The 138,259-nt window shown below is 48.0% G+C and overlaps 4 protein-coding genes across 10 annotated transcripts in view; 3 read left to right on the plus strand and 1 right to left on the minus strand.

Moving 5' to 3' along the window:
• The first annotated feature begins 252 nt into the window (after window positions 1–252).
• Window positions 253–26,686, plus strand: ANKFY1 (ankyrin repeat and FYVE domain containing 1). 2 transcript variants are annotated; one of them, XM_069874139.1, is made up of 25 exons: window positions 253–290; window positions 2,740–2,932; window positions 4,220–4,338; window positions 6,700–6,835; window positions 7,331–7,454; window positions 8,709–8,858; window positions 9,765–9,930; window positions 10,077–10,281; window positions 11,040–11,108; window positions 11,993–12,192; window positions 12,597–12,694; window positions 13,106–13,325; window positions 14,267–14,365; window positions 14,974–15,127; window positions 15,288–15,456; window positions 16,681–16,799; window positions 17,142–17,298; window positions 18,525–18,725; window positions 19,727–19,903; window positions 20,312–20,459; window positions 20,725–20,815; window positions 21,150–21,274; window positions 21,484–21,630; window positions 22,125–22,215; window positions 22,947–26,686. In XM_069874139.1, exons 1-25 carry the CDS (start codon window positions 281–283, stop codon window positions 23,077–23,079), a joined length of 3,501 nt encoding a protein of 1,166 aa, XP_069730240.1. In that variant the 5' UTR covers window positions 253–280; the 3' UTR covers window positions 23,080–26,686. The 2 variants fall into 2 exon arrangements, with proteins under 2 accessions (XP_069730240.1, XP_069730241.1); XM_069874140.1 differs by lacking the exons at window positions 253–290; window positions 2,740–2,932 and adding an exon at window positions 4,597–4,672.
• A 406-nt stretch (window positions 26,687–27,092) lies between these two features.
• On the minus strand, window positions 27,093–30,929 carry CYB5D2 (cytochrome b5 domain containing 2). 3 transcript variants are annotated; one of them, XR_011338937.1, is made up of 5 exons: window positions 30,659–30,927; window positions 29,674–29,814; window positions 29,260–29,446; window positions 28,491–28,761; window positions 27,098–27,688 (listed from the first exon to the last, which is right to left on the minus strand). XR_011338937.1 is itself a non-coding variant. In XM_069874142.1 (4 exons), exons 1-4 carry the CDS (start codon window positions 30,882–30,884, stop codon window positions 28,548–28,550), a joined length of 720 nt encoding a protein of 239 aa, XP_069730243.1. In that variant the 5' UTR covers window positions 30,885–30,929; the 3' UTR covers window positions 27,093–28,547. The 3 variants fall into 3 exon arrangements, 2 of the variants coding, with proteins under 2 accessions (XP_069730243.1, XP_069730242.1); XM_069874142.1 differs by having other exon boundaries at window positions 27,093–28,761; window positions 29,674–29,766; window positions 30,659–30,929; XM_069874141.1 differs by having other exon boundaries at window positions 27,094–28,761.
• Window positions 30,930–31,228: 299 nt separating this feature from the next.
• Window positions 31,229–82,087, plus strand: ZZEF1 (zinc finger ZZ-type and EF-hand domain containing 1). Of its 3 annotated transcripts, none has more exons than XM_069874146.1 (55): window positions 31,229–31,602; window positions 35,967–36,111; window positions 37,159–37,353; window positions 38,235–38,406; window positions 39,019–39,218; window positions 40,297–40,507; window positions 41,827–41,943; window positions 42,162–42,340; window positions 43,297–43,395; window positions 44,297–44,388; window positions 44,819–44,967; window positions 45,490–45,601; window positions 45,869–46,084; window positions 46,635–46,735; window positions 47,066–47,235; window positions 47,967–48,100; window positions 48,390–48,460; window positions 48,900–49,014; window positions 49,711–49,870; window positions 50,839–50,960; window positions 51,047–51,157; window positions 51,589–51,755; window positions 52,233–52,314; window positions 52,933–53,134; window positions 54,105–54,253; window positions 54,558–54,798; window positions 56,372–56,451; window positions 57,510–57,603; window positions 58,149–58,662; window positions 59,020–59,184; window positions 59,657–59,776; window positions 60,629–60,790; window positions 61,464–61,593; window positions 61,847–61,985; window positions 62,185–62,350; window positions 63,082–63,344; window positions 64,341–64,513; window positions 65,074–65,221; window positions 65,807–65,946; window positions 66,359–66,636; window positions 67,666–67,840; window positions 68,365–68,497; window positions 69,345–69,541; window positions 69,627–69,746; window positions 70,513–70,701; window positions 71,041–71,141; window positions 71,643–71,778; window positions 71,904–72,263; window positions 73,517–73,660; window positions 74,515–74,683; window positions 76,234–76,332; window positions 77,050–77,215; window positions 77,660–77,810; window positions 78,457–78,528; window positions 78,997–82,087. In XM_069874146.1, exons 1-55 carry the CDS (start codon window positions 31,258–31,260, stop codon window positions 79,069–79,071), a joined length of 8,916 nt encoding a protein of 2,971 aa, XP_069730247.1. In that variant the 5' UTR covers window positions 31,229–31,257; the 3' UTR covers window positions 79,072–82,087. The 3 variants fall into 3 exon arrangements, with proteins under 3 accessions (XP_069730247.1, XP_069730248.1, XP_069730249.1); XM_069874147.1 differs by having other exon boundaries at window positions 65,810–65,946; XM_069874148.1 differs by having other exon boundaries at window positions 52,966–53,134.
• A 19,241-nt stretch (window positions 82,088–101,328) lies between these two features.
• ATP2A3 (ATPase sarcoplasmic/endoplasmic reticulum Ca2+ transporting 3) overlaps window positions 101,329–138,259 on the plus strand; it is a 44,020-nt gene continuing 7,089 nt past the window's right edge. Inside the window, exons 1-21 of one of the 2 annotated variants that reach the window (XM_069874253.1) lie at window positions 101,329–101,479; window positions 117,149–117,166; window positions 117,296–117,378; window positions 117,638–117,742; window positions 118,440–118,578; window positions 121,283–121,363; window positions 122,356–122,441; window positions 122,688–123,152; window positions 127,498–127,586; window positions 129,647–129,749; window positions 129,980–130,111; window positions 131,001–131,126; window positions 132,175–132,393; window positions 132,875–133,210; window positions 133,293–133,513; window positions 134,209–134,411; window positions 134,514–134,599; window positions 134,877–135,010; window positions 135,684–135,801; window positions 136,246–136,363; window positions 137,910–137,982. In XM_069874253.1, the coding sequence (XP_069730354.1) occupies window positions 101,362–101,479; window positions 117,149–117,166; window positions 117,296–117,378; window positions 117,638–117,742; window positions 118,440–118,578; window positions 121,283–121,363; window positions 122,356–122,441; window positions 122,688–123,152; window positions 127,498–127,586; window positions 129,647–129,749; window positions 129,980–130,111; window positions 131,001–131,126; window positions 132,175–132,393; window positions 132,875–133,210; window positions 133,293–133,513; window positions 134,209–134,411; window positions 134,514–134,599; window positions 134,877–135,010; window positions 135,684–135,801; window positions 136,246–136,363; window positions 137,910–137,982 (3,053 nt within the window). In that variant the 5' untranslated portion in view covers window positions 101,329–101,361. The remainder of the gene's footprint in view (window positions 101,480–117,148; window positions 117,167–117,295; window positions 117,379–117,637; window positions 117,743–118,439; window positions 118,579–121,282; window positions 121,364–122,355; window positions 122,442–122,687; window positions 123,153–127,497; window positions 127,587–129,646; window positions 129,750–129,979; window positions 130,112–131,000; window positions 131,127–132,174; window positions 132,394–132,874; window positions 133,211–133,292; window positions 133,514–134,208; window positions 134,412–134,513; window positions 134,600–134,876; window positions 135,011–135,683; window positions 135,802–136,245; window positions 136,364–137,909; window positions 137,983–138,259) is intronic. The other variant, XM_069874254.1, reaches the window with a different exon arrangement.

The raw sequence follows: 138,259 nt of genomic DNA on the forward strand, positions 1-138,259 counted from the left end.
CGCTGCCTCAGTCTCGCGAGGTTTCAGGGCTCAGCGCGGCAGCGCTCCCGCTGAGGGCAGGGGGCGGCGGGGCAAAGAATGCCGCTCAAGTCTCGCGAGAGTTCCGAAATAGAGGCGATGGGGCGGTGGGCAAACCTCGCGAGATCTCTGGCTGGTCTCGCGAGAATTCCGGTGCGTCTCAGGGGGCTCCCGCGGGGCGCCGCTCCAGTCTCGCGAGAGTTCGTGTCAGGGCCGAGGGGCGCGCGGCGCCTCTCGCGAGAGCGGCGGCCCCGGCCCCGACATGGCGGAAGGTAACGGGGGGAGCGGGGCCTGGGCCGGGCGGGGCCGCGGGGCTCGGGACGCTCCCCGCCCAGGGCCGCGTCTGCCCGCCCGCAGCGGGGCTCGAGACGCTCCTCGGCCGCTCGGGTGCGGGGGGGCCGGGGCGGCTGCGGCCCCGGGGCGGCTGAGGGGCTGCAGACCCCACCCGAACCGGGAGAGCCCTGAGGGGGCCGAGGGGGCTGGGGCCGCTCTGCTCCCTGCCGGCGAGGCTGGGCTCGGGGGCTCCGCTGAGCCGCGGGGCTGCTTTGGTTTGGCTCGGAAGCTTTCAATGAGATCGTACTCTGGGTGCCTGGAGGAGCGGCCGCCCCGTTCCTGGACGTGTTCGAGGCCGGGCTGGATGGGGCTGGGAGCGCCCTGATCGAGTGGGAGGTGTCCCTGCCCGTGGCAGGGGGATTGGAACTCGATGGGCTTTGAGGTCCCTTTCAGCCCAAACCGTTCTGTGCTTTCAAAATTAACTTAGTTGAGGGAATAGGATTTGAAAGAACAGTTGTATCTTTGCGGTCCTACTCCTTTCTGCAAAACAGAAGCTTCCTCTTTTCCACCCTGGAGGAAACTGAGTTGGCAAAATGAGCTAAAATGCTCCAAGTTGCAAAGGAAATGAAGGCTCTGACTTCTAGGCTGAAAAGCACAGCCTTCAGCAGAAATGCAGCTCTCCAACGGTGATAGAATTTTCAAACCATGCGTGGAAGATTAACTAGGGTGTAGCGGATGCTGATCTTCTGGCATGCGTAAGCGTGTGAGATACTGCAGCCAAGCTGGTGTAAAAACTCCTTTGAGCAACTCCTGGCTTTGTATGCACTGACATGCCGCTCTTTCATATTTAGCTGGCCAGCCTGTTAGACTTGGTTTATAAAAACAAAAGCCGAGCTTGCTTTGGTAACTTCTATAGGAGTTCTACACCACCAGTAGCAGCGGGTAAGGAAATAGATCCTCTCGAGTGTTTTGTATGTGCTGCCGGTCACCCGTTGCCTGTTGCCTCCCTACATATCTCTTTGGATTCAGCTCTCTAGTTGTTCTCAAATACTTCTATGCATTCTTCTATAAGAAAACATCAACAACCTTTTCTGAAGTCCTCTTTGGAGTCTTTTGATATGGAACATAAATGGCCAGTTCATGAGGTGCTGGTCTGCCTGACAGAAAGCTGTTAACACTACTCTCACCTTCTTGCCTCGCCATCTGTTAACTCTGTACCTGGACTATAGGCTCGGGAACGGAGTTGCTCTATGTACACCTATGCTGAACCTAGGCGTCTCTCCTGCTGCGTGTGGATTGATGTTTAGCCAGAGACTTACTGGTGCCTTCCAGCAAGGTTCATCAGGCAACTTCTTGTTCCTAGCACTTGGATTTGTATGGTGCCTAAAAATCTCACTGTATGAGCAGTGATGGTGTTCATACACTGGGTTTTTTTGGCGTGATTCTTGAAATGTCTTTAGCAATCACTCTCGGCTCCTATCAGACTTTTTCTCCCCTTACTGTAACAGCAGGGCTTGCTTTAGTGCCACCCTTGATATCTTCCTTACGAATCAGTTGGGAAGTTGCTAAAGAGATGCGTCCCTCTAGTTCTGAGAACATTGAAGTTGCATTTAAACTGAAAGAACAGCAGACTTTCAGCCCTTCTTTGAGAGCTGATGTGGTATTGGTTGCACAATTCTGAAATCATGGTGTATTCCTGTAGAACAAGTGAAGTAGCCCAAAGGAGATGCATCTGTTAACTTCTACAGGATGGAGCTAAGTCAAAGGCTGTTGAAGTGCCTTGCCAAACCTGCTTGGGTAGCATTAACTGAAGAGTACATTAGGGTAAATTACCTTCTCTTTATCCATTGCAGCAATTGTTATGTTAAAAGACTTAGGAGGGAGCATTTGATGCTGCAGTCTGTGGGGGAAAGACCGCAGGAGATGTTCTGTCTGCAGCTGAGCTGGAGGAGGCTCTGCCCTGGGGAACTGTGGTGGAGCAAGGCCAAGGCCAGCTGTGCTTTTGAGCTTCTCTACGGAAGCAAGAAGAAAACACTGGTGATAGAGCTCAGCTTCTCATTGTTTGTAGTAGTGCCTTCCGTTTAATAAACATTCAAGAGAAGCTGTTGAACAACACATTCCTGGCTGGCAAGGAATAACCTTGTAGGAACTTTCCCACTTAAAATCATTGGTTAGCTTCTGGTTTCTCCTCCCTGCCCCCTCTCATCTTAGGACCAGTTTGGGGTTTAGGCCTTGTTTAGAAGATCAGCTAGATGATGGGGGAAATAATTGATTAAGCACACTGGTCAATAGCTACATGTAGTTGGTGCATCTAATTCACAAAGAAGCATTCAAAAGTCAGGCTGGTTTTAGGCACTTGTACAGACGTTTCCTTCCAGCAGTGAAGTAAAGGTGGCCTGGGATGAGTCCAGTGTTTCAACCCTGTAGTAACTGTGTGTGCTTCTGCAGAGGAGGTGGCCAAGCTGGAAAAGCATCTGATGCTTCTCCGCCAGGAGTATGTGAAGCTGCAGAAGAAACTAGCTGATACGGAGAGGAGATGCAATCTTCTGGCTGCCCAAGCAAACCAAGACAACGCCAGTGACACCTTCATCAGTCGACTTCTTGCCATTGTAGCTGAGCTCTATCAGCAGGACCAGTACAGGTAAGAAATCCCCCTGTGGGGACAGGGACATCACAGAAACCTCTGACTTTGAGTACAGTAGGTACCAGCTTTAAACAAGGACAATTCTTTCTCTGCTGCCTGCTGTGAATTGGGTCCTCAAGTGCAGTGGTAGTTGGAACAGCACGCGAAGATTGGGTTGCACATGGAATCTAGTTCTTCAATCAAGAGCTCTAAGTAGGAGTTAATCTGAGAGACTCACATTTCAGACCGGTTTAAAGAAAACTGATTGTTTTCACTGTCAACAGCAAAGCCCTCTTTGAAGAGAAGTGATTTTAAAGTGTTCTCTACCTAGTTGATGGATTGATTATACAATGTATTTCTAACAAGCAGAAAGCTTTCCTTTCTTCAAAGGGTGTGTTCATGAACCTGGGTTTGTACTCCGGTTCTGTGTGAAGAAGCCTGGTTAAATTAGCCTGTCAGATTGTGTAATGTAACAAGTCTTGGACAGTGATATGTGTGACTTAGTGGTATAAATGATACAGCATGATAGGTAAAAGATTTGTCAGGTAGTATATGTCAGAAGAGTTGGATCATTTCCATTGAGCTTCTGAGTTTTAAAGGCACAGAATAGTGGTCTGGTCATAAGAGGAGAAAGACACTAAGTCCTAATGCAAGTTTTTTTTTAAGATAATGTCTCTGTATTCTGTACTTCAGTTTACAACAGTGCTTTGATTTAGAAAATGGTGTGGGAAATGCACCTACATGATCAGAAGCTCTGGGATATTCAAGTAAACAAAGTAGGAACTTCTAACTACAAAGGAAAACTGATGTTAAAGGGGGTCAGAATACAATCAGTGTTCTTGACAGCTAAGGTGCCAGGAACTGAGGATTCTTGGAGTCTGCTTTGTGCTCAGACTGCTTCAATCATTGTTCTTTTGCTGATCTTGCTTGAAGCCGTTGGTGCTCGGCTGACAGTGTTAGTGTGGACACAGCAACGTAAATATGTGACCTCAAGATGGTTGGATTTTCTTATCTTCTGCGATAGTTCCCTTGCAGTTTATTCCAAAATGATTTAAAAAAAAAAAGCCAAAACCAAACACTTCAAATGCAAATGACTTGCTGCGTTTCTCCCTAGAAAATTAAGAATTATGTCATTTGGCATCATGTTCCACTTAAACGATTGAATGCGTTTTGATGTCTTCAACAAGTTACACCTAAGTGTGGATACGAGGATGTAGATACTGTGAAGATGCCAAATCTATGTGTACCTAAGCACGCGGCAAGTCTGTGGTTTACCTGTGTCTGCTTGTTTTTTCCTCTCCTCAGTGATCTGAAGATAAAGGTCGGGGACAAGCGCATCAGTGCTCACAAATTTGTCTTGGCAGCACGCAGCGATGCTTGGAGTCTGGCCAACCTTGCCTCGACAGAGGAGCTGGATCTGTCAGGTCAGTCATTGCTCCATAGTGTGATGCTTCAGTTGTCTTTAGGGTGGCTGGTGAAAGGGCCGGTTGGGAAGAGGTTCCTTATTGACCCTCCAGACCACTCCTGTTCACAAAAAGTTGTGCTTAATCCATTAATTTTGGGGCTCTGTCTCCAAGATGCGGTAGTACACTTGTGAACTTGGTGCTAGTGAAATCAATAACCTGCCTTCTTTCTCTTTAATGAACAGGGGTTGAGAATGGTGGTCTGTTTGTCTTTTCTAGAGTCAACTAAACATAATGAAAAACAAATCTGTATGGAGGAGCTTGACTTCTTCCTTTAAGGACAGGGCTTTTTGAGGTAGTGTGCATAATTTCTCTGAAGTGTGTCATGGAAATACCTTGCTGCTTGTTAACAGAATGTGTGGGGGAAATGAATACAAATACTCATGTGTTACTAAAACGTTATTGGCTTTGGCACTTCGATACCTTTGCAGAGTAGGTGAGGGAGAGAAGTTTGCTAAAAGACAGCCACTGTTTTGTTCTGCTGTAGCTGTTTCTTGCATGTACTTACACTGGGTGTTATTTCTGCAGATCGAACCTCTTGACAGCTTTTTCTTCTGTACTTAGCAGTATAGAAGAGTCTTATACAGTTAATTTTTGAGCAGTAAAACCAGGCATGAAGTTCAGCAGGTTTACTGGCTGGCATTTTGAATATTAAGCATTGGCTTCACTTTCTGCACTTCATCTTATGAATCCTAAGTGCAGACAAACTGGAAAGAAGCAAATCACAGCAAGCTGGTTTTGTGAGACATCACAAGCTTTCTTGCAAAAGGATTTATGGATCTTTCTGCAGTCACAAGAAAAATAGATGCCAAGGAGTTTTTAAACAGAGTGGTATGCTAACAGGTTATTACCTGAAAGCTCTTAAGTTAATTGTAGTCTTGTTGCAAGTGGCAATTCATATTATTTCTAGCCCTAGTTTTAAGCTAGTTTGAGAATCTCAGATGTAACGGCAGTCTTGCATGTTTAACAATGCAAACACTTCTTATTATAGAGTGATGCTTAAAATAAATGCTTGTCAATGATGCTTTCCACTGTGTGAAACTGATTTATTTATTATTTTCTTAAATAAAATTTGATAAATGGCACAAGAATTGGGGTATGATAGAGTTGCAGCAAGTGATGGCTGTCCTCTAAAAGCTGTCATGGCTTTTTCAAGTGGTTCTCTTAAGAACTTGGAAGCGAAGATTGCCTGAATCCTAACTTCAGAATCCAGGCAGCACTGAAAGTTGAGTGTTTTTGGAGTTTGTGTAGTCTGCAGAATTTTCTACTCTTTAAGAAGAGAAGAAAGAGAACAGATTCTCTTGTTGGGAGAGAGAAGATGAACTCTTACCTCTGCCAGGGCAGAGCTGATATTACAGCTCAAGTAGGTTTTCTGATTACTTCAAGTTTGGCAAAAGATCCTTTTCTTACTAAAACCTCCTGTTTCTTAGGAGGCCGTCTACATGCTGTGCCGAGTACTGTCTGGTACTGCAAATGATCTAGGGCAACCCTTCATGTAAGGGAGCTGCTCTAGGGTGGGTCATGTTTGTTTTCATTTTAAAAACAAACAAAAAGGCTTAAGAGACTAATGTGATTTTTCTAACTGAATTGTATTTTTTGTTGTAATTGGTCTGATCTTAAGATATAGAGTTATTCTCATCTACGTACTCGTAAATAGGGTTGTCACTAGACTTCTGACGAGGTGACAAAGGTCTCTGGCCATGGGCTTGTGGATCTTCTGTACTGGAAGTTTCTGGTTTTATCACTGTATTTAAAAATCAGGCTAATGGTCAGTGTTGTGAACATCTAAGTGTGACCATCTGCTTAAACTGACTGGTTTGCACCTTTCCTAGAAATGGTTCCCAGCAGTTTTAAGTATTTGTAGTCATTCCAAGATGTACATACCTGTATTGGAATGCAACAGTTGATAGTATGGCCATCATATAAAAGAGGGGGATACTTAAATTGAAAGGGGAATCTGTGCTTGTCAGGTGTAGGTGAGGATTTAGCCATACAGGAAGGACCAAAGACTTGAAAGGGGCATCGCTGGCCCCTAAACATGCCATGTTGGTGCAGCAGGCAGGAGATGTTCGAGAGCTCCCTGCGTTCTGCAGTGTTCCAGTGGAACAGGTTTTCCTGCTTGGTGCCAGCGTTGTTACCAATTTTAACTTCTGAGCAGTTTTGCCTCTGTTTTGACATTTTGATTGAACTAAAGTAGTACAGTTTCAGCAAGACACTCTTTTTCACGGTAGCTGTGGCTTTAACAGGCAGAGGAGTAGCAACTACTTGAATAGGTGATTGTTCTTTGAGTATTCTATTAATCCCTGTTGCTCCCTCTACCAGATGCTGACCCAGAGGTAACCATGGCAATGCTGCGCTGGATCTACACAGATGAGCTTGAGCTAAGAGAAGATGATATCTTCCTGACAGAGCTTATGAAACTAGCTAATAAATTTCAGCTCCAGCTGCTTAGGGAAAGGTGAGTCTTGGTAAAAACAGTGAACCTTGTTTGAATAGAAATAAGATGATAGCTGCTGACAGTTGGATCAAATTTTGCTTTTCCCGAGTTTTGAGGTTTTGCATAAACAGCAGGATGTTCAGTTGATCACAGGAAATGAAGCCTTGCACCCCAGGTAAACTGGAGCAGTTTTTCTCATAGCTTTTATGTTCACTTTCCAGTTCATCTCATTGTCAAACTAATCTTCCTAATTTGGCGTTAATAGGAAGTGCATGGTGTTTCATGGGACGTTAGCTTAGATTCTGCTTCAATAGGAGTCTGCTCTTTAGGAAACTGCCTTACAGGTCTTCTGATTGAAGTATGTTTATGCTCCTCACCCTTATGGTAAAGCAAGGCCAAGCATTCTTCTCCTGGTGTCCAGGAGAGGGGGTGTATAGGACCCCGTTACAACACGGGAAAGTGGTTACGGTAAAGCTGTGTCCTGATTACTGAATATTGGCTTTCCTGTTTTGACAGATGTGAAAAAGGAGTCATGTCACTAGTTAACGTCAGGAACTGCATTCGTTTCTATCAGACTGCTGAGGAGCTGAATGCCAGCACTCTTCTGAACTACTGCGCTGAGATAATTGCCAGTCATTGGGTAAGTACTGTCAGTGGGAAGCAAAAGGAGAAATGTTTGCGGAGTGTAGGAACTTAATTAGTAGAATTCTGCTTAACTTATTGTACTACTTAACCTCAGGAGTGTCTCTTGGTGTGCTAGCATTCAAGCATTCCAGTTATGGTGGTGGTAGGATGGGGGCTACATGGATTCCTGATCACCTTCAGTGACTAAAGTAACCTGTTATCCTGACCCTTGTGTATTTGCAAGGAGCGACGGGGTTGATGAAAAGCTGTCACATTGGCCTGCCCTGCACCCTGATGTGAGTGCAGGGGTGGCTTTTCCCTTCCCATCTTTTTCAGTTGTCTTTATAAAATGTGCTTTTGACACGCTGTGTTTTTTGGTATACTCTACAATACTAATTCATAATTACATGTTTGAAGGAAAGCACATTAACTGGCTCTTCCTCTAAGATTTTTTTGTTGTCTTTAGAGGTTATATCCATTGTCTGTTTTGGTGTGAATACGTTTTGACAGGGAGGGAAGTAGCTTATAGCCTGCAGAGCTGTTGTGTTTATTGCAATACTTCACTGTAAAAAGCATCTGACTTTCCTAAACATGAGCCAAACCAAAGAGACTGCGTGTTAAAAAGCAAGAGAGTTGTTTATTGAATCTGAGCTCTGACCTTTAGGAGTTCATCCATAGTTGGTCTCTGTCTGTATGGATCACAAATCCCAGGGCTGCTTTTACTTCTAAAAATAATCCAGGGCAGCCAGGGAAGATTTCATCTCCTGTAATGAAGGGAGTGGCGAGGGAGTCTTGCAGCTGACTTGGGTGTTTCACTTCCTCTGATCTGTTATTTTGAGAAAAGTTTGATTACCTATGTAATGGATTAGCCTTATTTTAAAGTTCCGAGTTCTGTGGAGTTGTCGGTCTTCAATAGCCGTAGGCTGTTCCGTCACAAAATTCTAATCTGGGATTTCAGTCCAGGTAGAGAATTAGTTCAGAGGCCAGTTGTTAATCTGTTGTAATTTTTGGTAATATGCTCATTTTCTGTGCCTGTAGACAAAAAGGAAGAGAATTTTCACTGTCTGTTCTTGAAACTAAAATATAAGGCATAAAACTTCCTGAGTGAGACTTCCTAGTCTTGGCTGTGGTGGATTGTTCCCGCTTGTTGTGGTTTTTATCAAAATGGAGCTTTGAACTGAACTAGTTTTGTGAACTTCGTCATTATATTGTGCAATGCTTCATTAGTTAATAAGGAGTAGTGCTTACCCTTTTTCTTTCTTACTTCCAGGATGACTTGCGTAAAGAAGACTTCAGTAGCATGAGCGCTCAGCTGTTGTACAAAATGTTCAAGTCAAAGACAGAATATCCCTTGCATAAGGCTATTAAAGTGGAAAGAGAAGATGTAGTCTTTTTGTATCTTATTGAAATGGATTCACAGGTACAGTGAGACTGATTTGATCTGTCTGTAGGATTCGGTTTTTCAAATAACTATTTTCTGAATGCAGTCTGAACCTTGTTACTAGTTTTTGTCACTAATTTTTATTTGCATGTAGCTGTAGCTACTTCTGTGTCTGTAACAGAGCTCTAGCAGTAAAGGCTTCATAAAGTCATAATTAAGTGTTGTGAATCACTGCTGAAAAGTCTTGCACACACTAGACTATATCTAATATCATCCAGTACTTGGCATTGCTACGCATATTTAAAGTTGAATGGTTTAATAGTCAACTTTGCTGTTCTGTGGCAGTGCAGTTAAGTGTCATTTCTTTGAACAAACGCTTTTCCTCTTCTCTTGAATGTTTGAAGTAACAGTATTTGTTCTGTTCAGACAAGCATTAAACAACTGGAAAATAAGTCGTCCCTGGACAAGGGGAAAGCAAGAATTATTCAAGTGTTAATTATCAGGCATTATGCAATTTAGTCCTTTTAGATGCCCCAAATTCTTCTTGGAAGCTGGGACTGTCACAGTCCTTAGCACCCTTAGGTGCTAATCCAGTTGGGGTTTGAAGTGTCTTAAAGGAATAATGAAGTAATTCTTCCTACTACTGCGTTGGATATAAGTATATTGGCCGCATCTTTTAAGAGCGTGCTAGTCTTGCTTCCTGTGAGTTAAGCAGGTCTTGCAAACAGAACTGTTTTCCCATGGAACAGCCCTCTGGGTGGACCTGCATGTGCTGGTGCTTCTCTCATTTCTGTGTAAGATGCACTTACTCAAATCAACACTGGCTTGTTTACTAGTAGAGCTGTGTGACTAACACTGAGGGAGTTGGGACAGGCTGTTAAAATATTACATTGGGCTGGTGAGCATTCCTCTAACTAATGTCAACTGACTGAATTTGTGTTGTAGCTTCCTGGGAAGCTCAATGAATTGGATCACAATGGAGATCTTGCTTTGGATCTAGCCCTTGCCCAAAGGCTGGAGAGTATTGCAACTACACTGGTCAACTACAAGGCTGATGTGGACAGGGCAGACAAGAGAGGCTGGAGTCTGTTACATAAAGCCATCCAGAGAGGTGAGTAAATAGGATATGAAGTCTCGTTAATGTGCAGCTTTTCCCAGTGTGGAAATATATATTCATGTGTATTCATTTTCAGAACTTGTATAAAGTATGTAGGGTTCCAATGTGTCCATAAATAACCTGGTTTTGTTTCACGAAAGGAGATAAATTTGCTGCAAACTTTCTCATTAAAAATGGTGCCCGTGTGAACGCTGCCACGCTAGGAGACCAGGAGACTCCTCTGCACCTTGTAGCATCGTACAGCCCTAAGAAGCATTTGCCAGACATCATGGCAGAGATGGCACAGATTGCGGAGTCCCTCTTGCAGGCGGGAGCCAACCCCAACATGCAAGACAGCAAAGGAAGGTAAATACTGGGAGAAGTGAGGTCTGCTACCAGTTTAACAGATAACACTGTAATGATAAAGCGCAGCCCCCTAAGAACCTGCAAAGGTCTGTCAGCAAAGCGCAGGAGATACTGGAAACGGGAAAAGGGAATTTGTTAATCCAGTCAGAAGACTGGTGGGTAGTGCTTATAGCAGAAAGCTATATAGGCTGAGTGTTACTTTGTCAGGACTAATTAATGATACCTGTAGGAAGCTGGAGTGAGTTGTTTGTGTTAGAACACCTGGCACACAATCGGTTTGCCTTTATGGAATCACTGAACAGTAAAGCAAGCGAACTAACATGACATGGTTTTCCTGAAAGGCACTTGTCTTTGAAACTGTCAGAGAAACTGAAATTATCTGAAAGAGCCAGTGTCTGTGGTGTGTTTAACTGAAGCACAAGGCCTGTAAACTGCTCTACAGCTTAGGCTGGGCTGGCAAACAACTGCGTAAAATGATACACAGGACTTGGAGTGTATCAGCTACTCAGTTCTGGTAGATTTAGCTCTTGTGCTTTTTCCTCAAAGGTTAGCTCTTACTTGAGTGTGAAGAGTTGCTTACTACTAAATTGGAATCCTGTCCACCAAAAAGGTAGATAGCTCTTTCTTGCAAGCTGTGCCTGTGCTCTTCTTAAAGCAGAGACAAAAGTTAACCCAGTAAATATATAGGAGCATGTTGGTGACAAAGTCTTAAGCATCTCCTTTGATCCTAACATACCTGTTCTCTGTTTCGATTGCAGGACACCCTTACACGTGTCAATTGTGGTCAGGAATGAACCTGTGTTCAGTCAGCTTCTCCAGTGCAAACAGTAAGCCTCACTTCAATGTAAAATATACTGGGGTCACTTTGTGCAGTGAAGAGATTATAAGTGGCTGAACAACTCTTCTGTGCCTTTTTGCCTTATGATAAGAGTAACGATGGGCTTGGGATGCAAAAGTGAAATAATGTAGCAATAATTTAATTTGTAATGAAGCAAAGGAGTTATAGAACTCTTTAAGTGTCTGAGTACATTCTTGAGTTCTGCTTAAAGCTAATACAGGCGGCTTCTTAGGGTCATGAAGCAAAACGCTCGTTTGACTCAGTTTCTGTGTAGTGGAATTTTGCAGTTCTTGAACACAGTATTACTCTAATACAAGGTGATTTGCCTCTTGCGTTTGTGGGGACCTAAATCTATCAGGGCAACACTTCTAGGAGCAACGAGCCTAAATCTGGTACAGAATCACAGAATCACAGAATAACCAGGTTGGAAGAGACCCACCGGATCATCGAGTCCAACCGTTCCCATCAAACACTAAACCATATCCCTCAGCACCTCATCCACCCGTGCCTTAAACCCCTCCAGGGAAGGTGACTCAACCACCTCCCTGGGCAGCCTGTTCCAGTGCCCAGTGACCCTTTCTGTAAAGAATTTTTTCCTAACGTCTAGCCTAAACCTCCCCTGGCGGAGCTTGAGGCCATTCCCTCTTGTCCTGTCCCCTGTCACTTGGGAGAAGAGGCCAGCACTCTCCTCTCTACAATGTCCTTTCAGGTAGTTGTAGAGAGCAATGAGGTCTCCCCTCAGCACACTGTTTGGCAAGCAAAAGTTGTCAATGAAGTATTAGATAAACTACTACGGCTGTTCAGACACTTGAAACTTAAGCTGGGAACCACTTTTTAAGGTATAAATTGGGGAACATTAACTCTTATTTTTAGACTAGACTTGGAGCTGAAGGATCACGAAGGAAGCACAGCCCTGTGGCTCGCAGTTCAGTATATCACTGTGTCATCGGATCAGTCTGTAAACCCCTTTGAGGATGCCCCTGTTGTAAATGGAACCTCATTTGATGAGAACAGCTTTGCAGCAAGGTTGATCCAACGAGGCAGCAATACAGATGCTCCAGACACAGTAACAGGTAAAACAGAGGTTTGTATTTCTATGTAAGTAGAAAGCTTGTAAGTTAATTACATAACACTAACTGCATCCTGAGGAGCTGCTGGAGATTTCAGCAGCGTTTGCTGCATAACAGATAGTAGGTGGTAGAGCTGGAACAGTGACAGGTCCCAAGCTGAGTTTGACTTGCGGGAAATAACAGAAAATCTGGACTCTCTGCCAGGTCCTAGCATCCTCTTCACAGTTTCAGAATGCGAGCTTGCTAAATGGCTGTGCATGTGACTGCCCGGCATTGCAAGGGGTAGGGTGTTCCTTGTTGGCTTGAAATTTTAATGTTGAAAGCTAGTGGGGTCGGTGCTAGCATGTTTATTTGTATCAAAATGTGGTTGGAGTAGCACTCCAGCAGTGTTTGTGGTTTTTCTTTAGGAAACTGCCTGCTTCAGAGGGCAGCTGGTGCAGGAAATGAGGCGGCTTCTCTCTTCCTAGCAACACATGGAGCAAAAGTCAACCACCAAAACAAATGGGTAAAAGTAGAAACTTATAGACTGTAGCCTGAAAGTTTCCTTATTTTTTTCAGAAATAAGATAGCAGAGATCTCTTTTTGCTACCATAGCTTAAAGCAAGCTGGAGCACTTGCTAAGCCTTTTGCATGTTTTCAATTATTTACTTGTGATCAGCCAACAGTTACGTTCTCATGGCTTTGTTCTGGCCGTATCACCAGTTGTTAATATACATGCTTTTAACACTTTCCTCGGTGCCTGCTGTAATGAAGTCCTTAATATAGGCTAACTCATGTAGTTTGAAAGTCCAAAGGAGCTTCAACTGCTAGGACTTAAGCTCTTTACACCTGTTCTTGTGGGCATAGTGGTTTAAAAGCTACTTGTCTTCTGGGTTGCATGTCTCAAGCTATTAACCTGGTACTCTCTTTAATAAAGGGAGAAACGCCACTGCACACAGCCTGTAGGCATGGCCTAGCAAATCTGACAGCAGAACTTCTGCAACAAGGAGCCAACCCAAACATCCAGACGGCAGAAGCAGCACTCGGGCAGAAGGATACATCTCCAGTGGCAGAGCATGTTTATCTGCAAACTCCTCTTCACATGGCTATTGCTCACAACCACCCGGACGTCGTGTCAGTCATCTTGGAACAAAAAGGTGAGGGTTTTTGGGTTCATTCTGTACTGATGCTGTAGTGGAATGGTGTGTCAGGATGGCATCTAAAATATTCTGACAAATTGCTAATAAAGCACGTCTTCCTTTAAACATTGTTTAAACAGATCAGTTAGTAAGACAGGCTAAACTTACTCTTAATCTGAAATCATCTGCTTGTTAAGACTAGAAAATTAATTTGCCCATAAGTAATTCTAAAATCTCTACTGTAGATGATGGACTCAAGCACTTAGCCCCAGGTTGTGTTCAGGCTGTATAATTGAGATCCCTTTTTTCTCCCTCTCAAAGCATTTGGTTCAGGTAAATGCTGGAATCAAACATGGATAAAGGCATCTTTCGGTGCCTCCCTCAGCACTTCCAGTAAAAGAGGGTTTGTCCAGAGTAATGCTGGAATTGTGATTGAGTTGAGATGTGGGTACTGAAATACTTGCAGATGACAGTTTGCTACAAGTCTGGCTTCTTTCTAGGAGCAGGAAAGGAGTTTGACGGCTGATGCAAGGCCTGTTTTATCTCCTCCCATAAGTGGGATTTAGAATGGAGTAGGTGAACTGGGGAGAATATCCTCTATCCAGGGAAGTGAGAAAGAGATGCTGCCACCGTCTTGCAGTACAGCCTTTGCTTTTAATTGTCAGAGCTTGGTATAGGCCACTGTTTGGAAATGGAGGTAGAAAGGGGGCAGGTTAGGCCTCTTAGCTCGGAAGTTGAATGTTTTTCAGTATAAATATTGAGTTGAGGCAGTAATGGCCTGAATCCTAAACAGTGTCGCTTTGGGGATGCTGAACGTACCTGGCTCAGATCTCTTAAACTGACTGCTGAAGGAGCCGCCAACTTCAAAATGTGACACTGCTATTCCTGCAGCTTTCAATGTGCAACTATAGGTGAAGTACAAGAATGCTCTAATTCCTTATTTTTTTTTGTCTCTCTAGCTAATGCTCTTCATGCTACCAACAACTTGCAAATCATTCCTGACTTTAGTTTAAAGGACTCGAGAGACCAGACTGTGCTGGGATTGGCTCTTTGGACAGGTACGTCCCTTCAGAACAAGATGAGAACCTACAAAGATACAGAAGCTATGATGCAGTAAGATTTTTTTAAGACGAAACTCATTTTGTGCTGCTAGTGAGAAACTGTTGAGAGGAGCTTTAGATGATCCTTCAGCTTCTAAAACTGAATGTTCACATCTGACTTACTGATAGACTTCCAGGCCTACAACTTTCCTTGTTTACTAGCGGGTAGCCTGGAACCTCTTACCCGCAACTGTATTTGCCACTCTGGAATTGTTCCCCTGTGAGCTTCCTGGTAGTTTTCATATCAGATTACCGTGTTGTCTGTCTGTGGTTAACTCTGTTCTACAAGCTGGTTCATAGTGTAATGCTGACCTTTAAAAAGGGAAGGTGAGCTGCTTTAAGGACTGAGTAATCAATGCTCGATAAGTCTGTAAATGAATATTCAAGCTGGGTAGGGTCATGAGTTGGTTCAGCCTTGTCTGTGTAAATTTTAATAGGCTCTAGCATTGGTTGAGTGCATCTTTTAATGTAATTACTGAAAATTAATAAATAAAGCTTCAAGGTTTTTATCTACAGTCTCTCTCATAGAACTGAAGGTAAAATACTAATGAGCTTTAACTCTTCAGGCATGCACACAATAGCAGCTCAGCTGCTTGGCTCTGGGGCATCCATCAACGACACCATGTCAGACGGACAGACTCTGCTGCACATGGCGATACAGAGACAGGACAGCAAGAGTGCTCTCTTCTTGCTGGAACATCAGGCGGATATCAATGTCAGGTAAGATGTTAACGGACCCAGCACTCTGTGTTTAGGAATGGGTAGTGTTGACTGCCTTTAAAACACACAAGAGGAGATGGTTCTTGGCTTTGCCAGTGAAGTACTGTAACAGGAGGCCTCATATAATGTCTTAACGCACTTTGAACTGTATCTATTACAGAACACAGGATGGAGAGACTGCCCTACAGCTGGCTATCAAAAACCAGCTCCCTCTTGTGGTAGACGCTATTTGTACCAGGGGAGCAGACATGTCTGTGCCAGATGAGAAAGGAAATCCTCCTTTGTGGCTTGCCTTAGAAAATAACCTGGAAGACATTGCATCAACTCTGGTAAGACTGACAATTGACTTAATTTAGTCTCACTTATGTGCATTTTGCTAGCAATGAAGGGCTTATCAGGAAAATCAAACTCAATGCATGAGCAGAACAGAGTAGTCCTTTACTACTATTTAACCTCTAGAGGTTTTTCTTCACCAGAAGTTCCTTTTTGTTTGGAACTCTTTAAACACTGTAGTTTATGTGGCTGAATATCTGGCAGCCACAGTAATCAAAGTGTAGAATATGCTATGTTAATATCCTGATGCTATGTTAATATCCTGATGCTGTAAAGAGTAAGGGTCTACTAAAGCCATGGATCTGTAGCACACCAGACTTGTGTAATGATCGGTTTCCTGAATAAAACTGAACACCCACATGGATGCTTTAGCATTTGTGCTGGTTGTAATTGCATCTCCAAGTTCCATCAAGGGGGCTTTTAAAGGTTTGTATTCACTTGTAAGACTCTCTACCTTCAGGCATAGGTGGTCCAGCATGAGATGACTTAGGAGGCACATGTGGAGCTCCTTAAGTCTCCTTCATAAGGAGGTTAATTGGAAGCTTTGCCTTTGATATCCAATTATCTTTGCTAGAGAAAACAATTTCCAAGCTGTGCTGATGGCTTGAGAAATACATGAAATAAGTCATGTAACTGTACGTGACCAGTTGCAAATATTTGATGAGAATCTTTATGGAGTCAACACTGCAACTACTCAAGTATAGACCTTGTAGATAGTTTGTAAAGTGGAGCGGAACAAGTCTTGCTTAAGAACCACATTGTCTGAGTAAGTTGTTCCATAGTAGAATACAAACATTAGAAATACAGTTCCTGAAACACCGGTCTCTGTTTAGCTCAGTGTGTAGCAAAGCAAGTAAACGGGCCAGATCTTCAAAGGCAGCATTTCCTTGCTTGACTCGCTTTAAGCACGTGTTGTTGCTGAAAGTGAGAACTGTTACCTGAACTGGCTTAAGGCCTGTCTGTTCAGAGTTCATGGGTGGATATCTGAACTGTTAGTAAGCACTGCCTAATCGTTACAGAGTAGAGCGGTAAAGTATTGGTCTGGAAGACATTAAAATAGCTTCCTGAAATTTGGTGTCTGTCACAGGAATAGATAAGGCATCTCACATTCTCCCTCTAATGGATGATGTTTCAGAATTGCCAGGCAAGGCCTATATGAAGTAGCAGGAACCTGCTGGAGACATAAGTACCTCACTGCCTCATTATGCTTCTCCTTCCAGGTTAGGCACGGCTGTGATTCAACCTGCTGGGGGTCAGGACCAAGTGGCTGCTTACAAACCCTTCTTCATCGAGCTATTGATGAAAACAGTGAACAAATAGCATGCTTTCTTATTCGCAGGTCAGCCTCCCCTTCTAAAATACGAACCTCCTAATGTGCGTACGTATTTTACTGCCTCAAAATAGCATTCAATTTATTTATGCCAGGAACAGCTATGTGCTTCATTAGACTTTTGGTGGGTGGGTGGCACTTCTGGAAGACTAATCTTAAAGACACATCTTGTTATCTGTATTAGCATCGTGTTCTTGATGGCAAGGGTCAAGCTAAAACCAGAAACTTGTGCCTATGTCTAATGTGTCAGCAGTTGATGTATTAACTCTTGTAAATTTTCTTCTGACCCTGGTTTCAAACTGATAACTCTAGATTAAGTGTGATAAGTTGACTTTGTTGTATTTGGTTTAGTGGTTGTGATGTGAATAGTCCCAGAAAGCCAGGCCCAAATGGAGAAGGAGAGGAGGAAGCTCATGATGGGCAGACCCCACTACACTTGGCAGCCTGCTGGGGACTTGAAGAGGTGATCCAGTGCCTTTTGGAGTTTGGTGCCAATGTCAATGCTCAGGTGGGTGGAGACATAGTGCACAGTTTCTTTGAAGTTTATTCTTGGCCTCTAATGTAGGGAAAACAAACTTCCCTCTCAGCGGCGTGTTTTGCTCAGTAGGAAGAACATCCTCGAGTTACAGCTGAGCCAATGCAATGACAGGCTGCCATTCTCCTTTCTTTCCTGTCCCTTGGTACATATCCAGTGCTCATTGCCCATATGATGGGTTAATCCAGGAAGTGATACTGAAGGAAAATAATGATATGGAAAAATTCCTGCAATAGTAGTTCTCTGATGTGATGATTGGAACTCAGTTCTTCTTGTCCTGGTGTGAATTTAAGGCAGGAGCAAAACTGTGTTCTGCTGCAGTTAATCATGAGATCAGCTGTAGTATGAAACTCCAGAATACTCCGCTCTGTCAGTGCGTTTGGGAAGTGTCTTCTGCTACTGAGTAAACGGAGGTGAGGTGACTGAGTCACGCTTCAGTTTTGATCACACAGTAATGCTGAAACAGAACCTTGAAAAATAGCAGCAAAAGAAATGAAGGTGTAATATTTCTAGGCCCTGATGCTATTGAAAATGACATCAAAATGGGTGACAGAAGAGAGTCATAAAGCAGCTGCGGCTGTAAATTGCTGCTTGATACAGACAAGTGCTTAAACACTTTCTTTGAATTTCCTAGACTTTAATGTAGTGTTTGCATAACAGAAGTGCCTGATGCTGTTGTATTTTCAGCGAGGGAACTTTCATGTGTTTAGCTTAGTGCTATTGCCTGAGAGTCAAAGCAGGGAATCTGTAGTGCTGGATCTGTGGGAATGATGCTTCAGGTTTGTATGCTGTGGTCTGCACTTTGTTGTTTGATATAAAAATCAAATTCTACAGATTGTTACTACTATCAAGTATTAATATCAAATACATCAAACTAATATTAGTTTGAAAGTGTTCTCTTGGAATGCTTGGCTATGGTCTTGAATGCTCATTTCTGCCTCCAAAATGTCTGACTGCATGGGAAATGTTACTCTGAGCTACTTAAATGGCTGTTTAGCACAGGATTTGGAGAAGCAAACACCAATTTGCTTCATTTACACAGTGGGTTTGAAACCCACTGTAACTGTCTGGTGTCCCAGCTGAAGGCAGCTGGGTGTGTCACAGATCCAAACTGATAAACTTCCCTACTTTTTGGAGTTAAGGAAGGATTTGTGTATTACTGAATCTTCATCTAACAAACCTCCTGGTTTCCTTTCTAGGATGCAGAAGGAAGAACTCCAATCCATGTTGCCATTAGCAACCAGCATAATGTTATCATCCAGCTTATGATTTCACATCCAGATATTAAGCTAAATGTACGGGACAGGCAAGGAATGACGCCCTTTGCGTGTGCTATGACATATAAAAACAACAAAGCAGCTGAAGCAATTCTGAAGAGGGAGCCAGGAGCAGCTGAACAGGTAAGTTGTGAGTATTCAAAGCACATTGGTCTTCTTACTGCACTTGTCTGTGGTATGGGTGTTCCACAAGCAAATTCTGCCTGATCCTTTGGTGGCTTTATGTGCAGTGGTGTTTGCCAGATGCCAGTTCTCTGTAACAGGATTTATGAGGAAACTGTAGGTGTGTACGTGCTTTCTTTGAGTAAGAATATGTGTACGCAGGGAGAAAGTTCTAACCCTACTCTTTGTCTTGTGCTGCACTAGTACAAAAATAATCTATTACCTAGCTTTCCTAAAGCTGTCAAATATAGAAACCTTGACCTAGAATAATGAATAACAGATGTTACACTGCACTGCTAAACTATAAAACCTCCAACTGTATCTTCAGGCTTCTGGTGTGACATTCCAGGCAGCTGTTGAGGAGTTTTTACTACCCTGTGTGCATTTGTTAAAGTACTTGAGTGCTTATTGAGCTCTTGTAATGTGTCTAAAACTTGATTACAAATACAGCTAGTTCTAAATATGCTTTAACATCAGCTTCGAGACGAAGATGAACAGCAGCATGCACTTGGTAGTAAGCCAAAAAAAGTAATGCACTTTGCATCGGTGTGGCAGGATCCTCCTCTAGTGTTAATTGCCAGATTGACTCCAGTTTGCTTCACTGAACTGAGTTCATCTTCCCTGCTGCTCGGTACTTACTTTACTACAACAGCTGTTAACTTTTTGTGTGTCATAATACTCCCCAGTGTGTGGTCAAGGAATAACAAGGTTACACAGTAGAAATAAGGTAGTCTGAAGCAGACCAGAGTGAGCAGTTGCAGCTGATAATGTCTCAGTTCAGTTTGTTTGATAGTCACATCTATCAAATCAATGTCTAATGCCAAACAGTGAAAGAAACAAGACTATAGTTCACCTCAAGTGGAGAGAGCAAGTATCTCTTGGTAAAAGTATGTCCTACTACACAACAATTTTCTGTCCTACAGCAATAATGGATTTCACTTCACACGCTCTTTCTGCCACAGGTTGATAATAAAGGTCGGAATTTCCTACATGTAGCTGTTCAGAACTCTGACATTGAGAGTGTGCTGTTCCTGATAAGCGTACAGGCTAACGTCAACTCCCGGGTCCAGGATGCCTCCAAACTAACACCTCTCCACCTGGCTGTACAGGCTGGCTCAGAGATCATTGTGCGTAATCTGGTAGGTACTGGAGACACATTTTTCCTCTCCTTAAAGATGCACCTTCTGCCTTAATACACATTGCCTGTAGGCTGGAGGAGTCAGCTGAAGGCGACACCGCTCTTGGTAACAGAATTCAGGCTTGCATAAAGTTCCCTTAGCTTGTACTGTTAGCTGAGCTGCATCAGTAGCCTTCATATGAGCGTTTGACTTGCAGAGATGAGTAGGTAGTGTGGCTTACTTCAAAGGAAGAACCTTGCTGTGCACTTCCTGTGGATTTGAATATGACCACAAGTTGCCGCAGCTCAGTAATGACAGCATTTTATATCTTTGTACAGTGGAGTCTTGTGTGCTTCATTCACAGAAATAAACTGTGGGCTGAAACCCCTGAAAACATCTCTGAACATGTTCCTTCTTGCATCCTGACAGCTGCTTGCAGGTGCCCAGGTGAACGAACTGACGAAGCATCGTCAGACTGCTCTTCACTTAGCAGCACAGCAAGATTTGCCCACAATTTGTTCAGTCCTTCTGGAGAACGGAGTAGACTTTGCAGCTGTAGACGAAAATGGAAATAATGGTAAACTTCTAAAGACTTACAAGTAGATGTAAACGCTTCAGAAAGCCTGTTAATAATGTCTCCTAGTGGTAGAGAGAGTCCACTGAACGGGCTCACACTTCAAAGATGAAAAGGAGAAGGAAAGTCCAAGAGATAAAATCTGACGAAAGCAGTTTTGGAGAGGGAAGGTGGGGGAAGTAGAAGGGGAGTGCTTAATGTTATGAAGCTGTAATTACTGCTGACATTAACTACTTCAGAGTTTTGAAGCTTCTCTTCTGCTTTTCAGCTCTTCATCTGGCAGTGATGCATGGCCGTCTAAACAATATCCGGGTCCTGCTCACAGAGTGCAATGTAGATGCAGAAGCCTTTAATATTAGGTAATTAACGTAGCCATAACAGACTAAAAGAACTGAGTTATATTTTAAAATATGTGCTAGTATGACTGTCTAAAAAAACCCCAGAGGTGTGATTTATATTGTAGTATTTCCTACCCTGATTTTACAGTGAAATGTGCAGAGCATGCTGTGTCTAAATGGTGTGGAGATTACATATACAGAGAAAAGGGAGTTAAAGTAGTCAGCTGTGTATGATGTGCTGAGTTACTTTGGTTCAGCCTCAAACAGTGCTGCACCTGACTTGAAAACAGAGAGCTGGACGGAAAACTGTCTGAGCACGCAGACTTTGATCAGGATGGCAACCTCTCTTCCCCAGAGGCCAGTCACCGATGCATATTTTGGGACAATACGGGAAAGATAATGCAGCAGCCATCTGTGACCTCTTCTTGGAGTGTATGCCAGAGTACCCTCTGGACAAACCGGATGCTGAAGGGAACACAGGTAGGTGAGATTCAACAGCTGTTAAACTTGAAAGTCACTCAAACCATCCTAATGGCTTGTAACTTCTAAAGCTGGAATAATTGGCAGTAGGCTTAAGTATGTAAGATGCAAACATTACATTGAAGTTTAAAAGAACTAAAGATTCTGCTCTGGCCTGAGTGTAACACAAGACCTACCACTGTTAGCAGGGAAATGTCTTATTTTTTCAGTGCTCCTGTTGGCTTACATGAAGGGAAATGCAAACTTGTGTCGTGCAATAGTGAGAGCTGGGGCTCGTCTTGGAGTGAACAACAATCAAGGAGTCAATATCTTCAACTACCAAGTTGCTACAAAACAGCTTCTCTTTAGGCTGCTGGGTAAGTACTCCTTGCTACAGTTGGAAAGTGGTTTTAGGTGATGCTCCTGAGATATCTTCATGAAGGATAGAACTCTGGACATTTGACTTAGATGACAGTAATTCCAGAGGGGCTGAACTTCTTTATATTCCACTGCTTTAAGTGTGGGGTAGAAATACTCATTTTTCTCATGATCAGCTGAAAAGTTGCCCAGTGCAGGCCTGTCAGAATTAAATGTTACTTTTTCTGGAAGGACTGTCATGGAGAGTCCCAGCTGGTGTCATAGTCTAATGTAGCTTATAACATTGCTACTGCTTTTACCTTGTGTTGTCTGGTTGGTGTGGATAACGTGATGTTGATGGAGGCAGCTGTACATTGTCTACACAGAAGATTACAGCTACAGCAAGGATAGTTACAGACTGGATGCAACCTGAAACTCAGAAAAACCCCTTTAATGTTACAGTGGACTCAAAAGTTGTCTGAGCCCATTCTGCTTTTGTTTTTGCCTCTAACAGATATGCTGACAAAAGAACCTCCGTGGTGTGATGGCTCCAACTGCTACGAATGCACTGCCAAATTTGGAGTCACAACAAGAAAGCATCACTGGTAATGTACCACGTCCTGCTGTGCTTACAAAGAAACAAATTCCTCTCCCAAGTGTAGCTAGGCCTCCTTCTGGAGGCTTAGGAAACCTCCATGTTAACATAGGTTTAGAACCAGTAACCCAGCTCAAACACTCCACCCTGTCCTTGTTGCTAGATCAGTAACTTGAGGTCTGGCTGAAATCGTATCTCGAGCAGTTTGTGCACTTACTATTCTGATCTGTTGGAAATGAGAAATCATGAAGTCCCGGAAACAGATTTAGACGCCCACGTTTAGTGGTGGGGCTGACTTGCTATGAAACAGGCGACAGATTTGGGCAGCCACTGCTGGCTTAGGCTGGGGTTCCTGTTTGTAGTGTGGAAATGACTGAAGCTGCTGGTGTGAGTTGCCTTTTCTTAACTGGTCTGAACTTCTACAAAATATGCTGGCTTGGGGGATGTTAAGCTAAGATTTTTCTTAGCACAGGTAACACTGCCCAGTGTTCCAGAGAAATGGCACCTGCAGCAGTTGATGTAGAACTGGGTGACTGGCTGGTGTAGGAGCAGTGTGTGTTTTTTTGGCATAAGTATTCAAGTATTACATGAAGATATCGGGAGATACGCCAAGAACGTAGCATTTTAGTTGCCGCTGTGCCTTGTTAGTGATGCTGCCATTGATGAAGATATCAAACAGTGAAATCCAGGTGTTGGCTATGAGTGAAATTACTTTTTCTTCCTCCCTTCTTCTGTCAACAGCCGACACTGTGGACGCCTGCTCTGCCATAAGTGCTCAACAAAGGAGATTCCTATCATAAAATTTGATCTGAACAAGCCAGTTCGAGTTTGCAACATATGCTTTGATGTCCTGACTCTGGGAGGAGTCTCCTAGTTTGCTGTGCAAGTAAAGGGATTCCAGTCAGTGCTCCTGACGGCAGCTCTGCTTACGAGCCCTCTGGATAGGGAAGAGGAGGCCTATACGTGTCTTCTGCAATAGACTGAACTAATTAAGGACCCTGTTAAGATATATTCTGGTATACATGACTTTGTACGGCTGTAAATGTATTGGGCTGTGATAGACTTCACTAGGAATTCGAGTGGATCGTGGAAACCAAGTGACAAAAGAATTCAGACCCTCTTCTAGTTGCAGTGGGGTATGGAAGCTAAAACCGTTAGGCTGATGTTTGAGTCGACATGAAACAGGATGGTCCTTGATATGGTGCTCTGCACTGAGCAACTCTATTAAGTCCTGTGGCTTTCAGGCTGCTTAGTAGAGATGGCATTAAGTTTCAGGGTATCTTTCTTTGCTTTGTCTTAAAGGTAAATGTTCCCTTTCTTTAGAGAAGACTTCTTGTGAAGCTAGGCTGAGCTGTGGCAACCACTGTTCACTTCAAGAAACTCTTCAGAGCTGGGGGCAGTTCTAAGCATAGCGCAAGAATTGTGGCCTTACAACAGAAAGCTTTACAACATCTGATGCAAAGCAGTCAGAATTGCAGGTCCGCATCCTGATACCTCCTCAGTAAGTGTCTCGTTAGCTTTAGCATGTTCAAGAGAAGCGCAACATTGTTTTAGCCAGTAATTACTCTTTCTCATTCCTGCTAGAGCTGTCGAAGTCTCTGTTGCACTTTCATTTTTACGTTGCTAGTCCTTCCAATTCATGGAGCTTGTGTCAATGACCCTAAGTGTGCTGGGATGCTGAAGCTTATGCGAAACGGAGAAACACTAGAACTGGTTAAGGAGTCTAACTCGCAATACACCAATAACTGCTGAAGTGCGTTATGAGTCCCCTGAGGGAGAGTAGCACTTTCCTTTGATTAAAGACCCTGGTTAACTGCTGCAGAAGAGCCAGTAACCTCGCCAGCGCAGAGCAGGCTGCACCTCCAGATGCTCATTGGGGTCCAGTTTCAGCAGGGCTGCTGGTGAGTGGGAGTGTGTTTGGAGGCTCCCTGGCACTGCCGAGGCTGGCTTCGGAGGAGGGATTCTCAGCTGGCAGTGTAGTGCCAGGCATTTGGATTTAATCCACAGTGTTTCAGTCTAGGCTGGCTGTGCTCTCTTAAATATGCTGAATCTGTACAAAATCCAACACTACGTTGTTCAGGTAAACAGGAAAACACTTTGCTGATAGACAGGGCTCTGGTTTGGTGAGCAGAAGCTTTGGTCAGAAAAATCCGCGTACTGAGGCAAAACCACATGCCACGTTAAGGCTGTTTTTCATCCCAAGAGCTAAACTTAGTTTAGACTCAGCTCTGCATTCTTCATCTCTACTTCACGAACTGGCGAGTGCTTATTTAATGAATGTTATCTCCAGTGCGCAGCATGGACGAGAGGTGGCACGTTGCCCTGTCTGGGATGGTGACTTGTCAATTTTGCAGCAAAGTAAGAGGACAACCCAGGCTGCCGTTGTGGGGGACCTGCCTGAGGTTTTTCTCCATATTGTACAGGAAAAGGATGGGAGGGGGTGTAATTGCTGACATTTGCACGATGGATTTCACATCAAGTCTCACTTGATCTGCACCTTGATCTTCCAATATGCGTCTGTTATAACTGGAATCTCACCCTTGTAACACTAGAGAATAATGGATGGTAACGCAAATTTGCCTCGCTGTTCAGTGTCTGCTGCTGTCATGTCCCAGCAGAGTGCCCCGGGTGACACAGCTGCTCTCTAGCACAGTTACTAACACGAATGGTGCATCTCTGGCGTAATACTTTAGGTGAATGAGGTGGAAAACAATGGTGTCTAAAGCATTAACTGCAAACTACAGTTTGTTTTTTTTGAGTGAAATAGATGTTGGAAACCACTGTCCTAGTGCACTGCTTTTGATGTTTCAGGGCATCACTGGTTGTGAGTCACTAGCAGTGAAAGATAACGATGGAGAGAAAGTGCATTTGGTGTAAGAAGCCTTGACTCTAGAGTGTCCTATGATAGCGTGTTGGCTTCCTTCTGGGCCTGGAGCTCTAGCTGTGGAGTGGGGAGTGTGTGCCCAGAGTACGAGAGGTGGTGGAACCAGAGCGTTCTTCCAAGGCCACAGCTTATGGACTTGGACTGAATTGGGAAACTGCACCACAGGTAATTGCTAAAGCATTTCGACGTCACTTTTCAGGGACTTCCCCGATGGAAGGGGCCGGGGAACAGGAGCTCAGTTCTAGTGGCTCAGGCCTTTTAAATGATGACAAACTGGGGTCTTGTGGAAATGCGGTTTAGCTGAATGGCAAGTGTAAGGGTGGCTGGTTGTTCTCTTTAAAAGTGGAATACGAATTCTAACTGCCTGAAGCTCTGGGAAACGGTACGTGATGCTCCTAGTTTGCAGCCAGCACTGTACCAGCTTTCTCACTGAAGTCTGAAAGGAAAGTTAAGATGATTGATAAACCGATGCATGGCCTAAAGCGTTCATTAGTTTTACAGCACCTAAGTTCAACAGATTTGATCATTTTAAAGTGCCTTTGAGATAGTTTCCAGCCAACTCTAAACAGCTTTCTTCCAGAGTCCCAGGGGAAAAGCTCACGACTTGAACCAAAACCCACGCTAGTTCTGTGCTCGTTCCTCCACTGAAGAGCCTGACACCGCTGAGCCGCTGCGGGGGCTCTGTCCTTCATGGGCTCTGCCTGGTGTTGGTCTGCACTCTTGGGCCCCCAAGACTGGGGGAGCAATGACCCCCCGTGGGGTACAAATGTGAATGGAGACTCTTGGTAACATAGTTGTGGTCAATGCATTTCTAACTCCACACCCACCTGCTCTTCCTCCCAAACCCCAGACCTCTCCCCTGCTGGCTCTAAGTGGTGTCTGATAACTTGAGGCACAAGCCCGTTTGGTGCTTGGAAAATGAGTGAGTGGAAAACAAACTCCCGTCCCTGGGAAGTGATGTTGTCAAACCAGGCTGCAGGCGCCTCAGCAGGGCTGCGTGGGAAGTTGTGGCAGTTCATGCTGTAGCTGTTTGTTCTGAGCCTGGATTCCTTTTTGTTGCAGTCATCCAGCACTCTTAGATGAGCACAAGATGCAGGCTGGCTTCAGGTTTAGTTTGTATGGCTTAAAAAGCTGCAATCGGTGTTCCACGCCACAAAGCGGGGCGAGAATGGCGGTGGTAAAGGTACTAACGGAGCAGAGCAAGCTGCTGGCTAAAAGCTGACAGATGCCTTAATGATTTCTGTGCTGTAGATCACGGCTTGTACAGCTTCTCCCCTAGTGCTTATAAATTAACACATAACGATACGGGAGGCCAAGGCTGGGTGGTTTTGTAGCTCCAGTGCTCATAGATGAGTCCTATTGTTCCTGTAACCAGCAGCGTTGGGTACTGCAGCAAACTCATCTCGAGAAAATCCAAGATTGTATGAGTGATGAGAAGTAACTGAGTCTTCTAATGCCCTCTGTGAAATAGAAAAGGAAGTCTTAGAACAACGGCGTTTTATCTGCGATGTTCGTCCGGAGTCATTGTAAAAATGTATTTTTCCAATATGCATTACTCTGTGTAATGATTCGACTTGTAATAAAATGCGTAACTCGATCACAGAGCGTGAGGTGAAATGTTAAGGAAGCATCTTCTGATGCAAAGACGGGTGCCCGTCTGCAAGCTGTCCAGCTGCCCTTCACAGGGATACAGCACTGAACGGAGCCCGGTGCCGCAGTTCTTGGTTCTGAAATAACTGTGGGTGTTCTGTTGTGGAGCTGCTGCGGCTTTTCTGGCTGGCAATGCCCACTGTTCTGCTTACCCCGTTCAGTCTAACGGTGAGGAGACCCCCTGAGCGTTATGAGACAGCCCAGCCTTGCTCCAGGCCAGAGCTGCTGCACGAGTAAATCCGTTCTCGGCCCAGGTGTGTTTACACGGAAGAGCTGAGCCGACTCGAAGGAACAGTGTTAGCGCAGCGTCAGGAAAAGGAGAGCCTCGGCACAATAGCAACGCCGACCAAAGCATGTTCGCAAGACTGGGATGATTAATAAAGATGAGTCTTTATTACAGAGGAAGGGGGAGCTTCCCTAGAGCAGCCAAACCCCTGGCTGTGCCCACGGCTGCTCTCCTCCCTTCTCTCCTGTGGGAGAACCCAGCTGGGCTTTGGAATTGCAGTGGAAACAGGATCATCTTGGCAAGTGCTGTGATTTGTCCCCCTGTCACTGCAGTCTATGGATTGCTCTTGCTTGGAGCAGTGCTGCCAGGACTTCTCAATTTCATTACTTATTAATTACTTAGTTTGTGGGACTTCTTGTAGAGGTGGGAGTAGCTTGCAGCAATTTATAAACAGGTGGCCGCTGCCTTGAGGAAAAGACCCGGATGCGGCCTGCTGCGAGTCGGTGCTGCTGCTGGCCCCTGTCCAAGCCGTTCGTCTCTCTTGGGGCTGCAGCTACACCAGAAACCGATTCCAACAGCAGCCTGGGAGCTACCGCGTCCTTCAGCCGGGGTCGTGGCACCCAGGCCCTGTGCAGGAGCTCCTGGGCCTTCCCAGCCCCACCCAGGAAGGGCAATAACTCGCCCTGCTCTTCTTGGGGTCACTCGCACGGCTGAGTCTTCCAGCTGGGATAAAAACCAGATTTTAAGGGTGCTGGGCCCTGTGAGGATCCCCCAGCCTCATGTTAGAGCCCAGCAGATGAGAACCTGAGAGGAGGCAGATTACAGTGAGAGGGCCACGTTGCCACCTAGCTCTTCTTATCACCTGTCTAAAACTACCCCTTCCTGATCTGAGGAGTTTAAAAGCAGTGAAGCAGAGGCCCGGCATGGTGAGGTTAATATAAAACAAAGATCCTTGGAGGTGGCTTCCGGGACCATCTTTGCCTGGTATCTCATGCAAACACTATAGGAGGAAACGGCTGTGACCTTTGCCTTCTGTGCTGCAAGGATTTGATAAGCGAAGCTTGCGTGTAACTGAACTACACAGGTTCCTAGATAATCTATACCTTAACTGCAGGGGAAACCCAGGCTTCTCCCTGCTACCTTTAGACTCCTGGGAGTGACGGGTGACTGGGAAAGAGCATTAGTGCTATGATGCAGCTGGCGGGGTTTGAGCAGCTGGAGGATCGCACAGAAAATGCAGCAGTTCTTGTGCTGCCTGAAAACACAACACATCCCGCTCCCCGCCGCGTGCACAGGCACCTTATGTAGTTTTAACTATAGTTCATATTGCGCATCTGTTACCAGATGTAAAAATACCACAGGAATAAAGCACTAAGAAAGAAAAAAAAACCTGCTGCTGATGTTTTGGCTGCTAACTTGGCTGAAGTATCTCCTCCTCCTCTCATCTCCACCTCCACAGTGACAACACGAGATTCTTACGGGTCCCTTTGCCCCCTGGGAAGGGAGCAGAGCCGGATCTGCTCACCCCAAGTGCTGCGTTTCCCTGCGGGGCTCGGTGCCCTCTCGGATCCAGCGGGTGGGCTCACGCCTTCAGGAAGCACTGTGGGGCCAGCGGAGGGCAGCCCTCGTATTCCTGCAGGTGCGGGTTGTCCAGGTCGCCTCTGTCGCTGTGCTGGCCGGTGCCCGGCTGCCCCCACGGGGGCCCCGCAGTCCTCACGCACACGCAGTGACTGCCCTTCGACCCAGGCTGGAACAGCTTCCGCGGGACCCCGGCCCAGTCTCTGTTCACTCCCCCGCTGCAGATGAAAAATGAAAATAAATTAGAATTTAAAACGCTTCCAGTGAGCAGGGAATCATTAGGAAAAAGCCAAGACCAGCTGGGAGAGTTCCAGGTACCAGCGCCCTCCCTGCCACGGCCTTTGTTCCCCATGGCTCTCTGACACCTCTTCATGGGCTCTGCTTCAGAAACCCATGCCCACAACTGGCTTTCACCAGTACTGCTGCCGCTCTCACCCTTCTGGGAGCAACCAACTCCTGCTTCCTACGTTTCTATTGCTGGCAAAGCAATGGAAGCCTGATGTAGCACAGCACGTCTGATGGGAAAATGCCTTTTCTGGGGGCAGCTGATTGTTCACGGATCACCGCGATCTGTTCCGTGACTGGCTGTGGGGCTTTTGAGAACTAGAGCAAAAGAAAAGCGTCAAGCGCTTCCACAACGACTTCGTAGTGGCTCTTGATGGGCCAAATGCTCTGCTCCCAAGGGCCCTGCCCGACAGCAGAAAGGCAACACTCACCTCTCTCTGGAGCACCAGAACCGGGTGCCCGTAGCAGAGCTCCATTCTGAGTTGCAGGGTGGAAACTGCTGCTTCCTCTGCTCGCTTTCTGCTTTGAGCTTCAGAGCTTCCTCAATCGCAGCCTCTGCCTGCCTTAAGGCTTCCGTTGGTGCCCCATTTTCATCGTAGAATCTGCCCACCAGCTTCCCTGGGGGAGAAGATCTATTAAGACTCCAATCTTCCCAGGCAAGGAAAACAAAAAAACCCAAAACCAACAATTCTACCTCGAAGACCCTCACCGTGCTGGAGAGGGAACCTGGACCCCCATCGTGGTGCTGCAGGCCCATCCTTGCCCTCCCGCTCTCACCTCCCCGTGTGCGGCCAGCCCGGCCGCAGCACCTACCCACGGCAGCACCTTCCCACGGCAGCACCTACCCACGGCATCGTAGTTGTTGCTGTAGAAGTTCAGCCAGCTCTGCACGGCCAGCAGCTCACCTGGCGACAGCCCCGAGACGTCGTCCACCAGCCCTGTCGGGGTGAAGTCGCCGGTGGCGAAGGCCCTGGTGGCGTCTCTGCCTGTGGGGCAGGGGCAGGCGCTGACCCGCGAGCCCCTGCCAGCCCCACGCTCCCCACCTCATTGATAGGGCCCCCTCCCCACTCTCAGAGCCCCCTCCTTGCTCTCAGAGCCCTCTCAAAGCACCTTCCCTGTTGTCAGGGCTCCCTCAGAGCCCCCTCCCCATTGTCAGGGCCCTCTAAGAGCCCCCTCCCCGTGGATAGAGACCTCTCGGAGCCCCCTCTCCTCTCTTGGAGCCCCCTCCCTGTTCTCAGAGCCCCCTCCCCTCTCTCAGAACCCCCTCCCCTCTCTCAGAGCCCCTTCCCTGCTCTCAGAGCATCCTCCCCACTGTCAGGGCCTTCTCAGAACCCCCTCCCTGCTCTCAGAGCCCCCTTAGAGCCCCCTCCCCTCTCTCATAGCCCCCTCCCCACTGTCAGGGCCCCCTCCCTTCTCTCAGAGCCCCTTCCCCACTGTCAGGGTCCTCTCAGAGCCCCCTCCCCATGGATAGAGACCTCTTGGAGCCCCCTCTCCTCTCTCGGAGCCCCCTCCCTGTTCTCAGAGCCCCTCCCCATTGCCAGGGCCTTCTCAGAGCCCCCTCCCCGCTCTCAGAGCCCCTTCCCCACTGTCAGGGCCCTCTCAGAGCCCCCTCCCCTCTCTGAGCCCCTTCCCCGCTCTCAGAGCCCCTTCTCTGCTCTCAGAACCCTCTCAGAGCCCCCTCCCCTCTCTCAGAGCCCCCTCCCATCTCTCATAGACCCCTCCCCACTGTCAGGGCCCCCTCCCCTCTCTCATAGCCCCCTCCCCACTGTCAGGGCCCTCTCAGAGCCCCCTCCCCTCTCTCAGAGCCCCCTCAGGCCCCCTCCCCGCTACCCGCGAAGCCGCTGTAGGCCCCGCCGGGCCCGTAGTGCTTGCGGCCGCGCTCCACATCGAAGACGCGTCCGAGCAGGGCGAGGTAGAGCCCGGGCTGCCCGGCCGCGCCCCGGTACCGGCCGAGCTGGGCGGCGCTGAGCAGGCGGGCGCGGGGCTCGAACCCGCGGCTCAGCAGCCACGCGGCCGCCAGGCCCAGCAGCGCCGCCGCCGCCGCGCCGCGCCACATCGCGACGCTTTCCTCGCCGCACGGCAGCGTGGCGCCGCCTGACGGCAGTGCGGCCGAGGACGCGACGTGAGCGACGCTTTACGGCGAGCGCCGCAACGCCGCCCGCGCGCCGAGGGCTTTGCGGCAGAGGGGCGTCGCTTGGCGGCGGCGTGGCGCGGGGGGGAAGCGGGAGCGCGTCTGGGTGCCGCTTTACGGCGAGCGTCGCAACACCGCCCCTGCAGGGCAGGGTTTGCGGGTCGGGGTTTTGCGGCGGCGGGCGTCGCTTGGCGGCAGTGTGGCGCGCGGCGGGCGCTGACAGGAGCCGCGGCCCGGGGAGCTGCTGAGTAAGGCGGGCGGAGCGGGAGGGAGCGGCGGCTCGGCCCCCGCCGCGCTCATGGGGACGGCCGCGAGCCGCAGCAGCGAGGAGGAGGAAGAGGAAGGCGCCGAGGAAGGCATGGAGGCGGCGGGCGCCGCGCCCCAGCCCGGCCCCGCCAGCCCGGCGCCGCCGCTGCCCCCGGCCGAGGCGCTGCTGGAGCAGGCCCGGCTGCGGGAGGCGGCGGGGCGGCTGCGGGAGGCGGCGCTGCCCGAGCCGCTGGTGTCGCGGCACCACAGCGCGCTGGTGCGCTGGCTGGAGGAGCGGCTGAGCCGCGGCGAGGAGGCCGTCAGCCTCGAGCAGTTCTGCGAGGTGCTCGAGAGCGTCTCCCGCCTGGCGGCCGGGGCCCGCGGGGAGAGCGAGGAGGTGAGGGGGCGGCGGGGCCGGGGGGAGCGGGATGGGGGCGGGGACCGCGACCCCCGCCTCTCCCCCGGCCTCGGCGGGGACCGGCTGCAGGGACCCCCCGGTCGCCCCTTCCCAGTACCGGCCGCGGGGACCCTCAGTCGCCCCTTCCTGGTGTCAGCCGCGGTGTCTCCGGTCACCCCTTCCCGGCACCGACCGCGGGGACCGCCAGTCGCCTCTTTCTGGCACCCAGGGTGCGGGGACCCCCGGTCGCCCCTTCACAGCACTGACCGCTAGGAGCCCCAGTCTCCCCTTCCCGGTACGCGGGGATCCCGTGCTGCCTCTTCGTGGCACTGGGAGCCCGGTCACTTGATCCCAGTACCCGTCACAGGGACCTGGGTCACCCCTGCCCAGTGCCGACCGTGGGGACCCCCAGTCACCCCTTGCTCGTGCTGGCTGCTGCGATGCCCGTCGCCCCTTGCTGGGACTGACCGCAGGGACCCTGCTCCCCCCACACCGACTGCGGGGCCCTGGGCTGCCCCTTTCCTGGCACCAACCACGGGGACTCCCAGTCACCCCGTCCCTGCGCCAGCTGCGATGACACTGGTCACCTCTTCCTGGGACCGACTGCAGAAACCCCCCAGCTGCTCCTTTGTGGCACCAACCGTGGGGATCCCTAGTCACCTGCTCTCAGGACCAGCCGCAGGGACTCTGGTTGCCCCTTCCCAGTACTGACCATGGGGACCCCAGTCACTCCTTCCTGGTGTGATGCTGGTTGCCCCTTCCCTGACACCGACCGCATTGACCCCGGTCACCCCTTGCTCGCATCGACCACACAGCCCCTGCTCTCTCCTTAGAATCATAGAATAACCAGGTTGGAAGAGACCCACCGGATCATCGAGTCCTTCTCGATATCCAGGGCATGGCCAGAGCCAGGGGCTCTGCAGCGAGGTAACAGAAGCGGCTGTCGCTCCTGCCAGGCAGTCAGCTTATCAATATCGCCTTTTTGACTTATCTCTCTTTTCAGTGATCGTGCCGAGCAGCCATTTGTGAATAAAGTGTTTCTTTACAGCAATATTTATACTGGTGCTGCTGTTAGCGCAGCTGGTGGTCGCGCAGGTAGGAAACGCTGTACTAGTGATTCCTCCAAGATACTTCTTAATGGTGTCAGCAGGTCTGAGTTACTGGACTTAACGTTGTCATTTGCTTTTCAAAATCAGCAGCAAAGTTGTCAAATACCCCACTGGCTCCCCAGCAGTAAAATTGTGAAGTATGGCTGTGGGAAGACTTATAGGGAAGCACTGTAGCAGACTTCCCCCTGCAGAGGCAGGTCTGCAGAGGAGGTTTTAGTGGTAGAAGAGAGGACAGTTTCCTTTCTGCTGTGGGAGGAGACATGGGGAGCGTTTAATCTTGACCTTTGCTCTCTAGCCAGCCTTTAAAATGCAGTGGAACACCCTGTTGGGAATTTCACACCCAGTTATATCTGAATTTCTTACTGCATGTGGTTCCTGAGTCTCACCAGTGCCTTCCTTTCCTCTTTCATTGCTCCCGAGCAGAATAACTTGGTAAACTGTTAAATGACACAGACACACCTTGAAGTTGGTGCTGATGTATTAACAAGCTTGCTGGGAAGAGAGTAATTTCGTTGTACAAAATTATACCAGGCTGGTTTAAGTCACTCGCTAAAACTCTGCTTCCATTCCCCATTCCTCTTACAAGAGCCCGTGAAGGACACTTGTCCGTGTGTGAGAACAGTAAGAGTGGAGTCAGTGCATCAGGGTTCCTTCTGTCAGAGCAAACAGACGAGCTCTGTGGGCTGCAGGAATCTGGTGAGGATTATCTATATTGCACTGCGCATCCTCCTTTACATGTAGAGTAGAATTTGGCTTTTTTTGCTTGTTTGTCTTTTTTTTTTTTTTCCCTGCTGTTGGGAGAAGGGAAAACCTTGTCAAGGTGTTTGTTATGGTGGGAGGTGTGATCACACCTACTCAGTCCTGCAGAGCTGGGATGCGGGGATTTGTTTGGAGACCTTGATGCCATTGTCTCTGTCACTGGCATTAGCCCGTGGGCTGTGGTGTTTTAGATTTCCAGGATGTGTTCTACACTGATGAGCGGTTCGTTTGTGGGTGGCAGGTCAATAGGTTTCACATTTAATGTGGACAGAATCCTGTCTGACAGAGAATAAGTTTTAATCTGCCCATTAAGCTTTTCTGCTCTCAGTGCAGGGCTCATGAGCCACATCCTTTGAGTGCTTTACAGGCAAACTGAACCTCTATCTAAAGAGAAAACCTGTTTTCTAGATAAGCTGAACCTCTGAATCCTTTTTATCCATTAGTGCTTCAGCAGCTGCTGTGTACTCAGCTTGAACCATGAATGGTTCAGTTCTCCTGAGAGCGAGGGATGAAACACAGAGTTTTCGCAAGTCACTTCAGATATTCCGCCGTTGCCCAAGTCCTGGGCTGTCTGTGAGACGAGGGGGGGATTTTTTCATGTGCTGTGTTTCCTAGCAATGCCTTTAGTCATCATTTTCCAGGAAGTGTGTTCCCCTTGTGTTTCTGCATGTTTGGCACTGAACTGGGTGGGAAGTGTGTGGACTCAGTGTGTTTGTTAAGGAGCAGAACGTGGCCGAGCTGTGGTAAAGCTGTTGGTGTATTTGAGCTGTGTCCCCGTGGTGAACACAGCTCAAAAGCTCCCAGTACAGGTTTGAATACTGGTTTTTTTTTTGTCTTATACCTCCCTTGCATGAGGCAGCTTGATTGAGCAGTGAAAATTGTGTATGGGCATAATAAACAGTCAAAAAATAGACTTTTAGTAATTGCACAATTTGGCCTCAAATGTGAGGAGCAAAAGTTGTAATGGCAAGAATGGCATGGTACAAAACTGTCCACGGGCTTGTTTTGACGACTGATTATGTTTGTTAATGTTAATTCCCTCGCTATTTTTGTCCTCAAGCAAAGATCTTTGCTTTTTTGCTCCAGTTTCTCCCCCAATGCCCAGCACCAGCCGTCCCTGCTGGCTGTGGTAGCTCCTGGGTGCTCCACAGAATCATTTCTTCAAGGGTGGTTGTGGTCACCATGGACTCAGCCATATGTTTAACCAGAGTTTATCAACTTCAGATGCTGTTTGACCTTTAGTCAGCTAAAATATGGCACCTGGATCCGGTTGTCTCCTATGGACTCTGCTCTCATTTAAGTGGTGTAATTATATCGTGGTTAATTGGCAGGTTATTTTAATCTAATCGGTTTGGATTACCCCTCTCTAGGACAGTACAGAGGTGTATTAGGTTTGATAACCAGGGAGCAGACCCGGAGGCTGAAGCACAAGGTTCCTCCCAGCAGCGGTGGCTCAGACTGGGACAGACGCCGTGAGGCGATGCCCTCCTGCAGGCCAGGTTTGCAAGGCTGGGTGGCCCAACGTGAAATACTGTGTTCAGGGCTGGGAGACTGAAGCATCTCTTGTAAAGAAATCTCTTCTGCAAGCATACTCCTAATTTATATAAATAAAAAAGGATATTCCTGGAATTTTATATTTCTGTTTGGTGGATGTTCATTTTTTTAGGAGCAACTAAACAAAGTTTGGCTTAAAATTGAATAAGTTTGTGAATATATCATTACTTTATTTGGTTTTAGTAGTGTCTCCCTGGCTTGTGAGTTCTCTGAAGTGTCTAGTTTAAAAGTTTATATTTACGAGCTTGGTTCTGTGTTATAGGTGTAGCTGAATAACAACATCTTGGACCTGTGTCAGGATGAAGGTGACGTGTAGCTGTGTAAATGACTCTCTATACATGAGCAGAAGACTTTTTAGCGTAAAAAATGGAGGTATTCAAGGCCAGGTTGGATGGGGCTTGGGTAACCTGAGCTAGTGGGAGGTGTCTCTGCCCATCGCAGGGGGGTTGGAATTACATGATCTTTAAGGTGCCTTCCAACCCTAACTATTCTATGATTCTAAGAAAAAATGTTAGAGGCTTCTAACTATCTCCATTGATTTCCACGAATACTTTGACGAGCCATCTTAAACCGGTGTTTAGTGCAGGAGGATGGAATATGGAAGCAAATACATGTTAAAAAATATCTGGTGCTAAAAACACTTTCTTGAATAACGAAGACAGTTAAAACCTGAGACAGTTTGAGTGGCTGCAGTGAGAGATGGAAATGGCAGGAGTGAGTCATGGATGGCTTTCAGAACTAATTCACTCTTCCGTTAAAGAGATTTGTGGTGTTCTTTTCTAAGTGCCTTTGTCATAGTCCCAGGTGCTGGCAGCTGGATGCTGTTCACTGCTGTAGGTAATGATGTTGTAATGTTTGCTGCTACAGTTTCTATGAAACATCTTCAAGTTCTGCTTGAAGTAAGTTCCCTGAAACGCATTTTCCTGTTTTGTTCCTCTCCAGGCCTTTGCACAATTCGATGCTGAAGGAGATGGCACTGTAGATGTGGAGAACATGCTGGAGGCTCTCAAGAACTGCAGCGGCGCTAATCTTCAAGGGGAGCTTAGCCATGTAATCAGGCAATTGCAAGCTTGTTCCCTAGTTCCAGGTATTAAGAAGGAGTCACAAAACAAGTGGTTTCCCAGGCCCTGTTTCAGTAAATTGCTTTAATTGTGTTGCTTGTCCTCATCTTACCAAAACCACACTCAAAGCCATTCTCGCTCGTCTAGTATCAAACAAGTGAAGTGGCTGTGAATTAAAAATTGGCCATCCTGCTAACTTACTTTCATAAATAACTGTTATTTTTCTTCTCTGGGGAGCTGCTTATCCTTGTTGGGTTTATCTCACAGGCGGAAAACAGTTCCTTGCAAAAATGTTGTTGGGTGCTTCGTTAATGCAGTCCTGTACTTGGTAACTGGAGGAATAAATCCTCTGCTGGGTCTGTGTCAGAGGATGAGTCATATACTTTATTATATAGGTGTTTAGCATTTGGAATCCTGCTAAAACATAATTCACGTTTTATAGCGTGTCGTTTGGAAAGCATTGGTTTCCAGAATTTGGTTTCTGGGATCAGTATCAGTTACTGGCTTTCCTTCCCAGCTTTTGATGGTAAGTGGCTAAAGGGGATTTGCCTTAGTGGATCAGAGAAGTGCTAGGATTGTTAAGACAGAGGAGAGTTCTTCTGGGGTAGCATTGAAACACACTGTGATTCAGAATACCGCAGCTCAGGGGCTGACATTGCTTACGAAGCTCGTGGAAAGCATTAGGCACCTCTCTGGGAATGATCCATGATGCCAAAGGGTACTTAGCGTAGCTCAGGGTGAGTGGTGTGAGTACATGAGCTTGTTAGACAAGCAGCGCCTGTTTCACCGAGATATTGGGTGTAAGAGTTTGGAACTTTTGGTGCAGCCATAAAAGATAAGAACCGAGGCTTTTGGTAGTCATTTGAACACCTCTGGGCATTCCAAATAACGGGCAAAAGTATTTGTCTGCCTCCTTCAGAGTCCTGCTGAGCCACTTCTTGTGGTGGAATGCGGTTCGGTATTGGCTCCTGTGCTTAACTTGGATTTATACAGGAATAAGATATGGAGGGGGAAGATGGGAACATGATCAAGTCAGATGTTGCAACAGAGATAGAAATAATGTCTCTTTCTAGGTTTTATTGATATATTTTCCGAATCAAAAGAGCGTCTCAGTCTTCATGCTTCAATGATACTGAAGTTTTTGCACCGGAATCGGATTTCTAGTACTGCTGTCCCTTACCCGGTGCTGGAGTACTTCAACAATATCTGTACCATGCGCTCCTCTGTATTGAAGGACTCTTTAGATCGGCTTCTCCTAAAAGAAAGAGGTATGGAATATATTTCTTTTCTTTTTTTCAGATTGATAATAACTATAACTTGAAGATAACATAAAAAACTTTCTTTTCTGTTTAAACTTTAACAGACATGACTTTATATCAGTTGGTCTGCATGTTTCTGTGGGGTTTTCTCTTTTTTTTTGAGACACATAAGTTGCTTTCTTGACTGCCCAGCAACCTGAATAACAGACTTGGATGTTTTTCATCTTTCTCCTGAACCGTTTCAAAATGATGATTACTGATCTGTATTCTCTGTTCTGTCAAAGGCCTCTACTAGTTCCTGGAGACTTAGTTTTAGAAGGTGAATGTTTTCTGAAGTTGACTGCTCAATATTAAAATCATTTATTGCTGTGGGGTAGAGGTAGTGAATGTTCTATTGTATTCCAGATGGGACTGTCCTGGGTGTCTCCCTAGAGGGAAGGCTCCTTTTCTTCACTGCGTGACTTGATATTTTCACATCTCTGCACCTCTACTGAAATAGATTGAGTTACTTGGGGAAACAGTCTGCTTTGCCCCTCCCTTAGAATAGCTGAATGGAGGTTTTCTCCACTGTGTTTTACTTTTTTCTTTCATCTCTTTGTATTTTGGCATGATAATAATAAAGTGCTGATGAAACCCGTAATGAAAGGAGGAGGTAAAGGCTACTGAACTTCTGGCAAAGTAATGTTTTCATGCTACAAGTGGAAGATTGAGATTGTTGTGATTTCATCTGAAATGAACCTTTGCTGTCTTCTCATTCCTGTCAGAAACACTTATTTGGGAGCTGTCTTCTGTGCCAGCAAGTTCTTTGATATGAGATTATTATAAAATTATTATGAAGATATAGCAGTTCTCAAAAGAAGAACATTATGAATGATTTCTTTTCTTTGCAGAGTACCCCGCTGATTTGAATGGAAATCAGGAGTTGGACAAACTGAAGTCTGTCACGAAGTGCTATACGCACATAGAAACCTCATCCAACTCTGCTGATATTGACAAGATGACAAATGGAGAAACGACGTCCTTCTGGCAGTCGGACGGGAGCGCTCGCTCACACTGGATACGGTGAGTTTGGGGTCGTTGGTCGTTTTATAACCAGTGGAGTGTAATGGAAAAAAATCGGTGGAATTAATGAGTGGCAGATGAATAGAGTTGAAAGCAGAAGCCGTTAATCTCTGTGTGAATTTTAAAGGCCTAATCACCAAGAAAAAGTATTCACTTGTGAAACGCATGCTTATGCACCCTGGCAGTGTAACTGAGCTTTCCAAACTCTGTTACAGGCACAGTGGTTGGTACTTGGACAGAAGCGCTTTGCCACTGTCTAGAAAGTTGCTGCCTCACAGAACAGCCGTATTCTGTGTGGTTTCAGTAACAGACCTGAGAACGTACGCTTCTAAATAACCTCATTTTGGTCATTATTTACACGACATTTATATTACTGAGGAGTGAATTCTCAGTTGAAAAGCTGAACAACAGGAAATTCTACAGTCTTGTTACCCAAAGTGACTGTCGATTACTAGTTTTCTCTGTCCGCCGTGACATGGAGTTGGTAATCCCTATGAATTCCTAGTGGATTCCTTTGGGTTTGTAGAAGAGGAAGCAGAGTGAAGCTTAGCTACATGTGAAGTGCTTGACTTCTCTTCTCTTTGCAAGAACTGTTTTACCTTTGCTTTGCAGTTTAAAGATGAAACCAGATGTGGTTTTGAGACATTTGTCCATCGCGGTGGCAGCTAACGACCAGAGTTACATGCCACAGCAAGTCACAGTGGCAGTGGGAAGGAGTGCCAGCAGTCTTCAGGAGGTCCGAGATGTTCACATTCCAAGCAATATCACTGGATACGTAACACTGTTGGAAAACGCTAACATTAGTCAGATGTGTGAGTCAATAAAGATACCGTTGGCATATTGTTTTATTGCTTTTGAAGGCGAAAGGTTGGGTAGATCGTGGAACGATGCGTTAAAATGTCAGTCGTTAGAGCAGAAACTTGGCCTTGGCCTTGTGTCAGAGAAATTGTTTCAGTTGTAGTTGAATTTCTAGCCTGTAAGAGTCTTTTGAGTCTTTCTCATGGCTTCTGTCTAGCTTGGGCCAAGGGCTGAAGAGCTGGAATGGCTAAAGATGCAGCTTAGCCTCTCAGTTTGAAGGCACTAGGCGATTTTAAAATATCTTTGCTTGCAACGTGACAGCATATGTTGAGTAATGGTATTTAGAAAAAAAATCTGCTTCTAGGCAACTGCTTTATTTTTTTGGTAGCAAAAGTTTGAAGCTGGTCAGATGATTTCTGTAAAGCAGGTTGCATGCTAAGGATTTTTAAGTAGGGTTATTTTTATGTCTGGTATGTCTGTGGGAGCTGCGTTGGAATCAATCAGAGGAAAGCTGCTCCTTCCTAAGATGGGTTCTGCAGCCTCAGGAATTCTATCCCTTCGGTTCAAGTAGATGCTTTTCACAAAGCTGAACTTTCTCTGCCACAGAGCAGGGCAGCAGGGATGTCGTTCCTCATGCGTAACTCGGACAATGTTACCGGGCAAAACGGTCAAGAACTTAGATGGAAAAGTGTTACATAACTTAAACTTTGCTTTCAGGCTTTATTTATTACCTTTCCCCTTGTCTTCTCCACTGCCACTCAGAAGACACTTTTCATGTATGTAGGTAAAATATATTGGTGAAATAATCTAGATCTGTTTGAGGGTCTTTTACTACTTTTTTTCCTAGTTTCTAGCCATACAATACGTAATGGATCACATGGATCAATTGGATCAAAGGCTAAATTTTCCAGACTGCAGAGTGCACGGTGTGAACACCTCTGTAGTTGTGTGTATGTGGGTGTACAGTTACCTCTCTGCTGCTGGTTTTCTAAGAGGTTTTACAGTAATGATTGCTTTGAGTCTCTGGATCCTTCTAGATCTGATCCAGCAGAAGAAATGGGGAAAAAAAACCCCTGTTTTGTATTCTGACAGATGTACAGATAAACATCAAGCGTTGCCTTAGCGATGGCTGCGACACAAGGATCCACGGGCTCAGGGCTGTTGGTTATCAGAGAGTTAAGAAGGTGGGCGTCTCTGTGTGCGATGCCTCCGCGATCTGGTACTGGTCTCTGCTGACCTCTCTGGTGACAGCTTCCATGGAGACCAACCCAGCGTTCGTCCACACTATTTTACAGAACACTCAGTAAGTACCAAAATTTCATGGGGTGGGAAGGTCTCCTTAATTAATTTTTTAAATACTTTAGTAAACTAATCCACCTTGCGTAACTGGTTTCCACTCCCTCCATTAAGGTGTTCAAACATCTTATCAGCTGTCACGTTGTTTAAATTGTGGTATTTCTCTCTTATCCATTTGCACATACTAGAACATGTGTTAATTCCCCTGGGTATTGTATCTAATCTAGTGGTTAAGCCATAACTGAATGGGCACTGAAAAATACACTTTTTACCTATCCTTTGACTTGTAATCATTCTGAGAACCTAAAATTAATTAACTTTCTGTGTTAATTTTATTGTTTATAAGGTTTGGGCACCTTCCATTTAATCAAGCTTAATTTAGCTTAGTTTTCAGCAAATTTTTGTTTGTGTGATGCCTTCTCATGCATTACGGGGGGATATGGTCGGCTCTGGGCAGTGGGGCTTGGCCATTTTCTGTGTAACGTTTCCTTGTTTGACTGCCAAACACTGCTGCTTGATGACTTGAAGGATTGGAATCCTAATAAAATTGCTACACACCCACATCAACTTTTATAGAGCCTGGTTAGCGTGATGCCACTCCACTTAAAAGCACTGCTGTCATTAGGTTAATGAGCACTGTAGGCTAAAGTCCATTAAGCCAGTCTTTAGTTTGTATCATCTATAGAACTTTTATAAGGGTCAGATAAATTTATACCTGCTTATGTCTGAGGAACGTGCTTAATTCCAAACTTGACTGAAAATACGCATTCAGGAACTGCAAATTCAGTGTTTGGAATTATAAAGTGAACGCCCACAGTTCAGCATTAGATAGAATGACTTTGAAACCACTTCAGGGTCCCTGGTTTTGGGGGTTGTTGCATTATCCTAGGAAGTCAAACTTTCTGGTCTAAGCTAACAAGTTTCTCTATGGGTTTCTGTAATTGTTCTGAAAGAACAATTTTTCCCCTCGCTAATAGAACTCATTTCTAGAACCATTTGAAAAGAAGCAGGACTTGGATGCTAATGTATTCCTAAACGCTGTTCCAGATTCAATTTAGCCCCCCCTTGATTTGTTTGTCTCATTAAATCTGAGATTATGAGACTGAGATTCAAGATCACCTGGCAGTCAGTGAACTTTCTCCACCTAAATTGGACTTGGTTTTTTACCTTGTGAACAGATTCTCTGTGTAAATAGATTTTCTGCCTCCAGAATCTGTAGAGACCTGCTCATAAAGCATGAAGATTCAAATGTCTGATTTATTTTACAGGGTGTTTTCTCGAAGTCTGTCTGGTTTTCTGATGTTATTTTCTGTCTTTTTTTTCTAGGAAAGCACTGCAGCACATGCCACCTTTATCCCTAACACCGGGCTCCACAGATTTTTCAAGCTTCTTATCTCCAAATGTTTTGGAAGAAGTCGATAGCTTCCTTATAAGAATAACAAGGTGAGATTGGGGTGATGTAGTGCGGAATGGTAGAGAAGAATTTTTTTTGTTTCAAACATATCTCATTTTTACTCACCTGCTCTTTAGTATCTTGGCAAATTCAAAGATGTTAAGAAACGGGCACCTTGGTTTTTTTTTTTCATGTGAGCATTATTTGCCTTTATTTAAACACAGTGTCCTGAGTTTTCTTCAAATACTGTTGTTTTTCCTCTCCCCAGCTGTTGTACGACTCCAGAGGTTGAACTTACGCTCTTGGCCTTTGCCTTAGCCAGAGGGAGTGTCGCCAAAGTGATAAGTTCCCTTTGTACGATCACTGATCATCTGGACACTCCGTATGAAGCCTCATCCCTTATCGCTTCCATGGCAACAGTCAGACAGAACCTGCTGTATAAATACGGTAAATGAATAATTGTTGGATCCTTTGCTGTACACACTTAAGACAATGCGCATCTTTGAGGTGTTCTGCATATTCTGGTGGGGTTTGAAGTGATACAAGACTTGAAAATAACAAGTGTTACCAAGAAGGTAGCATGTGAAGCTAAACTGCCCTAAAAGGTGGCCTTAGATCGGCTTTCTGTGATCTAAGAACTGAAAGATCTTAGGTAACATCATCTTGATGGAGAAAACATGAACTTTGTAGACCGTGGCCCCTATAGAACAGTGGTGACCATATTTATATTGTATAAAGGGCTAATTAGATCATATATTCCAATAACAAACTGAACTTTTTTGTGTGTGCAGTGGTCTCTCTTTCAAATGTGCGCGTGTGCGCACATTTAAGATGTTTTAAATGTAATGTCATTAGTGTCCATTTGCATTTCTTTGCTTTTGCCCATGAATTCATTCGAGTGTGTCATGAGTGTGAAGTTGTGCGTGGGCTGGTGTAAGATTGTGCTGTATATGGTTATCATTAGTCTCTTATGAAGAGTTTTTCCCCTTTGCTTGCCTTTTAGTTTGTTTTATGAGGACTCTTGGCATGTGTACATCTTATAATGATTTTATCAGTATTTATTTTCGAAAGTTTCGAAAACTGTTTCATTTTTTCCTGGAGCAGCTGCTGCTTTCACAAGACAGGAGTGGTGCTTCATGTGTTGTGAATTCCAAGGTGTGCAAACAGTTGAGAAAACATTTGATTGTCATGATTTTCATTGTCCTTCTGCCCATGTCTAAAATTCTAGCTATGTTAGATTACTCTTATACTCCAGTGTCTTCCTCCTTTTTCTTTTTGTCTGATAGTGGTAAAAACTACATGGTACAGTATTTTTTTTCCTTTGTTTTCTGTGTGAAGAACTTAAAACGTGAAAACAGGCTTTTCTATTTTATGAATTTGGTAAACCGGTTAATTTTCCTTAGGGAAGCCATTGCGACTGACTTTGCAAGCGTGTGATGTAAAGGGAAAAGAAGATAAATCAGGGCCCGAAAACCTCCTTGTTGAGCCGTGGACTGGTGATGGTAAGAGCCTGGACATAAAATCCAGAATATTTAATAAGACACTAAGACTGTTAAGGAGGCTGTGGTGCTGTTGCATATGTATTTTTATATATTGGATGCTGCTTGATAGTTTAATGATGTGGAAGATCTGTTAAAAAGCAAATAAACGAACAAAATCCCACAGGAGCCGGTTTATTGTCAAAACAAAACGATGACAAAAAGATTGGTATTTGGGAACAATTGTTGATGCTCTACCTGGAAGTCAGCAATAAGCTGTCACAAAGAAAGCGATTCTAGAGCACATTCTGTGGGTTTGAGTCATGAGTCGGTCCCTGCAATTTCCCAAGTACTGATGTAGAGGTGGTAGGAGTCCTTGAAATTTTCACTGACTGCACATAACCGTTCTCCTTTAAAGCCTGTCTGTCTTAGTGCAGTGGTTTTAGGTACTGGATTCAACCTAAAGGAGGAGATGTGTGTTTCCTGACCTCTATTTTAAGTGAAATACCGCCTGATCTTTCTAAAGAACATAGTATCTGGTCTTGTGCAGGCCAGGGGTAACTGAGAGCTGTTGTGATAGGAAGTCAGGCACGTTCTACATGCTTGTTTTACCCCTTTGTTTGCTCGTGCCTAGTGTTTGATTTCATTCTTTAGTTCTTTTGTGGACTACGGTCTGTTGTTTTATGGATCATGGTTTGGGAAGCAGTGAATTATATCAGTGAACAAGCCACAAGCCAAAGTAATGTTTGGGAGTTGCTGCCTTTTTACTTGTCTCTTTTGTTTGCAAACATTTCTTAATGAACATTTCACTAGGAAAGCATCGTGGTTTTGTTTTTCCTCTTCAGTTCACAGTCTGAGTGTTCTCTTTCAGACAGCGCGTGCTAACAGTCCTTCCAACCTCATTCCATTCCCACTGCTGCTTTAGGTTTTCTTACGGAAACTGGGAAGACCAGAGCAAGTATCATTCTTTCTACTGGAACGGAATCTTCATTTCAAGTGACACAAATTAGGATAAAGGTATGTGGTTCCTCTGTGTTTTTCAAGTAGTTGGCTTGCTTTTCCCTAAGGGCAGAATTGAATTAGAGTCTTTTCTTTGTCTGAGTTGAAATATTAAATTAGTCATGCATTAGTGTTATTCTGGGGTTTTACTTGCATGTAAATCATAGAGAACTTGAGGAAACTTCATTGCATGGAGGTACAGCTAACGCTGGGATGCTGGCAGAGTGGGAAATGTAGCAAATATTAACCCTGTCCATGATCCTGGCTCAGTGAGTTATAAAAGTTTTCATAACGTTTCTCTAAATGTGTTTCATTTTCCTTTAGGCAGAAAGTGCAGTTCCAGAAATCAGCCCTGTCAGTCCACAGTTGCTTTCCCTAACTCTTTGCCTGGGAAATCAGCAACTTCCTTTATTGTCAGCTTTTCAATGCATTGGATTTGTTTTCCCAGGTCCGACGAGGTGCCATTGGGGCCCAGTGTGGGCTGGTGTTTGCCTATAACAGCGCTTCAGAAAAGTTCCACGCAGAGGAGCATTTCAAAAGATTCGAAAGCTACGACAAATGGAAGCTGCGGGAATTCAAACAGTTTTTAAAAAACAGGTATAGGCGGGCTTTTCCATAGGTATGGAAAATAAATGGTATATATGATCCTTATGCCACGTGAACTACTGAGAATTGTTCCAAATTACTTAAAAATCGTAATTTAATTGTTACTTGTTTGATTTTAATAAGCCTCAAATTGATGTTTGAGGAAATCATATCTATAGCTGTTGTTTTCAGCCTCTTGATTCAAAGAATGGTTTAAAAAGGGGTTGCAAACTTTCTGCTTGAGGTCCAGATTGCTAACAGAAACTATTAGTAGGAAGATTGTATGATAATTAGCCTTTATTAAATTGCTTTCTCAAAACCATTGCTTAGGAGTGAGGGGAGGTTAGGAACCATGACTAAAAAGGTTTCCTTAGTTTTCTTACCTTGTTTGGGTAAGTTTGATGGAATTTGGGTTTTGTGCAAGTTTCTGTTGTCTCTCATCTTTATATGCTAAAAATATTTTGGTAGCATATTGACAGCTTTTCAGTTCCTTTAAACTTCTTCTTCACAAAGTTTGTTACATTTTATACACAGAAGCAGTTGTCCGTTTGATGATTTGGGAGATGATGATCCTGTTGGCTGGTTTGAAGTGGAAGAAGAATGGGATGAAGTTGATGTCAAAATCCAACGGTGCAGGATTTCCCAGGTAAGAAACCATTGGCCCAGTCGCAGTGGGCAGAGGTTCATCTCTCTGCTTTGCGTTAATGCCATTTGAGACAAAAGTGAGGAGAGTTCAAATTTAGCCTGGCACTTAGGCTCAGCATTTTAAACTTCTGAGGGTGATGGACAGGGATTAAGGCTTGTCCCCACCACCACCTGCAGTCCCTTTATGTACGCATGCTTGTGTCTTTCGTAAGCCAAATTCATACTAACCATTAAACCCAAACCTTGTGCTCTGTTTATATCCTTCTAGTACCTGATGATAAAGTTCTTGTGCACAAGACAAGACACAGCAGAACGGCTTGGAGTTCAAGGCCTGAGTGTTCTTGGCTATCTTCGGCCAATGCGAGATGAGCCCAATAGGAGCATGAGCTGTTTGCAGTGCAGGAATAATGATGATGATACTGTTTGTGGCACAACACTTCTCCTGAAGACACTTCATTTCATCCAGCAGCTGGCCCAGGACCTGGTATTTTTGCTTAGTTCTTTTTAAGCATGTATTTGCTATGCCAAAAGCAGTGAGCCTATGCTGAAGGTAATTGCGAATGGATAAAGCCAAGTCTTTCAACTAGGTATTAGTACCTGTTAAAGCCATGTTGTGGAGAGAAATATGGTTTCAGAATGCTATTTTTCAGTGCATACTTACAGAAGTTGACTAGGAATATGCCTGTTTTCAGTCCAGAAGAGAGTTAAGAACCGTTTTCAGCATGCTAGGGGAATTAGATGCCAGAGAAGGATGTTCTGCTATTTCTGAAGAAAGCATGGGGAAGAGTGCTTAGATAGAGAGCTCGAAGAGGTGCATAGATAAAAACATGTCCTCTTTTTTTATAGTTATGCAGTCTTTCCCTCTGTGAAGGGGAAGATTTCAGCATGAGCTGCAGTATCCATAGAATTCACGTTAGCTACATATTTATAGGAAACCATGCTTCTTTAAGGCCACTGCTCAGGGATTTACTTTTTATAAATGTGTTCTGTTTAGAGTTAATTTTCCAATCCTGCCTTTTCTTTGCCTTTCTAAGGTTCAACAGAAGGAGAGTGGATTGAAATACAAGTCATTTTTAGATTTCATGGGCCTTGATTTGCAGGTGTTCTGGAATTTTTACAATAAACTTCAGCAAAAGTAAGTCACTTCTTCACTGTGTGGTGAAGTGCTGATCTGTGTGTGTGCATGTATAAATACTCCTAGTTTAGGTGGAGCAACTTCTTCCTGAACTACATTATTTACATAAATAACATTTTCCTGCTTCTGCCATATGGATTTTCAACTGTAATGTTACGTAGAAGCTTGAGATGTAGATTAATCTAGCTGGTAGCTATACTTTTTTTGACTATCTGCTCACTACTCTGTGTTTTTTATCTGTCTGAGAGAGAGAGACTTTCACAGCATTAGCTACTTGAGGCAAAAGAGCTTCTTTTCTAGTGTTTGCTTCTGTTTTATGCTTTCTTACAGCCCAAGGGAGGAATGTATCTATGCTCAAACACTGCTGTTGCAGCTTCTCCAGAGCTGCTTCTCTGTACTTGCTGGAGACAATAAAACTGCTAAACCTCAAGAAATTTCTCAGAGCAAAACATCTGGGCACGCAGAAGCTGCGGAAGAGCTTTATAGACATCTGTGTGAAGGTAATTGATATTGAATATATGACTGTTTTGCCTGTTCCGGCTTACAAGTGTCATCATAGAATTGTAGAATAACCAGGTTATGTTACATTAGTGCCAATTTGGGAAAACTTATTTATCCCTAGAGGTCAGCTCCTGTTCCTTTGTTTCTCCTTCAGGTTAAAGTGTGTTAATCAGTCTGTCACAGAGAAACTTTCCCTGACCCTGTGATATGGGCTTATAACGTTCTGACGTGTGATTTGGAGACAGCAACGTGTCACCTGCCTGAACCAGCAGGGGATGTGATCCTGTAACTGGGATATTACTGGGGATCATTTATATCTGACATTTCTTATAAATAGGAGCCTGTCAGGTTTACACAAACACCGGGAATATTCTTCAGCCAGTGAAGGGAATGGGAATTACACGTTAGATTTCACCGGATGTAGGATGGCGTCCTCTTTATTCAAGTTGAATTATTTTGTTAATTACTTAACAGTCTCCTTAAAAAGAGGGTAGAGAGAAACCAGTTTATATTTATTATTAGCTCTGATAATTGTCAAATCTTAATGTTCCCAGAATGGATTTACTCAATGAATAAATAAATCTTTAGAAAATAGAAATCGAAGTTTCCCACATTTTCTATGTGTGTAATAGGAATCGCTATGTAACACAATTAATTCAATTATACCTCTAACATATTAGATGGAGTATTAATTTCAACTTGTAATTTTGTTTCCTTTTTGTATGAGCAGTAGTGGATATGGGGGACAGTAACTTCATGCCTCTGAAAATGCTAAAGGAGGAAGTTAAGAACACCCTACTCAGTGGAGCAGCAATCTTTTTCCCAGATAGACAGACCAGGCGACAGCAGCTCTTCACCATGATGGTAAACCATTACCTGAGAAATTGATTGTTCAGTACTTGCTTTCTTTATGCAGAAAAGAGCACTAATCTGAGTTCTTGTCAAATATTGTCTACTTTGTCCCATTAAAGTAATTCTTCTTTGCCTCTTTCTACCCTCCCCCTTCTCTCTCTCTGCAGCTTAAATCAAAGAACGAGGAGCTCACCCTGCCTTTCTTACCAAAAATGAATAGTAGAACGCAGAAATTAGAATTCTTTCTCACAGAGGAGGGAAACAGAACATATCATAAAAATAAATCTTTTTCCTTTTCTAGAAAAACATCACAGAGCAAGAACATAAGCAATCTGTACGTCTTGCCTTCAAGTCCTTGTGTACCTACTTCAGGTAAGGGGTCTTGAAAGTGAAAATAGTTATCTGATACTCAGATCTGTTAAGATCATGTTTAATCCTCTTTAGCAATGATATTCCTCTGGAGAATAATTCTCCACAATAATCAACTGTCCTTGGTATAGAAGAGAGAAGACAACTAATTAGTGTATTTGTTAACTGAATAGCTATATAAAACATTGTCCAATGGTAACAGTTGGTTCTAAAGTCACAGTATATTGGTCATAGGCTTCTCCTGGGCTGTCTTCCCATTGTTTAAGTGATTGCTTGTGGCTGGTATTGATTTATTAAGTTTGGAGTCATCGGAACCCAAACACTTGATTTTCATTGTAATGATGCAGTGAGATCTCCGCAGACGTGTCACAAGGAGAGCTTGATTTGTATTTCGGAACTTTGCTGCTTGTGGCTGGTTAGTGAGAAGATCTTTGTTTTGTAGTGATCAGGATCCAGGCGGGCTCTTATTGTTACCAGAGAAAGGAGTTTCTGCAAATTTTGACATAAATGAAGTGCTGTCAGTCATGGATACCCTGCTGCTGGTGGCAGCAAGAGAGGTAACTGTCTCTGCACTGTTGCTTTTCCTACTTTTCAGCCGTGATTCTTGTATGTGCTCAAACACAATCTGCATGCCTGAAATGTATGCTAAATAACAAACTTTCATCTCCTGGATTTAACTATTCATGGCTATCCATAGAATCACAGAACTGTTTGGTTGGAAAAGGCCTTTGGAATCATTGTGGCCAACCGAACCTGTCCACTACTAAACCAGATCCATGTTCAATGCTGTAGGATTTGGTTTTCCGGCCAATTGAAATGTTTTCCTCTAAGCATTAACATTTCATAATAGTGGAGTAAGTAAAACGTAAGATGAAGAATATTTCTGTAGCATTGAAAATACTTTACAACACCCTGTCAACACTGGGAAACAGCAGTGATCATTCCATATTGGGAGGTTTGAACTGGTCATACCCCTAAGGGAGGGCTAGATGGAGGAGCATCCTTTGCACATGCAGAAAAAATGTGCTGAGGACATCGGGTGACTCATACGTAGCCATTTCTACTTAAAACTGTGATTTACGACAACAAAATGCATGAGTTGCTTCATGGTGTTAGAAGCTGCATGTCAGCTGTGTTTAATCTTTCTTGTGGGGTGAGTGGGAGGATAATGTCCATCACAGTTTACTTAGTACACATTGCGTGTCATTCTGCAGCAAAGAGGATATCCTTTTGTTACCTTCTTTATTTTTCAGTGTGAAATGATGATGCTGGATGTTGCACAGCAAGAGAGTGGCATGGTCTTGTCTTCCTTATTCTGGTCTGTTCAAGGCAGCCTCCTTTCCTGGTGCTACCTGCAGCTTAAGGGTGGCGATAACGCAGCCAAGGATCTTGCAGTAGAAATACTTAAAAACTGTAAGTGCTGGGGTTGAATACAGAATTAAATGTGGTGTCATGCAGGGCTTTAAAATGTGCTTTGGCAGACAGCAGTGTGATAAGGGTTCACCTGGGGTTGCCCGAGGCATGCTCGTAACTGTCAGAGCATTTCTGATCTCTCTAGGAAGGAATTTGGAGGCATATTGAGCAAATTAGAATTTTAGCCATAACGATAATTTTATGTTGGAAGAGTCATCAGAAAAGCTTCCAGTAAACTTTGGTGGTTAAATAATGAAAAAGAAAATTAAAAAAAAATCCCCAAATCATTACAGATGTTAGTTTGACCATTTTTGTTTCTTTAGATGGCCCTTATTTTGAAAAGAACCTCAGCAGTGATCTGTGTTTTCCTAGCTGTTGGTAATAGCAAGAAGAAAGGAGCTTGCTGAAGAAGCTGGGCACTTCTAAGTGTTGATTTGCTACAGCATTCTGGGTTTTCTATTTCTTTTGTTAATGCAGCTTAGTATTGAGGAGTTTATTGGGCCAAGTACTTAATGGAGGTGTAATTTTATGTAAAATTATTTCATATTTATGTTATTGTGTATAAATAAGTTTGTTGTGTTCCCCTCTTACAATTAAAAATGATGTAAGGCTGTAGCTACATATGATTAGCCTTGCTTCCTTTCTAAGCTGGATTTCTTAGTTTTGTAGGAAAGCTACTGGATACACTGAGATTGTTGCAACAATCTTGGAGTGTTTGATTAAATTACTCATCACTCATCTTTTTTTTTTTTTTTTTAGTTGTCATTGATAAGCATGACTTGTTTCCACAATAGAAATATCACAGAAAGCTTCTCTGAACTGTATTTGCCCAAGTGTCTCTGCTTTGGGGCAGCAAATGCCTTTCCTCCCTCCTCCTTGTGCACATCACCATGCGCTTAAGTGTTTGATAAAACAGGTTGTGGTAGCAAATCCATAAGGTGGCTATTAAGGGTTTTTTTTCTCTTTAGATGTGGGCCAGTTCCTGTCAAATATCAGAACGATTTTGCAGTCACTTTTATCTCAATATAGTGGCAAAACAATAGTAGAAAAAATAAGTAACTCTGTCTTTGCTATGGCAACTCGTCAGCTGGTAAGTGAACGCTGGGATTCTGTACTATTCCCGGGTGGCCTGGCTACAGTTATGTGCATTTTCATGAGACCTGTGTTTTCTCCTAGGTCATCTTCCTGCTGGACTTTTGCACTTTAGACATTCCACACTGTACTCTGCTACAGGGATTCAGCACTTTGATAGAACCACTGAAAAGCCTTTGTACTGAGCCTCATAAGGTAACTAAAAATACGGGCACAGTTGAGTACAGGGAAGCAAAATTACAAGAAAAACATAGAAAACTCAGGTGATTCTGTTGCTTCATTGCTTGTGGTGACGCAAAGAAAGTCTGGGTCTCTGCAGTGGGGATGTTTAAATCTGCATCAGTTGTCCAAGCTCTCTGTTATCATTGAGAATTGTAGGTCTCTCTGAGGTGAGGCTATCTCCTCCCTGGGTAAACTAGATGAATTTTGCTTTAGAAGTGCCTCTACATGATTAACCAGGGTGCCTTTAACTAGTTTAGGTGTAGATCAGTGCTGTAACCTCTTAAATGCCACCTTGTGCGTACATCTGGCAGCTTGAAAGCATAGGCACAAAAATCTAGTGTGATAACTTTATTTCTTTTAAATGCTTTACGTTTGTATCTCAAGAATGCATTTTTGTTCTGCAGATGGAAATGGAAAGCTGGCAGCAAGAACAGCCTGTAGTATTGCGAACGTGGACAATGGAATCCCCTCATAACTATGAAAATAATTGCCATGAGGTCTCAGTCTTCCTATGCCATGGGGCAACTTACTTTGAGGTGGAATTTGATGACAAATGTGAAACTGAAAGGAGGTAATTTAACCTCGTGCTGTGTTAGATCCCAGTATCTATTTGCAAAGGGGCAATTCATGTTTCAAGGGGTGCTTCTTGCACTCCAAGCATGCCATTTCAGTTTCTTTGGCCTTGATCTGTTTTGTAATATTGCTCTGACCGCCCCAGTTTGTGCTTTTGGTTATTTATTTTGCCTTTTTTAGGCAAAACTATTGGCTTTGTTTCTCTTGGTAGCAAATCAGGCATATGCCAGATGTTAAAATTAGCACCTATTACCAATTCTGAAGGGCTGGGAAAGTTCTGGAGCTGTGTTTGCTGAGACTGTTGCATTGAAACATGAAATCAGCTCCTTAGCAGCCCCGTGAAGCAGTGCGGGTGTGGTTCAGAGAGATGTGACAGGGTACACGGAGATGCTGCACTTGTGAAAGTCCAAAAGCAAACATTTTCCTGCGAAACTTAAAAAGTAACTTTGGAAGTAATGAATTGCAATTTTCACAGGTATGATTACCTGGAGTTTACTGATGCCAGAGGTGCAAAAACTCGTTATGATACAAAGGTTGGCACTGAGAAGTGGCCCAAGGTGAGCACCCTTAAAATTCTGAACCCAGTGATATATCCAATCTTAAGAAATTATTATGATTCCTGTGGAAAACCTCTTGTCTAAAAGAGTGTGTGCAACCACGTGTGTGTGTGTGTTTATTCCCTCTCAAAGGTGGGGGCAAGAGGTGAGGGAGGAAGTCTGTGATAAAGGGAGTGAGTGAATGAAAGTTCCCTCTTTGTTGCTGTTATGAAAGGAGCAATCAGTCAAAATGAAAAGTAATAATCATATTTAATTGCCAGTAACTACATGGGTAGAACTTACTCTGCCCTCGTGATTTTTTACCTCCCGAGACAAGCGTAGTCGTTCTTGTGGCTGCGCTTTCTCTTCAACGACACCCACTCAAATGGGATGCTGTAATTGTTTTATGGCTCCAACTTCTAAAGCTGAATCATCTATAAAATTCCTCATTAAGCTGTTGAGTACAAGTTTTGCCTGCTTAGTATTGTGGGTTTCTCATTCAGATGGTGGGGGAAATTAAGAGCTGTTATGGACAGAACGTAATACTGAGAAATCACAGTTGCTGAAGGAAATTCATTACCCTGAAACGTCTTCCTGTCATGTACATTTGGCAAAATGAACTGTTTTGTTGCTCTGTAGAAAGTGACCTTTAAGGCTGGCCCACGGCTGCAGTTTCTCTTTCACTCTGACAGCAGTAATAATGAGTGGGGCTACAAGTTTTCCGTCACTGCTTATGGCCTACCAGATGTTGCCGTTTCTTGGGGCTTGGATTTACAGCTTCTTGTATCCCGACTGATGGGGCGCTTGGCTTCCCGAAGCATGGCACTGAAATCGCTCCGAGGTGAGTGCACTTAATAGCTCAAGACGTTGTGGTGCCGTATAAAAAGAAGATACAGGGACCTTGCATTTCACATCCTCTGTGAAAATAAAGCTCCTTCTCTCTTTCCCTCTTGACTGAGGATGGAAGACTTGCTCTATCGCTGCTTGGCAAAGTTTGGTCATTGAGCTATAGCCATTTTTTACGCTCTGTGCAGCAAGCCTGACCACTGTTCCGCAGAACCACACCGTGAGTTTTCTATTAGTCAGAAATCAGTGCTAGGAAGAGGTGGGCACCTGAAAGTAATGACACTGAGCTGAATTACATTCACGAAGCAATATCAGAGTTTGCTCAACTGAATCAAGTTTGGTTAATTCCAGACATTAAGTGCATGGGATTTGGGCTGTTGAAGAAAAGTGAAATACAAAATGTGAGATGGATGCCTTATGAAAGACAGCGAGCAAGTTGTCCTTTCATTTCAAACCCAGAATGCTTCTAGCAGCCTTCCTAAATCTGAATTTGTTTACCACTTTAGAGGAATTCTGCAGCGTTAGAGTTCTTGCTGCAATCGGGTGTTCAGTACTTACCTTGGAAAACCAGGCAGGTACTTACCTGTGAATTTAAGGAACTAATTGAAGTGTTCTTACCATAGAATATTGTCTTGCTTTGTTAATATGAGCATGCTTATGTATTGCAAATTGTTAGGAGAAAAAGCTTTTAAACTCTCTTGCAAACTGAGGAGTTTTTATGCTTAAGTACAGCAAAAATGTTTAAAGTCCTTCCATAAAGTAACACAATGTCACTATGAGATAAGGTATTGATACTGTCATTAAAGAAAGGCTGCATTTGTTTTCTCTACCACATTAGAGAAACAGAAGTCAGAGACTATTGTTAAATTACTTGGTCAGTCTGTTTCCGTTACCTGTTTTCATTAATCTGTAAAAGTGAATGCAAGTATTTTTTAACTGAAGCATCTGTTCTGAATTTCTTGCAGAATTAGGTAGCGAAGCAGATTCGCCTCCTTTGAAAGTCACATCAGTTCTTAATTCTCCTCTGTGGAAACCTGTCTTCAGGCACCAGATGTGTCCTGAGGTGCTGCCGGGAGCCAGTCGGGGCAGTAAACTGCACCAAGATGATAAAGAGGTTTGTGCATTCAGACTTAATTACTTGATATGTCCTTAAGCATATGCTGTTGTGCTACCGTTGTCATGACTTGCACTGTTGAATTCAAGTATCAAGGGGAAAAAATCTTTCTGTGCTTTTATTTGGTTTCCATTTTCATGGAGTCATAGAATGGTTGGGAGGGGCCTTCAAAGCTCGTCCAGTTCACCCCCTGCCACGGGCAGGGATGTCTCTCACTAGGCTACAAGTTGGCTTAACTGGAGAAATGAGCTGCAACAATTTTTCTGGTAACATAAAAGTAAATGTTTTCTGGCACTCTTTCCAGGCTGGGAGCTCTCACCAAGACGACTGCCGTAACTTTCTCCTCGAGTTTGCAAAATCAGATCCTGCCCAGGAGTTCAGTGGGCAAAAATCTGACCTTTTCAAAGGACTCATACAGGCATGTAAAAAACAGACCCCAAAGACAGATATAGTTGCTGGTTCTGCTGTTGATCAAGCTGTGAACTCAACGTTTGCTGCTTTGGTGTATCTCACTCCAGATTTATATGAGAAGCTTCAAAAATATGGTAACTCTAATATTAGACTCTCTTAATAATGAAGAGTTAAAGTTTGTAAAAGGCGTCTTCAGTTTATAGACTTTGAAAAACCAGTTTAGTCTGACGTTTGAAGTCAGGTGTTCTGTATCAAGAAGTCATCATTTCAGTAGACTAGGTGAGCCTTATCCTAGAGTGTTTATTTTTTAGTAATATATGCTTTTATCTTCAGATGAAGGATTAATAACCATAGTAAGCCACTGCCTAAGCCTTGTAAGGATAAACCCAAAGAGAGCAGTGATGGCCTCTGGGGTTTTAATTCAGCACAATGTGGCTCCCAGTGATTAATTTTTCTTTTATAATTTTCCACTCTCATTGTATCTTTTCTAAAAAGCCAGCATCAACTTCTATATGTTTCTAAATGTTGGGGGTGGAGGAGGTGTGAAGTACCTCCCAAAATGTTAAACTGTGGAAATCAACCTTGACATCTTCAAAATACTTATTTTTTAAATACGTAGTTTTAATTTCATTAAATAAAAGGTAATGTTTTGGTTTTAACTTGTCTAATGTCCACCGTATTACAATTTATATATTTTCAGTAGGTAGAATGAATTAACTGAATCCATCCTTCCATTAAGAGTATTAATATGTTTGAAATACTGGATAATAAGATGTTACTTTGTTTTGAAGGGTTTCATTTTAGGCTTTCACTTTCTGTCACCTCTTCCATTTTGAGCTGTAAAGTTACGGGTAAAAATGACTGACTTGAGGACTGACTTAATGACTAAAGCAGTTATTGCCTTGAGTCACTTTGTCTGTGTCTGACAGCTGATCTGATTGAGTAATATTGAAAACGGTGGTAGAATGTTAATGAAGGGATAAGATCCTTCCTACTGTTTTATCAATAGCTTCAGCTCTCGGAATTGCTGGGGCAGACTGATTTCAGGACCCATCGTTTAAACTATAAATCACCTAAAAGGTTGGACCGGATGATCCCTGAGGTCCCTTACAACCTAGTATTCTGTGATTCTGTGATGTGAAGTACAAGCAGTGCTGGAAAGAAGGAAAAACCCAAAACAGATAAAGAAATCGGGGAATTTCCTGAATAGGAATGTCCTTTTCTCCGTAGTCATTGTCACACAGGTTTTGATGGAAACTGTTTTGGTCTTTAATTTCAGTAAACTGGTCTTGAAAATCCATTCCAGAAGTTCACTGCATAAAGCAAAAAGAGAAAAATGGAAAACTAAATCTATCTGTAGAGGCTCAAGTTAATGCTAAGCATTTCATTATTCTGATATCAATTTGTGTTAGTAATATTTGCATGTGTAGGGAGAGGTTTTTATTTTCCGTGGCTGTAGGCATCAATTTTGGGAAGAGATGAGGAAGGTGATTGTAATTTAACTGCAAATAACTCTGTCAAGGTGCAGTTTATGTATTTAAAGCATATGAAAGTTGGCAGATTTTATTCCCTGTTTTTCTTGCAGGCATAATTCCAAGTATTTATTAAGAGATGAAAAGAAGGCTTTAGCATAATTTTAGTTAAGTAGTCAAGTTGTGTAAAAATGGAGCTGTAAATAAATGGGACTCTTCTTTCTCTCGTTTCCAGTCAACAGTGGAGGCAAGGTGGCTTTGAGTGATGAGTTTGCACAAGTATATGCCCTGGCTGATTCCATTAGAATATGGATGGTAAGATCCTGCAGGAGGCTGTCTTTTAATGTGATTTACTTTAACATTTGACAATGAGATGTTGAGGAGTAGGGTAACCCATGTTTTTCTTCAGTGATCCTAAGTCATCTCTCTTCACTTAGGAAGAACATATATTTGTTTCTCAACTTTGAACTTAGACATTTCAATCTATTCTTAGAATCCCCTCCTTCCCTCAGCCCCAGATGTGTCCTCATGAGTATTTAGGACTGTTTAACTCAAAATCGTTATGTTTATGTAATTTTTCAGCAAGGATGTGTTTAGTAGGAAGATTCTTACATAGCAGTTAGAGTTCCTTAGAGTATAGCATAGAAAGAAACGTGTCTTTAACATCATTCTCCCAGTAATTCAGTGCTAACAGAAAAGGAAACAGTTGCTGCTGTGATGAGCAAATAACTGGCTGCAGTTCAGAGTAGGTTTTTTGCATGTAATTTTCCTTGACACACAAGCCTAATGTCAAGAGCAAGTGCCACCAGCTCAAAAGCTGGTGAGAGGTGTCCGTGTCATCACCTGCAGCTGTGGAAGGTCAATTTTCATTTAGATTTCACTAGTCTGTAGGAAATTCTAAATGCTAAAAACCGTGGGGCCTTCAAGAACAGTTAGTTTAGTCTATGGTCCACTTTGCTGCTCTCGTGAGCCTTTCAGATGTGGGCCGGTCAAACGAACTGTTCCTGTATCTTGTTACGTCCTCCCTTGTCTTCCCTGCCTGCAAGAATTCCTGGCAGCGTGATGCACTAGAGATTTGATGAGTGCAAATGCACATTAAGATGAGTAGTTGCATCATACCTGTTGCATGACGGGTGATGTTTGCATTTGAAGGTGCTCGCTAGGGAGATGACATGATGCTTTTTGACTGCTCTCATAGTTTAGGTATTGCTCTTTTAAACTACTGAGTGTTTTGTCTTGCAGTAGGGAATAGTAAATACAGTCAACTGTTCCTGAGATTAAATTCCTGTAACGTGATGCAGTCTTCATACTGCCTTGCTGTATAGATATACAGGGAGAGTCTTGTTTTAACTATTTTAACATCCTGTCTACAGTTGGAAATGAAGCAGAAATCCCTGATGGGTAGGGGAAATGATACTGAGGAGAAGCAGAACACAGAAGTCAGTGAGGTGAACCCAGAAACTCTTGGTAAGTGTTGTCTTTCCAAACGTATAAGCATTCCAGGTAGTTCTGTAAAGCACTGCCTTGTAGATCTTAGACATTGTTTTTACTGAAAAGGTAAGTTGGCACCTGGTTTTACCTTTTAATACCTTATGAGATAAACTGGCATGTACTACATGAACCATCTAGGATCGTATTCTGCTGTTCTTCACAGAAAATAGTGCATGAGAAAATGCTACAGGGAGTGACTTCTCACTTGGGTCACCTGGTCCTGAACTTAGGATCATCTATTTTTGTAAATAATTGTTACCACAATTAACTGATGTTAGAGTAGCGGTTGATGCTTATTAGAATAAAATGTGTTTTCGTTGGCTACCGTGTGCTCCACATGGTCCAGCATGATTATTTAAATTTGGTATTTGGAAATTTAGAATTAAGTAACCAATAGTTTCATGATCAATATCGTAAGAAAATCACTGTTTTCCAGCTGTCTTGGCACAGAAGAAACAAGATAAATCACTTTCTGGAGTTCTGTTGTCATGCTTATAACTCTTTCAATTTTTATGCTGCAGCAAAACTTTGTATGCAGAAGAGTCTTTTGTTACTGAATTTTTTGCCTGCGAGAGCAAAAATGAAGGATTCTGCTTCAGACAGTTCAGAAGCCCAAGATTCTGGTGATGTCCAGCAGCATGTCGGTGATAAATGCCAAAGAAAAGGGTCTGTAGTGGACACAGACTTCCAGGCAACACAGTCATTGGCTTCCAATGGAGTAACTCATCCTGTTTCAAAAGACGGGGCTCAAACGCCACAACCCGATACAAAGATTAAACAAGTTCCAGAGCCCCTTCAAACAGAAGCATCTACATTTCATAGTAAGCCTGCTGAGAATACAGTTTCACAGCAAGAAGAGATATCGTCACCTCCTTCCACTCCCACACGGAAATCTCAGTTCAGCCGTGGAAGACTAAGGCTGCTGTCTTTCCGATCAATGGAAGAGACAAGACCTGTGCCTACTGTGAAGGAGAAATATCCTATATTGAAAAACGCATTAGACTTTATTAAGGATCAATCACTTTCGCATGAAAGGTAAGCAAATTGAAACTGTTGTCCATTACAACATGCAGAAACTTGTTTTCAGGGCTCTTCAGATGGAATAAAACACCCAGCTGTAAGATAGCATTGAAAATCAATTTGTAAATCAATAGTTGTCAGATTTAGGTATCAAATTCCATTGATTTGCAACCACATAGGGACTCGTAGAGAGTACTATTTCCTTTAGTTCACTTCTGTTATGTATTATCCCGCCACTGCTGAAAGAGAGCTGAAAATTTAGATACCAAACTCTTGTTTGACTACTCAAACACTGCTTGAATTATGATGTTTTTGGGTCATTTTAAGCACAATGTTTTGAAGTCCTCATAGATGTTTTTTTGCTCTTCTTAGTGTTTTAAAGGTTCTTGCCTTGAGAAAATCTCAAGGGCAGAGTATTGTGGAAGTGCTCAAGACAATCCGCCAGTGCCTCGACTCACTCGGGCAGCCACACTGTTTTCATCCACCGTGTGTACTTTTCCTCTTAGAACTTCTAGCCTGTCAGAAAGATTTTACAAAGTAAGTAATTATTTAGACGAGTCTCAGCCATGTGATTGAATGTCTTAGTCCTTGTGTCCTCCCAGTCGTGTGTATTGAAAACAGTAGAAAGTTATTGTTTTTTAATCCATGTGGATAATAAAAACAGGACCTGAGGATTAGTTTTGAGGCTACTGTGTGTATCTTGCATAATAATGATTATTTTGAAGTGGGACTTGCTTGTGCAGCTGTTCGTGACACTGGGCGTCATACGGTTGAATCACAGTGTAGATACCTAAAACATCTTTACGGTTCCAGCCAAAACAAACCAAACTCAAAACGGTTGTGGAGTCTTCAGTTATTGCTAGAGTTTAAATTCCGGTCTAGTTCTAGGTTGATTTCTTTCTGTCATCCTACCAGTTGTGGGGAGTGGTTAAAAGATTTTCTGTCTGCAGAATCTACTCAAACTGTAGCAGTAAATCCCGGACTACTAAACAGAGTCTTTAATTTCTAGCTACTTTGGAAACTTGGAAGGCTGTGGTGCTGAGCTACATAAAGAGATTCGAGAGTCCTACTATCAGCTCGTTCTGTTCCTAGTGAATTCTGTGAAGGGATTTGGTGCTATCAGTGACAGGTACAGTGCATTGCTTGCATTTCTTATGTGAACATTTCGTTTTTTCTGGTCTTCCTCAGCTCTTCGCTTGTCACTCATTATTTATTGTTTAATGTCTTGAGTTTGACTATGCTTTGCATATTTTGCAGAACTAAATAAGGAACCTTGATCTTGTGATCAAAAATGCCAAGTTACCTTTGTATTAGTGCTGTGCGGTGGAGCACAATAAATTTATCAATGTTAAAACTTTGACTTATGGCATTTTGTAGTTCTAATTCTGCGATGTGTTTCTGAAGCTTGATAGTAGAATACTAGAAATAGCAGATTTATTGTGGAATTCTTTGGCAAGAGCAAAGCCACAATAAGTACTGCAATTCTGCAACCATGCTTTATTGTTAAAGCTCATGTTTTTTTAGCATCCTAATTGGGATTGTTGGGATTTATAGCCAGGTGTCCTAAAGAAATGAGAATTTTGTGACTGTAATGTATGTTTCCCTGCTGATAACTTCAAAGTCCTTTGTCTGCTTTCAACTGAACTTAGCAAAGGTTTCAAAGAGAACAAGTTCCTGCAAATATTGAGGAAGTGTTACGCTGCAGAGAAGAGACAGAGCCTCTTGCTAGTGCTCAGGCAATGGCATAAGCTGTCTCTCAACTGATCCGTAACAGATACCGTCTTTATTTCAAATCGTGCTGGCCATGCTTCTTGCTAAATCATGTGCATTTGTGCGTTAATAAACCTGAGTTTCTATCACATCGTTAATTTAATGTAAGGTAAAGCCTGGAATCAATGATTGTCCTCCTGTTCATCTCCAGAGATGCAATTTCAGCTTTAGGTTCCAGTAGTCATGCTTTGTTGTCTTGTTTTTCATTTAGATCATTGCTTCCTGCCTTATCCTGCGTGCAGACAGCTCTGCTTCACCTTTTGGATATGAGCTGGGAACCGAGCGATCTTTCCTTCTTTGTTGAGATTCAGTTACCAAATCTTCTTATGACAACATCACAGGAGAACATAAGCATTCATGACAGTGTCATCTGGTGAGTCAGGAAGAACGCAGCTTTCACATGGTGCTGACTGCTGATACCATTTTTACCAAGAAAGGCTCCTGAACTTTGTGCTGGAACAAGCTGTAAAAATACTACTCACAAGTATGGCAGAATTTTGGCCCAGTATCCAAGGGCTTAACTGAAGTATTTGAAAACTTTTGCAGCATTACTTGCTAGTGCAAAAACTAGTAAAATGTAAGCTTTAACCTGGTTAGTGATGGAACGTGTCACTTGTTTAGCAGTGTAGGAGGTAGATAGGTAATGCTGGTTCTTGTCTTGATAAATATAAAATGTTTTAACATCTGCATGTTTCATTAGTAGTGGTACTTCTCAGACGTGAGTGAAGGCCAAAACGACTTAAAAATTTCTCATCTAGGCATTAAATTTCTCATTTTGAGCATTACCCAAAGCAGTTCTGTAAGAGTGGGCTTTTCTAATTTTGTATTATGCTCCCCGTATGTACACAAGAAGTTGTCACAGAGGCAAGAGGCAGGAGTCTGGCTGTACAGTCATGTATTAATCCAGTGAACTGGAGTTCTCACTGTCCTGGTTTTATTAGCATGCTTATAGCTCTTTGTTCTTTTCAAGAAAAAGTATCCCAAGTTATATTAGAGAGAAGCCTGATTGCATTCAAACTTAAATGTTGCCCTTGCTTTTCTTTCAGTCAGTGGAGCGAAGAAGATGAAATTGCAGACTACAAACAAAACTGCGAGTGGATGGATGAATGTCAGGATGTGATGTTTGAGACATGGTATGAAAAGATAGCTCAAGCTGACCCGGAGAAGCAGAGAAAGGTGATGACCTGATTTGCTTATTTATCTGTCAAAGGGGCAATTAGGAGTGTTAAAAACTTTAAGGAGAGAAAGTAATCTGACTCAAATTGATTTTGGATAACTTGGATCTCTGGCTGCCTGTAGGCCTTCAGATGTCCAAAATGATTAAAAGAACCCCATCCTTTTTTATCAGAAGTGTTGTGCTTTCTGACTAAAAAGAGCTTTCTCAAAGGCAGTGAATACTCAAGGAAACTGTGTCTATTTATTGCTCCAGATGCACATGTTTGTGGCTCGTTACTGTGACCTGTTAAACGTAGATATATCCTGCGATGGCTGTGATGAAATCGCACCATGGCATCGGTACCGCTGTCTGCAATGCAATGACATGGACCTGTGTAAAACTTGCTTTCTTGGTAAGAATCATTTAAAAAAAACCCTTAAAACCCTATACTTGAAGGCAAAATAGCATCTTCTAGATTATACATAAAATGAAGTGAAAGACTGTAAATGAAAAAACGTTTTAGGGACTTCAAGCTTTCCTTTTCCTAATCGTTAGCAAAGATCCTGTAGCAAAAAGAATTCACAGAGAAATCTTAAAATACTTCCTTACAGGTGGAGTTAAACCCGAAGGGCATGAGGATGACCATGAAATGGTTAACATAGAGTACGCCTGCGATCACTGCCAAGGAGTTATCATAGGTCGGAGAATGAACTGCAATGTGTGTGACGACTTTGATCTCTGCTATGGATGCTATTCTGCAAAGAAGTACTCTGAGAGGTATGAAATGCATAATTTTGTTCCTCAACTTCACTGGGCAGCAATAATTAGTGACTCCGTAGTGTCAGTCATTCTCATGTTGCTTCCTATAAGGCTGTACCTGACATCATCAGAACATCTGGTTGATGCCCTTCAGGGAAACATAACAAATATAGGACCAGCTTCTGAAGTTTAGAAAGTCTTAAGTCCCTTTGGAGCAATTATGAGGCCCTGGCCCAGGTTTTCCAGAGAAGCCATGGCTGCTCCCTCCCTGGAGGTGTTCAAGGCCAGGTTGGATGAGGCTTGGAGCCCCTGATCCACTGGGAGGTGTCCCTGCCCATGGCAGGGGATGGGACTGAGTGGGCTTTGAGGGCCCTTCCAACCCAAACCATTCTGTGATTCTACGGACTGTTTTATAGCCATGGCTGTGAATGTTGCAAAAAGAGAGTTAGTTATCAACCCAGAATTAGAAGGCAGAAGAGATGAACAGCACTGTGGTTAGACAATATACGCTTCAATGCCTGACATCAAAAATTTTTAAAAATTTAATTTCTAGAGCAGCAGCTCTCCTGATGGTTCATGTTTTGTTAAATGGGCATTTCTGAAGTCACTGAGGCTCTGACAGTTGCAGGTCTATAATGTGAGACTCTGGAATGAGCTGGGTTTTTCATAGTTTCCTGTCGTGTGTTACTGACTACATCGATTAGCAACAAAGTGGCTGCATTTCAAAATTATGTACCTTCTTCTTTCAGTCACTTGCCCACTCACAGCATCACAGTGTATCCGATGGTGACCATCCGAACCAGTGACCGGCAGAGGCTCATCCAGCCATACGTCCACAACTATTCCTGGCTGTTGTTTGCAGCTTTGACTCTCTACAGTGCAGACCTGGCAAATGGGGAGGAAGTGGAAGGAGAGAAACTGGATTCTCAGGTCCTCAGTCATGCCAGAGCTCTGCAGCGGCAGTGCATCCAGCTCATCGGAGACTGCTTGATGAAAGCGCAGCACGGAAAAGGTGAGTCAGCCCCTTCTTCACTGAAACAATGGGTTCTAGCGAGTGTCAGAGGAGTCTGTGATTGCTCACTTTGAAATTTCCAAAGGAAAAGGGAAGCTACTGTGTACTTCAGTGAACATAACTGTTTATAGAGAAAGCAAATGTGGAACGGGTGTCACTCAGGGTCAGTGGAACATGGAAAATAGGGTGCTTGAGAAAATTAGTTTCATGCTTGCATAAATATTGAAGACAACTTGGCAACTCTTGAGTTGTTTTTTTTTCCATCTTGGATGTTGTAAAAGGGATCAGTCAATCTAGTTTTGTGTTCCGTTACTGACGTGTCACTGACAGCTGAAGGCCTTCAGGAAAGCAAATAACTTGGTGGAAAATGTTTTTTTGTTCTGCATCTCTCGGCAAGACTTTTTTAACCATATTTGTGGTGTGAGTTAAAGTTCTGGGGCTGATTTCGATTTGTCTGGAAATGAGGATTTCTGTGAACTAAGATCTACTACAAAAAATGGGGTGATAAACCAGAGACCTGTGTTGAACATTTCAACAATTCTAGACTCGAATAAGTTTACTGGTAGTGTTTTTGAGAGGCTCTAGTACAGCTGAAATACCTCCACTGCCAAATCCTTATGTATCCTTATTGTTTAATCTGTTTGTTTTTAACATACAGTTCATTGTATAGATATTTAAGTGGTCAGAAGATTGGAAGCTAAGACAAATTTTGTTTACCTTTCCTAATTCACACTGTTGAGAAGTATCTCTAACACTTCCTTAATTAATTGACTTCCACCCTGATGATATCTTTGTGAGGTCGAAAATGTCACTGCTTGTTCCTTGCTATCATTTAATGGAACTGCATGATTAAGTGAACATCTTTCTGATGGAGCTGGTATTCAAAAGAAGTGTGTGAGGGGAGTTGGCAGTTCTCTTTCTAAATGTTTTGGTTCTGCTTTTTGCCTCTCTTGCCACCCAACAGCTAAATAGCTTGTATAACTTTCTTGTTTTCAGGTCTGAAAAATTTGGCTCTCCTGGGCATGTTACCGGAAGGCGAATCCCTCTCGGAGAACAACAGTGTTTCAGTCAGTCCTCCCCCAGACAGTACTGCAAAAAGCCATCCTCGTGATAACGCAGTGAAGGGAAGAGAGGGGAAACCAAGCGCAGGCCCTTTCATGCATTGCAATGTAAGTACCTGTTATTTACAGAACCTCTTATACCAATTAGATGTGTGTTCTTCAGAAGCATAAACATCCTGTTCTGGCCATGTAACTGAAATAATGGTATCACTGGATCAAAAGTTGAGGGGCAAGGGAGCAGTTGTGGGTAGTTCATTTTTATTACATTCAGTTGATCAAAACTGAGGGCGTCACCTTTTGTTCTTACAAGCAACTGATTCACAAAAGTGTTGGAGGGAAGGAGCAAAGGGCATTCTTTCTGAAAGGATTGTAATTTCCCATAGTTGTTAGCATTCGTCAGGTAGGAGAATGAGTTTTGTGCAGTTTTATACAGTGTATGAAGCCATTACAGTGTAATTTTCTGCATAGAGTTGCAAGCAGAGTAGAAAAATGTATTATCACTCTATGGAAGCTTATGATATACACAGTGAGAAATTTTTAACCAATTAAAAGTTTTGCTATTCAAGGAAAAATGTGAAATACAGAGGACTGACGCCTTCTTTCCAAGGTTGTTTCTGCAGATATTAAAATTTGGTTTTAATCTTTTAGTGCCGTTGTTTTATTTTTAGGGGAAAGGAGATGCTCACAATGCAATCCAGTCTCCTGCAGAAGATAAAGTAGGAAAAGAAGGACGTGAAAGCAAATCTGTCTTTACAAACAAAGCTGTTTTGAGACAAGAGTCAGGCTTGTCTGTGGATGAGAGTGTTTCTCCAACAGGTAAGAGATTCTTTCTCATTTTCCCTGTCACAGAAATATCCATTCGTATGCAAAGCAAACAGCTGTATTTTGTATTCCTAACCCAGTTTTATGTATTTGCAAATATCTTTAATGCAAGCGAGCTGTCTGCTTTGTAGAAACTTGGCAAGTATTCTGCTTTGAACAAGTGCTGCCTTGCAGTCGATTTAAAGGATTCTGGAAGTCGGAGTAGAATTCCACTGAGATTTATCCATGGATAGATTGTAGTTCCTGTTGATCTATACAGTACTGGTGTATTCTTACATTCTTGGAACCAGAATTTGAGTATCTTATTCTATTAAAGACTAGTGCTGTTAAAACTAAGGTAGTAAAATAGGTCTGTCGCTAGTACCGTCCTGTATGTTTTTGAACAGATAGTGTAAACCTCTTTACCTACTCTCTTTTAAACACTTTGTAAGGACTTACTTTTCAAAAGGTGATAACATTTAAAGAAAAGGTTTATTTTATCCTTAGTTTGTAATTATAATAACTAAGCTATCACTTACTACTTTAATTTTTAATGTCATTTGGGGGGGGGATTTTCTTCTTTTGTTTTGATTTGAAAAGCAGGTGACTCCTCTCCAGTGGATTCATCTCAGAAGCAAGCAGAGAAGGTTCTAATACCTAGCCAGGAACAGGTTTTTGCTGAGTGCTCTCAGAAGCGGATTCTAGGACTGCTGGCAGCTATGTTACCGCCTTTCAAATCAGTTAGTTCTTTTTATTTTCAGTCTGTGTAGTTTTCTAGTTATCACAAATAACGTGAATAAAATCAACAGCAAATTAAATGTGGGAGATGGGCTTGTGTTGCTTACACATTCTAAAATGCGAATCAGGATGTTGTTGTTAAGGAACATAAGGGCTTGTTCCTGGCTGGGGGAGGGAATTATAATTTATCTGTAAAGCAGTCAACTATTTGTCATCTGTGATGTTTAAACCATCAGCTTAGGTTTACGTGTCAGGTCAGCTTAACAGTTCAACAACAGGAGTAGGAGCCTAGTTTCTCATTTCCTTGTGTCCAATTTGAAAGGGCACTAGACCAGAAGATTTTTGTATGTGCTATGACTGACTAAAAGTCTTGTTTTCCTTCTCTGCCTTACTGAGATTTATCTTTTTCCCTAGGGTTGCACAATGTCTTTGATTAACCTGGAACAGATACTCCCACTGATGTTCCAGGTTGTCATCTCAAACGCTGGCCACCTAAATGAAACTTATCATTTAACCTTGGGACTTCTGGGCCAGTTAATCCTGAGACTTAAACCTGCAGAAGTGGATGCTGCAGTAACTAAAGTCCTTTCAGCCAAACATAATCTGTTTGCTGCGGGAGATGGGTCTACAGTGCCAGAAGGCTGGAAGACAACTCATCTTCTCTTCAGTCTCGGAGCTGTGTGTCTAGACAGGTGCTTTTTATTTTAAACCTATTAGTTGTTCTGATGACTAAGTATCAGTTTTCTTTCACGTGTGCCTCATGCTTAGGTGCTTTTTAGAAAAAATCAGTTAAACCCGTACCCTTATCGTGGGAGCTGCTTGGCATCTACAGCCCTTGTTACAGTGAGGATCTCTTAATTTCCTCCCAAAAGAAGGCTCTGTCAAAGAGTGACTTGATTGCCTGTGTTTACTACGTAGCCTGTTGTAGTGGGAGAAGTAAGGCTTTGGAACTTCGAGGAAAACCAAAATACAGTCCTGTGTTTTTTGTGTGACATGAATTTTTTCCTGTTGAGTTACCTTCTCTCTTGTGTAACTGGGGAAAGGAAGAGAGTGTGCCATGTAACTATCAGCAGTGCTAAGATCTGGATCTGGCTCTTTCGTGTATTAGAGAGAGACTTTTGTATGGTAAAACTTACCTGGAAACAAGGAATGGCCAGGCAGATGTTCCATTTGTTCTTGACATAGGTCTCAAGCATTCTAGCATTAGTATGGTGCTTGTTAAATGTGACAGTGTTATTGTAGCTGTGTTTTATAGGGAGGGTCTGTAAGCAAATAGAAAAGCATATGGAATTTAAAGGTAGAATATCCACACGATCAGCTGACTTTCTCACAGACTAACTGTAGATCAGGGGGGCCAGTCTTGTTAGATTATTTGTGTAGTCCGCAGAGAGAGAGCAGATAGTCAGGTATGTGGGAAATAAACCACTTGCTGTTGTACCAGGAACCCCATACTAAAATCGGGAATTAAAGGTGATAACGTACAGGCACACTTGGATTTGGGACTATAAAGCCTTTAAGAAAACAGAGCGGTATTTATGCTCTAGTGATGAGGAAATGGAATTCTTGCATCAGCTGGCATGAAAGCTTCAAATATTTGGAAAAACAGGTACATATGAGAGCTGTGGCTATGACAGATGAACAGTGCTATGCTATCTTGAAGAAAATGGTTTCAGGTAAGTCTATAGCCAGCCCTGCTAATACAGACTGCTTTTGCTTTTCAGTCGTGTAGGTCTGGACTGGGCCAGCTCCATGGCAGATATTCTTCGATCTTTGAACTCTTCTGCGCAGTGGCATAACGTGATCGCTGCTTTCACTGACCACTGCATTAAGCAGCTGCCTTTCCAGCTAAAGCACACCAATATCTTCACTTTATTGGTGCTCGTTGGGTTTCCTGAGGTAAGTGGCCTATCAGTACTAAAGGAAATGAAATTGATGGAGCTTTTAGGTTTTAGTTCTAAATACTGTGGATCTCATCAGCTGGGAATGTTCATTATAAACGTTCAAAACACATTGTGTGTCAGAGTTCACATCTTTGCACTTGTGCACAATTAATGTTTAGCTAATGAAGAATAACACAGCTGGTTTTACCTTGCATGTCTATGAGCGCTGCTTCAAACTATCACAAGAAAACCAGCTTAGTACATTTGAGTATCGGAAAGGGCATTTTAATAGAAGCGAAACAATCCAATCTCGCTCTTGGCAGCCATCTCTGGTACATTGTCTGTGTAGCAGCAAGTTGGTTGTTGTAGGCAATTTTATAGAAGTGAACTATTCTAAAGATCAAATTCCTGGCAATGAGCAGGTTGTTCAGCTCAAAAACCCAGTACCAAGTATAAGCAAATGTGACCAATAGGAAAGATGACTGAGTATTTATGAATGAGTGGTCCAAATGCTAACTGAAACTTTTGCTGCGATTCCAGGTGCTGTGCATGGGGACTCGTTCTGTGTACTTGGATAACGCTAATGAGCCTCATAACGTGATCATCCTGAAGCATTTCACAGAGAAAAACAGGGCAGTTGTAGTAGACATCAAAACTCGAAAGAGAAAAACAGGTTCTGTGACATTTCTATTTTATCAAAGAATCACGGGGTGTTAGTTTCCTATGGGTACCCAAAAGCATACTTCAATGAAACTGTTTTATGCAGGTTGGCTTTTATGGGGTCTATAAGCTATTAAAAACCCCCAATGATGAAACCTACCAGAAAACAAGAAAAACCCAAAGCAAGATACTGCCTCCTGGGTCTTGCACATTGTAGCAGAGAGGATTTTCTTCCTATATTTCACATTGTTTAAAACTTCACTCGGATGAAAGGTTTAACATACAACAAGTCAGTTGGATTTCGAGGAGCAAGGACTTTCAATTTTGGCATAAATAACCTAATGTTGTGAAGTTAATAAAGCAAAGGTTATCCTACGCTTCAGCTGTTGAAGTTGTTTAAAAGACACTTGGGAAAAACAATAGCTTAGACTCCTTTTTGATGTTGTCATTTTTTGCTTTACTGTTGACATTTTAAACAGTAAGATCAGCAAGATTTACTTCATCGTATTGATTGCAGGTCAGAATTTTAATTATCAGATACAACGTGTGCTGCTTTGTGTGCTGAACTTTCACGTGCAAGTATGTGCAGACAACCACAGAAGCTATCTAGGGGTTTTTTTTTATCTTGCACTGAAAAATGAAATTTTCTTCACTATTCAATGAACCTAAGGTAATTTCCGTACAAGAGCATCATTTTGCCAAGGCAAAGCAGACAAGGAGTTCTTTTACAGACTCTGTGGTTATTGGAACGTCTTTCACATACGGATCATGTTCATGTCTCAGCCTACTCATTTCTACTGGTAGGATATGATTCCACAACACAAGATGAACCTTTGCATTGTGGTTTTTCTCTCTTGCAGTGAAAGACTATCAGTTGATTCAGAAGTGTGGGCAAGAGGACAGCGATTCCCAGACCCAGCTGAGACAGTATCTCCAGCACTTTGTTCTCATAGCCACGCACCTTCTGCAAACCAGCATGGACAGCAGATACGCTGAGGCAGTGGAAGCAACGTGGGTCTTGTCACTCGCTCTAAAGGGCCTTTACAGAACACTGAAGGTATTTTTTGTGATAAGGCCTGGAAGCTTTGTGATGCGTTGTGCACTTCCTGTTTATTTATTTGTGCTTGTCTCTGTGTGTGTAGATTCATGGTTTTAAGGAGATCCAAGCTGCTTTTCTTCAGTCTGATTTGCTCAAGCTTCTAGTGAAGAAATGTAGCAAAGGAACCGGCTTCAGTAAGACCTGGCTTCTCAGAGACTTGGAGGTAAGAAAATAAGTTGTGTTCTGTCAGGCTTCACATGGTGGCATGAAAGGTTATACAGCACTGTTGCTCCTCTTGGTGAAGAAAGCCTCAAGAGTATTTCTAATTAGTCTTTGTGAAAATGTTCACTTCACTGTATCCCTGCATCTGCCTTCTGTGTCTGTCATCACTGTGCAGAAAATACTTTTAAAAAGCAAGAGCTGATTTTAATTAATCTGTATGTAAAAGAACCTTGCATTAACCGCCTCCTCAGTTTATTTTATGAATTTTATTTAGACTGTTCTTGAAAAGTCCAGTCTTCAATTTAAAAAATAATAATTAATCTCCAAGGAAAACATTGCTCGCTGATGTGTCCAAGGTGTTACTGCAGTGCAGTGTGGGGAGATCAGTACGATTGGGGCATATTGTTTCGAAGCCCAAGGTGTATTTTCACAGGAGCAGGGGCATCGCTGTTATTTTGGTGATAGCCACCTCCCCTCTTGTCTAAGAGTTGCCAAACCTGGGGTGTGCTGAAATGGCTAAATAATTATTTTCTGTGTTTTTTACATTTTGGACTAATCTCTGATATCACTGTAGCAGCCTGAAAAGTGTTAACTCATTTGTGAAGCGGGAAACGATTTGGGTTTGTGTTTTGTTTTGTTGTTGTGGGTTCTTTTTTAGGTGCTGCTTTTTTTAGGAACAGCCTTAAAATGTTCTTATAAATGCTGGTTGCAGATATATTAATAACACCTGCAGCTGTCACACTGCGTGCTACCTTTTTTCCCTGTAGATTTTGTCGATAATGCTGTATTCCTCAAAGAAAGAGATCAGTTCCCTGGCCGAACGGGAGGATACTGAACTGGAAGAAAGGAGTCAAGATCAAGATGTGGAGCAGCCCGTTGTTAGTCCTGTTGACGTAGAGCAGACCAAACTTGATCCTCTGGAGGGTTTGGATGAAGCCACCAAAATTTGCTTCTTGGTACTTAAACTTAATTTTACCTCCTTTGAAGTGGCTGTGAATTTACTATTGAATAAAATATTTAGTAGTTGCTATGGCTGTTTTTCTTCTAAATTTGCAGAACGTGGGTCTATGATTTCAATGTATCAATACCTGAAGGATGTAAACTAGAACTTCAGTAATGAACAGTGCAAAATTATCATAAAGCTTCTTTGCTAAATTACTTTTCATTTTTACTAGTCCCAATGCTAATTAATTCTCTAACTATGTGATAAGTGGGGAAATAACACCTACGTCATCCTTAAAGAAACTCCTCTTTTTTCCCTCCCTGTAATGTCTGTTTTAATTCTCCTTCTTCAGATGACTCACGATGCACTTAACGCACCTCTCCATATTCTTCGAGCCATGTATGAGTTGCAGATGAAGAGAACGGATTCTTTTTTCCTGGAAGTTCAGAAGAGGTATGAGAAAGTCTGGATCCGGCAGGAAAACAAAGTTATTGTGTGTAGATGGAAACCTAAAATCTAATAGGTGCCACATAGAAATTGTTCCAGGGATATAATTTGGGTTTTTGTATGTGAAAAAATAAGGAAATAAACTCCCACTGAGTTGTGTTTATAGAAATAAATCACCATCTTCTGAAATACGTTGCATGTTCTTTTCAATATGAAAATCTACTGTCTCTAATTATCCTGACTGAGGAAGAATGGAGAACTTATGTGTGGTTTCTAGTAAGCAAAGCATTCGTGGAGCCACCATATCCTCAGAGATGAGCGATTTTTTAATATGTAAAACCTTTGAGTTAGAACAGGACAGCTAGTTAACATAATGTGATAAAAATAGGTAGAGTTTAATGAATCCTTCTAAAACAGAAGGTAGGAAGATTGATTTGCATTTAATTGCACTAATTTAGTTTGCATTACTTTCAAAACTCATAATTGTATTGTTTTTTTTCTCTCAAGATTTGATGGAGATGTAATTACAACAGACGAGAGGATCCAAATGCTGGCTCAGAAATGGCAGCCCAGCAAGCGCTTGAGGTTGGAGGATCAGAGTTCAAAAGCAGTGGATACAGATATGATCATCTTACCCTGTTTGGTATGTGTGGCTCCACATGGCAGAGTAGTTGTGAAGTAATTCATTTAGGCGTTGTATAACTTCAGTTTTGCTTGGTAAATAAATTTTAGAGAGTCTGTTCCCAAACCTGCGTTTCTCTTTTGCAGTCGAAGCCTTCGCTCTGTGATAAAGCAACAGAAGAAACCAATCCGGTTGCCCAGAAACTGATAACCAACACGGAGAGTGATCTCCAGCTTAGTTACGCCAAGCAGCGTCGAACTAAGAGTTCGATACTCTTGCACAAGGAGCTGGACTCTAGGAGTAAAAAGGCTGTGAGGGACTATCTGTATCGAGTAAATGAGGCGACTGCTGTTCTTTATGCCAGGCACGTGCTGGCATCGTTGCTAGCTGAGTGGCCAGATGACGTGGCAATCAGTGAGGAAATCCTAGACCTTAGTGGCCCAGCCCATATGACGTACATACTGGACATGCTGATGCAGCTGGAGGAAAAGCAGTTATGGGAAAAAGTAAGTGGATTTCATTTATGCGTGTGAACAAGCCTTGTGTCTCCATGCCACAAGACTCCAACTAACAAAAATACTTGCAGTTTCTTTTTTAATCTAAATTGAAACTCCCCAATTTAAATTAGTTCTGAAAAAGCTGTTGGGATCTGTCAGTGTCTTAATGTACCGATTTTGGTAACAGAAAATGCGAAAGCTAGCTGTGTGGAGACACCTCTGCCAGTTTTGAAAGAGCTGCAAGGGAACATAAATCTTAGAGAGAAATTGGTAAAATAAGCAGTCTGGTTTGAAAGCTGTTTTTTCAGATCTTGGAGTATATTTTGTAATACCTGCTACTCCACTGATGAGCTGGCGGTTACCGTGGTGGAAGCGAGCTTGGAATTATAATAGAATGTTGTAATGAAAATGTCAGCTCAACACTTCACAGCAGCCAAAGCAAAGCAAGTGCTGGGAATCTTCAAAGAAGGACTTAAAAATAAACCAGAAGGTCTGCTGCTGAACCAGTAGTGTGCACTCATCTGGGCCACAGTGAGTGACCTGACCTCTCATCTCATTTAAAAAGACGAAAGGTGCAGCAGAACTGGAGAAAGGCTGGAGCAGGGATTGTTATGGCCGTGGGGTAACCTCAGTACGAGGAAGCAGCTGGTTTTCTTCATCCTGGGTCTTTGCCCTGTGGAGGCATTGAGGGAGGAGTAATTAAAAAGTCTGTTCCTCTCTCTCTGCATTGTAAAATGGTAAGCAGGCACACAGAAGTTAACAGCAAGGATTATTCACTGGCCCTCCCAGTAAGAAAACAGAGGAGTGTCAGATTAAGGTAACAAGCAGCAGGTCCAAAACAAACCAAGAGAACTGGTTCTTGCCACAGTGTGTCATGGAAATTGCTGCCACGTGGGGTTGGTATAGGTTCACAAAGTGACAGGACGGGCTGAGAATAAAAATCTGCTAAGATGTTAAATACAAACACATAGCCTTTGTCCTAGGCTATTCTGCAGTGTGTGGAGGTAAAGAAGGCATTCAGGGAACTATGCTGCACGCTGTTTTTATCAGATAAAGACTGAAAGATCTGGAACAGAGTAAAATCTTCTGTACTTAACTGAGATGACACTTGCAGGCATCATCTGTAAATTGGTCTTTATTCTTGCTGGTAGCTCGATTCTCTCTTCTGAAATGTTATGCAGCTAGAAATGACGCTGGTGTCTGTCATCAGCATGTGTGTTTGATAGCGGATTGTATTTATGTGACGTGTTGCTTGTCCCCAGATTCTGCAGAAGGTGCTGCAGGGGTGCAGTGAGAGCATGCTGGGAACGATGGCACTGACAGCGTGCCAGTTCATGGAGGAGCCCGGAATGTCATTCCAGGTGCGGGAATCAAAGCATCCCTATAACAACAATACTAACTTTGAGGTAAGTTACGCACATCTTGCAGCACAGTGCATTTCCAGTGCTTGATGCCCAGGCAAAAAATATTATATTCCATGTGTAACCCATGGGACTTGTGGGCCTGAAGCTCCTGTGAGCTGTCCTCTTCAGTCTTGCTTTGGAAAAGGCTGGTGCCACCTGATCGAGGCCTTGCTCTGTAAGGATTTGTTCTGTGAGGCAGTTTAATGTGGACCTAATTCAATCGTCTGGAAAGTACATAAGTGAAATGGTTTTACTCTGCGTGTGTTTGAAGCAGATCATGTGCTTACATGGTTTGGGGGCTGTAGTGAGAAAATGTTTGTACCTTTTCATCCAAAGACCTATTTCACTTGGCCACTCTCTTTCCTGTGCTCTCAGACAGAAGTCGAGTCTGTTGGGTTTTTAACTTGTACTTCTCATTTTAGTCTGTCGTCTCCTGACACAAACAGTTTCTGATTTCTTGGTGTTCTTTGAAAGTACTTTTCTACTATAGTTTGCTGAGTACTTGTTGCCTCTGGGCAATCTGGGGATTTTTAACTTCGCTGCAGCTCTGATGCTTCTGATTTTTCTTTCAAAATGCATGTAAATCTTTGGGTTCTCACAATGAGCCTAATGACGGTAACAATTACAGCTTTTAGAAAATCAAAGCAATTAATCTTCACACTCTTAACAGCTGATGCAAACAATAGACTGTAATTTACATTTGTTAAACTAGTTCCTGATGAAAGTAACAAAGACAATGCTTTCCCAGGGAGGTCCTATGATATTTGTTTTATCTCCCTTGTTTGTATGGTGAAAGTTAAGTGGCTCCTCGGTAATGAAGTATTTCAATGTACAAGTGTCCTATGTTTATTTCTCAGGATAAAGTTCACATTCCCGGTGCTATCTACCTCTCAATCAAATTTGACCCTCAGTGTAATACAGAGGAGGGCTGTGATGAGTTGCTCATGTCCAGCAGCAGTGATTTCCAGCAGGATCGGCACAGCTTCAGTGGGTCTCCACAGAAATGGAATGATTTTGAGCTTCCAGGTAAATAAGTGGTGTTTTACAGAGCAAATGTATAAGGTATTGATGGGGCCCGTGACTCTGGAGAGAAACTACTGAAAGAGGACAGTTAAGTGTGGATGTTCCTGAGCTGCATAGGGGGGAAAAAACCAAACTCCTTTTCTTGTCCCAGTCTCTGTGCTTTGATGTGCTGCTCTGGCATTTGTTTCTTAAAAGCAGCCTTATCTGTTGTTCTGCTGCTTGACTTTTTTTTTTCAGCGCCTCAGTCAAAGCATGCACTTAGCTACTGGAAACAAATTTTGATCTTGATTCTGTTCCACCGCCGTCCATGTGCTGCGCGATACTCACTTACATTGTTTCTGCCTTGTCTTACTTTCCACAGGAAGCACATGTTTAAAAAGCCCCGGCTAGGCTTATCTCTTGCCTCTCTGCTCTGCTGGTGCTCAGAGCCAGCAGCGTGTGCCAGCACCGTGTCTGCAGTTGTTGCCACAGGGCAGAGCTGAAAAAACCCAACTATTTGAGTGACAGCGTTGCTCTGTGTTCCTAGAATCATGCAAATGCCAGTGAGCTGCAGGACTGCATCGTCCCATGCTTCTTACTGTCAGTTGTTTTAACCCACTGAGCTCTCACTGCAGGAAGCTTCTGGCTTTGAGTACCGACAGTAGCTCTAAATAGATTAGGAGCTTCCTTAGCAAAGCAGTGTGGATTACCATGTGCTGTTTAGCAACAAATGCGTGCTCTGTAGCAATATTTTGGCTTTTTATGAGTTCCTTTCTGTCCTCCTCTTCCTCCGAAGTATCTGCAGAGGTTTGCCAAGAAACTGAACTTTGAGGCCCATTGTTTTGGAGCAGACTTGGCTGTGAAATGGGAGTTTCACCTTGTGAAACTTCATTTCCAGCCAAGGCTCTTGATTTCCCTCGGTGAGCTTTAGCTGAAACCAGGCATTTGAAGGCTTCGAGGCTTTCCCTCTGATGGCCGTGCTTCCTTAGGTCTCCGAGGAGCAGGAGAGAGTGATGGCTCCATTTCATCACAGAAGCAGTTTTTTAGATTTCTTGTTTTGTTTCTTTTTCCCTAACAAATATTTTCAACATTTTTCGTCCACTTGAAACTTTGAAAATTCTGCTTCCCAATGGAAACTAGCAGGTTTGTCCCAAAGTGGCAGGATTTTTCGTGGAATAGAAGGAAATTCTAAGCTTTAACCAGATGGAATATTATGGAGCCCACTAAGGCTAAGTAAGGCTTAGCAAGGCTAAGTTTTGTTTACACCTACCTACCAGTATTTGAGGCTGGAGATGCTATGACAACAAGAGCTTCTTGCACGTTCCATTGTCTGAGTGTAAAATGGTTAAACATTCTGATAATTCTTCCAACTTTAAGGCGTTAAGTTGAGCAATTTTGTTCATACTGCTTTGTGCATTTCATAGTTAACAAAACGTAAGAGATCCTGTCTCCTGAATGGTGCTATCTAGGATTAATTTATTTTAGCGACAGGCTTTTCATTTGAATCGTATCTGTGATAGCAAAACTAACTCCAAAGGCAGTAATGTGGATTTTCTTCCTTCCCTTGTGCGCAGGAGACACGCTCTACTACCGATTCACTTCAGACGTGAGTAACACTGAGTGGGGCTACAAGTTTACAGTGACTGCAGGTCATCTCGGAAGATTTCAGACAGGTAAGGACTGTTCAGAGCGCATCTGAAAGGACTCAGAGTTATTTTGCCAAGCTTTGACAGACTTGTGCTTATCCCCTTTTTTGACTTAGAATTTGCTTTCTCTGATGTTTTGGAAATAATATGATTAGAATAGTTGAGACTGAAACTTGATCGATGCCTCTTATTTGCTTTGACTTCATGCTAGAAATACCAAATCTTCACAGGGGCTTGGAGTAACAATTATAATTATGTTATTTTCATTCATTTCTCATTATATGACAGTAATTAAACACGGGATTTAGTAAACACTCCAACTGGAAACAGAAATAATTGTAATTGTTGTTGTTATCCGTTAGCATAGGTTTTTTCTGGATCTTATTTCTACATCTAGCCTGAAGGGCTTTGTGAGTTTATTTTACAGCTTAAACATTTTTAATGAAGTTGAAGCTGGTGGATCAGCAAAACTCGGCTGCTTTTCACATAATAGTGAGGACCTGTGTCTCGTTGGTCTTATTTGTGCAGAACTTTTATTTCAGACAGGATTCTTTCCAAGTATTTTGCCCCAGGAAAGATTTGTGCTGTCAGGATGTAGTCTAGAATTGTCTCAGAAATCATTTTGGGTGCTTTTGTTTGATATTTCTTACTTTTCAAAGCAATATGTGAGTATATGGAGTAAACTGGGCACCTGAACAGAAAGGGTTCCTATAGAAGTAACAGCTGTTTGAATTGCTTTCCCAGGGTTTGAAATTCTAAAGCAGATGCTGTCTGAGGAAAGAGTAGTCGCTCACCTCCCGCTGGCCAGGATCTGGGAGTGGCAGGTTGGGGTTGCGTGTCGCCAGACGGGGCACCAGCGCTTGAAGGCGATTCACCTGCTCTTGAAGATTCTGCAGTGCAGCACCCAGAGGTAAGAACGCTGCTCTGCCCTGTGCTCTGAGAGCAGAATCAATGTGAGGATGGATTAACAATCCAGTCAAATGCTGATATGAGTCTCTCTGAAGTAAATAACTTGTAAATCACCATTTCCGCTGGTACTACTAACCCGGTGATTGAGTTTGAGAAGGGATAGGTGCCTCAATGCTTATGCCTGGCGTGGGTATCACTTACGGAAATACAGTCAAAAAACGTTGAGCTTTGGTAGCGTCTCACAAATGTGTGTCATCACATTAATTCAACAGAAATGCTAGGAACAAAGACAACAGTGCTGGAATGCTGACACTCCTCTTGGTTATGTCTTTTCAGTTCAGAACAAGCAAAATCATGAAAGTAACAGCATCCTACTTGCAGAAACAGGCAGAAAATCCTGGTTACTTGCTACGTCATCACAATTTCATTTAAATACTTTTTTCAGGGACTGTGACCTCACCTTGTTGAAGCCACTTTGGCAGCTTTTCACCCACATGGACAACAACCTGTGTCACGACATGGCCAAGCCTGGCATTCTCCTTCCTCTCCATCGGGCACTTGCAGAGCTCTTCTTTGTTACGGAAAACAGAGTTACTGTAAGCAGCTCTTACATTTGGATCCCTGCTCTCCCCGGTGCTGGGAATGATGTGTAGTTCAGTGTTAAACTGAATGTGGTTTGTCTTTGTCTTGGCAAAGTTCACCAGAGCTTTAGAAACATTAAACACTCCAGAAACTTGAACAACTTTTCTGGTGGAGTCTGGTAGCAGATTCTAATAGAGGGACATCCTGATGCCTTTTGTATCATGGGACCTGAAGTAATAGTCGTGACTCTTCCTTGTGTGACAAAGGCAGGAGGCCCCAAAGCCAGTCTTTATTCTGAGAGGAAAGCTGCTCCGAGGGCTGGAGCGCCTCCCGTACAAGGACAGGCTGAGAGAGTTGGAGTTGTTTAGCCTGGGGGTGGGACTGGGTGATCTTTAAGGTCCCTTTGGAAACCCAAACCGTTCTGTGATTCTATTTGAGTGCAGTTTTTCTTGAGTTAGTCTTGAACTTCGCATACCAACAGTCTGTATTGACCTGATTTCTGTGGTCTCAAAACGTGCTCTAGTCTGGGAGAGTCATGTGTGTAGGTCTGATGCCTTTGGTTCTCGGGGACTGCTATAATGACCAGCGTTTTAATGTTAATTAGTAGGGTGATATCTTTGCTAGAAACGTTGGTGTTCATTGAATGCTTTCTGGCTGCAGGAGCTTGGAATTCTACAGGAATATTTGCTTGCCTTAAATACTGAAGATCATCTTCATCGCTGCACAGCACAGGTAAGGAGGTTGCCGAGCACCAGAGATGTGTGGGTTCGTGTTATCTTTCTGGCAGACAGAAATAATGAATAATTTGATTGCCCAGTGGAGTTATATAAAGTAGATATGAATGTACCTGAGCTTTACAGAGCCGGGACAGGCCTCAGAAGTTGTCAATGAACCATGCACAAATGTTCCTTAGTAGTCAGACAATGTGAACAGTGGCTGTTGGGTGCGACGAGGTAGATCTGTGCTACCAAACTGACCTCTCAACTGCCAAACTGCGGGGAAGGGGAAGGCCGTGTGGCCTTTCAGCAACTGGAAATGCAGTTGTCTTACTGAAATTGCCTGGATGTTTGACGATGATTGCTCTGCCAGGAGATGACCAGGCAGAAATAGGGTGGTTGTTCACCTACTTCTGTTGTCATCTCATACAGTTTTGATCTAAGGAGAACTTTTGAAGTAACTGTTTTTCCTTTTGTCTTCCAGGCCCTGAGAAACATTGCTGCTATCAGCCTTGCCATTAACTATCCAAACAAATCAACAAGTTTCTGGAATGTTTAATACTGGCTCAGGCCGGAGTGCATGGGATAGAGTAGTTTGTCCGTAGGACATTGGAACAAACATCTTAACTCCGTTCAGGAAAAGTTCCTTCAGCTTCAGTGTACGAGCACTCTGCAGCCTTCCTTCCACCTTGATGTAGAATTTGTAAAAGTAAAAGCGCACTTCAATGAAAAAGCACATCTTGAAGTAACTCACGCGTCGCCTCCAGTTATGTATGCACATATTGTAGCATGTTAGAGTAAACAGAACAATACCTTTTTTTATTCAGAGGAAGCAAACGAAAGAAAGTGGCTGAGGGGTGAGAGTGGAAGCCCCCAATGCTGGTATCACCAAGGAAGCTTGATTGATGGAATATGATAGCTTTTATAATATTGCTGGACTCCGAGTGATGCCGCCAGCAGCATCTGTTATGTGTCATCGAAGTGGAAGAGGCAAACCAGAACCTGGTGGGCTGCTGTGGGAGTGGTCCCCACGTGAATCCTGTCATGTTTGCTTTTGCTTTGAAGGCTGCTACCCAAGGAAAAGAACCTTAACTCTTTACTAAACTACAGGTTGTAAAACAAATTCTAGGTGATTTGCATAGCAGTTAAAGGATTCCAGTTTTGGAGCATCCTTGTGCAAGAGGTTAAATGTTTCTCCCGTTCCTTGGTTTGATCATCTGGATCATCTGTTTTTAACCTTAATTTATCTCCAAAGTGTCATTTTAAAGAGTACGTTATTCTAGCACAGGGAGCAAAGGCTGGCTGCCAGTCAGCAGCAGGAATATGAAGAACTGAGGAACTTACCCATTTCTTGAAGGTCACATCTTCACAAGAAATTATTCATGAGGCTTTTTTCTTTCAATGATTTCAATACCAGTGGCATAGGAGATCCTGGTCCTTCTCGGCAATGCTGGGAACCCAGACTGCCAGCAATCAGGGTGGGGGTTAATGATCAATCCAGTCTTATCCTATAGAGCAATAACTGCATTACTTTTAGTGAACGTGGAATGAATTGCAGACCTTCTATGCTGAAATAAATTGGCTCTCTTCCTACTCAGCTATGCCAGTATTCCCTTTCCAAAGAGTTAAAAAGAACATAGAAGGGTGCGTTTTGCATACTGCTATACAGCGTGGATAGCCGGTCTTGTCCAGTATGAATTCAGTGAACTTTTAATGCTAATTATTTCTACTTCTCTTCCTCCCCTCAGCGTCAGAATATGAACAAAAGGCACCCAGAAGCTTCAGTAGTAACTAAATGCAAGTTGTGTAAAGGCAGGGGCGCTGTCAGAAGGGAATATGCTTATTGACCTCAAACAAAAGGTGAGCGGTGCCTAAATAGCAGCGTGCACAAGGCACCACTTTGGGGGTGACCTCTGAATTGACGGTCTTGTCAGCTGGAGCTGGAATTTTAAGAGTGATTCGATCTCCCTCTAAGAGGGAGACGTGCAGTAATACATCCCCTTTTTCTTGGATAGCCTCTAGTGCTGTTGTTAGAGACGATTTGAATTCTGTTCAGGCAGGTGAGTGCAAAGTGAATGCTTCTTCAGGGGATGAGCTTGGATCAGAATGTGAGTATTCTGCCTGAAAGACCTAAAACTGAAGACCAAGCAGTGCTGTGCTGAAGCCGTTGCCTTCACGAGTGGAGTGGCCCTCTTAGCAAAGGAGAATGCCAGAATTCAGGAAGAACACACAATGTTTCAAAGACAAAAAGGACTCGGAGAGACTGCTCTGGAACCTCGCCTTGAGTGCACTGTTGCTGAAGGTTAAAGCCCTTCTTCCTTCCTGAATGAGATCACGAAGGGAAGGGAATTAGGGAAGCTGTGACATATCTTTAATGCATGGATCATTCTGTTCCCGCGTCTGAGTAATGTAGTTGAGTTTGCAGACTCGCTGCAGGAGTGTCGGAGATCCCTGAGGAACCGTATGTTCCGCACTTCCTAATAGCACGAACAGATTCTGGGAACGGGGAGTCGCTCCACCAAAACAAGATGTTCTTTAGTCTCCGTTAGGGAGTCGTGTCGCTGGGACAGGTGAGCGTTTTGAACTCGCTGCTCTTGAGCAGCAGGACTTCCTCTTCACTGCCTCGGTGCGGATCCGTGGCCGAGCAGCCGAGGGTGTGCGGTGGGCGGATTGCTGAGGCAGGAGCATGTGCTGGAGCTGCCTGGTTCCATCACAGGAGGCTTTTTTTTTTTCACATCAGGGATGCAGACTGTAAATAAACCGTTCATAGGACCTGCCACGGCTCTACCATACTCGCATCTTTTCTGTTTGACTGTCTTTTTGCTTTCTGTCTGAAGACCTGAGGCTGCAAGGGTAACGCAGGAGGAGCGGCCAGTGTTCCTTACTAGGCGACCCACTTAACGCTTCTACCAGCAGTAACTGGCCCTGGGAGCCGATCATCCTGCCCTGAAGGGGCTGTCGAGGAACAGTGTCCACTGAATATAATTTCTACCCACTAGATGGAACTGAAGGACTGTGACCTGAGCTGAGACTGAATCTTTTGCTGCCTTACAACTCAAATCATTCATTACAGATTTTTTAAGAGACAAGAAACACTGATTTTATTTTTTTTCCCCTTCTGATAGTTTTAAAGAAAGAGGAAGAGCAAACCAATAATAAATATTCATGATCAATCACGTTGAAAATCTTGTAGCAGTTCCAAGCGGATGTGAATGATGCTATTGAATAGTATAAAACTGTGTGGAAAACAGGTATGCTGAAAAAATGTGCCTAATATAAAACAAACAAAGTAAGTTGTCCTGCCTGAATCACCTATAATGTGTTGAAAAGAAACCGTATTGTTCCTAATGATAGATCTGACTTGCTTTCATTAAACAATTAAAGCAGAGAGTTTTATAATTTCTTTTCTTACGAGTTTACTACTTTGCAATTTTTATCAGTTGTTTAAAGTATCTCAGACCTTTAGATTTATTCCAGTTCAGTTCAACATGTAAAAAGAAAGTTACAGATGTGGGTAAAATATGCAAATGAAGAGAAATATATTGTACAAATTCTATAAAAACAACAAAGTCCAACACAGTGTCTGTTGTTTGTTTGCTTCTCTCCTCACTGTTAAACGCTTGGATTTGCAGCGAGATCCAGGGTGCTATTGGAATTAGAGATGCCATTCTGCTCCACCAGGCCTCCTCCCAAAAAATCAGAGTTAGAAGGATGGAGAAAGGTCCTTCTGCTTCCTTGGGGGGTTTTGCCTGCTCCCTTCCCAGCTCTCGGCACCCCTCGTGCAGAAGAGGAGACGCTGGTGCTCTCTGTCGCCTGTCGCAGGGTGAGTGGCTGCTACGGTCAGACTGTCTCTGTGAAAAGAAATCCCATGTTCACTTCTCAAGCGCATCCCGAGCTCTCGCCAGGCAGCCGAGCTCGCCGGCTGGGAACAGCGTGTCCCGTCGCGGGGCCCGGGAAGCGTGTGTTCCCGGCTGGGTGGCAGCCGTGGCATACGGCCTGGCGGGGCTGCCGCCCCCGCAGCGGCTGCCGGAGCTGGGCACAGCGAAGCCGCTGCCCACGGAGCTCGGCGGGGGAAGTTGGGCTCCTCCTGGAAACCCCACGCATGTCCCTGCTGCGACATCTCTGCTCTGGAGGGGTTCAAGGCCAGGTTGGATGGGGCTTGGAGCCCCTGATCCAGTGGGAGGTGTCCCTGCCCATGGCAGGGGTGGGACTGGATGAGCTTTGAGGTCCCTTCCCAAACCATCCCATGGTTTATGACCCCGTGGGAGCAATGAGCAGCCCCATCCATGACCACCTCATTTCCACAGGCCACCAAAGAACCCCCAGCCCAGCTCCAGCAGCGGCTGGAAGCAGCAGGTTTGTACCTGCTGCATGTTCCTACGCCCTCATCCTGAGTTTTCATCAGGAGCAGCCCCGTCGCCTTCCCTGGGAGCCCTGCCAGCTCATAAACTGCTTTTAATCTCAAAAGAAGGTCCTTTGTGCAGCCTTTTGTCAACAGGGCCTGTCCCATTGCTATAGCTACGGCCCCGGACACACCTGTTTGTTTTTCCAGCTCCTTTTTGTCGGATTTCTCTACCACCTAAATAAAAAGTACTGAGGAAAGCCCTGCCCTGGTCCTGCCCCTCATCGCCCTTCGCGGCCGAGGAAACTCCTCGCTCCCCAGGAACCCCTTTTCTCCAGGCAGCAGCGTTGAACCAGCTGGTGCCCCTCACAGGGCTTTTTTGGGGGCTTTTCCTTTTGCAGCGAGTTCCTTGGGGGAGCCAATTCCTTGGGAAGGGCACAGCGATGTCCCTGCAGCCCGTCAGCAGTGCGCTTTGAGGTCCCTTCCAACCCAAACATCCCACGGTGCTGTGATTCCATGAAACGATCCCGAGGGAGTTTCCCTTTATTTGCAAACCTTGCCCCTGTGCGAGGTGTTTCTCCTGCTCCAGGTTCAGGATGGTGATCTGGGATGGATGTCAAAAGCTCTTCCCTGAGCAAAGGGCTTATCTTGATCTTCTCGCTGCTTATCGTCCCGCTGCTTTGGCATCGCTTCTAAATATTTAACATGTTGGAAATGGTACTTTCGATTAATGTGCAGTATTTGGTGTGTGGAACCTGTGTTACCGCTTGGAGACCTTCACGATCGTCCTAAACCGAGGCTGGTTTCGCGGCACCGCAAAGGTTGGACTCGATGATCCGGTGGGTCTCTTCCAACCTGGTTGTTCTATGATTCTATGAAGGTCTCGCGCCTCGTCTGGCCCTGAGCACCGCGTTCCCACTGCCAACCCCAAATTCCCAGCTCTTTATTCCACTGTGACACTCTCTATTCCGCTACGATTCGCTCTTTATTCCGCTGTGGTTTGACAGGAATGGTTGGACTCGATGACCCTGTGGGTCTCTTCCAACCTGGTGATTCTATCATTCCATGATTCTACGACACAAGCCGCATCCCCGACGCCGGCTCTGTGGGGACACGGGCAAGGGCTGCTGCACATCTGGAGCGCGGGCACATCTGGGCAGCTGCTGCGGGAGGGATGGAGCCGTTTGGGGGCGTGTGGGGAGCAGCTGGAGGGCTGTGGGGCGGCTCCGCTCTCCTGCCGCTCACCCCTGCCCGGTCAGACCAACCCAAGCTGGTCTTTGGGTGGGAAAGAAGCTTTCCAGGAGGAGCCAGTCAAACACAACGGGATCTTTCTGTAAACGAAGAGGGAGCGCGGCCGCTGACGTCCCTGCGGTCGCGTTTGTCTTTCAGAAAGCCATCCAGGTTTGATATTTAAGATTTCCAGTGATGGAAAATTCCCAGCAGCTGCGGGGCTGGGCAGCCAGGCGGAACTTGGAGAAAAAAAGCATCCTTCCAGTTCTTTTCCATTGGAAAATCCAAAAGCTTTCTTCGACTGTTGATTTCTCATCCAAACTAAAGCAAACCGCGCCGGGCGGGGAGGCAGGGACGAGGGGAGAGCCTGACAATGTCACAGCAGCCTTTTTCACTCCAGCAAGGCAAATATTTACATTTTTTTCATTTTCAAGTTACTCTTGTTTGGAAATCAGTTGGTTTACACCACGCTCTGTTACCACGCTTTGCAAAATCACAAAGAAAAAATGATTTTGCAGAAATCCAACGTTTTGGCTGAAGCAGAATGACTTTTTATCCCTAATTTTCCCTGGGATCATTGATATTTTGGGGCCTTTTCCAACCTGGAAATTTCAGAGCGATCTCTCTGTCCCGTTTGTCCGGCTACAGCATCAAATAATAATTCTTGAGGGGTTAATAATAAATCTTTTAATACATTTTTAATGAATCCTTGGCACCCATCAGGCACTCGCACTGCCTGTTTCTTGGGACCGGAGCCATCTGCGCCGCTTCCTACCGCTGCTCAACCCCCCCCCCGGAGCATCTGCTGTAATTTAAATCAGAACTCGTTAACAAACGAGCGCTGCAGGTAGGGATCTTGCAAGCAGCGCTGGGAAAGAAAATCTTTTCCTCCTGCAAACCCATCACTTGCTGGGTGCACGTTCGAGGCTCTCGCGTCCTCCCAGGGGTGAAATCGCTGCGGTTGTTTCCCTGCATTGGAGCTTTTTAGGTTGATTTGGGTAATTAGTGCTGGGAATACTGAGGGACACGGGTTAGTGATTGATGGGAATGGTTGGACTCGATGATCTGGTGGGTCTCTTCCAACCTGGTGATTCTAGTATCATTCTATGATTCTATGATCAGCGGCTTGCGGCTCAGCCAGCCCAGGGCTGTGGGTTTTCCATGGGGTCCAGGCAGCTCCTTTAGCTGGAAAACCTCCCTTGGGGTGAAAACTGCCCTTTGTGAGCAGCTGGGGGGAGTTAATCCAGGCTTCAGGTGCAGGCAACTGGCTCAGGTGGCTGGATTAGAGCTGAGCCGTTTCCTCCTTTAAAAGCTCTTTGCAAGGAGCCTGTGCCCCACCGGGGTCCTGCCTGCTGTGGGGTGTGACGTGGTGCTCCGTGGGAGCTCGCCCTCTGCTTCCAGTTGCTCCAGCATCCCCTCGCTCTCTGCATCTCTCGTTCTCACGTCCAGCTCTCCCGGTGAGCTGATTTTTCTGGTCCTTTGTGCAGCTTTTTGGGATGCAGCCCCAGCCTGAGCCCCCCAGAAAGGGACGGTGGGTTTGGGGTGCAGCTGCCTCCAGCCCCGATCCTCGCGGCATCGTCGTGATGCCGAGCTCCTGCGGGGATGCTGTGCGACTGGGGGCTCTCGATCGGCCCCCGGTGTTTTTGGGGGTCACCCTGTGTCCTGGCTCTACCCTGCGACCCCACACAAGCGCTCGGGGCAGGAGCACCCTCTGTACCCCCCTCTTTTGGGATGCTGTGGTGGGGGGGAGGCTCAGTAAATCCCTGGGGATGCTGGGGTGCTCTGGCCATGCTGTGGGACCCCCGCTCGCTCGGGGCTGTTGGCCGCGTCCCCCCTGCCACATCCCCTTGCTCCAACGCGTCCTTCCTCCTGGCCCCTTTTCCTAGTGATGCTGTCACCTTCGCCTTCGTCTCCTGTCGCGGCAGCTGGTTTGTAGCACCAACTATTTTGACTACCCGGTTAACTATTCATCCGGAGGGAGCGGGGCTGGTGTCGTGCGCCTGGCATGTTTTTTCCATATACAAATTCTGCACCGAAGCGGAGAGGACAAAGCCCCGCGAGCTCTATAAACCATCCTGAGCACTGGGCTGATGCTCAGCCTCGCGGGGTCCCAGCCCCCTGCCCTCACCCTCTTTTACAGTGAATCTGGGGGGGCTCTGTGCTCCCCATCCCTGCTCTTTCCCTGGCGCTGGTCACACCGTTGGACCTGGCCCGGCTGCAAGAAGGAACTGGCGTGACTTTATTTTCCTAGCACTTAATTTTAATCCAATGCAAATCCCAAACGCTTTGTAAAGGCGGCGACCCGTGCGGATGTTAATCGCCGGGGCTGGGGATGCTGTTTGCTGCCCTGAGAAGGGTCAGGGTGGCACCCGCATCCCTGCTGGGGGACGAGTCAATGTGGTCCTGTGGCTGTTCCTGGCTCTGCTCAAACCCCAGGTCACACCAGGAGCTTGGGAAGGATCTGGGGACCTGTGCATCCCCCCAGCCCCAAGTGCTTCGCTGGGGCGTTGGGTCTCCTATCGGGGCACAATCCAGCCGCAGAGCTCAGCTCCCACTGCTTTTTCACTCATTGCTAGAGAACGACTCCTGGCTTAAAGATGCTTTTTTTCTTCCAAGCAAGGTGGTGCAGTCCCCACTCCAGCCCTCGGAGCTCCCCATCTCCCGTAAGGACAAGAGGTGGCTTCATCCGAGCCAATTCCCTGGAGGACTTTTGCCTCCATCCCCTGTTCCAGACGCGTTTCCCTGTCGGCATCACCGTGGCTGGTGGCCAGCGGGGCCGTTGCCGCCCTCACACCTGCAGCCCCAGGACGACAGCACAGCCCGAATCGGGCTGCTCAGCAGCATTTGCATTGAAAATCCCAACTTTGACATGCAAAAAGTGCCCAGCTGCCACGGGAGACCTTTCAGCAGGGAGTTGAGAGCAAAGCCTCAATATTTACGCAGAAACTTTGTGTTTTCCCTCTGCTCTTGAATTTCATGATGTTTATTTATTTCCTTTCCTCCCTCCTGGGCTGGGGATGAGCAAGAGCAGCCCCCGGCTCGGTCCTGCTGGAATCCTTCAGCAGGGTTGCTTTTCTTTGCAGCTCTTTGCATTGCAGAGAGCCTGAATTTTCCGAGCGCGCTTGTCGCTCGATGCACGAAAGGAAAGTTGGCAGCGCTCCGGGCTATTGTCAACCCCCTTAGAAAACTCAAGGATTTCGACTGCGCTTCCTACCCGCCGACCTTATCGAGGTTTTGCATCCTCTTGGCATCTCTTTATGCCACTGGGGCGGCTGCAGGGTGCAAAACGCTGTTGGCATCGAGGTGATGCCGCTGGCTCCTTTTAGGGACGCGTCTTGTTGCGTGATGAGGATGCGTCCATGAGGATTTGTATGATGCAAGAATGAGATTGGGTCAAAATTGCTTATTTGGTGTGTGCTGCTCGCGGGGCACCCGCTGCAGCCCCGGGACGGCGCTGGCTGCGCCCGGAGCGCCCTCAGCGGGAGTCGCCAGCGACACCGTGTTTGTGTGAAACACAAGAGCACCCTTGGCCGGCAGCCACCGAGCAGCAGCGCGAGGGTGTTCGGCTTCCTCGAGGCCGCCTGGACGCGGAGATAAGCGCGGGAGCAGGAAGCCGCTCGGGCCACGCGGGGCTGGAGCGAGTTGGGGCTCCTCGGCGCAGGGGGGCTGGGCAGGCGAGCTGGAGGGCAGCGTTTTCCACTCGTGGGATGGTGGTGTTGGGGGTGTCCTCACGGCTTGTGTCCTGCTCTCCTGGCAGGTCCCCTCCTGGGGACGGTGGGGCTGGAGGATGCAGCAGGAGGAGGGAGGGCAGGAGCACCTGCCGGCATCCCCATCCTATGGCCACGTAGCCATCCTGGCTGCCACCCTGCGCGTAAAACACAAGCATCGGGTCATAGAGGAGGCTGAGGGGAAACCTCATTGCTCTCTCCAACTCCCTGAAAGGAGGTTGTGGAGAGGAGGGAGCTGGGCTCTTCTCCCAGGGGACAGGGGACAGGACGAGAGGGAATGGCCTCAAGCTCCACCAGGGGAGGGTCAGGCTGGACATTAGGACAAAATATTTCACAGAAAGGGTGATTGGTCCCTGTCCGAGGCTGCCCAGGGAGGGGGTTGAGTCCCCTTCCCTGGAGGGGTTTGAGGGACGGGTGGACGAGGTGCTGAGGGACATGGGTTAGTGATTGATGGGAATGGTTGGACTCGATGATCTGGTGGGTCTTTTCCAACCTGGTGATTCTATGATAAGCACCACATTGTCTGTGCTGTGGTCACCCCCGCAGCACCTTCCTGAGATAAGTACCCCATTTCACAGGGGAACGCAGGTATTGCTCTGACCAGGTACAGAAACAAGGACATTGCCATGTGCTCAGCATCCTCAGCATCACTGCTCAAAACCCATCTGCCTGGGAAAGAGCCTTTTCATAGAATCATAGAATCACCAGGTTGGAAAAGACCCACAGGATCATCGAGTCCAACCATTTTGCACCCCTTGCATGGGGCTTGAGTGATTTCCTCACTCCCATGAGCTTTGGTGGGTGCAGAAGCCCCCTCTGCCAGCAGAGCCACCCGCTGCACCCTCTCTCTTGGCGCCGGCGTTGGGAGCCGCACGCGTCCCGCGCGGCCGCCGCTGAGCTTTGTGGTGGGTTGTGTTTTGCCAACAGCCTTTAGTAAACAGCCCTGTGCGTGGTGCACGAGAAAGATCCTAATCTGTCTCAAAAAAAAAAAAAAAAAAAAAAAAAGCAAGCAAACCATCCCAAAGTTGCCTCCGCAAGCCAAGTCTGCAAAGGCAGGAAAAACTCTGTCTGTGAAACAGTGTCTGCCCTCCTCCTGCTGGAGGGAATCGCACCCCTGGCACCCGCAGCCGCTCCTGGCAGCGCTTGGCCAGGACATTGTGTCCCAGGGACTGGCTGCTTCCCACCCCAACGCGCTCTCGCGGCCATCCCGGAGGTGGGATTCGCTTCTGGAGAGGAGCAGGCAGGGCTGGAACAGTCACTGGGGCTGGAGGCTGCAGGAGGGGTAGCAAAACGGTGGAGGTGGTTAAAAGACCTTAATATTTGAGTTTTTCAAAAGGGCTTTTGCACATGAGCTTTGCTTGAGGAAAAAGATATTAATTGGGGAAAAAAATTTAATTATTTGGAGAGATAAAACCTGTGGTGGAAACAGGGCTGAGCATCAGCCAACTCTGGCTTATGGAATGCTCTGGATAACAGCTATGAATCTTCGTTTTATTTAGTGTAGTGGAGGTAGGAGAGAGCAATCATAGAATCACAGAATGGTTGGGTTGGGAAGGACCTCAAAGCCCATCCAGTCCCACCCCATCCATGAGCTGGGACACCTCCCACTGGATCAGGGGCTCCAAGCCCCATCCAACCTGGCCTTGAACCCCTCCAGGGCTGGGGCAGCCACCACTGCTCTGGGCAACCTGGGCCAGGGCCTCCCCACCCTCACAGCAAAACATTTCTTCCCAAGATCTCATCTCAATCTCCCCTCTTGCAGCTGAAAACTGTTCCCCCTCATCCCATCCCTGCCCTCTCTGATCCAGAGCCCCTCCCCAGCTTTCCTGGAGCCCCTTTCAGCACTGGAAGCTGCTCTAAGGTCTCCCCAAGCCTTCTCATCTCCATGCTCTCCTCCAGCAGCTCCGTGTCCTCCCTGTGCTGAGGACTCCAGGGCTGCAGGTGGGTCTCAGCAGAGCTGAGCAGAGGGCAGGATCCGCTCCCTCCGTGCTGCTCCCACGCTGGATGCAGTGATGTTTCAGTTCCAGGGGGTGAGAACCAGCCCTGCCTGGGCTCAGCGCCACCGTGAGCTGGCGGAGAGGAACCTGATTCACGCAGTCACCAACAGATCCTTTAGAGGTTTTATTTCTTTATGGGTGATTAATGTCAGTGTTTCGTTTCTAATGGAAGGAAATAGGGAGGAAATGGTTTCTTGCCTTCATTTATCAGGGATTTGTTTAAATGGACGCTCACGTTCCCTGGAAATAGGTGCCGGTTGTGTACTTTTGCGGACACGGAGCTGGTTGTGCTGGGACTGGCTGTCAGATGTTTGGACGGCGCGGTGCTCGCTGCCTTTCCTGTTCCCTTCGTCATCCCCATCCCCATCCTCTCGGCCCCACGCCAGGGACGCCTCGTGTCCTGCTGCTGGAGCGGGATCGTTTGCAGCCGAAGGAGCCTTCGACTGCTCTTCCCAGGCTGCACAGGGGATCAGTGATTAATCCTTCTGTGTTGTGACGTTCCCCTGAGTTCAGAGCTCAGGGCTGGGGCTGAGCAAGCCCAGGGCCTTGGGTCACTTGGAGTGACCTTCACCACCATCACAAAACCCACAGCAGACTCACGTTTTCATAGAATCACCAGGTTGGAAGAGACCCACCGGATCATCGAGTCCAACCATTCCTATCAAAATGATGTTTTTTTGATGTCTTTGAGGCCCACGCGAGCCAAAAACGTTATCGATAACTGGGATGAGCCATTTAAAAATGCACTTGTGCGCTGGAAGGACTCAGCCTTTGGGAAGTTATTCATCTTCCTCTTCATCTGAAATACCAACGTTCCTCGTGGCCGTCCATCCCCAATATCACCGTGCCTGGCCAGGCAGCCGGAGCCTGAAAATCCTAGCAACAATGACATTGTTTTCTATATTTGCATCACTTCAGGCTGAGCAGAACCGATGACACACAGCGGAGCTGGCAGAGGAGCTGGTATTGATGCCATCTGCAGTGAGCCGCCTCCTCACCGCGTTAAAATTAAATTGACTTCACTGTTTAGCTTGTGCTTTGCCGGGGCACTCGTGGTGGCACCGCGGTGGCCGGCTCAGAGCCTGGCGTGACCCAGACCAGGGATGGTCTTTGCATCTTGCTCTGAGCACGGAGACGTTCCATCCCGTCGCCTTCCTCGGCGTGTTGTGTGCTCAGGCTCCTTCCAGACATCGCGCCCTCTGCGTGAGCCGCTTCCAGCAGCAAATGTTCTTGTGATTTAGGGTTTTTTTCTTTTCTTTTTATCTCAAGCGGCTTTTGATGTGGGAGACAAGGGCTCAGCTCCTCTCCACCTTCAGAGAGATCCAAGCTGGGTGGCTTGCAAGCCCTCTTAGGCTTTATGTACCTTTGGATGTTTATGTTTTAAAAGTTGATTTGGCTCTTTGTATTTTACTTAAAATGCACTTGAGGACTCATGATCTTGTGTAGGTAGCGAGCTTCTGGCCTCACAGGGAAGCATGAAAATAAGCAAATGTTGTTTTAAAGGCCAGGAAAGCAGAAAGGAAACACTAAGGCTTTTGCTTTTGGGTCATGGGGTGTGTTTTGATGTGTGGAGCCGCGGGTCTGTGGATGCCTGCAGGGAGTAGGGGGTCTGGCCAGGGCCAAGCAAACCTCTCCCCTGCTGCAACAAACCTCCCATGGTGGAAAACCTTCTGCCATTCCAGCCCAGCTTCGTGCTGCCACTGTGGGAAGCTGAGAGTCAAGTTAAGGTTGGGTTCTTGGTGATCCCTTGGACACGTGGGAGCTTCCAGCATGGCTGAGATCCTGCTAGGTGCTGCTGTTCATGGGGAGGAAGGAATCCAAGTCCTGCAGCCGCATCCCTGTGGTAACGGGAGATGCCCTGTATGGTCCTTCCTCCAGAGCTGTGAGTCTGGGCTGTAGAGCAATGAGTTGGGGTTTATTTAAAATCAGTTCTGGATTCTAAATGCATGAATTCTAGGGTTTGTGTTTGGAGAGCGCTCGCTGCACGTCTACAGCTAGAAACTTGGAGAGTGAAGATAGCGTAATAGCCAAGATCGGTGCGAGAGGCTTCCAGCAGAAGAGGCAGGCAGGCACGCCGCACGCCGCGGCGTGACAAGCCTCGAGCTGCAAGGTTTATTTTCCTCCACGCACCTGGTCCTGCCGAGCCCAGCACAGCCCCAGACTGATGGTGAGCGTTTCCCATGGCCATCGCTTGAAGCGGAGCCCATCCCGTGGTGGCAGGGGTGGCGTGTTAAGCGTCGTTGGTGTTGGCTTTCCCACCTCACCTTTGCCTCGTGTGCCCGTGCCCAGCAGCGGAGCCTCTTGGCATCCTCAGTGCTCTCCGTCGCTCTGGAGAACCACGAGGACCTCATGGCTCAGGGCTCAGCAGCAGCACCCTGGGGCGATGGGACGTGTTTTCGGAGCAGCGGGCACTTCTGCCACCTGGGCTGAGCGTGGGAGAACGCAGCCAGCTCTGTTTGAATTGGCAGCCACTGATCGGCCCTGCGAGCGCTGGGCTTCATTATCGCCACTGGCGTTTACGAGGGGGACATTTTCCGCTCTCACGGCGAGGGCAGGAGCCAGGAGAAGCCTCCGCTGAGTCACTCGGGTGAGGAGGAGAGGAGTGTGTGTGTATGTGGGGAGTTAAACAGTCAATCATGCTTTCAGCAAGCCTGAAATCATGTGCGATATTTTTATTTTCAGATTCCCGGCTTCGGTGTTTATGGCAGGGTTGTTCCCAACGTCCCAACCGCAGTGACGCTGTGCCGAGGGCAGCCTCCGCTGTGCCAGTGCTGGGGGCAGCAGGCAAAGCCTGGCTCCATCCCACCCCTGTCCCAGAGACCCCGACATCCCCTGACCAGCGAGCCAGAGGCTGGGGAGACATCTCAGCAGCTCGCTTGCTTGGCAAATGCAGGATCGTGCAGGGGAACGTGGTGGCTGCCCCATCCCTGGAGGGGTTCAAGGCCAGGTTGGATGGGGCTTGGAGCCCCTGATCCAGTGGAACGATGACTTTGAGGTCCCTTCCAAGCCAAACCATGATTCTATGACTATTTTTAGGAAAGCCCAATGGGACAAGGTGGCTGCACCAGCCTCTGCTCAGGTGAGCAAGAGGAGGAGCACAAAGCAAGCCTTGCCCTCGTTAATAACAATATAAAAATAGAAAAGCAAGCAGACCTGGCCCATGGTTTAAGGAGGATGAAATGTGCCCCTCATTAATATAAGAGAGATGTTTTTTCAGGGAAGAACCAACAGCAGCGCGTTAACTATTTGGCAAACAACTCCTTTTATGTTGTGCGTAGGTAGCAGGTAGCGCTCGATATATTTGCAGGCTATTTATAGCTAAATACATATATATATTGCACCACATAATGTTTCCACTTCTTTTGAAGACTACCTGCAAAACACAGACACTACTAGGAGCTGTAAATACAGTCATTACAGCAGTGACTGACAGCAAGCTCTCAAAAGCTTTTTTTGATACAAATAATTGTGGTTTCCAGGTGAAAGGCAAGGGGGGTTGGTCCTGCCTTGCCCATCCTGCAGGCTGGGATGTGGCTCATGTGTTTCGGGGCAGCAATTCACTGAGAAGAATACGGTGTCCTGGGGCTGCAGGTGTGTGCTGGTAATTCATAATGAATTTTCAGTAGGTGTTTGAGAAATTTTCTTGGTGTGGGCATCAAATTGGGGTGGTGATGGCTTTTAAGACAAACAATTGGTCTCTTTTCCCAAGTAACAAGTGATAGGATGAGAGGAGATGGCCTCGAGTTGTGCCAGGGGATGTTTAGATTGGGTATTAGGAGAAATTTCTCTACTGAAAGAGCGGTGAAGCCCTGGCAGAGGCTGCCCAGGGCAATGGGACAGTCTCCATCCCTCGAGGGGTTAAAAAACCATGTAGAGGTGGCACTTTGGGATGTGGTTTGGTCAGCAAGGTGGGGTTGGGCTGGCGGTTGGACTGGATGAGCTTAGAGGGCTCTTCCAACCTTCATGATTCTGTGAGTCTATAAAGTAAAAACTGTGGGAAAGGGAGCTACGATGAGTGAAACTTTTCATTTTTGTTGTTTTAGATTCCCACCCTTTTTTAACAGAGCTAAATCCGTATCGTTTTAAGGGGGGAAAATAATCCCTTTTTTTGTTTGCTTAGGAAGTATCGGAACAAGACCCTGGGACTTGTGGAAAAAGTAATGCTGCTGCTTTTTATTCTTCCCCTCTTCCTACCAGCTTGACCCTCCAGTCAAACCAGTCCCATCTACCCTGGCTGAATTTTTTTTATGCTCAAAAAGCACAGGTTAAGCCATTGCCAGATTTTCCTGATTCACAGAGAAATCTGCAGCCTGAACTGTCCATCCCGGCGCTGTACGAAAATGTGCTGGGTTACATTTTTTTCCCCCTCCTGGGCTTCCCTGCCTCAAAGTGGAGGGTTTGTGGAGGTTTATCTGGTTTTCCTTTGTTCGGCACTCACGAAAGAGAAAGAGGAAGGAAACCTGCCATCGCTCGGCCCGATGCTTGGTTAAAAATAGCAGGGCCGGGGTTCCCATCCTCGTGAAAGGTCACTTCCCCAAGTCCCCGCTGCTCAAAATATGCCACCGAGTGTCCCGTTTTGGCACATTTCTGATGTTCTGGAGGCTGCGATGAGCTCAGAGAAAGGAGAGGTGCTCGCTGCCTTGCAGAACTCAGCTCTGGGCTGTGCGTGGGGTTTATTTTCCATCCCAGTGAACCACATCCAGGGTCCTCTCCTCGGGGTCAGGAGGTGATGGCTGTGGCAGGATTGCATGGCTGGAGAGCTTACAGCAGCTCCTTTCCTCTGCTGCGGGGAGGGCATCCCACTGCCCTGCGTGTCCTCCTTCCAGTCCTTTTTACTTATTCCCTGCATTATTTTTTCCACTTTTCCCATTATTTCCCATAATTTCATTATTTTATCCACCATCACTTTTCATTTTCCAATTTTATTTCTCCCTGTGCAGCTCGGCTGCCAGGATCGAGTCAGTCCCTGGGCTCGGCAGCGTGGTTTTCGTGTCTTGCGTGGGGAGACGGTGCAGGGCAGGGGACCAGGTTCAGCCCTGCCTTCAGCATCACTCAGCGCGGGCAGCCAGTCTCCTTGGAAACTGTGGAAAGGAGCTGGTGCAGGCACCAAACCCCCATTTCCCACCCTCCAAACCTGGGAACAGCCTTAAAAGGAGATTGCATGGAGGGGGAAAACAGCTCCAGCAAATCCTCCCGTGCGGCGTGTTGGGTACCAATGTTCACTTTGCTTCCTAAAAGGCTGCTTGATGCTGGGATGGTGGCCACCTCCCAACCCCACGGCAGCCACCGCAGCAGGAGGGATGAGGGCATCCTTCACCGGGGCCAGTTTGCGTCCCTCCAGCTGGAGGATCCACCTCCTGCAGAGGCATTTTTGGCTTCAAAGGTGCCGTGATGTGTTTGCTATCGAGGGAGACCTGCGGTCAGAGGGGCTGGTTCCTGATGTTGTGATATTGTGCAATTCCTGCTTGGTAGGAGAGAGAAAAAGCACTGGAGATGTCAAAGAAAGAGGCAAAACCCCAGCGATGTTGGTTCAGCACTGGGCAGCCCTTACTCTCTCCTTGGTGAACGTTGTATCTCCATGGAGAGCCGGAATCGTTTGTGCTGCCCAGCTGAAACCAGACGTTTTTCCATTTTTGGCTTGTGCTTTGCTGGAGGGAAACACCGACTGAAATTTTACCGTGGGCTGAATTAACCACCTCAAACATCAGCCCAGCCCCAGGTATGTGCAGGGCTCTGGGCTTGCTCGGCACTGCCTTGGCGCCTCCGGTTGGGTTATTTGCTTTCCTCGTTTCCTAAACTCCAGCGAAAACCCTGGGAATGACACGCCACAAAGGCGAGCTTCTTTCCAGGAGGTATCTTGCATCAGGGAAAAACCCATCTGAGCATCAAAGTGAGTGTCCTGGTGCTCCCCTGTCAATGGATATTAATGTATTTTCCTACCTTTGAAAGGGTTTGGAATACAGGTTTTAAAAAAAAAAAAAATAATTGACCTGTTTAGGTCTGGCTTCACGAACAGAGGCTCCTGCTGCTGGAAGAAGCCAGGGAGTTCAGAAACACTGTGGGATTCTTGCTCAAACCTAGCTGCAGAGCTTGGGTGATCGCTCCTGAAACGCCCCAGCTGGGGCACTGCACTAAGAAAAGCCCCATTTCCAGCTTAATTCCAGACTGAGCCACGGAAGGAAAGGAAGCGTCAATGCACAAGCTTTGTAGCTGTCAATGTGAATATTATCTGACCCTGGGAATCCAATTCCTCGTAGCCACGTGAGTGGGAGCAGAGCTGGAGAACAGGGTGACTGCCCTGCACATACGCTGCCTTCCAACAGAAAAGCCTTGGACCCTTCCTCCTCATTTTCCTTAGACTTAATCTGAGCTCAAAACCTAACCTAACCTTGAAATGCTGTGCTTTCCGGGTGTCTCCAGGATCTCAGTCTCTCTGCATTTGTGACCCAGGTGGGTTCTACAGAGCTGTTGCTTCTGCAGTCCTGTGCTGCAAATCTTCCTCTGCCCTTGCATCCCAGCTGGTTCTTCCCTGCCACCTTCAGGGGCTGCGTTTATGCTCCAAGAAGCCAAATCCTGATGGTCACTCCACTCCTCCACCTCCTTAAGATGCAAAGGACACGCAGCCGAGGGTAGATATTTCCACCCTTGCTGGAAATACCGGAGCTCCAGCCCTGAGCATCGCCATGGTGAGGATTGATGTTTTTCAGCGCTCTTTGGATCCAGCCCTTGGGGAGCAGGATTCGCCCACGGCTGCTGGGAGTCCTGGCCGGGGGATTAAAAATAAACCCCTAAGCCTGGCTCCGAAAGGTCGGCTGGCGTGTAACATTTAGAAGAGCCTCAAGCTGTTATTTCAAGGAGTATTATTTCTTTTTTTCCCCATAGGAAAAGCAAATATCCAAGCTGCAGTGGAAAAAAAAAAAAAAAAAAGCTGTTCCTGACGCTTCTCCCCTGTGGATCAGGATTTTGCTGCACATGAACTGGGGGGATGCAATGGGAGAAAGCCTGGGAGTGGGATAGCAAAGGGCAGTGGCACTGGCACCTTAATTAATTAATGTCACTTGGTGTGATGGTTCCAGAGTGCAGGTTATTGGAGCCTGGGGCAGCTGTACAGAACCCCCATTGCTTTGTGAAGGTGAGAGCTGTTGACAGAAGAGATTTGCAGCTCCTTGTGCAGCATTAGCCTCTGCATTTGGGGTGGTTAACCCTGAATTTGTTCTTTCTAGGCTCAGAGCTCCTCTCCTGGGAACAGCCCATGGGAGCGCGGGAGTGAGTGGCTGCAGGTGAGTGCTGGGCTGGTGCTGCTGGTGGTAAATGAGATTGCTGAAATGCTGTCACCTGCCCACACCATGGGCTGGCTCCTGCGTATGCCAACCTCTTGGAACTCCCTCCTGAATTAAGACAAACTTGACCTGAGCGAGATGTGCAGACGTAGGCTGTAAACCATGCTGTGGCAGAACAGCAGTTCTGGAGCCCTCAGCACAGCAAGGACATGGAACTCTTGGAGTGAATCCAGAGGGGACCACGGAGATGGTTCGAGGGCTGGAGGTGTTCAAGACCAGGTTGGATGGGACTTGGAGCCCCATATCCAGTGGGAGGTGTCCCTGCCCATGGCAGGGGATGGAACTGGATGGGCTTTGAGGTCCCTTCCAACCTGAACCACTCCATGGTTCTATAAAACCTAGCAGGATGAAGTATGGTCAGCCAAAAGCCCTGTGCGTTTTCTCCCATCCTTCAAGACACAGTTGCCACTGACAGTGGTTCAGACCGTGGTCAGCCTGTGCTCTGGCAGCGCATTATCTGTCGCTGTTTCCCATGCCAGAGCCTGGGGGCAGGTTCCCAGCACACAGCCTCCTCACTCAGCCTTTCCAGCAAACATAATTTTTTCCCCATCTCCAAGGAACAAAGTGGAGACAAAAGATTAATCTTCCATGGGTTGTAAAACCCTTGGGGCATTGCTCAGGGCTGCTGGCAGCTGTTCTGCTGACTCCAACGGGCTCTGCAGTGGCTCTGGCCATCCCTCTCCCCTCAGCCCTGGCCCAGGAGCACAGCCGCGCAAATCCACAGCTTCCAGGAGAGTTATTCCCAATTTCCTTTTGTAGAAACAAGAGCAAAATCAAAACCGGCTGTCAAACTTCCATGCCTTGTACGATGCTCAGTCAGCACTTGCTGGCCCTGCTCTCCCTCCAGTGGCTAAAAAACCTCCTCAGGAGCCTGGGAGGTGTCAAACTCTCTCCTTTCTTCTTCTTATGATCCTCTTGAGCTTGCCTTCCTTCAAAAATCATTACTGTGGGGAAGCCAAGCCAAAAAAGGAGGTTTGCCTCTCGTTTCAGGGCTGCAGGAGGGAACCCCCAAACCAGGCTGGGGTCCAGGGATGGAACCCCACTGCCTCCAGCCCAGCTTGCTCCAGTGGCCATGGGCTTGCAATACTGAGGGTGTTCTCACTCCAGACTCTTTTCCCTCACTGGTCATTGCTGGACTGACTACGACTCCAAGTCACTAATAATTTTCATTTTAATTATAGATTAGGTGGATGGTGCTGCCTATTACCAGGGCTGCCAGAACCCACTGCTGGGGAGCCTCTGCCGGGCTGGAGGGACCCATGGTCTGAACTGCTGCCACTTCAGAACCTGATAAAGGAGTCAAGAGATGATGGGGAAAGAAATGAGGGTCTCCTTGTTGTACATGCACAGTCACGCAGCTTGACCTTGGGGCATCTTCGCCCTATTCTTCATCTGCTCAACGAACATTGAATCAGAGCTTCACCTTCTTGGGTGCAGATGAAGGCAGCTGGTGCTGTAGAGCCTTACCTAAATCATACGCAGGAGGACATGAAGAATCTTCTTTCCAAACCGCTTGCCTTAGGGGCAGCATGTTCCCCTGGAGCAGGGTAACGAGGTTTGGTGGCTGCCTGGAAGCAGGATCCCACCCAGGCTGGGTGACACAGGAGTTCAGTCTGACCTCCAGCCAAAGCAGCGGCTTTGAGGGCAGTTCCTGACTTTTGGGGATGACCTGTTGCATAAAGGTCTTTGTGCACCTCATCAAGACCACGTCGTGTTTTAGTAACACCAGCCTGCATTCTCTGCCCCCAGAGCTGCTCAGCTCTGTGAGCCAGAGCCCCCCGGCGCAGAACCCAGCCAAGCCCAGTGCTCTTGCCTGGAGGGGGCTCAGCAGCAGAAACACCTCTTTCCCCCAAAAAAACGGTCATGAGAGGCAGACAAACACAACGACAGAGCTTGACGCGAGGCCAGACCGCAGGGCTGGGAGCTGCGCTTCCTGCAGGAGGGCCTGCGGCACCGCTCGGGGGGGCCATGCAAGCTGCAGCTCGGAGAGAGAGCACCCCTGCGCCTCCCACGCCGGCGGCTGCGGTGAACTGAAAAAAAATGAGCATAAGAAACTACAAAAATGAACCTACGTTTCCTTCAGGTCCTCCGCTGCAGTGGGAGCTGCAAAACATCTTCTATAAATGAATCTACATAGAAATAAAGCAGCTGCAGCTCCTTCCTGCGCTGTCTGCTATCGCTTCCTCACGCTGGGCACCATGTCCAGGCTCTGCTTTGGGTGCGCTTCCCCAGAAATTGGTTTTGTTGCCCTCCAGCTCTCAGCCTGTTCCTGCTCCCTGGGGCTGGACAGTGGGACCGGTTGTTGTCAGCTCCTTCCAGCAGCAGGAAAACTGGAAGTACCTGAAAAGCTGGTGTTCATGTGGGGACAGCCACTGGGAGCGAGTTTTAGCCGGGTCACAGCAAAACTGCTCTAGGGAAGAGCCGGGTTAGATGCACCATGTGGGAAAGTCCTGGTGGTGCTTACCCTTCTCTGGGTTGCACCCATGGATTTTGGGGGCAAGCCTCCTTCTCCAGATTAGGGTAACAACTCCTGTTGCTGCTGCTGGTCTCTGCTGCACAGAGGATCTGCTAGAAACAGTCATTTAAGTAGGCAGTTGTGAGCAAGTGTTGCAAAAGAGTGGTGAAAAGCCCTTGTGTTGTGTAACTGGGGTGCTGGCTCCTGAGCTGAGCAGGAAGGGGACAGAAACCTGGCTAGATAGGGTGGCGAGAGGGGTCGAGGCCAGCCTTGCTGCGCTGAAGAGCTGCAAACCCATGAATGCCTCCAGAAGGAGCCCGTTTGCTCGGATACTGATGCTCTGCCTGTCGCTGTGGGGAAGAGGAGCAGTGTGTGAATCGTGGTGCCCTGGGATGCTGAGGACGCACACTGCGAGGCTGATGCTCAGGTTTTACTGTGTGTGAGGCGCTGTGGTTCCTTCTTGCATCCCCTTGCAGTGACATTTTACATTTGACATTTCAAAAGCTGAAGGCGGCGCAGCACAGCTGCCTCTCTCCGGATACGGCGCATCACTGGGGATGGTAGCGGTGGGGGTTTTAACAAGCGCCAGGCAGTGATTCCTAATTGCAGGGCTCCTGCTGCCACCAGGCACTGTCCCTGATCCCACAGAGGTACACGGACACGAACTTGGTCTGCTTCCCACAGCGTTGGAGGAGCAGGACGGGGGCATCCCAGCGCTGGGCTGGGCTCTGGCTGGATCGAGGGGTCATGGATGGGACCGTGCAGCCCTTGGTTTGTCAAGTTGTGCCAGGGGAAGGTTCAGACTGCGTATCAAGAAATATTTCTTTACTGAAAAAGTGGTGAAGCACTGCAAGAGGCTGCCCAGGGCAGTGGTGGAGCATCCATCCCTGGTGCTGCTGTGGAGAGGAGGGAGCTGGGCTCTTCTCCCAAGGGACAGGGGACAGGACGAGAGGGAATGGCCTCAAGCTCCACCAGGGGAGGGTCAGGCTGGACATTAGGAAGAAATTTTTCCTGGAAAGGGTGATTGGTCCCTGTCCGAGGCTGCCCAGGGAGGGGGTTGAGTCCCCTTCCCTGGAGGGGTTTAAGGGACAGGTGGACGAGGCGCTGAGGGACATGGGTTAGTGATTGATGGGAAGGGTTGGACTCATTGATCTGATGGGTCTTTTCCAACCTGGTGATTCGATGATTCTATGGAGCTTGAGGCCATTCCCTCTCGTCCTGTCCCCTGTCCCTTGGGAGAAGAGCCCAGCTCCCTCCTCTCCACAACCTCCTCTCAGGGAGTTGCAGAGAGCAATGAGGTCTCCCCTCAGCCTCCTCTTCTCTAGGCTAAACACCCCCAGCTCTCTCAGCCGCTCCTCTTCTTCTCCAGCCCCTTCCCCAGCTTCGTTGCTCTTCTCTGGCCTCACTCCAGAGCCTCAACATCCTCCTTGCGGCGAGGGGCCCAGAACCGACTCCAGAATTCGAGGAGCGGCCTCCCCAGGGCCGAGTCCAGAGGGAGAAGAACCTCCCTCCGTGCCCCGGGGCCCCTCCCAGCCCTCCCGCAGCCCCTTCCAGCGCGGGAAGCTGCCCTGAGGCCTCCCCTCAGCCCCCCCTCAGCCCCGGCGACTCCCCGCTCCGTCCCGGCGGCGGTGACCGGCGGGGGGCGGGGTTTGGGGGGTGCGGGGGGCGGTGCCGTGGGGCGGGGGGGGGGGCGGTGCCGGTGCCGGGAGAGCGGGCAGCGCGGGGTCCGGCCGGGCCGAGCATCCCCGGCGCGGGGCATGGAGGCGGCGCACAGCCTGCCGGTGCTCGCCGTGCTGCGCCGCTTCGGGGTCAGCGAGACCTGCGGGCTCAGCCCCGAGCAGGTGCGCCGCAGCCGGGACAAGTACGGACCCAATGGTGAGAGAGCGGGGACCCCGCGCACCGGGGACGGAAACCCCTTCCCCTTCCCCCCCCCCCCCCCCCCGCTCCCCGCGCCGGGAAAGGGATGCGGGAGTGGGAACGGGACCCTCCGCCCCGGGAAAAGGGAACCGGGAACGGGACCCCCCGCCCCGGGAAGAGGGAACCGGGAACGGGACCCCCCGCCCCGGGATGAGGGAACCGGGAACCGGGACTCTCCGCACCGGGATGAGGGAACCGGGAACGGGACCCTCCCTGCCGGGAGTGGGATGCGGCAGTGGGAAGGGGACCCTCTGCACCGGGAACGGGAACCGGGACCCTCCCCGCTGGGAACGGGACCCTCCACACCGGGAAAAGGGAACCGGGAGCGGGACTCTCCGCCCCGGGATGCGGGAAGAGGGAAAGGGACCCCCCCGCCCCAGGATGCGGGAACGGGACCCTCTGCCCCGGGATGCGGGAACCGGGAACGGGAACCGGCAGCGAGTCCCTCCTGACCGGGTCAAGAACCGGAGCGGGATGCTGCCCCGGGACCCCCCGAGCACCCCCCTGCCCGGCCGGGCGACGCCTGTCGATCAGGAGGCACCTTGCCGGCTTCATTAGGGGTAATTAGCGAGGCAGGGGCGGCCGGGTGCGCCGGCAATTAGCGGGGGTGTTAATCGCCGCGGTGACTGGCGGCGAGGGGGGCGCCAGGAGGGAGAGGGGGACGGTTCCCCGGGGTCTGCGGGTGAAAGAGGGAACCCCGGATCGGGGAGGGGGGGGGCTGAAGAGGAGGAGGAGGAAGGGGTGTCGGGGGAGATAGGGGGTGCGGTGGGTACCAGCATCGCTGTGGGTCCCCCTGGCCCGGGGAGGAGCCCCCGAGCATCCTTTGGGGTTTGATAACGGGGTTTGCTCAGCGAAGCCGTCGTGGGGATCAGGGTCTGGCTGGTGCAGGCGGGGATGGGGGGTTCATGGAAACACGAGGGGTTTGGGGTGTTTGCTCCTGCGCTTTGGAGCGGCAAGTCCGTTCCTCCAAGTTGTGCAAGGAGCAAACTGCGTAAACTCTTTCCTGGAGCTTGTCGTATCTGCTTTTTGCTTGATCCTCGCGGGTGAGGCTGAGGAAAGCCTCGCGAGGTGCTGGTGGGGTTGCAATCTGGGTCTTTATTCACTGGGAACGCTGTGCTCGGGGAGGTCAGAGGGCTGTGCCGCCTCTACACAAACCCCTTGTGCTGGGCTCTGCTCAGGCTCCTCGTACCTGGCAGCTTCTGCTCCGTTCCCTGTGGTCAGGGCTGGCTTGGGAGCTCTTGCCATGGAGAATTCTAGATGAGATATAGGTAGTGGAGCATCCCCCCTGCCCTTCTCTGATGTGACCTTGGAGGAGGGCAGCTGGGGACCTGTCTGGTCAGCCAGGAGGGGAGCAACCCCTCTGCCTTGGGGGCTGAACGCAAAACATAACGAACATGTGGTGATCTGGTATCACAGGAGACCAGAATGATGGGGGTTGGAAGTGACCTCTGGAGATCATCTGGTCCAAGCCACCTGCTTGAGCAGGGTCACCTGGAGGCGTAAGCTCCAAGATGTACCTGCTCCCCACGTTTCTGTGCCATCCCTGGGCCCCCAGGGAGGTGGGGGTGAGGGGCCGTGCGGCACCGTGTCGCCTACGGGCATCGCCGTCGCGGAGCTCGCTCTGCCTTTATCCTCCTGTTTGCCCAGGTGAATCATCGCCGCTGAGTCAGGCACGTTGGCTGCTCGGTGCCACTGGGCTCTCTGCTTTGGAAGAGGGAGCTCGAACGCGTGACGTAGGTGCAAAGCGAAAGGTTAGCAGGGACAATTAGTTTGTCGTCTTATTTTTTTTCACTTCTTCCTCCCCCCTCTTTCAAGCAAGAGCCCTGTGCTCGCCTCTCTTGCTTCCCGTGCAGTGCGGTGTTGGGTTTTTTTCAGGCTGTTGGGTCCCAAGAGCGTTCGATTTCGGGATATCCCGTGGCTTTGCCTCAAAGCAGAGCTCCCTGTCTCCTGTACGACGCAGCTCAGAGTGGTGTGCGCAGCGCTGTAACGTGGGCAGCGCCACCATCACGGAAAACATGGTCAAAGATCTTGGAGAACTGTGAATTTTTGCAATTTTTGTGCAGTGTTTATATCACTGTTGTGGTGTGGATGAGGTATGGACAACTTAGAGTCGTGCAGGATGGGACCCGGTGTGGTTTGTTTGGTTTAGAGCCTCGATGTTAGGCAAACAGCTTTTTTTTTGCAACGTGGGGAGAACTTGCAGGTTGTGTTGAGGCAGCAGGAGCCGATGTCCCCGACTGCGCCAGGGAACCCCTGGGTGCCCCGTTCAGGGGAGATGCTGGAGGTGTGCAGGGAGCAGCATGAGCTGGTGAGCTGGGCTTGAAGACAGGCTGTATTCAATTGCATTTTAATTTAGACTTAAATTAAACTCAGGCCGCGGAAGCGCGGGGCAGTTGTGTGACTCGCTTGAGCTCACACAGAAGGGGAAGAAAACTCAAATCTTGTGTGGCTTGAAGCGCAGAGCAGCCCTGCAGCTCCAGCTCCTTTCATTTTCGCACCCTCCTGTCTCGCATTCATTCATTTCCTTCTAACCCTGAAATCAAACTGCCAGGGTGGTTGTGAATCACAATCTAAAATACATCATCTTCCTTACAAACTGCCTCCCCGACGCTCCTTAGTGAGCTGCCACCTGCTTTTTTTTATGGTGGCGATGGGTTTAAAAAACACGAGCTGCAATGAGCACCGGCGTTAAGTCTGAAGCAGTGGCCATTGGTGTGTGCTATATTAAAAAAAAATGATATCTTTTTTTTGGAGAAGGGTATTCTTTTGGAGCCTAAAATTGCTTTTTCCATCCCACTGCTCGTATTTACATTTGCAGGAGGAAACAGAGAGCAATACTGATTATTTAATATCTCCGATTCGCGGCTTGGCAGCCAGGCAGTGCAATATAGATTACTGGGGCTGGAAGAAGATATTTCTCCATTAGGAAGAGCTTGTGTTCTAGTTGCGGATCCGTCATCGGTGCTGTCAGCGTGAATGTTTCATTTGCCAGGGAAACTGGAGAAGCCGCAGAACATTTAGGTCTCACCATGGCGATTCTCAAAAGGCTCCTGAATCTCCAAACTCAACAGTAACTCAACAAGGGTTTGGATGCTCCGTGTGTGCCGGGCGGGTGCTCCCTCCCACCTACCAGCCCCAAGCTCCACAGGTTGCTGTTGGACCACAACACTTAAATAATATATGTATTAAAAGTGCACATTTCTTATCATAGAAGGGGCTGGGCAGGAGGATACAAGGGTGCGACCGTTTTTCTTTCTAAATTTAAAACCAGAGGCACAATTTGTCCTGAAATGATTTCATTTTTGCCAAGGAGTGACAGATGTAAACGGGAGTTGCCCGGAGGACAGTCAAGTGACTTTCTGCTTTAAATATAGCTCTGATTTCTCTCTTCTAAAATGGATTTCCATGTGTAAATGAGCATACATTTCAGGCAGGATATGGCTAGCATTAATGCATATGCATAATTTTATTTGCTTCATCGGTAACCTAAATGGACTGTGAATGTCAGCGGAGTCAAGTGTTTGCGGCATAGGGGCATTTATCTCTCCTTGCATTTCATCTCTCTGACTGCAAAGCGAAAACTCTGCTGCTCTCTGGGGCTGGAAACACTCCCAGGCAGGTTGGACCCTGCCTGTCCCCTCCTTTCCCTCCCTGCTCCCTGCAGGTGCAACGAGAGCTGTGTTTACAGGACGGCTGGTCTGAGCATTATTCAAGCCACCTTCAGCACCAGGTGAACTCAAAGCCACGAGTAAATTGGCTTTTCTTTTATAACATGCCTCTCCACATCTCCATACGTTTTATTTCAGGATCTCTGAGCCCTCTTGTGTGTTTTTCCATGCATGTGCCCGAGCGGGAGGAGGAGGAGATGTCCCAAAGCCCAAATCCAGCCTCCCATGTGTTGATGCTCTCCCAAAACTCACCGAGGCTCATTCACACGGAGCTTTACGCTCTTCAGTGTGAGCACGCATCCAAGCCCCTGCTTTGCAGAAGCAGCCACAAAAAATCCCCCTGATATATTATTTATTTCCATCCTTTTCTCAGCCTATACCCAGAACTCTGCCTGTGTGTGTACCTACGCATCCATCGGTGCACACACATGTGTGTTTATATACATCCATCAGCGCACACGTGTGCATATAGAAATATTCCACTGGCACACGTGTGTGCACGTGTATCTCCATCCAGTAACTGCTTTAATTGCAGCGCGTTACTTAACGTCAGGTTCGCTGCCGGCAGTTGCTAACCAGCCAAGGTTACGCTCCGGCTCTCTCTTGACAATAAAAAAAAAAACAAACCCAGAAATAAAAATTTCTATTTCACACTGAAATATTTGAGGTGCTGGGAAGGAGAGGAAATGCAGCGTTTTCTGACTTATCTAACTCTGCTCGCTGTTCCTCTGCACATCGCCCACCTTTTCCACCCCCGAAACACACGCTGAACAGTCTGATTCATAAACATGCTACAGCGTTTTTTTTTCTTCCTCCAAATCCTTTCCCTCAGGAGAAAGGCTGAGGCATTGGAACCTTGTGAGCGCTTTCAGATTTGGGGAGAAACTACACAAAATTTTCCTAATTGGACAAGAGGAAACTCAGGATTTTCATCTCTGCAGGGGCCTGAGGGTACCTGCTCTCATAGGATCATGGGTCAGAAGGGACCTCAAAGCCCATCCAGTTCCACCCCTGCCACGGGCAGGGACACCTCCTACTGAATCAGGGGCTCCAAGCCCCATCCATAAAAAAAATAGTTTATAAAGAGCAATATTCAGAAAAAAAAGCAGCATCTGCCCTTAAACTGCTTTGGGATCCAGGGAGGGAGAATTTCCAGGGTGAGGAGAGGCAGGGGCTGCGCTGATGGGGAGGGGATTTGGTGTGTCCCCCTGGGGTTGGCCTCCCCTATTGTGCAAGTATTATTTCATTAATGAACGATTTTAATTCATGATTCTATGATTCTGTCATATTTTTATTTCATTGCTGGTTTTAAAGCCACGGGTGATGGAGCTGGTGCTGCAAACCCTTGACTGAGTAGTCGGATGCGCTCTGGATGCTGCCTGTTTCCAGAAAGGGGCTGCAGCAGGTCCTCCAAACCCACCTCGAGCAGCAGAATATCTCCCTTTCTCCTGGCTGATCCTCTTCCCCAGTGTTCCAGGTGCCTCTTTTGACCTCCCTGCTTCAGCCAAGCTTTTTTGGCCAGCCTAGCGCAGTCCTTGCCATCACCCCGTAGCTGCACATCTGCTCTCTGTCTTTTTGGTGCCATTGAGCTTTCTGCATGTTTTAAGCCTTTTCTCATCTCCAGGTCTGATTTGAAGCTATTGAGGCACGTTTCTATGCTCTTTGCCCTCCAGGGTGAATCTCTATTGATATTTATGTTGCAAGTAAGTTTTTTTTCTCTTTAAAACTCCCCTTCAAAGCGTTTTTCCAGCGTGCAGCCTGGTGGTGCTTTTGCTTTCTTCCTACCAAGAAGAATTTTAATTTTTGAGAAGCATCCAATTCGCTGTCTTTTCACTCCGCTTTTGATCTCCTCTTGCAAAAGGGATGGTGTGAAAGCAGGAGGCTCCTGGCAGCTGTTAAATCGCCCTTGTCCCGTGGGTTGGGTCTGTCCTGGTGCATCCGCAGCTTCTGGCACCGACCTGCGCGGTGCTGGGTGCCCAAAATCCCAGCTGCTGGTGTGAAGTGGGCAACCTAAAGCAGCTGGTGGCTATTTACGGGTGGTCAGAGCCACCCTGCGAGCTGGGGGGAGCAGCGCTGACCCACAGCCCCCCCCAGGACACGAATCCTCCCTGGAGAGCAGCGTTCCCGTACCCTCCTGTGATCTGCAGTGAGGATCCAAACTGGTTGTCGGAAGGTGTGGGAAACCTCGCAGGGCTGCACCTGACCCTGAGATGCTTTCATTTTCATGGTCCTGAAGAAAAATTTTGTTATTGTTCCCCTATATTCAAACCTCTGGAGGAGCCAGCTTTGCCTTTTCTCCTGCGCGGCACACATGAAGAGTTGATTTGGATGCTGGTGTCCCTCCAAAATGTTTTTTTTTTTTCTTTTGGATTATTCTTTGTAAACCATGAGGCAGATGTTGCTGCACCCTGTGCCTCTCACCCAGCTGGTCCAGACCCAGTTCCAAAAGGGGTGCTCATGATCTCAGTTACAGGCTGGAAATAGAATCACAGCATCATGGGATGGTTTGGGTTGGAACCCAAACCCAACTGATCCAGTTCCACCCCCTGCCATGGGCAGGGACACCTCCCACTAGATCAGGGGCTCCAAGCCCCAACCACCTGACCTTGAACACCTCCAGGGATGGGGCAGCCACATGCCATCCAAATATTGAGGCAAGTTGTGGTTATCAGGAGAGGAATGGTATTTTCTCCTTGCTTGCTTTTATATTTTCTTTATTTGTTTTTCCTTTTCCCCTCCTTTTCTCCCTCCTGTTCCTCTGGTTCTCGCGCAGCCTTCGCGGATGACCTCCCGTTGCATCTCAGTTGGGATGAAGGTGATGAAGGCAGCTCGTCCTGCTCACTTTGCTACTGGGGCAGGAGACACAGCTGGTGCTGGCGAGACTGGGAGGACTGGGGAAGGCAGGAGGGGTGGAGAGGGGCCCATGGGCTGGGTGAGCAGGGAGCAACAGGACTGGGCTGTCTAGGGGGTGAGGTTAATACCCAGAAAGCACAACTCTCCCATCCCACCCCCCATTTATTATTGTGCATCTGATTTTGGTTTTTAAAAAAAACCCAAACTGGTACCGTGACTCATAATCTTTTTTTATATCTCAGTGCTGGTTGTGCTGGAGGTAGAGAGTATAACAGTAACCTATATTAAACAAAAATTAACGACTGCTGGGTTGAGCCTCTGTCTGTACCAATTACCTCGCTGGAAAACAGGTAGCAGAGATCTGGGCTGGGAGTGCAGAAATGCTGAAGAACCAAAGCCAAAAAGCAATAGAGAAAATTGTGGTTAGTTGAGTATTTCCATGACGTGAGCGTGCACCAGAGGCTCCTCCGTGGGTGGTTAACCCCTCGCAGGCAGGGCTGCAGGCGGCTGCCAGCGCCCGAGCACTGACAGCGCGGGTGGCGATGAGCAATTCTGGGACAGGAGACTCAGGATTTCTGCTTGAATCCATCCAATTAATGCTAACGGGTCTTTTCCAAGGTGGGAGCCTTGCTGGAGTTGAGCCCTTCACCTTGTGAAAGGAGAGTTGGCTTGGAGTCCAAAGCGTTGCTCTTTTGAAGCAAAGTTGAATTAATCCTTGCTAGCGATTAACCTCATGGCTAAAACCAGTATTTGCTGGATTTTTTTTTTTTTTTGTGGAATCCTCCCAGTTTTTGAGGTTTGGCTGCTCGTTATCACTCTATAAAAGCCTTTTCTCTTTCTCACCCGCAGAGGTGGTGAGCCCGAGGTCAGGCTGTGGTTTGGTAGCCGTCCCGTCTGCCTCCCAGGACGGGGTCGGTACCCACGCGCTGCTGCTCCAATGCATCACCAGGCTTCTTCAGGGCACCTGGTGGTGTCTCTCAGTGCCCCACGGCAGCTGAAATCTGAAAATTTGTACCTATTTTTGAAGTCTAGACCTGCAGAAACCCTAAATGCAGGTGTTTCCGCTCTGATTGTCAAAAACCTCCTATAATTTAACTGTTCGGCAACGTGCTGAATGTGCTGACAGAGGTCCTGGCTTCATTGCCTGTGCTCCCACGTGAGATAGATGTAAAAGTATAAATAAAGAATAACAGTTGTCACATAGTATAAAATATAATGTAATATATGGTTATATTAATATATAATACATGTTATATATTTAATATATAAATATGGAGCTTTAGATTAGATGTTAGGAAGAAATGCTTTGCTGTGCAGGTGGTGTGGCCCTGGCCCAGGTTGCCCAAAGAAGCTGGGGCTGCCCCATCCCTGGAGGTGTTTAAGGCTTGGATGGGGCTTGGAGCCCCTGATCTAGTGGGAGATGTCCCTGCCCATGGCAGGGTTTGGAACTGGATGGGTTTTGAGGTCCCTTCCAACCCAAACCATTCTGATTCTATCATATCTCTTTTTTTCTCCCCAACGTTTGCAAGCCACCATGGGACACCTTTGGGGAAACACCCCTGTATGGACAGGAAACAAAACACACACAGTAAAAAGATGGGGTTTTTTTTTCTCTAGCAGGAGCTAACAGGTCTGAGTGCATCTCAGGCTCTGCTGGGCTGACGGGTGAAAGCTCTTGAGGCTGCGTAACCCCGTGCTGGTGTCCCAGCCCAGCCACACGCAGGGTCACCATCAGCATCAGAGGTGTGATGCCTTGGGGAGGAAATCCGCTTCTTGCTCTTGAGTGTCCCCTGTGCCCCTGGGTTCCTGTCCGCGGTATTTTTGCTTTGGGTGTTTCCTGCTATTTAACCCGTCGTCGTATTTTAAACCCGTGGTCGGCGGAGGTGGGAAGGGATATTGAGTTAATTGGGACCAAAGAGCAGGGTTGTGCGGGGTGTCCTTGTCTGGGTGGCTGTGGGGGATGCAGTGCTGGGGCAGCCCTGGTGCTGGTGGGTTTTGCTCCATCCTGGTGGGATGCTCCAGTGCATCCCTGTGGTCCCCAAAGCCACTGACCGCAGCCACGCTGCACCCAGGAGCTGGCCAGGAGAGCTGTCCCTTGCTCTGGAACCATCCCCATGGCCAGTCCGTGCCCTTCTTGAGGAGGGGTGGCCAAAATGCTGTATTTTAAGCTCATCTTATTGGAGAAAATCCCTGGAATCCTTGCAGGGCCGCCCTCCGAAGGGCTGCGTTTCATATGTTATATATTTGCACTTGTATATAGGGTTTGTTTCTGGTTTGGAAACAGTTTTTCTTGCATTTGTTGCTGATAAAAATCGGTTGGGTTTTGGGAGGGGTGCGTGGGTGGGGGAGATTCTCTTCTGCTTCCTTCGCCGCGGGGAGCGAGAGCGCCAAGGTCCTTGAGGAGGAGCTCAGCTGAGCAGCCTCCGGCCCCTCTGGCAGCCGGCGAGGGCCAAATCCCCATGGATTTTCCCTGCAAAATGTTGGCTCAGCTGGATTTTGCCGAGCAGGCGGTGCCCGTCCCTGGGAGACGGGCAGCCGGGGTCGGGATAACCCTCCTCAATGGGCCCTTTTCCTGCCTGTTTGCACTTTCTTTTTCCATCCTGCAGCCTCCAAGCCAACAGAAGGTCTGAAATAGGGAAAATGTGAGGAGTGAGTGGAAAAAACAGAAATGAAAAAACAGAAATAAAAAGGCTGGCTCAGCGGTGCGGGTTGGGAGAAAGGAAGTGATGGAGCAGTGTCCCTGGCCCTCCTGCTCCAGCCACTGCAGAGGGTTCCCACGTCCTTTGGGGTTTTGTAGGGTTTCTGGGCTTTTTTTGTGCATTGGAGGGAGATGGGGACCCTGTCAGAGCAGCCACAGCGTTCCGATCTGCTCCTTGCTGGAGGGGAGTCCTGTGGTGGCTCAGGAGGAGATGAGGCTGCTCTGCAGTGCTGGCTCAGGCTTATTCAAGGGCTTCTCTCTTATCTATAAAAGCCCAATTCCAATTATAGTTCCCTTTTGCACCTGTTTTGGACAGAAATGTAGATAGCTAGCTATGTGTATATACATATATGTATAGAATAATTCATCCTTATACACAAATGTATATAGATATCTCTGTGTGTGTGTATATATATATATATAAAAATTTCATCCTTATGGACACACAGACTTTCTGCACATTTGGAAGTCAATTATGGTAAAAGCCTTAATAGGACTCATGCTTTCAGGCATCTCTGAGCATCTCGGGAGGTGTTCAAGGCCAGGTTGGATGGGGCTTTGAGCAACCTGATCCAGTGGGAGGTGTCCCTGCCCATCGCAGGGGAACTGGATGATCTTTAAGGTCCCTTCCAACCCAAACCATGATTCTGTGATCTCGCTTCAGGAAGGGAACTGGTTCCATCACACAGAGATGTGTGATCCCCAGAGAGTTCGTCCATGAAAAGTATTAATTGTCTGACTCGCCCATTTTTTCCCCACCCAGAAGAAGAGATCTTTTCTATCCTACAGGAATTTTTTTCTTCTGATATAATATAAACTCAGGGCAGCGTCGACTTCATTTTCCATGAACACCCATCCAAGAGGGTTGCTGAAAATAGACCACGCTCTGAGAACAGACACCAGAAAAAGCGAGTGGGGAGGGGAACCAGGTCAGCTGGGGCAAGAAATGCTGCTAAAATAATTAATCATAATCATCTCAGTTGGAGGTAGTTGAGTTGAAAAGCAGCTCCTTGGTGCCTGTGTGGTTTGGGGTCGGAGGACACACCACACTGGCCATGTTCTATCAGCTTGATTTTCTTTACGAGTGGATGGGAGATGGGTTGAGACGAGATATCCAGACTACTGAAGTTCGTGAAGGTTTGTTGTGGAGGAGGTGTTTCCTCCAGAAAACAAACAAGTGGAAACTCCCTCCAAACCTCTGTGCTTTGAGGATGGACTCAGCTCCCTTCAACCCCAAGCTTGGGGCAGGGTCTCCTTCCAAACCAGTCTGCAAACTTCAGGTTTTCCTGATCCGTGAATACATGAACCAGCTCAGACACTGTGGTTCAGCTGCAAGTGATTGATTAAAATAGCTGTTGAAATTGGAATATCTATTGAAATGCCAGGTTTTGGAGCAGAGAGAAAGAGCAGCTTCCTCCTCTTGGCACAGAAGGGGAGAAAATGCTGCTTGGGTTTAAAAGCAATATCTTGTAGTTCTTTTTCTCCTTTCTTAACCGAGCTGGCTGTTTGGGGCTGTGCTTTTGTGGGGGTTCATCGTGCAGACCCCCACAGCTCAGCTCTTACAGGCGTCCCAGGAGCTGGGGTCACACCAGCTGCAATTCAAACCAAAAGCTGCCAAGTGCAGGATGCTGAGCAAAAAAAGTGGCAAAGCAAATTCATTGCTGTGCTGTGCCACGAGTGCTGCGGAGCGAGCCCCACGGGGGCTTCAGGAGGTGGTGGAGAGGGTCTGCTCAAAGCAGAGATAAGAAGGTAGAAACAAGGGTAGTTGTACATCGTTCCTTTTCTGTTCCTGCCGCCTTTCGGAGCAGCCCCCAACGAGTGACTGTCGTGGGCAGCCAGCGTAACCAAACCTCACCCGGCGAGCAGGAAAAAGCAGCTGCGAAGCGGTAAGCAAATAAGGTGCCAGAGGCTGGAGATGCTTCCCCCACCCATGGCACACCCAGGGCCACCTCCGCCTTCGCTCGCCGGGGGAAGACACGGGAGGAAAAGCAGCCAGGGATTTGGAACCAGCTCCTGGAGGATGATGAAGGACACGGGGAAGAACTGGGTCCTCTGGGACTGGGTTGTGGTGCAGAGCGCAGCTCGCTGCCTGGCACGACGATGGGGATGTTCCCTGTGCTCTGGGGGCTTTTCAACGCGCAGTTGGGTGCTCTTTGCCTTGGGGGGTGGCGCTCGGGGCAGCTGGAGGTGCTGGTTGCCGCAGCCCCGCGAGCTCACGTGCTGCTCACACGCCTGCTGCAGCTGCGCCTGCTCGGGGCTGCGATTTCCGCACGTGGGCGGTTGGGGTGTGCGAGCCACCGCTCTGCCCCTGCGATGAGGGTGCCCCGGGGCTGCCCCACTGCGATTCCGTGTGTGGCTGCTGAGGGGTTTCATGTGTAGGGCTGTTCTGATAAACGGCAAACTCTGCTCCGCCGCTTCCTTATCTCCCTGTTCCGGTACAGCACACGGTATCCCGAGGGCGATGCCTCAGCTGAAGCCTGGCTTGTTCTGAAGAAGCTGAAGCAATCTTAGAAAGTCCCTTTAGCTGCACCCTGAAGGTCCCACTCTTCCCAAGTGGAGCTGTGTCCCATCCTGATGTGAGTTCAGAGCCTGGGCAAGGTGCAGCGTACAGGACAGTCCCCGGGGATGCAGCAGTGTGAAACTGCACATCAAAGCAAAGCCGTGTGGGTTAATTTAATTAATACCCAGCCAAGGCGTGTGGGTAACTATGCTTTGTCTTCTGTGGACACCGAATAGCATTAGCATCATTAGGCTTTGAGTGTTAGTCATACCAAGTAACCCTAAACCACTTGGGTTTATATTGTAGATGCTGGTTTTTGACGCTTGTGCTGCTGTAGTGCGACTGTGCGAGGTGATGAGCAGCTTCACGGCTGTAATAGACACGTTGGTATGTGTTGATGGTTGGACTTGACGATCTTGGAGGTCTTTTCCAACCTTAATGATTCTATGAGTCTGTGATTGACACCTCTGTCCCGCCAGCAGGCGATGGGCTGAGTTTGCGTTAGAACAAGCTGGCAAAGCCCTTCCCGAGGTGCCACCCGGCAATTTGCAGAGCACCGGGGACGCGTGGTGGTGCCAGATGTCACCAGGGATGAAGCAGAGCAGACGTCCCTCTGGGATCCGATCCTTCCCGCGCAGCCGGTCCTGGGAAAGGCAGCCAGTTACAATAACAGTTTATTCTGCCCGGTGTCGTGCGGGACGGTGGAAGGATCCCAGAGCAGCTCTGCTGGCGTCCCTGCTTTATGTCACGGGAGAGTGGCTGCTGTCCCAGCTGGGGATATTTTAGGGTTTGTCTGACTCTTCTTGCTGCTTTCTTGGGCCATTTTCCTGCCTGTTGGCAGAGCCTGGCAATCGGATGTGCCCTTTGTTTTACCCATCCATTTCCCCTTCCCTGTCTAGGGAAAAAGAAATCAAAGGCAAGGGAAAAAAAAAGAAGAAAATATGAGTTTATGATATAGCAGTATGGCTTGAGGGAAGTGGTTTGGGGTGGAGAGCTGGCCCAGGTGTGGTGCTCACCGTTATCCCTGGTGGTGCCGTTACTGTGCCACATCACTCAGTGGCAGAAGTGTTGCCTGTAAGGGAAATCTGATTTTATCCTAGGGAAGCTCCTGAAATTCCCTGGAGATGTTTAAGGGACGGGTGGACGAGGTGCTGAGGGACATGGTTTAGTGTTTGATAGGAATGGTTGGACTTGATGATCCGGTGGGTCTCTTCCAACCTGATGATTCTATGATTCTATTAAATGGTGGGGAAAGCCAGTTATTTCAGTGTTCCCCCTGCAAGATGTTTGTTGTTGTGTGTTGTCTGCTGGGTCTGAGCACGCACCAGGGTTTGCTTTGCCGTGCAATGACCTGGTAGAGTGTTGCCTCGTGCCTCAGTTTCCCTAGAAGAGTGGGGCGCAATACCTCAATGCACGAATGATAAACACCAGCTGCCTTAGGGCTGCTGCTGCTCCAGCGATTTTTGATCCTGTTACAGCAGGAGAAACTCAAACATTTCCTTAAAGTGACCCCAACACCACCCTGTTGCGTTTAATTTGTTTGCTTTGGCCTGGGAAGCGGGGCAGGGTCTCCTTGGGGACAGAAAGGGAGGCAGCCTGTGCCCGCGCCGCCTCACTCATGGGTGGCACCCGTGTTTATTTACCTTTTCATCACCTGATTACCGTGCCCTGCCATGTTGCAGGCACCAGCCTGCGGGCTGCCAGCCCTGTTTGAGTTGGCAGGAGCTGGAGATGAACCTCTGGCTAAAATAGCCCAGCGCCAGCCCCACATCTGCCCGGGGTGGCCGGCCTCGCTCCACGCCCTTTCAGCATCTTGTGTCGATATTTTGCTGCCAAACTCAGGCCACGGTCGCTGTGTGGCACACGAGGAAAGAAGCTGTGATGTGACAAGCTCGGAGCAAGTCGCAAATCCTGAGCGGTTCTGTGTTTTGTGGCTCTGCCAGGCAAAGCCCTGTTGATCGGTGGAGTTGGGGCTGCCTGCAGCTCTCGGCTTGAGAGCCTGTTGGAGGAGAACATGCTCTTCTGCTGGTGGGAACGGTCCTGTGATATCCAGGCACCCATTGCCTGTTTTGGTATCTACTTTGTTGGCTCTGCTCTCCAAAGCCGCGATGCAGAAGAGCATGAGCAGAGGAATTGCAGGTCGACACACCGGGACTCTCCTCTCGGGCAGCTGAAAGTTTATGGTGTGAGTTGGCAGCTCATTTTGGGGAGCTTGGAGCAATGGTCCTCACCCTCTGCCCTCGGTGGTGTTATTGCGTTTCTTCTGGCTGTAATGGAGAGTCTGGGTCTTTCTCCCCTTTTTCTTGTGGTATTTAGTGCAAAATGGGCTCTGAGCTGCCCCGTGAAGGGTAGAGAAAGGACTTGCTGATGGCAGGGCAGCTGCTTGGTTCTCAGGATGCTCAAAATTGGTTTTTTTTCTGGAAGATGCCTGCAGCAGCGTTGCTAATGTTTGGGGTTCGGTGACAGCAATGGCACGGAGTCGCTCTGCCACCGGTGGTATTTTGGCTGGTGGCCCCTGCGCATGTTTCCTCCTGAGTTCACAGAAACACATTTTCTTGCTTTAATCAAGAGCTCATGCAAAGTCCCTGCTCTGCAACTGGCATTGCTGCGTCTCTTCATGCAAACACCGTACAGGAGGAGCACTGAGAGGACTGTGACATTTCAGGTGGCTGCTCCGGGTGGAAAGTCACCATGGGGCACCCTGGCAGAGACAAGACCTGCGGGAGCCCCAGCCGCCTCCCTCGGGGCACCCACTGCCCACAGCCCTCTCACCTCGCACGTTTGCACCCTTAAAATGGAGCCGGGATGGAAATAGCAGCAGCAGATCTCTTCTACTTTTAATTTTGGTGGCTCTTGGGGCTGGGGAGAGGAAGCCGGGGGTGGAGAGGAGCCGGCTGCAAAAGGGAGAAGAGCGACTTCCCTTCTGACACGCTCTGCAGAGTGATTCGAAATGTTGAAGCCGCTCCAAGTTGATATTTTCTTTGCTATAAGAATAATTACAGGCGTTAGGTACTGGTCTGTCTGCTCCTTGCGATGCAGGGGTCGGAGCAGCCTTATCTAGGGTTTAAAAGCCCGGTAGCAGGTGTCTGTGAACACTGAGGAGCTGGTGCCACTTGAAGCGTAAACACATTGAGGCTTCTTGTTTTCACTGGTTTGTGCAGTGAAGGTGGGTTTGGGTTGGTTTTTTTTTTTTCCATTTCTCTGAATGAAAATAGATGATGGAAAACAGGCGAGCTGGTTTCGCTTCCTGCTCTCACTCAGGGCTCCGCACTGGGGTGGCTCAGAGATGCCTCAGCTTTGATCCAGCGATGGGGCATCAAGCCGGTCTGCCTTGGGTTGGTTCCTCTTGAACTTCAGATGGTCCCTTATTCCCTCCCAGAAGCACAAGGAGATGGAGGAGCATCTTGTTTGATGATCCCCTGTGGGGCACAGAAGCAGGTGGCCGGCAGCGCAGGCTTTGGGACGGCTCTCTGGGAAGTTTCTGCTTGAATTTTTCTCCATTGGGAGGTTTGGGGTTGGGGTTTCCTGTCCGGTTCCATCCTCTGCCAAAGGATGGAGGCAGCAGGTACTCTGCGTGTCACCTCGGTGCTGGTACCTTGATGCCACACTGTGAGATTCCTTTGAGCCACCAGCCCAAGGGGCATCATTCCAGCTTTGGCTTCTCCAGCTCTTCTTCCTCCTCGTCCTGTCCCCGCACGCCCTGGTCCAGAGCCCCTCCACGGCTTTCCTGGAGCCCCTTTCAGGACTGGAAAATGTACAGAACAAGTTGCATTTTGGGGTATTGAATGGACTGCTTGGGCAGAAGAGAAGGGATTGCTGGTCTGGGCCCAAAATCACTAATTAATCTTTTCATTTTTATGATTTTTTTTTACTGTTGTGCTCCTTGGGCTGTCGATGGAACCCCACAGAGCTCCCTGCAGAAGAAGGTAGGTCATGGGCTGGAGGAGAGGGTGGGAATGTGCCTTGGGTGTGGGTGGGGACTCAATGGTCTCGATTACCTGTCTTCTGGGCTTTTACTGAGTACTGACTGTGCTTGCTTTTGTTTTTGCCACCAGGGAAGTCCCTCTGGGAGTTGGTGCTGGAGCAGTTTGAAGATCTCCTCGTGCGCATCCTTTTGATGGCAGCTTTTCTGTCCTTCGTAAGTTCCCCAGGCTTGGGGTGGGCACCTTGCAGGGCACGTACAGACCTGGGTGGCAGCCAGATAGCAAAGGAGGCAGAGGAAGGGACGTGATGGATGAAGGGGATGTAGCAGCCGTGCAGAGATTTTCTAGGGCACGGTGACAATATTGTTGTATGGACTTAAAAGATGAGATTGCCACTGGAGCCGTCAGTGTGGTGCCCTCAGTGTTATTGTTATTTCAACCACATTGTGGTCGTCCTCTTTTCTTGCCAACTAGATCCTGGCCTGGTTTGAAGAAGGAGAGGAGACCACGACAGCATTCGTGGAGCCCATTGTCATTATCATGATCCTGATCGCCAACGCTGTAGTGGGCGTGTGGCAGGTAAGTCACAGCCCCCTCCACCTGCCCCAGGTCTCTGCTGCACGTGGCTGAGATGCTTCACCTGAAGGTCTGGTTGTTCCTTGCCGTTGGAAACCCATTTCTCAAAGGTTCAGTTTTCATGTTGGCCACACTGTCCCATGCCACCAGCGCAGATGCTTAGTTGTTGGCTGCCTTCTGGCTTGTTCCTTCATTCTTTCTTGGGGTTTAGGATCTTATTTGGCCATCCAAGTTCTCTCTTGGTTATGGCCAAATGTGTTTTCCAAGGGAAGCTTTTCACCCTGTCCACCAGAAAGCCACAGTGGCTGCTGTGCCTCAGCTCTCTTGATCCCTCCTGGGGGATGAGCAAACTCCTCACCCAGCGATGCTCCTCTTCTTGTATACATTCACTTTAAGGCTGTATATTTATCTGCAGCTTGATCTGAGGTGAAGCTGCTGGATTAGGAAAAACACATCTAGGTAGGAGATGCTGCTTCCCAAACCAAGAATGAGAAAACCAAGCCTAGAGGTCCATGCAGTGTCCAGGAGCTGGTGAGATTTAAGCCAGCAGGGACCACTTCAGAGCAGCTGAGGGAGACTCAGTGCTTGCCTGTGCATGGGGCTGGGGTTTGGGTGCCCCAGTCCTCACAGTGAGTGGGGAAGGAGCCTGCTAGCACGAGCAGCCTCACCACCAGCAGCTCTGCTCCTCCGTTGCTTGCAGGAGAGAAACGCCGAGAGTGCCATCGAAGCCCTGAAGGAGTATGAGCCTGAGATGGGGAAGGTGATTCGTGCTGACCGCAGTGGGGTGCAACGGATCCGCGCCCGGGACATCGTCCCTGGGGACATCGTGGAAGTGGCAGGTAGGATGCCATCACCCCAGGGCACGGGGTGGGATGGGGAGGTGCTGCTGGCCAGAGGGGCTTCGGTGATGGTCCTGATGGTGGGAGGCACGGCTGCCCAGTCTCCTCGGGTCTGCACACTTGAGACCTTGATTTCTCTTTTCAAATACAGGGAAGTGAAATGATTGGGATGAGAGCTGGGGCTCCTCAGGCCACGGAGGCTTCACCCTGAGCGTCGGGCGGTAGAGAACAGCAGAAAAGGATGTGTATTTCTGGCACGGGTTTTGTGTCTTGGGAGCGTTTCCCTGTTTTCTGGAAGAACGTTTAATTCTCTGCCAAAGCTCCCTGTCTCTGGAAGCAGCTTTCCCCCAGCCGAGGTGTGGGTGAAGGGCTGGTGCTGCCTGCCTGGCCGAGCTTCCCTACCAACTGGGCTTTGTCATCTGGGGAGGGCAAGAGGCAGAGGGGACCAGCTGCAGGGTGCTTTCACATCCTTGGTCAGGTTGTCCCCCCCAGCCCTTCTGGTGGGATGTTGCACCCAGTGAAGGAAGCCTGGGGCTCTCCTGCCCGCCCCACCAGAGTTTGAGAGGATGCATTTCATTTATCCCATTTTGTTTGTTCGTTAAATGATGCCTGAAACCCCCAGAGCCGCAAAACTAATCCTCTCCATTCCTCCTCGTGGCCCTGCGAGTGGAAACATGCTGCAATCCCGCCTGCGCCCAGCCAGCTCGCTGTTATTTATGTCTTCCAGTTGGGCTTCAGCTGGAAGATGAACATAAAAATCATGCGGGGCGGATCAAGCGGAGGAGCATCAGCCAGGTCCTCAGCTGGGCGAGCTGGCCATGCTCCCCAGCCAGCTCCAGCAATGCGCTCCAGCTGCTGACCTGCCCTTTAATTCAATTACTTATTAATTAATTAAATTCTCACCTTTTCCCAAATCAGGTGCTAGCTGCCTGCCCGTCAGTGGCTGAATGTGACTTTTTAATGGCACAATGAGCATCCCAACTGGGAGGGAAGGAGCTGAGCTCTCCTCTGGATGGGTTTGCAAATCATTAGGGAGTTGTGGGTGCAGGAGGTCATAGTGAGTGGTGAGGAAGCTGTCTGGGAAGTGCAGCAGGAGCAAAGGCTTGGAACGCGCAGTGGACATCTCGGTGGCATCCTGGGTACGGCAGGGACAGCACAGGCAGAAGGGACAAGCTTCTGTTTGCAGCTCCAAATGCAATAAATTAGGCAGCAGGGAGCAGGAAACCTGCTGCCCTCAGACGAGGGGGAAGCGGTGGTTGAAAGCTGCAAGTTTGCGAGCGTTTAACCCCAGCTCATTTTTGCCCTTTTGTAAGGAGGCAATCCAGGTGAATCCTGGTGCAGCAGCTTTTTGATTGAATTCAGCTGCCGTGGCAGCTTTCTGCCTTGCTCAAAGAGCCCTGGCAGGGCATTACAGAGGGAGCTCCATCAGGCACTGCGCCGCCTGCCTGCTCTGCTCTGCTCGGGCAGCGTCACCTCCTGTTTTCCTCTCTTTCCCTTGGCTTTTGGCACAGGGGAGACTCGCAGTGCCTGGGTGACCGGTGCTTGTTTAGCAGCCAGCTGAGAGCAGCTGCCAGGTCTGTATGGGGTCTGTCCTGCGCCGTGTGAGCCTCCGCGGACGCTATCGCAGCATCTGCCCTTGAGTGATGCTACCCCCATGGCACTGGGGCTTGGCCCTGGCTCTAGATGCTGGCAGCAGATCTTGTCATCTGCACGTTGAGCTAATGTTTGCAAACCCTCCCTGCCTTTCCCAGAGGGAAAGAGGAGCTTTTTCCACCCCTTTAAGGTGTTCCGGTTTCCTTGAGCAGCTGCCAAGTCCAAGGGAAACACTTGGAGAGGTCCCTGAGCTTTGTCTCCCCCAGCCCAGCCTCAGAACCGGGTGCGATGGGGAGCGGAGCAGGTCTGGCCAGCCGGCAGATGTTGCGCGCCGCGTCCAAAAGGCCTCGCATCTGGAGCTGGAAGGAATGGCTGAGCCGTGGAGGGGTGCCAGCCCCCCTCCTTCTGCGCTTGTGGGGGTTGGTGGTGGTTTACGAGCCCCGGGAGGAAGAGCTCGTTAAAGTCTGGGATTTGAGACGCTCGTTAGCGGCCAGGCCGGCGGCGTTGTGTAACGTGATGTAAGGCCCTGCGAGCCAGCGCGCTTTCGGCCTCAATATTTCCGAAGCGCCGGAGCGTGGTTGCGTCCAGCCGATAAGGGAGCAGGAGGAAGAGCCGGGGGGAGGAAACCCAGCCAGAAAAGCAGCTTTAAATGTTTTTTTTTTTTTAAGGAAGCGTATGTGCCTCGATGGGCGTTGATCAGTGGTGGTCAGTTGATGGGGCTTCACCTGTAACCGCCCTGCCAGGAGACCCCTGCATGGCTTTCTGTCTTGGCCATGAAAGGTCTTCCAGTGTTAACAGCTTCCAGTCAACCCTCGGAAGTCTGAAACAGGGTTAAGCTTGGGCTGCTCCAAAATGAAGATATTTTGGGGTTTTTTTGTGCTGTGGGGGTTTTGCAGGGAGGAGGAGAGACAGGGACGTGGTGGGGCAGGCGGTGCTGGGCATTGTCATGCTGGGGTGTGATGCTTGCTGCTCTGGGGACCGTGTCCCTGCACCTCTGACTGCAGCGGCTCCACTCCGAAAAGAAGAGGAAAGATCCCTGCCCTCCTGGCCGCTCGCTGGAGGAGGGATGTGGGCGCTCGCTGTTTGTGACGCTCTACTCTTGCCCTTGTAGTTGGTGACAAGGTGCCAGCAGACATTCGGATCATCGAAATCCGGTCCACCACCCTGCGGGTCGACCAGTCCATCCTCACAGGTGGGTGCAGGCGTGATGGGGCTGAAGGTAAAGCTTTCCCTCTGCCCTGAGCCAGATTTTGGGGGTGGGACTGGGCTAAGCGCGTTGCTGGGGTGGGAAGTGGGTGGGAGAGTGAGATTGAAGTGCCAGCATCACCCGAGAGTCATAACCCAGGAGAGATGCGCACGGTGATCACGCATCCCTCCTGCAAAACACAAGGCACGTGGCTTTCCTCTGTGACTTGGTGGGGTTTGTAACGGCCTCGCTCCCTACTCGTGCTCCCCGGGTGTGTCCATCACACGGTGACCGCTGGTGCATGATGCCTCGCAGCCTCAGGGAGAGGGGACAATGTCTGCAGTTGTTTTTTAAGCCCTGGGAAAGCCCCTCAAGCTGACAATCTATAATATTGCAAGAATTCTCTCTGTCGGGGAAGGCAGTGAATGATCAAATGGCAAAAGGAGGTTCCAGGATTTCAGCTCTCTTGTGTGATTTTGTAAATGCAGCGAGTTAGGAGATGGCAGCAGGAGTGTAAAAGCAATCAGAAAAGATGTTAGAAACTCGGGGAAAGGAGCCCAGTCTTCTTGAAACACGGCTTTGTGTTAACTGTGTTCTCCAAGGGCAAAAGGAGATGCAGCAAAAGGGCAAGTCTATGGCCAAATAGAGATCTCCAGCAGAGCAGCTTTAGGTGCTTTTTGTGTTGTGCTGCCCTGCAACCCCCATCTGACCGTGCAAACTGCAAACCAGCAGCTCCCTGGCACGTGGGTTTGGCCCCAGCTCACTGAGCTGTGTGTGAGCTCAAGGCAGGTAGCGATGTACGCAGGTTGTTTTTCTGCAGCCCCTATCTTCAGCTGTCAGCCTCGGTCCGGCTCCGACACCCCCTCGATGGATGTTTGGATGGTTTGGTGGCAAAATGCTGCTATAGAAAGTCGTGGGGGTTGTGGCGCAGGCTCAGCGGCGTCGAGCGGAGGCTGGAGAGGAAACACGGGTGGTTCATCTCCTTCTTGTCTTGGCAGGGGAGTCCGTGTCGGTGATCAAACACGCTGACCCTGTCCCCGATCCCCGTGCTGTCAACCAGGACAAGAAGAACATGTTGTTCTCCGTAAGTCCCTTACACCCGTCCACACCTCTGCTGGGGTTTTCCAAAGTGCTGCCAAGTGAGGAGGATGATGGACACTGGAGATCTCAGCAGTGAAAGGGAGGGCGGGTTTATATAAAATCCCAGGATGTCTCATTTTCTTTCCCCTTAACCTCATGTTCTCCTTTCACCACAAATGTCCCATTTCTCTGCTCGGACTGAGAGGTTTCAGGCCCACGTACCCACTGTGGCCCCTTTCTTCCTTCCCAGGGCACCAACATCGCAGCTGGGAAGGCGGTAGGGGTTGTCATTGCGACCGGGGTGTACACCGAGATTGGGAAGATCCGCAACCAGATGGTGGAGACAGAGCCAGAGAAGACCCCCTTGCAGCAGAAGCTGGACGAGTTCAGTCAGCAGCTCTCCAAAGTGATATTCCTGGTGTGCATTGCCGTCTGGGTCATCAACATCAGCCACTTCAGCGACCCTGTCCATGGGGGCTCTTGGTTTCGAGGGGCCATCTACTATTTCAAGATTTCAGTGGCACTGGCGGTGGCCGCCATCCCCGAGGGTCTCCCAGCTGTCATCACCACCTGCCTGGCGCTGGGCACGCGCCGCATGGCCAAGAAAAATGCGATTGTCCGGAGCCTGCCCTCGGTGGAGACCCTGGGCTGCACCTCGGTCATCTGCTCCGACAAGACCGGCACCCTCACCACCAACCAGATGTCGGTCTGCAGGGTGAGTGCTGGGGCGAGGGGGAAGGGTTTGGAGCTGCAAGAGGGGAGATTGAGATGAGATCTTAGGGAGAAATGTTTTCCTGTGAGGGTGATGGCTCCATCCCTGGAGGTGTTCAAGGCCAGACTGGATGGGGCTTGGAGCCCCTGATCCAGAGTGAGGTGTCCCTGACCGTGGCAGGGGGCTCAAACTGGATGGGCTTTGAGGTCCCTTCTGACACAACATTTTATGGTTTGTAGGAAGTCCTGAGCTTCCTCTCTGCCCTACCAGGAACGAGGAAGTTCATAGTTTCTCTTGGTGTGGTTGTGAATAGAAAACTCACTTTTATAAGCACAGCCCCTTGGATGTGCCGTGTTGCAGACCTACCTCAGGTCTACAGGGCATTTCTTCATGCTGGGCTCTGGTGTCGAGACAGAGCTCCTGGAGACACCAATTCAGTCGGCTTCCTCTGCTCTCTTGCTCGTTTTCCCCCTAGTTTTAACCAAACCAGTGAGAAATCCCAGCCCATGCAAGATTACAAAGCCTGGACCCAGTAGGGAAAACTTGGATGGTCAGTGCAACGTGTAGGTTGAGCTCATGCAGCAATCCAGGAGTTAAGAGAAGATGTGTGTGACCTGGTTCAGCAGTGCGTGGGTTACCCGTCCTCGCCTGGCAGAAGCTCTGCCATCCACAGCTGCGTGCAGCTGGGCTCGGACCAAAAAGCCCTTTTGATGGAGGGAGCCCTGGGACGGTTTGGCGAAGGGTTCGAAGGCTCCTGGTCTACCAGAGAGCTTTGCTGCCGCTTGTCCAGCCGTGTGGGGAGGTGACTTGTTTGGAAAGCCTGGACCTTCTGAATACTTCTCAGTTTCCCCGTTAATTCTCAAGTCTCAGGAAAGCTTTTTTTTTGATGGCCTTGGCGTGTCGGTTTTATAGGAGAACCTCGGAAAATGTGTTGCTGTGGGGAAAAACGGACCTGGCCACCATCCCTCCTCACTGACACTTGGGTAGCGTGGTGGGAAGCCGTGACTGTGCTACAAGCTGACCGCGGGCTTTGGCCACTGGTTTGCTCAGCACAGACTGCATATGACTGGAAACATCTGGTATTTCTGCCCCGTAAATGATTTTAAATGAGATGCGTCTGGAACGGGGCAGTGGCCACGCTGCCCACATCTCGCACAAAGAGGTTCCCACAAACCCATTTTCTGCCCGAGGGATGTCGGGAGGAGAGTAAAATGCAGCCCCGGAGTTTGGAGTCTCTTTAGCTCTGCAGAAGGAGAGGCAGGGGGTGACTGAGCCTTCCCCAAACCACTTCCTACCTGAGGATCTGCTCCTTGAACTCAGGCAGCAGTGCCGTTTGTCTCCCGTGGTGCAGTGGGGTTGGGAAAGGTGTGATTAGCGATGCTGAGACAGCCAGAAGGCAGGAGGGGGACAGAAGGAGGTAGTGACACACAAGAGGGTTCTTGTATCGATCATCATTTGCAGAATGAACTTGGCAACTTAGCCAAAACCCCTCCAAATTCAATACAAAATTCCATGTCTTCCCCCTTCCATCTCCCACAGCCCCTTCCTGATATCTGTTACTCACTTGGCCGAATCCTGGCTCTCCCCAGGACACACGGACGGGGCTGTTAATGTTTAATAGCCAGGGATTCCCGTGTTGACGCAGGCGGTGCCGGCGGCTCTGGGTAAATATTTGTGCTGGGCAGCCGTTGGCGTGTCCTGGAGGTGCCTCCTGCGCTAAGCGGCTGGCTCAGCTGTGGGGGGTGGAAAAAACGTGAAAGCCTATCAATAACCTGGAAAAATGTATTAATTGAATGCATTTTAATTAACACACACGCGCATTTGATTGGGGTGAGCACAGCTGCTGCCCGCAGGGCATCGTCGGGGCTGTAGAGCTGTAAAGTGACTCTTGAAACACTGAGTCTGTTTTCTTGATCAGGGAGTGTGGAGATAGGACGGGGGGAAGGTTTAGAGCTGCAAGAGGGGAGATTGAGATGAGATCTTAGGCAGAAATGTTGTTCTTGTTAGGGTAGTGAGGCCCTGGAACAGGTTGCCCAAGGGAAGCTGTGGTTGCCCCATCCCTGGAGGTGTTCAAGGCCAGGTTGGATGGGGCTTGAGCACCTTGATGGGGTGAGACTGAGTGGGCTTTGAGGTCCCTTCCAACCCAACCCGTTCTATGATTCTGCCTCTCTTCGGCAGGCTCCCCAAACCACCCAGCGAGCTGTGGCGTGCAGCCCTGCCACCTCTTTCTATTGCTCTTTTTATGATTTTTGGGATGGAATCTTTACTTCTCCTCTTTCTGGATGAAGACCCCGTGATTCCTTCTGGACCGTTTCCACTGCCTGCCAACCTGCCCCCTTTCCAGCCTGCTGAAACTCTGCCCCAAAACCCCTGCAAACACCTTTGTGCTGCCCCGCTGCCCCCTCGCTCTGCCAGGCGCACAGGCTGGGAGCGAGCAGGAAATCTGATGTAACCCTGGTTGCTGTGGGTTACGTAGCACCCTTTCTAAACAGGCATGGAAAATAAAGGGCCTGGCGTGATTATTATTTTTTTTTTCTCTTTTCCTTTTTTAAGAAGAAAGTTGCTATTGTGAAAGTAGCAATTGTTTTGTAGCTGTGTTTGAAAACAAACAAGCCCTTATCAGGCAAAGCCACTGGTGGTTGGGGTGGATGCTTTCAGATTTGTCAAGAAATAAGAGTCTGGTCCGTGTTTCTGAGCACGCGAGTCCATTTTTGTGAAGAGACCGGGTGATTTGGGCTCTTTGGAAGGCCGATGGCATTGGATGACTAAAAAAAAGATGAAGGATGCTTGGCCTTTGAAGGTCCCTCTTGGTGGTGTCTCAAACTGGGTGCAACGCTTTGTCTCTGCTCCTGGAGCCCATCAGCTCTGGGGGATTCAGTCGCTGGAGGAGATGGGGTGTGCTTTGGGTCCTCTGTGCATTCGTGTTTGCACGACCTGCCAGAGGTGCCTTAACTCATGGCCTGGGACATCTCTTCTGCAAGCCTTTGGCTTGTATTTTTCTTCCAAACCCTTTAGGGATGCCGAGGCCCCCAGGATGGGCTCTGGGAAAGGAGCTGAGGGCACCAGCCCAGCAGATGTGGGATCTGCACGTAGCTGTGAGGCTGTGGGAAGGTTCTCTTGGGCTCAGAAGTGTTTACGTAGGAGAGACGCACTTTAAACCGCCTGCTTTAATTTGTCCAAACCGAGGTGAGAAAACCCAGTGAGGTTTCTTGCCCTAAAGCTTGACCTCGGCTGCTTGGCTTCGCCTGACGCCTGGGGATACCAGGCTGCGTGGGGAGCTCCTGTACCCACCAGCCTATGCAGCTGCATCCTTTTATTATTAACAATAATTAACAACAACAGTAAATGAACCTCTGTTTGTTGCTGGAGGAAGTGCGGAGAGGAGGGAAGTGGGTGGTACCCGGAGCCGTTGCCTCTCTGGTGCTGAGTGATGCCTCCCTATTTCTCCAGCATCTATTGCTTCCCTCTCCAGTCTGACAGAGGGAAATAAATAAGGGGGGAAAAGGATGAGTTGAGACTAGATCTGGGAGAGGGCAGATGCCCTCGCACCCGCTTTCTGGAGCTGCCAAGCAGGTCCATGGAGCTGAGCAGAGCATCACTTCTCTGCAGCCATCCTCCCTTCTGGCTGCTCCCTGCAGGCAGTCGTGGCCAGGGAAGCACATTTGCCAGACCAGTTTTATTTTATTTATTTATTATGTTACTTTTTGGCTTCAACGTGGGACGTAAATGACGAATAAGCAGAAAGGAGCGTCGCCGAGCTGTCGCCTTGGCTGGGGTCGGGCGCTGCTCTCGCTTCCGCTGGTGGCTGCCCCGAAGGGTGGGCTGTGCTGGGAGGGGACGAGGTCTCACTGTAGCAGCAAGAGAGAAACTAGAAGGAGGCTGAAAGGCAGAAAACACTAAAAATAGAGCATGTGGGACTCTTACAGCTCCCCAGGGCTTTGTTACCGAGCTGCCCACAGAGCTGAGCTGTGGTCCCAGTAATGTGCGAGGCGAGCTGGGGGCAGCTGCTCTGATCCTGCCCCACGGATGGAGGCTTTCCAGGAGTGGAAACCTTGGACTCCTTCTCTCCTCTAAGAAAAACACAGGCACCTTCTTAGGAAGTGGCTCAGCATCGCTCCTCTGCAATGGAAAGAAAGAGCTGGAGGAGGCAAACATGAAAAAGGCAGGGGGGAACTAGAAGGCTTCGAGGATGGTCTGGAGTGGTGGGTGCCTGGGGCAGGGGCTGAGCCCGGTGCCAGTGGGACCGTTGCTGGGACGGTGCTGGCTGGAGGGTCTCCAGGCTATAGGCATGCAGGTTGTACCGAAAAACCCTTGGCTGATGCTCTGTCTCCATCTTTGCCCCTTGCAGATGTTCATCATGGAGAAGGTGGAGGGCACCCAGTGCAGCCTGCACGAGTTCACCATCACCGGCTCCACCTACGCCCCCGAGGGACAGATGTGAGTGAGGGTCCCCTCTGCTTTGGAGGTGACGTGGGGCGGTCAGGGGGAGGCCGGAGGGTTGAGGCCGAGGCGGGGGGACCCCAGGCTCCCCCAGTGAGCTGGGGGCAGGAGGTTTTCTGTGTGGTTCGCAGCCGGGCTGAGTCCTGCCTATGGAGACGCCTGCCAGGTGCTGGGTTTCGGCCACACTGGGCTTGCAAGCGTTGGGTGACTTCTCTTTGATGTCAGTGGGAACCAGGGAAAATCATTGCACCCTCCCTCACTGCCACCTCCCGCTCGATGCGGGGGGCACGCGCCCCAGCTCTGCCCTCCCCCAGCCCAGCAAAGATTCTCCTGTGCGCTCACCTCTCCCTTTGTCAGCTAAAGTCTGGGAAGGAGGAAGATGGGAAGCTGAGCCCGTGGTTGAAGCTGTCTCTGCTCCCCTTTGCTTTGTGATCCCAGGCGCATTCTGCACTGCGGCTCCTTCTGCTCGTCTGTGGAGCAGCTGTAATTCATCCTAGCCTCACACTTAATTTCATGAGTATTTATAGACCCAATTTGATCCTCGGCTAGGAATCTCCATTAAAAAGTGAACCAGGTCATGAGCTGGTGTCAATCAGTGCATTTCAATTAAATGAGGCAGACTGAGGGGTCGGACTTGTGTCTGCCAACCTCTGAAGCTGCAGCGTCCCCTCTTCTCCAGGACTACTCCGTGTTGATCTGCAGCAATTCTGATTGCTTGTGAGTTTGGCTCCAGCCCCGTGCTCACCTTTGCATCTTGAGGGGGATGCGAGGCCTCACTTAGGTGTCACAGAGAGAATCCCTCTGTTCCTCTGGAGCTGGTGGGACTGAAATGCTTGTTTTGCTTTACCCTGCCCTTGGCATAGGGGCTATTATGTGCTTGACCTTGGGTTTGCTCCCATCCCAGCAGCACCTTTGCTGACGTCTTTCCAGCACACAGGTCGCACGCGGCTCCATGCAGGCACAGCTAACAATGGGATGTGTCCCATCCATCCCTTCCCAGCTCTCTCCAGGGGATCACACGCTGCAAAAGCCAACCCTGGTCCTTCCACCTTCCCAAACCTTCAAACCCCAGCCCAGAATGCCCGCGGGCTCCCTCTCCCGTGCGGGGCTGGGAGCCTCCCCTGGGCAGGACGCAGGGTTTCTCCTCAGCCCAGCGCGGCGGCTTCTTCCTCAGCAAACAGATTCTTCAGATTTTCTTGGCCGCTCCCTGTTTTCCGCTCCTGAACTGTAACAAGGGCTCCAAAATGTTCTTTCCATCGGGGAACCAGCAGTGGAATAAACTGATCCTAATAAATGCCTGACAAATTATTTTTCCAGCCGGCAGATGACAGGCTGGGTTTACACAGCCCTAACCTGCAGTTACCTCTCCTGGAAACGGGATCATTTTTTATGTCCCTTGAAAACCACCGCTGCCGTTTCTGCCACTGGGCAAGAAGCAGCTCCAGCTTGACTGGAGCGTTCAAGGCTGCTCCTCAGTGATGTTTGTGCTCCTTTACCTAGCAAAGAGCTGCTATTTAGGAAGCAAAGGCCACAGTTTGCTGCTTGCCTAGGAACAGCCACAGCAATGCAGTTGTTAAATTTGTCTGCTGCTCTTAAGTGCTCCCTTGGGTGCCGTCTGGCTTGCTGGAGCACAAAGCAGCATCACCGGGAGGAGAGAGGACTTGCTACCCGTCCTACAGCTCCTCTGGATCCCTGGCAACTGGAATCCCCTGGGGTAGTGAACATTAACCTGAATTTCTTTGCCCCTTTTTCTGTCCCTCATCACCAGCAGCAGCCTTTTGACAGCCCCTGCTTTCAGGTCCAATGCTCTTCTGAGCTCCTCTGTAGCCCCTTTATTCTGGGCCGTTTCCAGAGGTTCTTTGCCTCCTCTGATATTTTAGTTGCAACTGGTCCTGCCCCGTTTAGTCAAGCACAGAATGTGAACTCAGGCATTCATTGCCAAGCCTCAGGCTTTAACTGGGCTCTTTCTCCCTCTTTTCAGAAAATCTTACAAGGGATGTTTGGGAGAAGCTGTGCACTGTTTGAATGTGTCAGCTGGGGTTGTTTTCTCCCCACAGCCTGAAGGACGAGCAGCCGGTGCAGTGCGGGCAGTACGACGGGCTGGTGGAGCTGGCCACCATCTGTGCCCTCTGCAACGACTCCTCGCTGGACTACAACGAGGTACGGGGACGCTGGGTGGAGGGCGGGCGCCTGCCATGCTCTTCTATTTGCTGCCGAGTCCGTTTGCAGCGGAAGTTTTGCCCCTTGGGATCCCCTGCCCTGGCTTCCACCCATCCCAAGGTGATGCTCGGGGAGCGCTGGGATGACGCAGAGGTGCAGCATCCTTGGTTGGAGCAGGAGGTAGAGGACGTGCTCTAAAGCTTGAGCTTTGCTTCTTTTCCACCCTCTAGTCCAAAAAAGTCTACGAGAAGGTAGGGGAAGCTACTGAAACAGCCCTGACGTGCCTAGTGGAGAAGATGAATGTCTTCAACACGGACACCAGCAAACTCTCCAAGGTGGAGCGAGCCAACGCCTGCAACTCGGTGAGTGGGGAGCCCACTGCGAGCTCGGGGATGGCGGGGAGAGAAGGGCTTTGGGACGACTGTTACTTGAGCAACAACCACTTGCAGCGATCTAAGGGACAAGGGTGCAATTTCCTGGCTTGCAGGAGGCTGAGCTGTTTTCAGAGCAGATCGCGCAGTGGCCTGGGGGGGCTGATGCTGGGCCGTGGGGATTAACCTGGGTCTGAACGGAGCTTCAGAGCAGGTGATCCCTGAGGTTCAAACTCAGCCCAATCCCTGCTCATCTAGGCACCTGCTCTGTCCTCACCCTGCAAACCTGCTGGTACCATTCGAGTGAATGAATGTTACTGCCTTGCTGGCAGCCTCCAGGGTAATTAGCATGTCCTGAAATTAGACTGATTAGTCTCAGCTGTGGAGGTGCTTAATTTGATGTGAATCAATCCGGCCTCAGGAGATGCTGGTGCTCCCACTCCCCCTGTGGGTGCAGGATCAGGGCAAGCCCCTCGACTGCAATCAATGGGATACAATTCCCCTTCCTGCGGTGCGGCTGGATCCCAATGCAGGGAAATTCTCTCCCATCTCTCTGTCAAAGAGGCTGCAGTGGCTGTTTGGCATCCTGTGCAGCATCAATAAAATAAAGGTCTAGCACAGCCCGTAGGCAGAAGTGTGCCATGGGCTTGGGCAGCAATGGGGGAGCTGAGGGGTTAAAATTCTCCAAAAAAATAGCACAGGAAAAGCTCCTTGCACTGTCCCATCCTTCCTGGCTCCTATGGGTTCCTTTCTGCTCCCATCACCAGTGCTGTGCTGGTTCGGCAGCGTTGTGAGCCCAGGTGGAGAGCACCGGGTCCTGCGTCCCTGGCACAGAATCATGTCCCTGGCACGTCGTGGCTCAGCCCCGCTGTCTCTGCAGGTGATCAAGCAGCTGATGCGGAAGGAGTGCACCCTGGAGTTCTCCCGTGACCGCAAGTCCATGTCGGTGTACTGCACGCCCACTGGCCCTGGCCACAACTCTGCTGGCAGCAAGATGTTTGTCAAGGTAGGAGAGAAGGCCCCCAGCCCCCTGCGGGACCCTCCTTCCCCTGGCACGTCCCAGCAGGATTTGGCCCTTCCCGCAGCAGGCAGGGACCCTTTGTGGTTTGCCTCCTCCCCTTGCTGTCCTGGGGTCCAGGAGTCTGCATACTAGTAGGAAAAAGAGGAAATAAAATGATTGAGAGTGAGGAAAAGGCACTGAGTGTGCTGGTGCTGGGGCCAGGGGAGAGCTGCCCTCTGCAAAACTCAGGCACTCGCCTTTATTAAAGGCTGGGACCCTCCAGACACCAGTAATGCCCAAAGGGTGATGTCTAGCTTTCCACTGTAACCAGAAATAAAACAGCGTTTTAAAGGACGTTTTCTTCCCAAGCGAAGAGTGGCAGCAGGAATTTCCCCCTGCTGACTCTGAGGTTTGTATATTGTTGTTCCCACTGGGAGATCTGGGTGGGTGAACTCTGTCCCCCAGGTCAGGTTGGGTCCCTCCAGGGCCACCACATCTGTGGTCCTGCTAGTCCTGAGGGAGCTTTTCTAAGAGGAGCCATAGAAGGATTGCAGATTTTCTACCCAACAGCAATGCCGGATGGTCCTGTGTAAGGTCAGAAGGGACGGGCTGGGATGCTGCGATGCTACCAGACGTGTTTCCCTCAATCACAAAAGCATCACAAGCAGCCACTGAGCATCCTGCAGGCAGCACATTTATTCAGCTGTGATTTCCAGCCCTCGTCCCCTGCAGGTCTGAGGGAGGATCAGTGGTGCAGGAGAACCTCAGGCAGTGGGGTGGGTTTTGCAGGAGCTGGATGGATTCCCCGCAGCGCAGATGCTGCTGCCTGGTGACCTGGCACGGGTTCATCCTTCCCGGCTGTGGTCGATCGGAGGCTGCCATCTAGCGCGCTGAGCTGCCCTGCTGGTGTGGGTTTCCTGGAGTTTTGGGCAGCTTTGCTTCTCCTTCACCCAGAGTTGGTAACTTCCCTCCCTCCGGCTCATCCTTCGATGCTGGCAAGAGGTGCTTATCCTTCTGGTTCCTTGCAGCCCCTAAGCCCTCCGCTCCTCCCCAGGGCGCCCCGGAAAGCGTGATCGAGCGCTGCACCCACGTCCGTGTGGGCACTGCCAAGGTCCCGCTGACGGCCCCGGTGCGGGAGAAGATCCTGGGCAGGATCCGGGACTGGGGCATGGGCATCGACACACTGCGCTGCCTGGCCCTGGCCACCCACGACGCGCCCGGCCGCAGGGACACCATGCAGCTGCACGACTCCGCCGCCTTCATCCACTACGAGGTATGGCATCGGGGCTTTCTCCAGGAGATTTTTAGCTTATCCCTGAAGTTTTCCCATCCACTTTGAGCTGCCCCAGCAGTATTTTCTCTCCATTTTCTCTGCAGCCCCTGGGTAGGGCAATGGCTCAGCTCCTTTGCAAACGCTGGGGCAGAGCTGCATGCAGCGGGGCTGGTCCTGAGCCCAACAGCCCCATCCCACTGACCATCTACCCCTGTGGGGTGGCTGCTGAGACGGGTCTGGGGACCACCGAGAGGGACAGGGAGGAGGGGAGTGAAGCGAAAAGGGGTGAATGGCGTCAGAGCAGATGGGAGCATCCCCATTGCACTGGAGCTACAGGATGCATCCCTGGGGCTGTTGGTAGGAAACCTCTGGAAAGTCTTCCCCCAGGGGAATTCCCTGAGCCCCCGGGTGGTGTCACAGCAGGGAGGGAAGCAGCTGCATCCCTGGGGTTAACGTGACTCTGGGGCTGTCCCCCTCCCAGACAAACCTGACCTTCGTGGGCTGCGTGGGGATGCTGGACCCTCCCCGCAAGGAGGTCACCTCCTCCATCGAGATGTGCCGCAAGGCTGGCATCCGCGTCATCATGATCACCGGCGACAACAAGGGCACAGCGGTGGCCATCTGCCGCAGGATCGGCATCTTCTCCGAGAGCGAGGATGTGGCTGGCAAAGCCTACACGGGCCGGGAGTTTGACGAGCTGCCCCCCGAGGCACAGCGCCAGGCGTGCCGTGACGCCCGATGCTTCGCCCGCGTGGAGCCAGCGCACAAGTCCCGCATCGTCGAGTACCTCCAGTCCTTCCACGAGATCACCGCCATGGTGAGTGCCCCGGGGATGCCCCGCCACCCTCCTCTCCACACGGCCCGATCCCTTGCGCTCCCTTAATCACGGCTTCACACAGACGGGTGACGGTGTCAACGATGCCCCAGCCCTGAAGAAAGCAGAGATCGGCATCGCTATGGGGTCGGGCACGGCCGTCGCCAAGTCAGCCGCGGAGATGGTGCTCTCCGACGACAACTTCTCCACCATCGTGTCGGCCGTCGAGGAGGGCAGGGCCATCTACAACAACATGAAGCAGTTCATCCGCTATCTCATCTCCTCCAACGTCGGGGAGGTTGTTTGGTGAGAGCCCCCTGCACTGGGCACCAAGTTGTGGGGAGCAGTGGTGGGGATGCCTCCTCTGGGGCAGATGACCTGCTTGCGTCCCTTACCCCTGGCAGCATGTGGGGCCCAAAATTGTAACCCTGGGTACCAAACTGAGCAGCTTTCTATTCTCTCACAAGGACAGGGGGATTTTTCTGTTGTGGTTTTCTAACCGTGCCACTCCCCTGGAGCTCTCTTGTTAATGCATTGCCTATTTAAACCTGTGGTAGCATCTCAGAGGGATGCAGATGTTTGTGCACAGCCTGTTGTCACTAGGTTGCACCGATGCACTTTGCATCAGGTCCCGCGCAGCAATCGCTGTCCCCTGCCTGTCTGTCCTGGTCAGTTAGTGCTGTGCTCAGCAACATGGGCCTTGGGGCCCTTCAGCATCCTTTGCCCTTGCAGTTCAGCGGGGATGTTTGTGCTGGGATGGATGTCAGAGGCTGGATTTCGACTGCAAAGCAACTTTTAGTGGCAACAGGAACCAAAATTCAGTCCTGAACTTCAGGTTCCTGACTCAGAAGCCACAGGTTCATCTGCAGGACTTTGGGTGAATTCGCTTTGAGGGGTTTGGATCCAGGGTCCCTGCTCGCTTTTCCCTTGTAGGACACAGACGCTTTCTCGAGCTGCCCTGGAGCTCACCTAATGTGGCATCTCTGGGCTTTTCCCCACAGCATCTTCCTGACAGCCATCCTGGGCTTGCCCGAGGCCCTCATCCCGGTGCAGCTGCTGTGGGTGAACTTGGTGACGGACGGGCTGCCGGCCACGGCGCTGGGCTTCAACCCCCCTGACCTGGACATCATGGACAAGCTGCCCCGCAACCCCAAGGAGCCGCTCATCAGCGGGTGGCTCTTCTTCCGCTACCTGGCCATTGGAGGTGAGCCCTCGTGGGCACCGGAGGGTGGGTACGAGGGTGAGCGTGGGGCGCCGTGGGGCTGGGGTCCTGTGCTGGGGGTAAGGGTGTCTCTCTTGGCCACAGTGTACGTGGGCCTGGCCACGGTGGGTGCAGCGACCTGGTGGTTCTTGTACGACGCCGAGGGACCGCAGGTCTCCTTCCATCAGCTGGTGAGTCAGGAGGGGAGGAGGCCAGTGTGTTGAGCAGGTGGGTGAGGGCATGGAGTCAGGAGCTGGGGTCTTCCCTCTGCCTTTCTTCTGTGGTTATTGTAGATAACCTCACTTGAGATAGTTGAATTGGTTGCTCTGAACCTTGAGATGTTTAACAGCCACCCTAGCAATCATGGTTCACCATGTACCCCAAGCAGTCGACCTCTTCCTCCTCTTTCCTGCCTTTCCCACACTGCTGCTCTACCCTGTATTTACCAGCGGTTTGCTGTGCCGACAGAGGAACTTCATGAGGTGCACTGAGGACAACCCCATCTTTGAAGGAATTGACTGTGAGATCTTTGAGTCCCGTTACCCGACCACGATGGCTCTGTCCGTACTGGTGACAATTGAAATGTGCAATGCTCTGAACAGGTAACGTGCCTGCAGGGCTGCTCTGTGCTCTACCCTTGACCAGTTTTGTGCAGGGTCTCTTTGAGCATCCATTGGTGGACTGAGGGCTTTAGAACCAGAGCATCATTAAGATTGGAAAAGACCTCTCCATTCACTCCAATCACCAGCCCAACCCCACCGTGCCTACTAAACCATGTCATGAAGTGCCAAGTCTACATGTTTTTTGAACCCCTCAAGGGATGGAGACTCCCTAGCTGCCCTGGACAGCCTCTGCCAGGGCTTCACCACTCTGTCAGTTAAGAAATTTTTCCTGGTACCCAATCTAACCCTGCGCTGGTGCAACCTGAGGTCGTTTCCTCTTGTGCTTTGACTCAGCAGAGCCCTTTGGAGTGTTCTCACAGGGGGCCACAGGGCTCACTGTACATAAGTTCCTCCAAGCCAGTGTGTGGTGGAGGAAGGGTGGGATCTCCATCCTTTAGCAGTTCGGTCCAGTCAACGACTGCTCCAAATCCACGTGTAGCTGGTTGCACTGGGATGTGTTTCCAGATCCAAATTGCAGCAAAGCCTGAAGCTGAACAGTCTGTAGGGGAGGGGCTATAGCGAGCAGCCTTGGAGAGGAGTGGGGACCCTCCGCTTGGACAGGTGTGGGGAGCAGGAGGTTACTGGGGCTAACGCTGTCCCCTCACATTCACAGTGTCTCTGAGAACCAGTCGCTGCTGCGGATGCCACCGTGGCTCAACATCTGGCTGCTGGGGGCCATCATCATGTCCATGGCACTGCACTTCCTCATCCTCTACGTCAAGCCCATGCCAGTGAGTACCCTGCGCCACCTGTGAGCCTTTACCTAAGTCAGAACACAAAGGGGTATGGATATCTCAGCTTCTTTTGGAGGCGTCACCTCCCTTTGCAGTCCAGTGCTGGTGATGCCTTAGTTGGTGCCTGAGGATGTTTTAAGATGAAGCAAGTCACTGTGCCCAGGAGGCTTTGTCCCCTGCTAAGCGATGGTGAGCCCATGCAGTCCTAGCTTGTGACTTACTTGCCTCACCTATAGAAGAAATGAAGAACATGGGTTTTGGCTGATCTTGGCTACCTTGGGATCATGACAGACCTGGAAGGAATCCTGTTCCTTGGGCTGTCTGGATCCCCCCTCCTTGTATCTGGGATGACCCTTTCTCAGCCTGTGACTGACCTTTAAAACAAACAAAAAAGTCCCATCTTCTTCCCTACTGACGTGTCCAACCCTTTCCTCCTCACAGCTCATCTTCCAGGTGACGCCCCTGAGCTGGCCGCAGTGGGTGGTTGTGATGAAAATCTCCCTGCCCGTTATCCTACTGGATGAAGGACTCAAGTACCTTTCCCGCAACCACCTGGATGGTGAGCATGATCTGCACCACGCTGGGTTATGTTTGCTCCGAGATGCTTTGCTTGGGGTTTGTGGTGGCTTCATGGATGCTTCACTCACCTTCTCCACTCTCATGGTGTTTGCACCTGCATGTTCATCCACCTTTGCTGTGAAAAGGGGCTTTTTCTCCTTCCCCCTTCATTCCTGGGAGCGGAGATTGAGACGAGATCCTAAGAAGAAATGTTTTGCTGTGAGGGTGGGGAGGCCCTGGCCCAGGTTGCCCAGAGCAGAGGTGGCTGCCCCATCCCTGGAGGGGTTCAAGGCCAGGTTGGATGGGGCTTGGAGCCCCTAATCCAGTGGGAGGCATCCCTGCCCGTGGCAGGGGTCTTGGCTTAAAGGTCTCTTCTGAGCCAAACCATTCTATGATAACAAAACAAGTGCTGTTTTCTATCAAGAATCCTTTTTCTCTCAATCATCCACCCCTCCATGGCCACATCCTGATCTTGTATTTGCTACCTCAGCACCACCTTGCTCAAACCTTTCTCCTCCCTCAGGCGAGGAGCGTCCTAGCAAACCCTCCTTTTACCTTCACCCTTCAGCAGTGACCCAGGAGAACTGGGCAAAGCCACCCTCGCCTTTTAGGGCTGAAGGCAGGTCTGTCCAGCCCTGGCAGGGAGGCATCTGGGGCATCGTAACAGCCCTGTTTGCTTTCTCATGGAGCAGAACAATGCAAAAAACCCTGGAAAATGGGAAATTATTACAAGCAGGAAACAACCTGGTTGTGCCTCCCATTGCCTATTCCTGGTGCACTGGAGGTGCTCAGATCAGCTTGGCTCTCCACAGCGAGCTGATGCTTAACCACAGTGACTGCTCAGCAAAGCCTCTGCTGAGAAACAGAGGTGCAGGGGCTCCTCTTTTTACAGACCAGGTAGAAATTGTTTCTGGCTTGTTTTGATTTACTGGTTGCATCTCTCAACAGATTGGTGGGTGTTTGCAGCACCCGGGTCTGTTTCATCACACGATTACAAGCCTGTAGCAACAGTTTGATGGTGCAGCCCTGGGCAGGGGCGTAGGAGAGCTGGTTTGGTTCCTGGCTGTTGCATCCCATGCATGCCCTTGGTCTTCACTTCACCATCTGTGAGCTGGGGATGAGTCTGTCTTCCTCCCACACTTTGCATTTCTCTATACGAACTCGGTGCTGCTGGAGGAAGGGCTTTTCCGTGGCTCTGCCAGCGCAGCTCTGAACACAGCAGGGTTTGTGACGATCCTTTCAAGTCCCACCGTAGCAGCTCAGAGTGTTTCCTCCTCCCGTGCCGAGCTCCCAACAGGCTGGGTCCTCAGAGCTGCCCGCATTCCCACGGTCTCAGTCCTGCTGATGCTCATCAGTCGCTTTGTGTCTCATCCAGCAAGGGTTTTCCACGCAGCTCTTCAATCACCGGCCAGAATCACGCTTCAATCATCCCATTTGAAAGAAATCATTTAAATCCTGCATCTTCCCAATTCCCCTGGGCTTTGAAAAGCAAACAAGAAAACCTCAACAAGCCACTTCTCAATGTGGTATTGTGATTTTTTTACCAGGCATTCTCAGGACAGTGAGACACACATGGAACGGAGACCACCAGTTGAAAACCTGCAGGACTCCAGAGCAAGGGTTGGATTTCTTATGTGTCTCATCCCCGAATGTCGTTTTCCCATGTTTCTGTTAAAGTCTTGATTGTGTGTGGTGGGAACCTGCTTGGACCATGGAAAACCAGCCAATAACGGAGCCCAGGGACCCCGTAGCCAGACAGGAGCTCCTTTCACACGCTGATCTCTGCGTTTTGCTTCAAAATAAGGTCTAAAAAGCACATGAAGCAGCCGTTTACAGGGCAAGTTTGGCCAGGGGGAAGGCTATCTCTTGGCTTCTGTGGGGCAGTGCTTGGGGATGA

The sequence above is a fragment of the Phaenicophaeus curvirostris genome, chromosome 21 (assembly GCF_032191515.1).
Source record: "Phaenicophaeus curvirostris isolate KB17595 chromosome 21, BPBGC_Pcur_1.0, whole genome shotgun sequence".
In the NCBI taxonomy this organism is placed as follows: Eukaryota; Metazoa; Chordata; class Aves; order Cuculiformes; family Cuculidae; genus Phaenicophaeus; species Phaenicophaeus curvirostris.

What these genes read in the sequence shown, in the direction of transcription:
- ANKFY1 (XM_069874139.1), top strand. An exon ending in AGATCATTGTGCGTAATCTG is followed by an intron (nt 19,904 to 20,311) that starts GTAGGTACTGGA and finishes GCATCCTGACAG; the next exon opens with CTGCTTGCAGGTGCCCAGGT. An exon ending in GCTTCTCTTTAGGCTGCTGG is followed by an intron (nt 21,631 to 22,124) that starts GTAAGTACTCCT and finishes TGCCTCTAACAG; the next exon opens with ATATGCTGACAAAAGAACCT.
- CYB5D2 (XM_069874141.1), bottom strand. Translation starts at nt 30,884, where the DNA reads ATGTGGCGCGGCGCGGCGGCGGCGGCGCTGCTGGGCCTGGCGGCCGCG. An exon ending in GGCCTACAGCGGCTTCGCGG is followed by an intron (nt 29,815 to 30,658) that starts GTAGCGGGGAGG and finishes CCTGCCCCACAG; the next exon opens with GCAGAGACGCCACCAGGGCC. An exon ending in TTCTGGTGCTCCAGAGAGAG is followed by an intron (nt 28,762 to 29,259) that starts GTGAGTGTTGCC and finishes TTTCATCTGCAG; the next exon opens with CGGGGGAGTGAACAGAGACT.
- ZZEF1 (XM_069874146.1), top strand. Translation starts at nt 31,258, where the DNA reads ATGGGGACGGCCGCGAGCCGCAGCAGCGAGGAGGAGGAAGAGGAAGGC. An exon ending in TCCTTGTGTACCTACTTCAG is followed by an intron (nt 48,461 to 48,899) that starts GTAAGGGGTCTT and finishes TTTGTTTTGTAG; the next exon opens with TGATCAGGATCCAGGCGGGC. An exon ending in TTTGTACTGAGCCTCATAAG is followed by an intron (nt 51,158 to 51,588) that starts GTAACTAAAAAT and finishes TTTGTTCTGCAG; the next exon opens with ATGGAAATGGAAAGCTGGCA.